The 121,878-nt window shown below is 50.6% G+C and overlaps 4 protein-coding genes across 9 annotated transcripts; 1 reads left to right on the forward strand and 3 right to left on the reverse strand.

Annotated features, from left to right (window-relative positions):
• Positions 1-21,967: 21,967 nt before the first annotated feature.
• On the reverse strand, positions 21,968-70,010 carry CD6 (CD6 molecule). Of its 3 annotated transcripts, none has more exons than XM_082342711.1 (13): positions 68,989-70,010; positions 40,184-40,252; positions 38,892-39,242; positions 37,935-38,246; positions 36,898-37,200; positions 35,656-35,721; positions 33,259-33,399; positions 32,788-32,886; positions 31,586-31,708; positions 29,832-29,903; positions 29,353-29,547; positions 28,957-29,061; positions 21,968-28,453 (listed from the first exon to the last, which is right to left on the reverse strand). In XM_082342711.1, the coding sequence occupies exons 1-13, from the start codon at positions 69,047-69,049 to the stop codon at positions 28,389-28,391; spliced, it is 1,962 nt and encodes a 653-aa protein (XP_082198837.1). In that variant the 5' UTR covers positions 69,050-70,010; the 3' UTR covers positions 21,968-28,388. The 3 variants fall into 3 exon arrangements, 2 of the variants coding, with proteins under 2 accessions (XP_082198837.1, XP_082198836.1); XM_082342710.1 differs by having other exon boundaries at positions 29,353-29,613; XR_014231658.1 differs by lacking the exons at positions 21,968-28,453; positions 28,957-29,061 and having other exon boundaries at positions 29,543-29,613; positions 29,689-29,903; positions 31,586-31,756.
• A 17,332-nt stretch (positions 70,011-87,342) lies between these two features.
• Positions 87,343-99,101, forward strand: SLC15A3 (solute carrier family 15 member 3). Of its 2 annotated transcripts, XM_082341194.1 has the most exons (8): positions 87,343-87,947; positions 90,953-91,242; positions 93,169-93,316; positions 94,768-94,878; positions 95,603-95,771; positions 97,227-97,385; positions 98,166-98,321; positions 98,805-99,101. In XM_082341194.1, the coding sequence occupies exons 1-8, from the start codon at positions 87,390-87,392 to the stop codon at positions 98,957-98,959; spliced, it is 1,746 nt and encodes a 581-aa protein (XP_082197320.1). In that variant the 5' UTR covers positions 87,343-87,389; the 3' UTR covers positions 98,960-99,101. The 2 variants fall into 2 exon arrangements, with proteins under 2 accessions (XP_082197320.1, XP_082197321.1); XM_082341195.1 differs by lacking the exons at positions 97,227-97,385; positions 98,166-98,321; positions 98,805-99,101 and adding an exon at positions 96,206-96,354.
• Positions 99,018-111,441, reverse strand: TMEM132A (transmembrane protein 132A). 2 transcript variants are annotated; one of them, XM_082341101.1, is made up of 11 exons: positions 111,067-111,441; positions 108,387-108,601; positions 107,974-108,192; positions 106,878-107,209; positions 105,040-105,189; positions 103,795-103,993; positions 103,567-103,710; positions 102,282-102,484; positions 101,254-101,530; positions 100,715-100,906; positions 99,018-100,298 (listed from the first exon to the last, which is right to left on the reverse strand). In XM_082341101.1, exons 1-11 carry the CDS (start codon positions 111,164-111,166, stop codon positions 99,258-99,260), a joined length of 3,072 nt encoding a protein of 1,023 aa, XP_082197227.1. In that variant the 5' UTR covers positions 111,167-111,441; the 3' UTR covers positions 99,018-99,257. The 2 variants fall into 2 exon arrangements, with proteins under 2 accessions (XP_082197227.1, XP_082197228.1); XM_082341102.1 differs by having other exon boundaries at positions 103,795-103,990; positions 111,067-111,439.
• A 919-nt stretch (positions 111,442-112,360) lies between these two features.
• Positions 112,361-120,804, reverse strand: TMEM109 (transmembrane protein 109). Of its 2 annotated transcripts, none has more exons than XM_082341307.1 (4): positions 120,557-120,804; positions 115,335-115,579; positions 114,333-114,435; positions 112,361-113,926 (listed from the first exon to the last, which is right to left on the reverse strand). In XM_082341307.1, the coding sequence occupies exons 2-4, from the start codon at positions 115,569-115,571 to the stop codon at positions 113,535-113,537; spliced, it is 732 nt and encodes a 243-aa protein (XP_082197433.1). In that variant the 5' UTR covers positions 115,572-115,579; positions 120,557-120,804; the 3' UTR covers positions 112,361-113,534. The 2 variants fall into 2 exon arrangements, with proteins under 2 accessions (XP_082197433.1, XP_082197432.1); XM_082341306.1 differs by lacking the exon at positions 120,557-120,804 and adding an exon at positions 120,365-120,534.
• Between the last annotated feature and the right edge of the window lie 1,074 nt (positions 120,805-121,878).

Below are 121,878 nucleotides of genomic sequence, written 5' to 3' on the forward strand. Positions count from 1 at the left end.
AGTGATGAAACTGCGGTGGTTGGTTGTACAAAGAAAACAGAATTCAGCTGAATGTGCTGTGAGAGTGTGTGAAAAATAGATGTCAAAGCCTTTGAAAAGTTCGAAGCAGTAGTAACCACAGAGCATCAACAGCTAGGATTTATTGACACTTGCTGTATGCTGGGCACTGAGCCGGGAGTGACCGTAGAGATCACCATGTGGTCACAATAACTTGTTGGGGACGATGCTGATAAATGGATCATTATTGGCGGCGGGCATCTGTAGTGCGCAGGCACTGTTCTAAGCACCTTTCATGCCTTTGCTAAGTGAGCCGCTGAGGCAGGTGAAGTAACTAACTCAAGGTCAGAGGTGCACGCTCAGTACACGTCAGTGGAATGAGAAAATAAACATGTTGCTGGTACACGCGGTATTTAGGAGCGTTTCTTTAGAAGCCTTGGTTTGTGCTGCTTGGCTGGGCATTGGGGTTCATCTTAATTTGAACCACATGGACACTCAGTGTGGAGAATTTACCATCACACTCTTTGCCGAGGTCAGGTCTAATGACAGCTTTGGCTGAAACTTAAAGAGGAAAGGGTGCATGCAGACAAGCAGGTAGTTTTCTGTGAAGTCAGTTGAAACCAGGCTCGTGATTCAAGAGCAGACAGCTCGCTCAGCTCCTATTGAGGCCGGGCCTGCAGATGGGGGAGGTGGGGGGAGGGTGGGGGGGGTGGGGGGGCGACTGGAAGCACTTACCTGCCCAGCTGGGCTGAGCTTGCCAGAGAGTGGTCCCCAGGGCCTAGCTAGGTTGGGGAGGTGTCACTGGGGGACGAGGGGCTCCCTGGAGCCTTACCTGGGGGTAGGACCTGGGGGAGGGGGTGCCAGGTGGAGAGGCAGCAAGCACAGAAGCTTAATGACCAGAAGGAAAGTGATGTTTTATACAGTCTGGTGCAGATGTGTACCCGGGGTGAATTTCTGTCTCGTGCCTGGGCAGGAGCGTGGGAACTGTAGGTGAGGGAGGGTTTTTGTTTCTTTTGTTTTGCTTTTTAACTCAGACTTTCTCTCCGGCACCTTGGGGCCTGGTAGGCTGCTCATTTAAGAGGTCTCATCCTAGAAGACAGCCCTTCAAGGGCAATTTTATTTTATTTTATTTATTTCAGGTGCTTAACATTTTTATTGAAGTATAGTTGATTTACAATGTTGTGTTAGTTTCAAGTGTACAGCAAAGTGATTCAGTTATATATATATATATATTTCAGATTATTTTCCATTATAGGTTATTACAAGATATTGAATATAATTCCCTGTGCTATACAGTAGGTCCTTGTTGTTTAACTATTTTATATATAGTAGTGTGTACCTGTTAATCCCATACTCCTAATTTATCCCTCCTCCCCTTTCCGCCTTGGTAACCATAAATTTGTTTTCTATGCCTGTGAGTCTGTTTCTCTTTTGTAAATAAGTTGATTTGTATTATTTTTTTAGATTCCATGTATAAGTGATATCATATGGTATTTGGCTTTCTTTGTCTGAATTACTTCACTTAGTATGATAATCTCTAAGTCCATCCATGTTGCTACAAATGGCATTATTTCATTCTTTTTATGACTGAGTGGTATTCCAGTGTGTGTGTGTGTGTGTGTGTGTGTGTGTGTGTGTGTGTGTGTACCACATCTTCTTTATCCATCCATCTGTTGATGGACACTTAGGTTGCTTCCATGTCTTGGCTATTGTAAATAGTGCTGCTATGAACGTTGGGGTGCAGGTATCTTTACGAATTAGAGTTTTTGTTCAAGGGCACTTTTAATCTACTGGCGTTGTCGCCTTTACCAGGTGGGGAGGGCAAATAGGTCTGCTTTGATGGGTAAGAACACAGTGTGGAGCAGTTGAAGACAGCTTGGAAAGGGCCAATGATGCACTTTGTTCTGAAGTTGCAGGGGTGGGATGACTCAGATCCGCTCATCAAGGTGACCCCCTCCTCAGGTGACCTTAAGCATCAGATGTGGGGAAGGGGCTGGGAATCAGGGAGCCAGTCCTTTGTCCTGTCTCTGACTTCCACCATTTATTTATTCCCCTTCTTATTCCACCAAGGATATGAGACAGCAGTGCCTAAAAGGAAACAGGATAAAAAAATAATAAGAAAAGTCTGGATGATAGGAAAATAAGGATAGAAAATAACGTGAATTTGGTGGGAAAGTCATCCACATGATGCATCGTACCAAAAGGTCTGTCCATTTGGTAGCTGGTGGGGCACTGGTTTGCTTCTCAGCTTCCTGGTGGCCAAAGCAAAGAGGTAAACCAGCAGCCTGAGGACCCTCTCTACTGTCTTGAAGGACATTCTCTTCATCAAGATGAGCAATCAGCAGCAAGTTTCGTGGAGCTGTTTCTTATGAAATCCCTCAAGGCCTGAAAGTCTGCCCCAAAGCACAGTTCAGTGAAAACAATTCTTCAGGGGCCAAAGCAAATTAACGCCTGTGAAAGATATTTGTAAATGGCTAGATGTAATTATTGTCTCAGCAGGGATTTATGTATCAGACAGAGAATTGGGCCTTGCTAAGCCTGGTTTCTAGAGTCAGAGACACTGTTTAAAGCTGGGTTTCTTGATGAGGGTTTCCCCTGTCTTCAGGAACTGCCCAGTCCTCCAAAATGACTGATGCATGAAATGTGCTTAGAAAAGTGTCTGGCACATGGTAGGTGCTCAGTTAAGTTTCCTTTTTTTAAAAAAATTGAAGTATAGTTGATTTACAATGTTGTGTTAATTTCTGCTGTATAGCAAAGTGATTCAGATATATATATTCTTTTCCATTAGGTTTATCACAGGATATCGAATATAGTTCCCTGAGCTATACAGTAAGACCTTGCTGTTTATCTATTCTATATATAATAGTTTGCACCTGCTAATCCCAGACCTCCAATCCATCCCTTCCCCACCCCCCTCCCCTTGGCAACCACAAGTCTGTTCTCTGTTTCTGTTTCGTATATATGTTCATTTGTGTCATATTTTAGATTCCACTTGTAAGTGATATCATATGGTATTTGTCTTTCTCTGTCTGACTTACTTCACTTAGTATGATAATCTCTAAATCCATCCATGTTGCTACAAATAACATTATTTCATTCTTTTTTATGGCTGAGTAGTATTCCATTATGTATATGTACCACATCTTCTTCATCCATTCATCTGTCGATGGACATTTAGGTTGTTTCCATGTCTTGGCTATTGTGAATAGTGCTGCTATGAACATAGGGGTGCATGTATCTTTTTGGATTATACTTTTGTTCAGTTAAGTTTGTTTTTGATGCTCTTGGGTGAGAGCTAGTGTGCCCAGTTGAAGCCCACTTGCTACACAACATCAAAAGCTCTTTGCTAAGAAGAGGCCCATTTTAGGAGCGTTTGTGGGGTTGGGGGATGGTGCTGCTAGCAGGTGGATTATTGAGAGATTTGCTGCAGAGCAAACATGGAACCCAAGACATCCTAACATGTTTGAGGTTCAAGAGAAGACAGAGTAAAGGGCAGGACTCTGAGAGTCGTGTGTAGAAAAAGAGAACTAGATGACTGGGTGAAAGGCAGTGCCTGCTGTACCTCTTCCAGTGACGCTGGCCCGGCTGAAGACAGAGCTGCATTCCTGTGTGTGTACAGCCCAAGGTGGAGCTGGAAGTCACCTTCCAGTCACTGTGAAGATCAGGATATAGGTGCCATTTAAGCCTATACTTGGGTATTTGAGGGCTTTCTCTGTATCTTTTGAGAGAGGAACAATATTCTTAGCTGTGCCATTTATTCTAAATTACACCAGACACTTCCTATTCTTGAAAAATCGGCTGCCACCTCAAGAAATCAGGGAATGCTGCAGCCGGAGGCATCCCAGGGTTCACCTGACATCCCCCATGTCCTCATCTTACAAAGGGGCAAGCTGAGGCCCCGATGGACCTAGTGGATCAACCGTAGATATGATTACTAGCCCGGAGGCTGACTCCCCATCCAGCCCACTCATGGATATGTTAATTTCCTAGTGAAATACTGCAAACCACTTCAATATGCATCAGTAGGGGATTGGTTAAGTAAATAATGGTACATCCTTATAGCCAGATGTATGGGTGGAAATATTTTAATGCAGACCATTAAAAAAGAATGAGGTAGATGGATTTTTATTGATGTGTAAGGATGTCTATGGCATATTGATGAGTGAAAGAAGCAGTTTGCAAGACAGCATTCTCTGTGTGTGTGTGTGTGTGTGTGTGTGTGTGTGTTATTGTACAACAAAATATAAGAGGTGATTATCTCCAGGTGGTAGGACCTTAGATTATTTTTACTTTCTTTTATAAGTTTTGTGCAGCATTTAGATTTTTCTTTCAATGAGTGTGACTTTGCTATAATAAGAAGAGATATGCTAATTTTGAAAACTGTTCCAATTGCTCATTTAAAATAGGTTTTAGGGAATTCCCTGGTGGTCTAGTGATTAGGACTTGGCGCTTTCACTGCCGTGGCCCAGGTTCAGTCCCTGGTCGGGGAACTGAGATCCCTCAAGCTTCACGAGGCTGCCAAAAATAAAATAGGTTTTAAAAGTTATCAAAGAAATACATGCTCATAGTAGAAAACTTGGAAAACTATTTTTTAAAACTGGTTAGAAAAAAGAAAATCCCATCCACTCCTACCGGCCAGAGCATCACGGGTAATTGTTTGTTTGCTGTGTATCTCGTGGGGATTTAGAAAAAGAATCGCTTCTGAAAACTGCATGAAATTCGATCTGATCTACATGCCAGAATTCACTCACTGGTTTTCCCAGACGTTGGACATCTAGTTCTAGCTCTTCTTCATCACACACACGGTAAAGGACAGCCCTGCGCACACATGCTCGTCCACACTGCATTCTTAGCAGTTCCTGAACGTGGGTCTTCTGATCAAAAAAGTACAGGCATTGGTGCAGCCTCTGTACATATTTCCCAATTGCTTTAAAAACAATTTATCCATTTACATTTCAATTCAAGTATGGGGGAGTGCCTATTTGATCCCAATCTCATCTATGTGGCGACTGTCTTTTAAAAATATTTACTAGGGCTTCCCTGGTGGCGCCGTGGTTAAGAATCCGCCTGCCAATGCAGGGGACACGGGTTCGAGCCCTGGTCCGGGAAGATCCCACATGCCGCGGAACAACTAAGCCCGTGCGCCACAACTACGGAGCCTGCGCTCTAGAGCCCGCGAGCCACAACTACTGAGCCCGCGTGCCACAGTTACTGAAGCCCGCACACCTAGAGCCCGTGCTCCGCAACAAGAGAAGCCACTGCAATGAGAAGCCCACGCACCGCAACGAAGAGTAGCCCCCGCTCGCCGCAACTAGAGAAAGCCCGTGCGCAGCACCGAAGATCCAACGCAGCCAAAAATAAAATAAATAAATTTTAAAAAAAAATTTACTAAACTAATTAATCATCTTTGAGCTATTAGAGGTCTGTCAGGCTAAATCAGGAGGCTGGTGCAAAGCTCTGGGATGCTGTGGGCATCATCTAAAATTGGCTTCACGACCTCTTGCATCCCTTCCTTTACAAAGGCATCCCAGTACTTCCGGATGTCTTTTCATCCCAGTGCAAAGGCATCCCGAAGTATTTGAGGGAAAGACCAAATATTTTAACTTAAAGATTAAAGGCAATTCTCCCTAAACCCATATGGTATTGGTGTATGTGGTGAAAGGGAGGGTGGAGTTAAGTAGTTTTAAAGTTCACCTAAAGGATAAGCTGGTGAGAATTACCAAGAAATTTTTGAAAAATAAGAGCTGTGAAAGAAAGCTTGTCCTTCCAGATATTAAGCTCTCAGTGTTCCATAAAAATAGACTTAGAAGATAATATAGGCCAATGTTTATCTGATTTAAGGATGAAAGAAGACTTACTAAACACAAAATAGTGAAGGGAAACTACAAAAGGAAAGTAGAAGTAGATTTTAAAGTTCTGTAAATCAAAAAGCATCATGAGCAAAAATTTAAGCTCTTTGATAACTAAGAGCACATATCGGCAACATACAGGAAAAAGGGTTAATATCCCTATTTATCCATTCATTTCACGTTTATTGAGTGCTTACACTGGATGGGGCACTGTTATAAATGCTGGGGATTCAGTAAAGTATTAAGTACTTTTATATTTCCATAAAAAAAGATAAGACCCTAGCGGAAAAATAAGCACATGTAAGCAACTTACAAAAGAAAAGATAAAAATAGCCAATAAGCATATAAAAAACCCTACCTCCCTAATAATCCTGAGCAGGTAGATTAATTCAACAATGAGAAATAATTTTTCACTCTAAAATAACTTAAACATTTTAGAGCAGTTCAGCTGAGTTTTGACCCATTGAAGGGTAAATTGGTTAAAATATTTTGGAGATAATTTGACAGTAGTTTTTTATGATTAAAAAATAATGTAAGGACTTCCCTGGTGGTGCAGTGGTTAAGAATCTGCCTGCCAATGCAGGGGACGCGAATTCGCGCCCTGATCTGGGAAGATCCCACACGCTGCAGAGCAACTAAGCCCGTGCGCCACAACTACTGAAGCCCGCATGCCTAGAGCCCATGCGCCGCAACAAGAGAAGCCACCGCAATGAGAAGCCCATGCACCACAACGAAGAGTAGCCCCCGCTTGCCACAACTAGAGGAAACACTCACGCAGCAATGAAGACTCAATACAGCCAAAAATAAATAAATAAATAAAATATAAAAATTTTTTTAAAAATGTAATTTGATCTAGAAATTCTAGGACTTTATCCTAAGCAATGAATCAGAGGTGCAGGCAAGGTTAAACTGACAAGGATGTTTATCACAGCTTCATCATCACACACACACACACACACACACACACACACACACACACACACACACAAACACACGTATACAAATGGACTCAAAGTGTTCAATATTGGAGTAATATTTTAATAAATTAAGATGCATTTATACATGGAATATTACATAGACATCAGAAAACTTTGTTTTCTAAGAATAATGACATATTACTAGGTTTAAAAACTAGGTTATAAAACCCTGTGAATATTTAAATTCTATGTGTTTAAAAGCTCACAATGTTCCTATATGTGTATATATTTAAAGGACTGAACAGATGTAAAAAAAGTTTGGAAAGATGCACAGCAGATTGTTGACTTTGGGGAGGAGCCTCTTATTTCTGTTTTACAACCAATATTTTATTTTGAAAATTTTGCTATGAGGAAGTAATGGTTTTGTAAACAGGAGCTATTTTAGGAAGATAACATAAGATAAAAAGTGCAATTAACAAAACACACAGGAAGGAATACTTACTAGCATTATGATGATTCACATTTTGAACTGTACTTTTATTCTTGTTCATATTTTCTAAATTTTCTACAACAAATAAGTGTAGCTTTTTTAGCCAGGAAGTAAACCACAGCCATTATTATAAAATGCCTGAAATGTTTAGGTGACCCTTCCAGTCATTTTTGCATTTCAGTGTCTCAAAACTCAGGAAACAGGATAAATTTATTTTAAACCATTGTTAGTTACATTTCCAATCTGTTCTCTTCAACTTCTAGACACTTTTTCTCATGAAATGCCTCTAAATTTGAAGCAATGGGTCCAATTGTTAATCTGAAAAAAGTACAATAAATAATCACTATTTCATGCATGTTTCCAGACTTTCTGGACACTCTGTAATGTATTTGTTGCACTGGAGCATGAAGGAAAACATATTGAACATAGTATTTGAAATTTTAGCGTGTTTAAAAATAAGTTTAGACTTCCCTGGAGGTCCGGTGGTTGGGACTCCGCGCTTCCAATTCAGGGGGCGCGGGTTCGATCCCTGGTCAGGGAACTGCGATCCCACATGCCGCGTGGCACGGCCAAAAAAAAAAAGTTTAACTGGTGGGGATAAAAACACATTACAACCACAATGGAAAACTGTTTGACAATTTCTTATCCAGTTAAACATGCATCTACCATACAACATGAGCATTCCACTTCCAGGTATTTACCCAAGAGAAATGAAAGCATATGTCCAGACACGCTTGCACACAAATCTTCACAGCAGCGCAGCTCAGAAAAGCCCCAAACTGTAAATGACCCAAATATTCATCAATAGGTAAAGAGACAAACCGGGGTGTGTCCATATTTCACAACAATAAAAAAGGACAAACAACCAGTAGTACAGCAACACGATGAATCTCCCAATATGGCACTGAGGGGAGAGGGCAGAAACACAAACGTATGCTGTACAATTTCATTTTTGTAGAATTCTGGAAATGACAAAGTAAGGTGTTGCAACAGAGAGCCGATCAGAGGTTGCCTGGGGCTGGGGTGAGGGGTGTGACTGCATGGGGCAGGAGGGAACTTTCTGGGATGGTGAAGTTTTTTTTTTTTTTTTTTTTTGAGACATTCTGTGTCATGATTGTGGTGCTGGTTACATGGTTACATGACAAATGGTGGTTACACTTATCAAAACTCAATTGTCCACTTAAAATGGGTACATTTTATTGTATGTAAAAGTGAGTTTCTTCTGTGCACAGGGCCCTTCTGCGTGTGCGGTCCTGCATGGGTCCCACACCCATGAAGCTGGCCCTGATTCTGCTTTCTGACTTTTCAGATACTTTCACGTACTGTGTGTATGTGTGTGTGTGTTATGCTACATAAATGGGATCTCCCTACAAACACTTTTTAAAATTCATTTTCTAACTCAATAATGTGCTGAGGTCACCTCTCCCAGCCAATAAATCTAGCTGGACCTCGCTCTCCTGAGAGCACTGCCCTGTGGGGTGTGCCAGTAGGAGCCATCTCCTTTTGATAGCATTTTAGGATCTTTTCCACTTTTCACAGTATCATCACCCAGCCACCACACAGTATAGGCCTCTGTACACAGAAATTTCTAGGCCTTTTCCCAGCAGCCTGGGCCCCTCCCCACATAGGACACCATCTCTGACATGCCTAAAGATTGCTTTTTGCATTTCCCTTCCTGCTTTCTTTTTCTTGAACTTTAAATAGAGTGGGTAGGTCTCTCTAATCAGCGCTCTTCGGCTCAGAGACTTCTGCCACCCCTCCCCCTCCAGGGGCCCGTGGGATCTGATCCCTTGCACCCGAATTATGCCTTGTTGCTCCGGGAACCTTGAAGGAAGTCCCCAGCTAGAAATCAAGGCTGCCGTGGGGTTCCAGGGGTCAAGCAGTCCATGCCTCTGCCCTGGTAGGATTGTCACTAAACATTCGCTGCATTTCCCGCAGCCCTGCCACACTTGGGAAGGGTTCCCAGCCTCAGGATTTCCAGAATCTACCACAAGACCGCCTTAGATCTTCACTGGGGAGGGACACGGCCACATTTCAAAGAGGGGAAGTCTCAACCTATGTTTTTACCATAGACAGCTTGATGCTGGTTCCCACACCCGCTGGCAACAGCCTCTCCGGCCTCCTGCCACTGGCTTTGAGGGTCTGCCGAACCCTCAGGGTCAGAGCAACTGATGGGCGCAGCGACCTCTGTCAGATCTGCCAACGTTTGTTTACAAACATCAGGGCCGTTTGAAACGGAGGTGAGTGATGGCCTCTGATCAGCTTCATGGCCCCAGGAAAGTCACCTCATCCTTGGCGTCCACCTTTGTCGAACAATGACATCCCTGCACTAGGTGATCTTTAAGGGTCCCTGAGGTTTGGTCCAGGTCCTAAAATGTCGGGGTCCTGGCTCTCCACATCCAGAATGGGAGGCACTTTCCGTAGCACAGGACTTCAGTCTGTCCTGCTGGGAGGAGGAGGGGTCTCTGGTGGGTGGGGTAGGCTCTCGTGGGAGCAACTGACCAGTGAAACCCTCTGTCTGATCTGAGCTGGGTGGTGTCCACCCGCCCAGAGCATTCCAGAGAAGGGATCTCAGGCCCCGTCTGGACTCGGGTCCCTCAACACTGATCACTGGTCTCTTTGTATCTTTTGGGTCCAGAACTTGCCCCACGGTGGTGATCAGTGTTGATCACTGTAGTTGATCAGTGGTTCTGTGGGGGAAGGGACATGTACACTGTCAGCCGTAAGCAAGGCCGGACACTGATGGTGATAAAGATTTTATTTGGCGATAACTCCTGCATTAGGGTTGCCTGGGCTCCACGTGGATTTGCACAGTGGTGACTGGGTGATTCAAAGGGAGAATGAGGTGGAGCTTGGGGGGACTCTGGGGGCTATAGCAGAGTCTGGGAAGTGAGAAAATGCCCGCAGCAGGTAAGAGGCTGGGTCAGCGTCTGTGTGATTAGGCCAGCTGTGTCTGCTAGCTGGCAGCTATGGAGTTAGGTTTCTGCCCCTCCAGAGACAGGGAGACAGAGACCCCATCCTTCCTGATGATAACATTTGAAGGAATGGCTCTTGGTCCTTGCGACAGACACTGTAAGGTGGCGGGAGATACGTGCCCATCTCGAAGGGACAGAGAAAGGATTCACAATGGTAGGTTTTTAAAATAAATGCTCTATGGAAAGGGAGGTTGGGGGTCTATCCTCAGGTGTTGGCTGGAACTGAGACAGGCTGGGACCTGGGACCCTTTGCTGCAGTGCTGCAACGCTTGCACCTGGATACACCTCTCCTCGGGCTACAAAATACAAAGAAACTGTATGGGACTAAAAATAACTGCATGCATGCTTAGTTATTTGTGGCAAATTCTGGACCCCAAAGATACAAAGAGACCAGAAAACCCCAACTGCCACTTTTGAAGAGCCTGGAGAAAAAACAGGGTGTCGGGAGCAAAAGCTGGGTACTGCGCATGCCCCCTGCACAAAATACCACCTAAGGGGTGGGCAAAACACCTAAGCCACCCCTCCGGCCCGACCCCTGGACACACCCCTACCCTCACGCCATATGAAAAGCAAGCTTGCCCCCCTTGGGGAGCGAGCAAGCAAGGGAACCTGTTGTTTGTTCTCTCTCCCCGCTGCTGCAGCAGGGGCCCCAATAAAGCCTCGCCTGAATTTCTTGTCTGGCCTCTAGTCAATTTCTATTGATTGGGGAAGGCCAAGAACCCTGGTCGGTAACAACCAACAGTAAATTCTTTTGGTGCCTTGAGCTTTCCCAGACAGGAACTCAGAGTGGGGCTGGGTCATCCCAGGGACGTGGCGCTAGGCTTCTGGAAGCCATGCTAGGGCCTGGTTCAGTCTCCTAGGGCAGGGCTTTGGACCGAGTAGTTCATGCCGTGAGTTTCTGAAGTTCTCCACACAGAGGATTTTCCTTCCTTCACCTTTGTGCTAGGCTGGTGGCCTGCAGATGGGAAGGGGCCCAGGTGGTTGCAGGGGAATTGATTTCCGGGTCCCTGATGTCCTGTACCCCTCCCAGTCCGAGTCCTTCCCACACCCTCTCATAATTGTCTTTCTTCCACTTTACTAAAACCATGCACACCCCACCTTTCCAGACCCTCCGGTGCGGAAAAACCACTGGGGCACCGACAAAGGGACAATTTGAAGCATCGGTGCTGGTGACAAGGAAGTAAATGACTCTAAGACAGATAACACATCATCGTACAAGTCGCATGGTTTCTAGTTTTTATTTTCAACAGCATCTTAAGAATTAAGTAATTTGATGCTAGATTGCTTTGCAATGTTTGGCATCTCACTTGGACACAGTTGAAAAAATTGAGTGGCATCACTCAAAGATTTCCTTTTAGTTCCATCCAGTCAGCACTCACATCTATAAAAATGAAAAACAGCATGCTGATGCCCGTCTTGTTTGAGCAGTAAATAATATCCATCCATGGATACTTTAGCTCAATGAGAGGGAAAAAATTTACACACCTCACTAAGAGAGAGATACGTTTATTTATTTATTTATTTTTATTTATTTATTTTTGGCTGTTTTGGGTCTTTGGTGCTGTGCGTGGGCTTTCTCTAGTTGTGGCGAGCAGGGGCTACACTTTGTTGTGGTGCGCGGGCTTCTCATTGCTGTGACTTCTCTTGTTGCTTCTCTTGTTGCAGAGCACGGGCTCTAGGCACTCGGGCTTCAGTAGTTGTGGCACACAGGCTCAGTAGTGGCGGCTCGTGGGCTCTAGCGCACAGGCTCAGTAGTTGTTGCTCCGTGGCATGTGGGATCTTCCCGGATCAGGGCTCGAACCCGTGTCCCCTGCATTGGCAGGCGGATTCTTAACCACTGTGCCACCAGGGAAGCCCCTACCTACATGCTTTTGTAGTAGTTTGAACAAAGGGAGGTAATTGTGGAAAAGGAACTAAACTATATGGGAGAGGAAGGAAGGTAAGAATTACAGTATTTTAACAAGATCTGTCTGTATAGAGTTCTCTCAGTCTCATCTTCTTGTCCTTGACATGATAACGTTACTTTCCTTCTGGAGTAGGAGGACATCTTCCATATGGGAGTTTCATCTTCTGATTTTATGAAAAAGAAGGAAGGTCAGAGTGTTTTTCTTGTATTTGTTGTTTTTCAAGTACCTTTAACTCAAAATAATTCTTACGCCAAAGTGGTATATTTGGGGGTGGCATATTCTGCCACCCTTCACCCCCCATGTTCACAGCAACATTATCACAATACCTAAAATGGAGAAGCAATCCATTGATGGATATGAACTGATAAGCAAAGTATGGTCCATCCATATGATGGAATACTATCCAGCCTTAAAAACGAAGGCGATTCTGTCTCATGCTACAACACAGATGAACCTTGAGGCATTATGCTGAGTGAAATAAGCCAGTCACAAAAAGACGAATGCTGTATGATGCCCTTTATATGAGATACTTAGAGTAGTTAAAATCATAGAGACAGAAAGTAGAATGGTGGTTTCCAGGGGCTGGAGGGAGAGGGGATGGAGAGTTATCGTTTAATGGGTTTAGAGTTTCAATTTTACAAGCTGAAAAGAACTATGGAGATGGATGGTGGTGATGGCTGCACAATGTTATGAATGTGTTTAATACTACTGAACTGTACACTTAAAAATGGTTAACATGGTAAATTTTGTGTTGAGTCTCTTTTACCACAATTAAAAATTTGAAAAAAAAAAAAGGATGATGGTGGATATCAGCACTAGGTTCATTTAAAAGGACGATGTAACAGTTTTCTTTTAAAATGTCAGTATTTAAAATGTGACATTGAATATGAAATGTGAGTCACATCCTGCTTCATCAGACTTAGGGTGAAACATTTTAGAAAATGACTTAAAAATGTGTGCGGGCCTGTGATGCAGCTTTCTTAAAAGCATTTCACAAGGGTGGGGTGGGAGGGTGAGCAAACTCCCACCCTTGGGCTAAATCTGACCGGGTGCTTGTTTCTATATGGCCTGAATGCTAAGAATGGTTTTTACATTTTTAAGTGGGTGAAAAAAATTAAAAAGAAGAATATTTTGTAATACATAAAAATGATATGAAATTCACATTTTAGCTCATTCATGCTAATTCATGCTCCTTCATCTATGTCCTGTCTGTGGCTACTTTCCCATCCCTCGGCAGAGTGGAGCAGTTGCGGCAGAGACCATGTGGCCAGCGAATCCTCAAATATTTACTACCTGACCATTTACAGAAAATGTTTGCCAACTGCTGCCCTAGACCATGGATTCAGGAAAGCCGCATTGTAACTCCAGCTCTGCTCCTAACCATGGATAAATCATTGCACCCCTTCGAGCCTCCGGCTTCTCGTCTGAAAAACAAATGTGCTGCTTGGACAATGGTCTCTGAGTTCTCTTCCAGCTCTAAAAATTCAAGAGAGTCTGGGAGAGCAATTCATACTCAAGTGTTAATGGCTGATACTTCCCAGGAGGACTTGCCTTTACACATGACACCTAAAGTGACCTTAACCCAAAGGGATAAAGCGTTAATGTCAGGATTTCAGGCACCATGGGTTGGTGGTGGTGATGTTGGTAAAGGGGCTCCTTTCAGCATCACTGGATTTCAGTGCTTGCTGTGAACAAAACAAATCAATCTGCCCAGTTACAAACACCCACTACCTTCCCCAGGGACCAATCCTGGTCCAGCCTGTAAATTTCCCGGGCCCTGTAGATGCTTCAGGGAAGGCCAGGCACAGAATAGACCAGAAACAGCGCTGAGCTCAAGCTGTCCCCTGCTCTGGTGCCAGGCTAGGCGGCAGGATGGGCTCTGTCTCTGTCTATGGGAAGCTCCCCTCTTGAGCAGGCTTGCAAGGAGCAGTGGGAGGTGCCTCGTGAGTTACAGGCAGACCAGGGACGGACCACACCTGGCAGGCCCTGCTGCTCCAGGTCCCCAGGAAGCATACTGTGCAACACCCCACCCACTCCAGTGAGCTGTGCACTGGGGTCTCGGCCAGAGGGAGGTGCAATAAACAGAAAGGGGCGATGGCTGGGCGTTCAGGGTCTCCCTCCGCCTCCCCCCAACTTCCTCTGGCCAGGGCACCAGCCATGCTCTGCTTGCCCACGTGTCAAATGTGGCCACACCGGCTTTTGTGGAGGGAGAAGCCATGAGGAATCATGGGGGGGGGGGCGCACTTAGTGCCAAGAGGGTGACAAGTTGGGTGACAACTGGCCCTACCCCATCACAGAGGGCCATGTCTCCTTGCTGCAGTCCCAGCCGATTGTAGCTGGCTGTTGAGGTTCCAGGCCTGGCATGGCAAAAGTTTCTGATTTTTCAAAAGAAATCAGAAATCTAGAATCCTATGTGAAATCTCCTGATTTTCAAATGTTGGCAGTTCGTTTCCAAAAAATTAAAAACACCAAGCTGGCCTCAGAAAGTACATCTGTAGGTCAAATTTGGGTTCCAGGCTGCTGGTTTGAGAATTTAAGAAGGAAAATCCGAAGTTCTGGACTCAGGAGCTGGGACTCCTGTCTCAGCCTGGCACTGACAGTGCGGCCCATGGGCCTGTCACCAAAGCATCTTCTTTCTCATCTCCAAAGTGGGCTCATGGTCCCGGACTTTGCAGGCATTTCCTGAGGTAGCACCACCTCCAGTGGGAGGGTCACATGTGTGTGTGGGAGGCCTCATGACTGTCCTTCCTTTCCTGAGTGGGAAACTTGCCAGTGTTTCCTGATGACAAGAGAAGTGAAGCTGGGGCCGGTGATCTGGTGGGTTTGAGGCTCTGCCCACCACTCTGTTACTCGTGGCTTCTGGAAGGAAGGGCTAGACTTACCTGGGCAAGGTGCCAGCTGGCCATCTCATTTTGCCCTTGCAGGTGCTGCAAAGGCCTGTCTGGCAGCCTTCCCCCCACCCAAGGAAGCCTCTCAGACCAGAGATGATCTAAATCTCCCTGATCGAGACCCTGGGGAGGGGTTGGCTGCTGAGATGGCACTGATAACCTCGTCGCACGGCACACAGACTGCTTTCCGGTTTCCATGTGGGCGTTTTCCCCTCAGAGGAAAATTCAATGTCCTTGAGTCGTCTCTTCCCTGCTGAGGGTGCCCTAACCAGCGTGAGGCCGTCCAGGGGAAAGGCCTGCAGCCCCTGGCTCGGGGCCCGATCACGAGAACCTAGCGGGTGTGAGGGTAGAGCAAGGCCTTGGACCCCACGATTGGATTTTTGGATTCATTCTGCTGCTAGTCATCGGTTGTTCCCCAAGCTTCTAAATATTTTCCATCCATAGGAACGAGATAATAACAGTAGCTGTCACGTGGGGCTGTTAGGATTAAATGCCATCATGTAGGTAAAGTGCTTGCATGGAGCGGGCATGTGGAAGGACAGCCTTTGGAGCAGGAACAGGATAAAGATTTGCCAATGGAATGAAAGCAAAAACAAATGAATGAGGAGGAACATTTGTTCTAAACCCTGGGTTGTACAGGAATGATTTATCTCTGCTCTCGGAATATGTTGAGTCCCAATGCCATGCCCCACGGACTCGCTTTCTAATTGTGTTTCATCTTCTCATCTTGCTTCATTAAGAAGTAATATACTGAGGGACTTGGCATTCAGGAGTGTCACTCACATCCCACCCAGGGCTCTGTGCCTGAGTGGGTGGTCTCCTTGCCCCTTGGGCAGGGCCTGGGCTCACCGACAAGCCAGAACAACCCGGGGCTGGGTTGGGCCCCTCAGGAGCCCCAGCAGGTCTGATGGGGGTGTGACGGGGTGTGCTGGACTGGGCGGGGGAGGAGTCGTCTCATTGTTCTAAATTGGGGCAGAAATGAAGGATGATGGTGACAACTTTTTACAACTTAAAAAAAAACCTTTTTGGGACACAGATGTTCGGATTGCTGCATAAGCTATTTATAGAAACGCACGTCAAAGGAATGAGCAAGACATCTTCTCAAACAGATGATGAACCAAAGACCTTCTGATGCCGTGTAAAGGCTGCCAGTTCAGTTTCTCCAAGGGCCAAAAGCTGGGCAGGGCCTCTTCATTCCATCCCCTCCCCAGGACATGGAGAAACCACGCCATGGGAACAGGGGGGCTCAGGACCCATTTCAAGGATCTTCCCAGAGCAAGGGGCCCAGAGGGTTTCCACTTCGCCTTAAATGTATTAGATTAGTGAGACCTACTCTTTTCACTACAGCTGGCCCTTTTGTGTTTCCATTTTCCATTCATCTTGACAGAGTAATGCTTTATAAAGTATCAAAGAACGGCACAAGCCCACAATGCTAGGAAGGTGGGTGGCAGGCAGTGGTAGCTCCAATGCTCATTCAGCCACTGATGTGGGTGATTCAGATTCAGCACCAGAGGGGATGTTTAGAGGTGTCTGTGGACAAGGAATGCAAGTGCAGAGGGCCTGAAAGGCACTCGGACAAAAGTTGAAGTGACCCCTCCCTCCCTCCCTCCCTCCGTCCCTCCCTCCCTCCCTCCTTCTCTCCTTCCCTCCCTTCCTCAAACATTTATTGAGCAGCTACTACCTGCCAGACTCTGTTCTGGGTACTAAGAATACAACAGTGAACAAAGTAGGCAAAAAAATCCCTGCCCGCGTGGGACTGCCATTCCAGCCTGCCTCTCCTCTCTATATGGTCCTCTGCTTGTGATGTGTAAGTCTCATCGTTCCAGGCAGGTGCCAAGATCTTTCACTGAATGTTTAACAAGCATTTATTAGCACCAGGAGCAACTGGAGAGTCAGCACAATGTCCTACCCATCTTTGCATCCCTAGAGACGGGCAGAGAAAATGACCCATAGTGGACACTCATAAAATATTAATTTTTTATATATGTATATACATACATATATATATATATATATAAAGACATTGGTCGGGGGTGGGGCAGTGAGGACAGAAGGAAAAAAAAAGCTTGAGGAACTTATAATCTTCAAAAAAAATTTTTACTGAAGTATAGTTGATTTACAATATTGTGTAAGTTTCAGGTGTACAGCACGAACTTATCATCTTGATGGAGAAAATATGAAAAAATAAGAAAGTAAAATAATATATAGAATCGAACAATAAAGTAAATGGATAGTGGGTGGTGGGGCTGGGTTTCTTCCTGCTGGAGAGGCAGGTTATGGGTGAACAGGAGGAGGCTGGGGTACCCACGTGGTACTGGATTAGAGTTGGAGGCATTAGTGTGAGCTCATGCTTACCTTAATATGCATACAGGTGGCTGCGTTTATGGATTTGTATATGCACACAGGTTAGTACACACACATACATTTCCTTGCTGTGTCAGCTACGTGGGCCTAGAGACATCTATGCTCCAGGGGCAACGAGTACACCTAGTACCCAGTGCATATCTTGGTTTCTAAGATTATTCTCCAACAAGAGGAGCCAGGGCTCCTTGGTGAAATGGCTGATTCTAGGACTGGTGCAGGGATTATACTAGATGAGCCTGGAGCATCTTATAGCCAAAAAGTGAGGAAGTGTTCAACAGGGAAAGAAACATACCATGCTGGGGTCAGTGAAGTGGTCCTGGAGCCAGTGGAAAGAGCCCCCAATGGCCAAAGCTGGCAATTTTGACCAACAAAATAAAGCAGTGTTGGATTAGAGCCCAAAGTAAAAACCCATGAACCCACACTGACATAAATAAATGATTGAGTAAATAAACAGAGGAAAACAGACAAATCTCCCATGCAGAAAACTTCCACATAATTTATGTAGATACTTCATCTTCAAGGGGGTGAATCATTACTCCCTATTCCTTAAATGTGGGCTGTGCATAGAAACTTCCTGCCAAAGAGGATGGTATGGAAAGGGGGGGGGGAGGGAAAGAAGAGCTTTACATGGAGAAACCTGACAAATACTGCTTCAGCCAGGTGATCAAGGTCAATATCAGCAGTGATAACAGTCATGATGACAGATGGACCATTGATGGAGTGGGAGGCACACGGCCCTTTACCTCTGTGGTTTTCTTCCCCCAAACCCATAACCCCACTCTAAGCATGAGAAAAACGAAAAACCGCAATTGAGGGTCATTTTACAAAGTACCTGGCCAGTATTCAAAACTGTCATTGTTATCAAAAACAAAGTCTGAGAAACTGTGAGAGCCAAGAGGAGTCTAAGGAGACATGTTGATTCCATGTCATTTGGCACCCTGGATGGGGTCCTGGAACAGAAAAAGGACATTAGGTAAAAATTAAAGAGATCTGAATAGCATGCAGGCTTTAGCTAGTAATAATGTATCAATATCAGCTCATTAATTGTGATACATTTGGCATGCTAATGTAAGGGGTTAATAAGAGGGAAAACTGAGTGTGGGGTGTAGAACTCTGTACTATCGATGCAATTTTTCTGTAAATGTAAACTATTCTAAAATAAAAAGTTAATTTTAAAAAATGAAACATGCGGGGCTTCGCTGGTGGCACAGCGGTTGAGAGTCTGCCTGCCAATGCAGGGGACACGGGTTCGAGCCCTGGTCTGGGAAGATCCCACGTGCTGCGGAGCAACTAGGCCCGTGAGCCACAACTACTGAGCCTGCGCATCTGGAGCCTGTGCTCCGCAACAAGAGAGGCCGCGACAGTGAGAGGCCCGCGCACCGCGATGAAGAGTGGCCCCCACTTGCCCCAACTAGAGAAAACCCTCACACAGAAACGAAGACCCAACACAGCCAAAAATAAAAAATAAATAAATAAATTAAAAAAAAATAAAAGAAATATGCCATAAGAAAAATGGGAAGAAACCTTGCCTGTAACCTGAGCAGGGAGCAGGGCAGGCATGAGGACCAGGAGCAATCAGCACAGACACTAAAGGCTGAGTTGGCTCCGTCTTCCTGGGTGTGATAGACTGTGGATCGGGTCCTGCCACCTCCCTTCCCTCACCCTGCTGATGTTCTCCTGTGTTTACCAGCCTGAGCTGCCCCTGCTGTGTGCCTGCTCCCGGGCACCTGCTAGCCCTGGCTCGCCACCTCTGGACTCCAGGGAGCCCAGGAATGTTGGGAATTCAAGATGTGAGCTCTGCCGGGACACACTTCCATGCCAGGTTCCCCTGTAACTGTCTCTGCCCAGCTTGTGAGCCTCCTGAAGGCGGCAACCCCGTCCTCTCTCGGTTCCAGGGCTCCCTAATGGGCCTGGCCCCAAGGGTGCCTGTTAAAATGTCATGACAGAGAAAAAGAAATACCGTATGCTAACACATATATATGGAATCTAAGAGAAAAAAAAAAAGTCATGAAGAACCTAGGGGCAAGACGGGAATAAAGACACAGACCTACTAGAGAATGGACTTGAGGATATGGGTAGGGGGAAGGGTAAACTGTGACAAAGTGAGAGAGTGGCATGGACATATATACACTACCAAATGTAAAATAGATAGCTAGTGTGAAGCAGCCGCATAGCACAGGGAGATCAGCTTGGTGCTTTGTGACCACCTAGAGGGGTGGGATAGGGAGGGTGGGAGGGAGGGAGACGCAAGAGGGAAGAGATATGGGAACATATGTATATGTATAACTGATTCACTTTGTTATAAAGCAGAAACTAACACACCATTGTAAAGCAATTATACTCCAATAAAGATGTTTAAAAAAAAAAAAAAAGTCATGAAATGAACATCGCTGAGCTCCTAGCCGTGAGACAGGACTCCAAACACCATCAGATCAGATAGTGAGAAAGTGATGCTCTTTTAAACTCTGTGCCAGCCTTTCTCTGACATCAAGGAGAATGTCTCACCCCCACCCTTGCCCATCCCCACATGTAACCAAGAACAGGCGGGTCTTAGGCGCAGATTCAGCAAACCAATGTATCTAGCAAGAGTAAGAGCATTGCTTTATTTTAGAATGGCCTTCAACTTGTACCAAGTGATACTGGTTTTCCATTTAAAATAGCAACAATAAAGTTTCCTTTAAATGTGTTTTAAATTTTAATACAATTTCATACTTAGAGAAAAGTTGAAAGAATAATACAAAGAATTCTTGAATGCCCTTCATCCAGATTCCCCTAGAGTTAATGTTTTACGACTTTCCCACTCTCTGTCTCTCTGTCTGTCTGTCTCTCTCCCCTACCCCCACCCCGGCCCCACATGGATTATTTTTTTAACCATTTAAAAATAGGCTGTCCCTTCACTCGTAAATACTTTCACACTTCAGTTGTAATTCCTAAAAGCAAGAATATTTTCTTACATAACTATAGTACACTTAACACTGATACAATACTATTATCTAATCTGCAGACCTCATTCCTATTTCACCATCTGTCTCAGTAATGTCCTTCATAGCAAAAAAAAATCCCAGCTCATGGCTTGCATTCAGCTGCTGTGTCTCTTTTGCTCCTTTAATCTGAAACAGTCCTTGAGTCTTTGTATTTTGTGATAATAGCATTTTTGAAAAGTGCATGCTAGATATTTTATAAAATGGCTAAGATTTCTTTATAAATAAAGTTTAAAAAACATGACTCTACTTAAAGAAAAACTATTAAGTAAGCAAGAGAACAAATCGTTCACAGATAAAAGAAAAACACGTAAACACACAGAAAACCGAGGTTTGAGAACTACTGGTTTAAATCAGCTTCATTCTGGGGCGGTCAGGGCTGGCACGCTGGGTAAAGGATGGTGGGTAAACCGTGGGACAGAGGCTGTTCCAGACTGCGCGGGAGCTCACCCTCAGGGGGAAGGGATCGGGTGCTGGGCTTTCTCCTGAGTGCTGGTGAGTGGCTGGGAGGAAAGTGTGCTGTCGTGTGGGTCCATGGTGCATGCAAACCCCAGCTGTGTAGGTCACCAGAGAACAGGCCATAAAGTCAGGGATGGAGAAGAAAGCCTGACAAAGCAGCTGGAAGACTCGTGTGTGGACAGGAGAAGAGGTGAGTTTCCTGGAACCGGAAGTGGGGCATCTCAGGATCTTTACTGGGCAGGGCTCCAGAGTCCATGCTGTGGCCGTCACCCCTACGCTCTGGGAGGTTCCCCACAGCTGGAGATGCAGGGTGACTGGCCTATCTCTGGCCCTATCCCCAGGATAGGTGGCCTGGGAACTGACAGCCAGGACGGTCTTCTGTGACCCTGGACCCCACAAGGGCCTTCTCGAGGGATGGGTTGCTCTTGCCAGAGGGTGAGTGTGGGCGTGAGCCGGGTGGTCCACAGGGAGCCGGGCCTATGTCTTGGGGCTGCTGGGTGCCTCTAGTGCACGAGGGCAAGAGCAGGGCACAGCAAACTTTGGGAAGCCAGGGCCTGCCACAGAAGGGGCCACGGGGCTGGGGGAGAAGAGGGTGACCGTCACAAGGGTGACACAAAGGGCGTCACTGTGTCCAGGTTGTGCAGAAGAGCTGGGGTAGTGGTGGTTACTGACCCCTGGGTGTTTCAGCATCTCATCCTCAGATGAGAGCCACCTCCACTGGCCTCCATGTGGGGCTAGGGAGTCTGAGTGAGGCCCAGGGGAGGGGTGGCCACGCCCCAGAGGGGAGACCGGGATTTGCGGGACGCTCGTGTATTCCGGAGGGAGAGCGACGCACGGCCTTGGGGGGCCGTGGGGGACAACGTGCTCGTGAGTGCAGGACGTGGATCATTTCTCTCTGCCCGCCGTGTGAGGGTGGAGGGGAGACTGGGGGCCTAGCTCTGCTCAGCCTGTAGGGCAGGAGGCCCCACAGGCAGGGAGGGTGCTTGGGAACCAGGCCCCCAGAAGGAAGCTGAATCTCCAGCAGATCCATGGCCCTGGGGGGCAGCTCCCCCTCCTTCTGCACTTGTGGGTGGCCGGGTGTGTGGGCCGGGGGAAAGGGAGCCAGGAAGGGGCACCTGCCTGAATTCAGCCAGGATGGGCTGCGGTCCTCGGGGCGGGGGCGGGGAGGAATCCTTCCCCAAGAAAGGATGCATCTCGATCCTCCCTCGGCCTCCGTCCTATCCCCGTTGCTCTCCAGCCTTGACCTTCCCATTTTCTTTTCTGTTCCCCTTCCTGCGTGCTGTGTGGAGCCCTGCTGACTGGCTGAGAATCTGGCTCCCTGGTCGCAGCTGGGTGACCTTGAACTAGTTCCTTGACTTCTCTGGGCTACACTTTTCTTACCTGGAAAACAATGGAAATTAGGATACCTCACTGCCCTAGGAGGGTGTGAGGATTAAGTGGGGCCACAGGTGTGAGGGATGCGGGACAGCGCCTGGCTCGGGGAAGCACAGATAAAGGAGGGAGGCAGCTTGGTGGGGCCTTGCTGTCTGTTCCATTGTCTGCTCAGACCGGCATTGCCTCCTCTTATCCGCCTCTGTCTCATTACACACACTCTCTCTCCTCTCCCTTTGTCTCTCTCTTCTTTGTCTTCCTCTGTTGCTATTTTGGTCCTTCCTCGATGCTGGCGGTGAGGGGTGAGCCTCTTTTCATGTCAGGATGCAGAACCCCGTCAAACTGGTAAACAGCTGAAGGATGTGGTGGGAGATAAACTTTCCACTGAGGCTGCTTTGAACTCATCCCTTCCTTGATGGGTCTCCCCAGCTCCTTCCCGCTTTGGAGACTCCATCCCATCTTCGTGAAGTGGGGACGAGGGCCTGGGGCCACGGCCAAGAGGCGTCCATGCCGAGTGGCCGCACAGGGCTCCAGTCCCCTCTGCCCATCTCCAGAACCTCCGAGAGGGTCTCAGGGAGGGGCGGAAGTGGAAACCACAGGTGGGGTGATAGGGAGGGATGGGGAGCTGAGCAGCGGCTCGGCAGATATGCCTCGGAGGTGAGGTTTCTAGTGGAAAAGGTACCAGTAGGTGATGCCCAGCCAGGGCTGGGAAGCCTGGGCCTGTGCCCCTGGGAGTGGTCTCAGAGCCTTGGAACCACGTCAATGCGGCCCAAAGAGCAGACAGGAGCCGGGGACCCTAGTGGAGTATCCTGCCCAAGTCTCCTAGTGGCCTCATCCCTGGCTGACCCAGATCTGGAGGACACAGATAAACTGTGGGCCTGAGAAGCAGTAAGATGCTCGGCTAGGCATTCCGATTTGTAAGCACAGAAACGAGCCTTCAGTGTGGACCTGACCACTTCAGGAGGCTACATGGAGTAGCGGCAGGGCCCGGCCACACCGTGATGAGCTGGTAGCTACGGGAAAAACTCAGAAGCATCCCGAGCCTCAGTTTTCTCCACCATAAGATGGGGATAATAATAATACCTCCCAGGGCTGTTGTGAGCACAAATGAGTCAGTACCTGCGGTACACCCAGAACGGTACCTGAAACGTTGTAGGTACTCAGGGATGGAAGCTATTATTAATGTCACTGTCCTATTACCATCGTGGCTGGAGGCTGCTGTGTTGGGAAATCACCTCCCATGTATGTGATCACTCTCCAAATCTTAGACTCCTTCCCCATTCTCCAGTCCTGGCCACCAGTGCTCCATGGCCACCTCCCAGGTAGCCTTCCTCAAACCCACCTCCACTTTGCAGCAGTGATCTTTCTAGAGCATCCATCTCATCAGATCAGTTCCCTGCCTTAGAAACTACTCATGACTCCCTAGTGCCTCTAGAACAATGACCAAACTCCTGGGAAAGTTTCACAGACCCTCTGAGATGCTCTGCAGTGACCTTTCCCACTTATGCACTCCCTGCCCAGCCCCAGGCTTCAGCCAACATGCACCACACAACTGTTCAGCAAACTCCTATTCATCCTTCAATCGCCTATTCATTTGTTCCCTCTTTGTCATGCTATCTCCAACAAACTCTGGCAGTTGGTGGCTTCTTCCCCTCTGTCCACACAGCACTCTGTACAATGTGCTGGAGTCCTGAATGAGGCAGAGGTTACGCGCTTGGGTAGCACATGGGACAAAACTTGAATATGGTCAACATTACTTTTGAAAATCCCTTGAGAGGTGAAAAGAAGCAAGGCACCTAGGAATGTGGATAGAATGCCCTTTTTTGTAAGGATGGGTGGGGGAGAAGCAAGAGGTATTCCTATTTGCTGGTGTTTGCATCAGAGAAATAAGTGTTTACTTGGGGATGGGGGAAGAGAGGGGAGAGGGTAGATGGGTGGGTAACGAGATATTAATGATATACATTTGTATGTTGTTTGGAGTTTTGAAGCATGTGAATATATTTACTATTTAAAAGAAGGAAGGAAGGGTGGGAGGAAGGAAGGAAAGGAAAGGGAGGAAGGAAGGAAAGTAAAGGAATGAAAGAAGGAAGGAAGGAAGGAAGGAAGAAAGGAAGAAGGAAAAGAAAATGCAAGCTCCTTATGAAGTCTCCTGTAGTTGAGCCTGTCCTGTGCTGCCTCCAACCAGATGTTTCTCCCTCTAAAGTTAGAGCAGCCAGATGAAGCAATGGGCTTGTGTTTCAAGCCCATCACATATGAAAAATGTGAATCATTAATAACCAAGATCCCGTCCGGTGTGGTAAGATGCCCACTCAGTGAATGGTTCTCAGGGTCTGAGGGAACAGAGTCCCGGCTCCCATCTCTCGTCTCTCTTCCTGGGTGTTTGTTCACTGATGGGCTCAGTTGTTCTTTTTCTTTCTCTTTTGTGGCTGAGTAGATACACTTAAGTTCCTGTGGTTTAAATATGCCCATGATGTGCCCCCACCGTTCAGTGTGGTGGTTTCACATTGGGCTTTGGAGTTAGGTAGAAAAGTTGTACTACTTGCCGAGCTGCATGACCTCTGGCTAGTCACTTAACCTCTCTGGGCCTCAGTTTCCTTATTTATAAATTAGGGAGGATACTAACTTCTCAGAGAGCTCTTTTGTGGATTATAAGAAATAATACATGCCTGGCACATAGTAATTGCCACTCACTGTCCTCATTATCACCATCATGGTCACCACCACCACACCCATGGAATATATTGCAGTTACTGGTCTTTGTATCTGTCTCCCGCAGGGAAGGGCCAGGTTTCATTCCTCTCCGTGCCCCAGGGCCAGCATAGAGCCTGGCCGCATACGAGTGCCCAGGCAGTGAGCTATCCCATCCCTGAATTTAGCATCTGAGCACCCAGAAGTTGCCTGTGCTGTCGGTGGACAGACAGGCTGTTGTCTCCAGATCTCAGAGCTGGCTGCGGCTCTGTACCCAGCAGTGTAGCTCCAGTGGGCACAGGGACAGGGATGGGTTTCCACTGGAAGTGCCATGGTTAACGCTCAGACTCTGAAGCCAGATGGCACATATTAAAATCCCAGTGTTGCTGCTTTTTAGCTGTGTGACTTGGACATTTTACTTAACCGCTTTGAGCCTCAGTTTTCTCACCTATGAAATAGAGTTGGTGTGAGAATTGGCTGTCCTCAGCCTCTTCTCAGGCTGGACCACCCTTTACCTTGAAAGACACCTGGTTTCTTGCTCTGTCTTTGCTTATGCTATTCCTTCAACTTGGAACGCCCATCCCTCTCCACTCCCATAGCTAACTCCTACCTATCCTTTACGACCCAGCTCAGGCATCACCTCCTCAGGAAGCCTTCCAGGATGGCCTGCCTCCAGCAGGGTCAGGGGCTCTTGTGGGCCCCATGCATTCCCTGTGCTTCATTCTCTCACTGCACTCGCAGAGCCGGAAAATTGCTGGAGCACCTTCATTTCAGATATAGCCCCTCCCCCATATCAGTGTTTCTGAAATCGGGGTTCAGCTGCCACATCCATTTAACATCTTTGTGTTTCCTCTCCCAGATCATTGAGGCATATATAATGCAAGGTCCCTAAAGAGTGGAGGGTAAGCACACCGCTTATGATTGTAGCTCCCCTGCCGGGCTTCCGTTCCTTCCGGTCACAGCGATGTCATTCACCCCAGCCTCTCCAGTCCCAGCTCAGGGCCTGGCTCCGTAAGGAATGGTCTGAGTGCTCTGGAGGCGTAGAGGTGGGGGAAAGGTCTTCCCTGGGAGTAGCTCCCATCACCAGGCCCAGGAGGATAGCTCTGGCAGGAGACCTTGCGGTTCAGGATGCCAGCCCTCAGAAAGTCCCCTGCCATGTGTGACCCTGGTGGTCCCAGGCTGCCTGGGGGCTGGGAGGGAGCAAGGGAGACATGTCTCAGAGTCTCCCCACTTTCTCTCAGTGTGTATGGAACAGAGGGGCCCAGGGATGGGGAGGTGGCTCTGGTGAGAAATGAGGGAGAACTCAGAGGGTGTCACCATCTCCCTGTCTGACTCCCAAGGGGCAAAGGTGGGGAGGGGTAGGGCCAAATTGTGAATCGGCTACTAACTCTCTGAGTGACCTTGGACAAGTCCTTTCCCCTGCCAGGGCTCAGCGTCCTCCTCTGTAAAATGAGAGTGAGACAAACCTCCTCCAGCACCAATGTGCTAAGACCCCATGAATTGCTGTCTTCTCTTCTCCCCTTTCTCCTTTTATGGAGATCTCTTGCCTCTACTGATTCATCTACCAATGAGAGGGAACACTTATTGCCAAGCTTCTAACCCACTGCTGTGTGCACTTTACAGACAAACTTTATACCAAAGGCTCAGAGATGTAGAGTGACTTGCCAGAGACCACACAGCCAGGACAGGGTGGAGCCGGGATTTGAACCCTGGCTGTCTGAAAAAAAAGGCTTTCCACAAATCCCACAGACCCTGGGAGTCTGATCCCGCCCACCCCAGCACTATCTCCTCCCCTAGGAATCCCCCACAGCCCCAGGAGGGTTCAGAGGGCCGGAGGAGGGGGCCCCATCACAGGGCGACCACATCCTGTGACGGTTGCCCTGGGGAGTGCCAGCTTTCTTTGCACCTCTGGGACAGGTGAACGGAAAACAGGCCCTGCTCAACCGCTCAGGGCAAGATCCACTGAGTGGCCTTCTCCACGATCCCTGGCTCTGGGAGGGCTCAGAGGAAACCTGACCCCCAGCCTTCTCCCTGCAGGCAGAGCTGGGCATTGGCTGGTGCAGCTAGGCTAAAAGCCCAGCCTCTGAGCAACCTGGGATCAATGCCTTTTCCAGGCAGGTCTGAGATAAAATCTACTCACCCTCCCCTGCCTCAGAAGCTTTTGGAGGCCCAGGTCAAAATGCATTCAGCGCAGCAACCCTGGCCCCGCTGATCCAGGGCTCATTGGCAGATCAGGACGGGGGTGCTGAACTCACAGGCATCTGTCCATCACCTCCAGGAGGGCAGGCCCTGTGTCTTCTTGTTGCTGCATCCCCAGCATTTTTCATGGTGCCGGGCCACAGTATTCAATACATTTCCAATTCACCCTGACATTTGCACCTCGATGGTTAGAGCTGCCTCCAACCCAACACACACAGACACAGACACACAGACACAGACACACACGCACAGACACACACACAGAGGCAGAGCCTGGGCTCTGTGAGTTCAAAGACTTGTCACTCCACCCCCAGTTTCATTCCGCAGTTGGTTTAATCTCGGGATACTCAGAGCAGGACACCAGAAGCTGGCCCTGAGCCCTCAGGCCTCTCCCTGGAGGCTGCCTTGGACACGGTTACGGCTCTAGGAGTGACACTGATATTTATGTGTTCATCGGGGAGGATCCCATCAATCCAAGCAGACAGCTGGGGACTCGGGGCTTAGTGCAGCTTCTGGGCCCCTCCTGGAAGACATCTCTGTGCTTCTGCCCCACGGGGACTGAGCCCCACTCTGGGTCTCTGGCGGGGCTGGATGGGACCGTCTTTGTAAAGCTTTGGAAGCTCAGAATAAGGACTGCTGTCCAGGAATGGTCACTGCAGATCAGGGCTGTGTCCCTGGTGGGCTCTAAGGCTCTCTAGAGGCAGGGCTGGCCTCAGGCCCCGGGTGGTCGACGAGGAGCAGCCATCCTGCTCCCTGTGCCATCCTGGGCTGTGCCCAGGAAAGCTGGACTCCCTGCCAGGTGCAGGTACCAACCTGAGCTTAGCCTGAGCCCCAGCACCCACCTGTCAGAGTAACAGCCGTCCAACGGCCCCTGCACATGGGGCCTCCCTACCCCTCGCAGAGTACCTCTGGGCCCTGAGCTGTCAGAGACTCGGGCAACCAAAGCCTCAGACACATGAGGGTCGGAAGGGGCCTCAGGAATCTTCCAGTTCAAACCTTCCACGCGGCCTGCCAAGCAGTGGCCTAGACTCTGCCTGTTCACCCCTGAGGCAGAGAGCTCGGCCCCTTTCAGAGGCAGCACCTCTTCCTTGGGGCTGCTGTCTGGGGCTGGGGGAGGGCTGTGCTGGCAGGTTCTGTTGATGGATGGAGGCTGGGCCATCCTAGGTGTGGAGGTTCCTTTCATGTCTCCAGGGGAGGACTCTCAGCTCCTGGGGCATGAGGGGGAGGGTGGGGGGAGGGCAGGAGGAGCAGGCAGAGCCGGAGTCCGGAGACAGGGAGCGCACAGAGCCGCGCCGGGCCCACGCTAGGCTGCTCCAATGTCATCATAGTCTTCATTGGAGGAGAAGTCAGGCTGGGGAGTGAGGGACCCTGTGCGGCCGGGAGACTCAGGTCAGTGAGAGGCCCGGTCGTTGCGCCTGCTGAGCAGGGACAGAGCTGAGCAGGTCTGGGTCCACGTTCCTCTCCCCCGGGATGCTGCGCGAGACCACCTTACAATCTTGCTCATGGCTACCTCCTTCACTAGAATGTCAGTTCTGAAGGCATAGCCTTGTCTGTGTGGTTCAGGGCTATAGTCCGCGAGTGCCGGGAGCCCCTCTGCTGCCACCGTCTCCCCCAAGGGGCCATCTGGCTGCTTCTGCTTGAATGCCTCCACTAATGGGGAGCTCACTTCCTCTCAAGGCGTTCTCTTTGAATCTTTCTCTGCCCCACCTACATCCATTTTCCCTACCTCCTCATATTCTCGTTTGCTTTAAAAAATCCCGTTACTTCTCTTTTTTCCCCCGTGGGCCAATGTATCCAGAGCTACCCCATACATCCACCCTCCAGTCCCTCTCTGTGACCCCTCCCAGAACCCCCTCCCCTGCCCCTGGCACCTGGACATCCGAACTGCTCCGCAGATGGGAGCTGGGGCGGCGGCTGAAAGTTCTGGTACCACTCTCCGGAGGAGGTGCTGGAGCTGTCATCAGCCGAGGGCCCTGCTGGAAACCCCCAGAGCCAGTCACCCTCTGCCAGGCTAGTTCACGAAGTGCCAGAGCTGGGAGGCCCTCAAGACTCAGTAGAGTCAGGTCCTTAGCTTGACAACTGAGGAAATGAAGGCCCAGAGAGGGGAGGAGACTTGTCCAAGGTCACACAGCACGTGGCCGCCGAGCTGGGACTAGAGTCCTGAACTCAGACTGGCTCAGGGCTCCCAGCTTTACGCTTCGTCTGGCCAGGTCGGCTATAGGATGGGGGGCTGGAGAAGGCACACAGTCCTCCTGGGCCCGCCTTACCTGGAAAAGCTGCCTGGGAGCCAGCCAGCTCCAAGTTCAGGGGCTGCCCCAGCAGGGGGTTCCTCTCTGAAGGAAACACTTGAGAGTTCCACGGAGGTAGCCTGCTGCTGGGGCTGTTACAGTACTCCTCCCCTGAAGATGTGCTGGAGCCACTCTTGCTCCTTGGGTGGTGCGGAGGGCCCGTGGAGCGGGGGTCTGCAATGCAGTGTTCAGGGTTGGCAGGTGGGACCTGGGAGGCATGCACCTCTTCGAGTCCTGGGCCTGAAAGAGAGAATCATGATAAAGAAGATGCAGTGCAGCAAGAGGGCTTTAGGTTAAACTTGAGAAAGAACTTACTGCCAGTGGGAATTGTTAAAGTCAGGAAGGACCTGTTGAGGGAGGTTGCGCTGATGCTTCTCAAGGCGAGTGACCTGCTAAGTCCGGAGGCGGGGCTGGCACCCCAATCACCACCCTCCACGTCCCTCCCCAGCCTGACTCACCTTCCTCCAAGGGGGGCATCTGGAACCTGTTCTGCTGGACCTCTTCATCCGTGAAGCGGTGCCGTTGGGAATCTACAAGCAGAGATGGCGGTGAGGAAGGAGGCGGGTAGGCTCCACCTCCTTGTCTGGGGAGCCCGGAGCAGAGGCTGCTGCTCTGTGGGATTCGGGAGGCTGAACAGGGCAGGAGGACAACCCTGATGGCTTAGTCTTTTTCATCAGATCCCAGGCTCAAGTCCTAGTGCAGGCAGACCCCGAGCCTCAATCTGAAACCAGCCTGGGGACAGGCTGCTTCTGGCCAGAAACCCTAGTGCCCTGTACCTCTCCAGCCCCAGCTGTCCCTCCTGCCACTTAAGGGAATACGGGGAGTTCTTCTGCTTGGGCAGCTCAGGGCAGGAAAAGGCCAGATGTTGCCCCTGAGGAGCCTTCCCAGAGTGAAGCTGAGGGGCTGGAATCTTTGTATCCTGGGCTCTGCGGTACCTCTGTTTCAGAATCACAGCGGTGCAGATTCATAGCATCTTAAGAACTTGAGTGTCTGGAATCCGGGAGTCAGCTTTTTGCATGTGTTACTACTGACTTTTAGTCTCAGTGTCACAGGATTTTGGACCCCCGGTCTTGCATCTGACATGCCTGGACTCAGAATCTCAGGTTCTAAGGACACTCATCTCTGTGGCTCCCAAATTCTGGACCATGGCCCCGCAGAGTGGAATCATCCACACTGCCCCCCAGGGGCCCTGGTTCAGCAGGTGGGGCAAAGATGGCTGCTGTCCCCAGTATCCATCCTACTGCCCCGCCCCCGGTACTAGGAGACCTCTGGGCTTTATCTGGACACACAGCTGCGCAGGACAGAGGCTTCGTCTCCCCGCCTCTCTTGCAGCTGCCGGGTTTAAGTTCTGATGGGTGGAAAGTGCCTGGGAGCCGTGTGGGCATGGCTGGCGTCCTGCCATACAGGGTAGGGCACGCCTCACCTTCCCCCTTCTGAAGGCCTAGAATGCAGACATGGTGGTGAGCCACTCTGGACCATGTGGACCGGGCAACGTCTTAGGGACTGCAGAGTAGCAAGAAAGGAGCCCGGGCCCCCTCCAACTTCTCCGGATGATGTCATTTGGAGTCTGTGTCACACACAGCCAAACGCTCATCCTAGCTTATAAAGGAGGTCCCGGGTGGGGCTCAGGAAGTTTCAATGAGCTCCCAAGGGATTTCACAGTAGATGTGAGAGTCTCTGCTCTCGTCTGACCTCCCGGCCTTGCGTGGGCCCTGCCTGAGCACTGGCTTTCCTCCTTCTATATCCCCAACAGGCAGAGAGCAGAGCTGGAGAAGCCGGATGAGAAGTGCGAGCTGGGCTCATGGTGGAGGTGGGCGAGGAGGTGAGATTGACGGGGCAGGATGGGACGCAGAAGGGGTGAGAGCACGCGAGAAGCCATCTGAACTGGAGTGCCTCGTATCACACACAGACGCAGCCACAGTTAGGTGAGTGTCGAGGGACTGGTCTTGAGACCTGCACGGCCACAGACAGGCACGGGAGAGAAGGTGGTCCAAGGGGAAATGGCTTGAGATGTCTCCAGGGTCACCAAGCACTTTGAAAACTTCAGTGCAGGACCATTGAGAGTCAGTCCAGCGGTCACAGCGAGGGAGATGCCATTCTCATCATGCAGGGGTCACCGAGGGGGGCAAACTAGTGCAGGTCCCCCAGCCAGCTGGGCCCTCTCCCTGGTGCGGGCAGGTGGGCCCTTGGGAGTCCGGGCCCAGGCACTCACTGTAGAAGGTGGTCAGGGCCACAGGAGGCTGGCTGCTGAAGTCATAGTGCTCATAGTCTGAGTCGGAGCTGGAGTTCGTGTCTTCAGGGGGCGGAGCCTGGACCTGGATGGGCAGCTTGGGAACTGGGGAGAGAACAGAGTGGGGAGCATGGCAAGGCAGGGGGCAGAAAGCTGCAGAGGGAGGCGGCAGAGAGCGTGGACAGCGGGGACCGGAGACAGAGGGGCAGGGAGTCAGGCAGCCCGTCTCGCACAAGACCGTCGGGCCTGGGTTTTCCAAGCCCCCCCGCATCCATTTCAAACACGGGGAGCTAAATAACACTTATTTACTTAACAAACACATAGTAGTCCCTGCATGCCAGGCACTATTCCAACATTTGTAAACATTATCTCAGTTAATGCTCATAATAACCCTGTGAGGTAGTTAGGTGAGTGTCCCCATTTTATAGCTGGGAAAACTGAGGCACAGAGAGATTCTCACATTGCCTAGAGAAGCAGGCAATGTGGCTCTTAACCTCTAGACCATAACATTCAGTGAGTGGCTGCTCTGTGCCTACTCTTGTGCTAGGTCTGGGTTCATATTCTCTTCTCAAATATATGGATATCCTGTGTGCTAAGAATCTTTATAACATACGGCTGAGTTTTGTATTGGTTTTTGTGTCACTGAACTCTTTCAAATAAAGGCGATTTAATATATTCATAATGCAGTGTGATTAAACTCGAACTTCTTCACAAGACTCTCAAGAGGTAATGCGTTGATGTATCATTAAAGATGGACGACTGATCCCATTTTTTTTGACTCGGAAAATATGAAATAAAATTATGTTCCAGGAAAATCTTGATGGGGCTTTGCAGGGAGGCTAATTGGGCAGACCATTGGAAGAGGCAATGGTGTTACAAACCTACTGACCAATTAGCAAAACAGAGCTTTCCTTTGAGAACCAAGGTCCAAAATGTCCTGGGCCTGTTTTGGTCCAGAATTCAAAAGCTTAGAGTTCTAGAATGAGTGCACTGGAAAGTCATCGGCCTATCAAGGCCCAGACTGAGGCTGAACCTGCTCAAGGTCCCACAGCCACTCGTGGGCTGGCCCAGGTCTCATCTCCAGCTGGGGCACTGCTTTGACCTATGCAGTACTGACCCTCTGGAAAATATTCCCTTCTTGTCCTCCCCCGCCCTCCTCACCCCCAGGGTGGGTGACATCCTACTTTCTTCTTTGGCGATGGTGATGGGAACCTCTTGATAGCTTGTGGTCCCCGCTGGGGTGGTGGTGGGTAGGTGCTGGTGGTTCACCATAGCGGGGAGGGCTGAGGAAGGGGAGGCAGAGATTCTACAAGTCATTTTTGGCACCTTCCAGTCTTCCTGGTTCTGCTCTCATGGGGACACCTCCCTCCTCACCTCCCCCATCCCCAAACGCCCTCAAACACACACACACACACACACACACACACACACACACACAATCCGGTCCTCCTGTGGACAACTTCTGGGGGGCATGCTGGGAAAATCCTTCCCATCAGGAGGTGCTTCTTGGGGCCAGGGCTGGGTGGCCATTGCTGGATCGCTGCCATTCCTGTTGGGGCTCCCCATGGCTCATGTACCCCTGGGAGGACTGTGCCTCAGGTCTGCTTCTTTTCATACCTGGGCCTTTCCCGTGGTTCCTGGGACTCTGCACCTACCGTATTTTCCTTTAATTCTCAAGAGGATGATGGCTATGAAACTGAGTGAGACAAGAAGGAGAATTCCCAGAACGATGCAAGGGATGAGGAGCATTAGCTCTCGAGATTCCCAGTCCTTCATTTTCACCGTCACAGAAGATTCTGGAAGCAAGAACCCCAAATCAGGGAGAAAAAGGAAGGGGCATGGACTTCTCCTTGCCATTCTCACCTCTCCTTCTTCTCTGCATCTGACCCACTTCCCTTTTGGACGTATCCTCCTCCTCCCTTCTTTTTTTTGAATTTTCCCATCTGCTTTTAGGTGCCTGGTATATAGTAGGTGCCTGAGAAATGCATATTGAATGAATAATTGACTGAATGAAACTTCCTCCTGGCCACAAAGCCAGGAGATCTGTCTCTGCTCAACAATTATTGAGCACCCACTGTGTGCCAGGCACTAGACCTGGGGAGACAAATATGACGGCAGTGTCACAGGCCTTGAGGGTCTCTGTCTAGTGGGAAGATCGACAAGCCGACTCAGTCCAATTCAGTGAGTTGCCTGCTGTGATGAAGGTATAGACAGGCATGCGGCCCTCCAAGGGGCACCTGATTCTCTACAGGGAAGACCAAAGCTGGATCCCCAGAGAAGGTGGCTCTGAGCATCTGCTGGCAGGGAACAGACCATCAAGATAGCGAGATCTCCTTTCCTTGCCCCAGATGAGTCCTTCTTACCAGACATGCACCCTGAGGGCGGGGGTGAGGGCCATGATTCCAGACCTCCCAGCTCTGCAGCCCTGGTGTGACCTCTTGCCTTCCCCTCCCTCTTGGCCTCACCCCTGCTGAAAAGAACCCAAAGCAGAGAATGGATGGAGGTTGCAATGAGGCCCTAACCCTCATCATCCCAGAGACACGAACCATCTCCTGCTCAGTGCAGAAAGCCTGGGGTGCACAGGCCACAGAGCTGGAGGAAGGGTAGTGACAGTAACGCAGGAGGTTGCGGGGATGAGATCACCCAGAGCCCCTGGCTGGTGGCAGTGTCTGCTCCCCCTGGGAGATTACCGCCCCCCCATCAGTCCTCATTTTCTCCCCTCTCCCTTTCTGTTTGCAAATGGAGCAGACTGGGCTGGGGTAGGAACTGGATTTAGCAGCAGCAAGCAGGTGCAAGGGAGAGACTGGACTGTGGGGGGCTATGGGGAGACCCGTGAATGTGGGCCAAGAGGGTCAGGGGCCGAGGGAGGGGCTGCAGAACCAAGGGCTGGCGTGTACTCCTTGGAGACCGGCTCTCCATAAGCGGTCTGCTCTTCTGAGGGCGGCGTGGCTCCCACCCTGACCTCAGCAACTGAGAGCGTGCAAGGGTGTGTGGGTCCCGGCAGGAGCTCGCCCTCCAGCCTGCACAGTCCCCAGCGTTTCATTCCCTCTCCGTGCCCTCAGCCATTGCCAGGTTCTCTGGCAGGACTTGCTGCCCCTCTGTCCCCTCCCCAAGCCACCCACCCAGCTCTGGAGAGGGTCTGAGACAGGGAGCCAGGAGCCAAGGGAAGGGGTAAGCCTGTGAATCCGGGCCAGCCCCTGTGGTTATCTCGGGGCTGCCACGGGGCCTGGACTAAATAATCAATAAATAAGAATAACTGAGGCCCAGACTGTGCTTTCTATGTACTAAGCCCTGTTGTAAGTACTTTATAAAAATTAATTTACCGGAGACTCACAACAATGCTAGGAGAGAAGTACTAGGATTATCATCCTTGTTTTATAGTCAAGGGATCTGAGGCTCAGAGAGGTTAAGAATTGCCCAACATTATACAGCTAGCAAGAGGCACAGCTGGGGGCTGGGCCCCAGGAGTTGGCTACACACAAGTGGAGGATAGACCAAGTGTGGATTCAGAGTTCAGAGCCTTGAAGGCAAATTCCAGCCGACACTGCTGGCCATCACCTCACCCTCTGGCCTCGAGCTTCTTCCTCTGTGTAAGGGTTGTGGGAAGACCTCCCCCAGGGGGCTGCCGGGAAGATTAAAGGGTTGGGAAATAATGACTATAAAGCACTGGCCGGTGCCCAGAACATTATAAACACACTGGCTGTGGCCCTCGGCGTCCCCAACCCCCTGGCTGGTGTCGGATCAGCTCCAGTTCTCTACAGCTCTATCCTCTGCCCTACAGGATCTCACAGAGATGGGGGAGAGGACTCCTGTCTAAGAAATATCAGGATTCAGGGAGCTGTGGAGCTGACATGATAGAGGCAGGCGAGGTGAGAGGAGCACGAAGCAGCCAGAGAGCCCCGGGGATGGTGGGGGGAGTCAAGTTCCTTGTCTGGAGGTAGGGGATGGGGGACAAACCGTCAGACCCCTCCCGCAGACACACACACACACACACACACACACACACGCATGCACCTGAGCCTCTGAGAAACTGCATCCCCAGGGACACTCACCCACAGTGACCGGCTGACCACTTGCAGGGATTTCAGAAGCGGACAGATTGAGCAGGCTCCGGGCACCTATCAGAAAGCACTGTTCATTCACTCAGCACACGTGCCCGAGCACCTACTGTGGCCAGGCCTTGTGCTAGAAACTGGACAAGACAGACAAGTGGCCTGCAACTGGGGGTGTGTTCCCACCGGGGCCCATGGCTGAGTCTTTCCCACACCCCACAATAAGGAGGATCTCATGGATTAAATGCCAGGAAGGTTTTTTTGGTTTAAATAAAGGGCGAATGAAAGAATTAGCCCTTCCTTCTGTATAATCTGCTATAGAACACAAGTATTTCCCTTTTCCATCTAGTATTGGATTTGGTCTTCACACCTGCCTCAGGAGGTGGGAATCTGACAGTCTCGTTATTATCATGATCATTTGACTGGTAAGGGATGGGGCTTACAACGTCCCTTGGTGGATATTATCTGACTTCCCGGCTACCCTGTGGAGTGCCTGGTATCAGCATCCACATATTCACAAGACGAAGCCTCCCAGCTGGTAATTGGCAGAGCTGGAATTCATAGCCTGGTGTCTGAACTCCATAGAGATGCTAACGCTGTGTTTGTTTAACGCTCTTGCTTTTTCACATTTTAACACCTCAGAAATCGGGGTGATGACATGTATCGTTACAACTGATGGCACTTCAAGAGTTTATTTTGGCAGCATTTTCGTCCTTTATGGTACATAAAATAATAACAGTGTGCCTTATCATCAATGCCATCTTAGACTTCGTGAAACCCAATTCATAGAGCAGATGGGAGGCTCTGCTGAAATATATACTGAGTGCCCAGCAATGCCTGGCACCTGATTAGGGCTCCAGACACTGTGGCTAATATTATTAGTGTCTCCTAATGTTATTTTTATGATCATCACCAGCCCTGGGATGGCAAATTGGTTTTATCTCCTGAGCCGGCTCCAGTCAATAGGGAACACTGCTTCGCATATAATAATGCCTTAATAAAGATTGGATTCATGATTCTGGGACTGAGTCAAGGATCTGGGGAAAAGAATGCCCTGATTAATCAGTAATGTCTGCCTGGGCATGGGAAGGGCAATGGTCCCTCTTATGCCAGTATTTGCCATTCCTGATCTAGCCCAAGCTGTAGTCCTTGGGCTATAAGTTCTTAGGCTGTGGATTCAGTTGCAATTCCTGGTCCAAATCTGGGGGTGGGGGGGAGTGGGGTTGGGGGGAGGAGGGATACCTGAGCAGAGGACCCTGGCTGCCTGTGATTGGCTGCAGAGGTTGGAGTTATTGAACCGCCAGAAGCACTCGGAGAGCGTGGGCTCCCCTCCCTCGCATGAGTAGTACATCTTGCCCGACAGGGAGTGTGGCAGCCCCTTGGGCACCCGGGCCAGAGTCCCACAGCCCAAGTCCCGGCAGAGCACCTTGGCCTCTGGTTCGTACCACGTACTGTCACACACTGTGCTCCAGACCCCTCGGAAGTATACCTCCACCTGCCCCTCGCAGGGGTCAGCGCCCCCGGTCAGGCGCCAGGACTGGTGCTCTGCAGGGGGTGGGGGGGGGGTCAGAGTCAGGTCAGGATCCTTTGGGCCGAAACCCCCACCAGCCCCGACCCACAAATGCAAACTCCCCAGAGCCAATCGGTCTCCAGATCTTGTGTACTCTCCCTCCTGTCTCTGCATCCCTCCTCTCATCTGCCCCACCTGCTCCAGCTGACCCTGCTGCTGTCTACATTCTGGCTGCTCAGATGTGGTCCTTGGACCAGCGGCTTCCGTATCACCCGGGATCTTGTTAGAAATGCAGAATTTCAAGCCCTGCCTCAGACCTACTGAATCAGAATGTACATTGGGCGAGACCTGCCTCCCTCCGCATTCTTGGGCACGTTAAGAGGAGCACTGGCTCCAGAACTTCCCGTCCTCATCTGGGCTGCCGACAGCCTCCACAGCGCCTCCCAGCCTCCATCTCCTCTTGCTGTTCTGAACCAGGTGACCAACTCCCGCTCAGAAAAAGCCTCACCTCTAATGTCACCTACTCCAGGAGGTGGGCAGGCTTAGCCCTCCAGCTCTGGATTGCCTGCTGTCTCTTAACTCCACCTGGCTTCCTTTCTTAAGGCATTTGCCACCCTCTCTCCTGGATTGTTTGTCTGGGTCTCATCTTCCCTCTTGGACTATGACCTCCCATGGGCAGGGACCATCTCTCCAGCACTAACTGCAGGCCTGGCGCCCAGCAGGCCTACAGTAAGTGCTGGATAACCGTGGTTCAGCATCGCCCACTGACCTGAGCACACCACGCCGGCGTCCTCCTTGTGGCCACAGTAGCCGTTTCCCGGCAGCCCCAGGCAGTCCCACAGGTAGGTCTCCGACCCGGAACAGTTCACTTGGTCCCGGTGGATGCGTCCATGGCCAGGGGCAAAGTGCAAGCCGGGCAGGGCCTGGACCGCCCAGCCGCAGCTCAGTTGCCGGCACACCACGTGGGCATCGTCCAGGTCCCACGTGTCGTCACACACCGAACCCCACTGTCCGTGCTCCAGCATCTCCACGCGGCCCTCGCACGGGCTGCCACCACCCACCAATTTCAAATCGAGGTTTTCTGGGGATAGGAGAAGGGGTTTGTGGATGCGAGGAAGGAGGGAGAGGAAGGGAAGTGGGGGGGAGGATTGTTGTGCCTGGGGCTGTGGACCCAGTGAGAGGGGCGGGTAACCCAGTGGGCAAGACTGGGGAACACTGCCTGTCTGGGCTGTGGACCTGGGGTGGGGCGGAGGTGGGGAACTGGTCAAGACTGGGGACCCAGGGGAGGTGCTGGATACCTAGTGGGAGGGGCTGGGAGCCTTTTGGGAGGGGCTAGTAACCTGGTGGGCGGTGCTGAGGAATCGTCTCAGGGCGGCGGGAGGGGTAGGCTGAGCGACAGACTAGTGGGTGGGGCAAGAGACCGGGGGGGTGGGGCAAGAGACCGGGTGGGCGGGGCCTGAAGAGCAGGTCTCGGGGCTGGGGGGCGGCAGTGCTAAGAGATCCTGGGAACCTGGCATATTTCTGTACCAGGGGGTAGAGGCGCTGCAGCCCTCCGGTGAGGGAACCAATTGTATTCGCGTCAGTGGTGGGTCGGGGTAGAAGTCTGGAGGGCGAGACTTGGGTCCAGTGGCCAGGGCTGGGGACAGGAGGCGGGGGCAGTGGCCGAAGAACTGGGAGGTAGGACAGGGAGGAGCCTGGCGGCGGGAGCGGGTTGGTCCGCTCGTACCTGCACAGGTGACCTGGACCGGCCTCTCGTCGCTGCTGCACGCGTGCTCCACCACCTTGCAGAGCTGCCATTCGGGGCCGCTGCACTGGACGGTGGGCGCCAGGGCCCACGTGGTATTCGGGGCCCAGCTGGCGTTTCCCGCGGCTGCACCAGGCGGCAGCGCCGGGGTCGGCAGGGCGGGCTGTTCCAGCGGCTCCGCCCGGCCGCAGCCCAGCGAGCGGCACACGGCCTCGGAGGCGTGGAGGTCCCAGAGTGCCCCGCATGCGGGCTCCCAGGACTGCCGGAACCAGACCTCCACCGTCCCGTTGCAGCGGCTGCTACCGTTCATCAGGCGGACCTGGAGTCGCTCCCCTGGAAGGGCCAGACCCTAGCTGAGCCTCGGCTGATTCGGATTCTGCCGACCTCAGGGATGGAGGTGGAGGAGGACAGCTGCCAAGGGTCCCACCACTGATCTGTTGCGTGACCTTGGACCATACCCTACCCGCTCTGAGCCTCAGCCTTCCAGTCTGCAAAATGGGGCTGGGCTGCCTCATCCCCTGACCTTTTGGTCCTCCTTAGAGACAGTAGAAGGTAGGGCCGAAGGTGACTGGAGGTTAGGATGGGTTAGCCCTGGGGTGTCCAGTCCCCACAAACTCTTCTTTCTTGCCTCTGTCTCCAGAGTCACCCTTGTGTGAAAGGAGGGCAGGGTTCTGGGTCGAGAGGCCCTCTCCCCCGCTACCGTGGGTGCCATGCTTCCCCTCCCAGGCCCCTCCGCTATTCTGAGGGTACGACCATGGAGGCTGCCATTGTGACACCGGAACCTTGGAGGATGGACATGCGGTTGGTGATGGGGTTGAAGATGGGCGGCCTCAGTGGATGGTGGTTCCCCCTTCCCCAGAGCCCCTCCTTGGGGAATCACCTCCTGTTTTTGCCCAGGGTTGCACACAACTTTGCACAGAGTAGGTCCTTAAATATCTGTTGAGTTCATTGAGGACCCATCTGATGGAACCCCACCACTCCTACCAAGTGTCCTTTAGCTTGTTCTCAACAAATCCCCTTTAAATGCCCGCTGAATACCTTGCCCACATGTGCATGACCTTTGATCAGTGGCCTCCCAAAGATGGTAGCGCTAAGATCTCAAAGAGAATCTAGTGGTGGAACTTCAGGCATCGCGTCAGGAAGGAGAAGTGTTGTCTGAAGTCAGGGAGCCTCCCTGGTACCATAAAAACCCACTTCCCTTTCCCATCACCCCAACAGACCACCTACTTGGTCTCAGAAAGCTGACTGTGAGCCCAGCAAGATTGTTTCCTCACCTGGCTCCGAGAGCTGGCTCTCTTCACTGGTGGTGTTGGGCTGGCCAGATGGGGCTGGACTTGGGTGACCTGAAATTAACCAGCAACAGCCGTGGTGGGTGAGTGAGCTCAGGCCTGGAGGGCACACAGGTGCCTTGAAGGGTAGGGGGCACTTTCTGGAGCCTTCTGTGGCTACATGGGGCCTCTGGTAGGACAGGGTCCTCGACCTTGGGTGCACTTACCTCCTTTCGAGAAATTCTCAAGCTTTGGAGTTGCAGCATTCTGCACTTCATCTACTAATCGTGCACGCATCCTCAGAAATCAGAGGAGAACAGAGAGGAACAACTGTGGCTTTGGGGCCAGACCCACTTACTGGCTGAGTGACCATGGAGGGGTTACTAACTGCTCTCGACCACAGTCCCAATTTGTTGGCATAACACTTGCAAAAGTTTAGTGAGTCTAAAAGGAGGCAATACCTGTAAAATACTTCACATACAGAAGAAGCTCAAAAATGGGAGTTATTATCAGGAAAAACCTTTTCGGTTTGGAAAATTTGTCTGAGAAATTCATACCAGACTTTAGAGTAATTGGAGCATCCTGAGCTGGGAACCATTGGACTATGACGTACTTTCAGACACTAAGAAACTAACATTGGCTGAGGACCGATTATATGCCAGGTCTTTGCATATGTTATTCCATTTTCCTTCAACAACAAGGTGAGGTAGGTATTAGCATCCACTTTTTAGAAATCAGGAAAGGGAGGCCCAGAGAATAGAAATCAATTGACTGTGCCAGATTGTGTCCATTCGTCCCTCCAGAGACTCTGTCCACTTTGCCCTGGGAGGCTGACCAGTTTCGACTAAATCAGCATCTTCCAGGGCACTTGGGCTTCTGTTGGGCTCAGCCAATGGGGAGCCCCAGCAGAGAGAGGAGGGAGGGAAGAGCGTGAAGTCGTGGTGTTTATCCTCCTGGTTCCCTCCCGGTGGGATCCCTTCGGCAGGTTGTGTCCCTCATCTGAAAGTCACTGGTCCTCTCCACGGGGTCACTTCTCCTTGACTTTCTCCTTCCGGGTCTCAATGACCACTCTGTGGTCTTGTCTCCTCAGGCTCAGGGTGATGACGGCTCAGCTGCTCCGAGCTCCTGGTTACTGCATTAGCCTTTCTAATAGTCCTTTTCTAAATAAGACCCCTTCAAACTCCTATTTTGAGCGTGCCACCTGTTTCCTGTTGGGACCCTGGCTGATACATGGCCTGAAGCCACCCAGCTAGCAAGTGGCAGAGCCAGGATTTGAACTGTCTCCGAGGAATTGGATCCATGCCGGGCAGGGATATTTCGGTTGGCAGAAACATAAAAGGAGGGATGTGGCTGGAACCGTAGTGCTCATAAAGGAGCTCCTCTACACTTCTGGGTTCTCCTGCCCTTAGGTTGGGGCCATTGACGTCTAGGCAGAAGGACGTGTACCCACTGCTGGACCAAGGTAGGTAAGAGGCAGTGAGCCTCTTCCATCTCTTCCTGCTCTGTTGTGGCCAAATTAGAGGCCCTGGGTTCCCGATGCAAAGACAAGGTGGAGGGGGACGTTGACCCACCTTGAATTTTGTGCAAGAAGTGAGCCTTTCTAGTGTTAAGCCATGAAGATTTTGAGATGTACTTATTATCATCACAGCCTAGCCTGACCTGGCCTGACTGCTGCAGGGGCTGAAGGTTCAGGCATGACTGCTATACATCCTCAGCCTCACCTGAGAATATTCCATGGACTCACACCTAGATGAGCGTACACACACACACACACACACATACCTGCAGACATAGCTCTCCTACAAGCATCCAACTGGGCTACTCCCTCACTCAGACAGAAGTAATCAAGCCTTTAATTGCCTGTCCTCACCAACTCCCCACTTGGCTGCCCAGCCGCACCCCCTGAATGGGAAATGACTCAGAATTCAGAGCACAAACTCTGCAGCTAATGTCATAGTCAGAGCGAGGATTCAAATGCTCCCAAGTTAGGATTTCAGAACCCCGGTTCCCACAGCAATGGTCCCAGTGCTCCTGTGCAGTTGTTATTATTTCTCCCTGTGCTGGGGTGGGGAGGGGGCTGGAGGGACTGGGGTGCTGGCTGCGGTGCGTGTGTGTGTGATTGTGGGGTGTGTGTGTGTATGTGGCTGTGACAGTGTGTGTACCATTATGTGTATGTCTCTGCGTGTATATGTGAGTGTGTATGTTGTTGTGACTGCCTGTGTGTCTGTGGGGGGTCTCTGCGTGCCTCTGTATACCTGTCTCTGGTCTGAGAAACTATTTCTCATGCATAAAGGCACACATGTTTTCTGCCAGATCAGAAAACCCTGGAGGGCAGAGCCAAAGGCCGGGTCAGCCCCATACCCCAGAGCGCCCAACACAGTGTTTGCTGATTGACTGAATGAATGAAAGAGTGAGCAGGGGCCGCCAGCTCCAAGGGCGGCCATCGCCGTGGCAGTTTATTGATACCAGATATACTCAAGGGTTTGTTTTCTGTGTCAGAGGCATTTTCCTGTCCCCTACCCCAACAAGGGAGACTGGCTTTTGTGTTTTGACTTCTGTGCGCAGGAACAGAAGTTACCTGTCAGCCTCCTTCCATCCAGGCCTCGGTTCACAGAGAACCCAGCGCAGGACCAGCACTTCCCAGACCTTGTTACTGCCTTTTCCTGGCCCTGTGCTTCACACCTTTCTATAAATTTAATTCTCATTTTTGTTGAAACAAATTTATTTGAAAAGGAGCCTTTACCCTGTCCTGTGAATTTGCTTTACGATGCAAAGATGCCCGAATGTAAAAGTATACATTGCAGTTTTTTGAACAGCAAACAATTGGAAGGAGTGAATGCCCATCTGTTGGGAAAGTTGCAGAATAAATATGGTCTATTTACAGCATGGCATCTTATGCAACCTTCATAAAGAATGAAATAGGTTTATACCAGTTGGAGGGATTTCCATGCTCTGTTGAGTAAGGAAGCAAGATACAAAGAAGAAAATACAATATGATACAACTTTTGTAAAACAATGGCCAAAAAACCACTCTTACGAACTGGTATGATTATGTGAACATGGAGGAAAGTATGGAAGAACACAGACCAAGTTATGAAAATGGGTAAATTAGAAAGGTGGGTGGAAATTCCCTGGCAGTCCAGTGGTTAGGACTTTGCGCTTTCAGTGCCAAGGGGGTGGGTTCAATCCCTGGTCGGGGAACAAATATCCTGCAAGCCAAAAAAAGGCAACCCCCCATAAAAAAGGAGGGCTTCAAGGGAAGGACAGAGCAGGGCCAGCTCCGTGGCCGTGTGACCTGCACTTAAGTGTCCTGGACTTGGTTTAAGCCCTGGTTCGAGCCCTGGTCTGGGAAGATCCCACATGCCGTGGAGCAACTGGGCCCGTGAGCCACAACTACTGAGCCTGCGCGTCTGGAGCCTGTGCCCCGCAACAAGAGAGGCCGCGACAGTGAGAGGCCCACTCACCGCAATGAAGAGTGGCCCCTGCTTGCCGCAACTAGAGAAAGCCCTCGCACAGAAACGAAGACCCAACACAGCCAAAAATAAATAAATTAATTAATAAATTAATAAATAATAAAAATAAAGGAATTCCTTTAAAAAAAAAAAAACGATTAGGTACAGAGGTAGATATGCAGAAAAACTAGAAAAGATAACAAGATAAATGGGCTTTTTGTATTGCTTGCCTACAATGCAAGGGAATTGTAAAAATAAGTATACTAGAAACAAAGCCAAGTTAGAAATATTGAAAGACATGTCATCATCAAATAGAGACTCTTTGAGGAGATCAGATGATCTCTGAGGAGGACAGAGCATTGAAAATAAAATAATTAAATACCTTTTTTACCTCTTTGTTCAGTGTTATTTAATGCTCAGTTCATTTACCACTTGGAATTCTCCTGTGTGCCCAGAAAACCATCTTGGGTTGAGCCTCACATTCTGGAAAGTTATGGACCAAGAGGGACAAGGGAGGGCGGGGAGCGTTTCTGACTGGGAGGAAAAAGAAGTTGGGAGAGCTACCCAGCCCCCCCAAGGAAGGTGGCAGCTTTTTTAGGCTGGTCCCAAGCAGAGTCGAGCAGGACGCTGGCTCGGGCAGCAAGAGGAAGATGCCAGGGGAAGATGAAGTGAAGGAGACAGAGCATGGGGAAAATGAAAGCACTGCAGAGCCACCTTGCCCGGAGCCCGAGAAAATGGGCCACTCGTCCCCTTCCTGGGTCACCCAGGCCCATGGGATTTCCCCGTAGCTCTTGGAAGGTGAGAGACACAGGGAGGGAGGAGGCACAGACACTGAAGGAAAGGGGGGTGTTCTCCCAGCCAAGACCCCAGCTGGCCGGCCCAGTGTCAGAGCAAGGCTGGCAGGGAGAGTTTCAGGTCCCTGTAGGGGCTGTGGAATGCCGGCCTGGCCACACACCCATATGGGGGTGAGATAGACATCAGCTGCCACTGAGGGCACCCTCGGCCCTGGCTCCACCAGATGTGTCGAGGAACACGTAGGCGCATAGTAGATGCTCACCCAGTGGACGGTGGATGCAGAGATGCTGTATAGAGGGGAAGGCACGGTGGAGCAGGGCTACAGAACCGTGGGGGGAGGAACCCACCAAAAGAACCAGTGTGGGAAGCGTGGCAGGCAGCATCGGCCAGAAGCTCATCTTTCTCTCCTTAGTATCAGTGCAAAAGTGTTTGTGAGCACGTGTGTCAACAGCCTTAAAAACAAAAAAGTACAAACCAACCCCTTTTGATCCGGTAATTCCGCTTCTGGGAACCTATCCTAAAGAAACGATCCAGAATACCACACTACACAGCGGTTAGTGTCCACGCGTCGGAATTGGAAAGTTCTCGATTCTTTTTGCTAGCGGAGCCCCTTTCTAACTGTGTGACTCAGGCAAATCATTGACCTCTCTGAGCCTCGGTGGCCCTCCTGTAAAACGGGAGCAGCAAGCACCCACGTTGCGGGCTTGCCGTGAGGATTAAGAGAGATGGTGCAGCCGGGGCGCCCTGAGCGGCTGCCTTGTTAGACAAAAAGCCTGCGGCCACGTGGCTTCTAATCATTAAAAAACAAAAACAAAACTGGAGACAAGGAGACAACTGAATTGTCTAAAAGGGATCAAAGGATTGGTTAGGAAAACACAGCATGTTAAAAATTTTGCAAAAAAAAAAATTTACCAAGAGTTTTTAAGGATGTGAGGGGAAGACCGTGTTGCAAGGTTCAGTGATGGAAGCAGGATACACAGTTCTCTCTCCCCAGGGCTCCCGCCCCAGCCTTGGCTTTAAGCTTCTGAAGGTCTTCCAGGACCCAGAGGGACCCAAGTTCAATGCCTCGTTCTAGCTTCTCATCGTACCCTGGGCTTTTCCTCTGTGACCCCAGCCACAGGTGATTACGTATTTTTTTTATGAGCAGTTTTGTGGCTGTCAGTCCCACTGAATTCTAAGCGTCCCATGTGTACCCCAAGGCCCACAGACTCCCAGTGCAGTGGCCTCCCAAGTTGGCCCAGCTGCTGCTCCAGGGCACTGCCGGGGCAGGGGTGGGGTGTGCCCCCCTCCAGGATTGGGACCAGGCCCCAGGAACTGCAGTGCCCACAAGTTTTGGGAGTGGCATGGGACTGTTGGCCGGGAGACCACCACGAATTGTGCTCATGCAGACCAGCCTTTCATGTCCTGAGCAAGGATGATAAAGGCTAGTTGAACCCAGGAGGACCTGCCTCCCAGGCTCTAGCTTGGGGCCCAGATATTCAAAGAGGGCAGCTGTCCAGAAACATCCACTGGCCCCTAGTCCTGAGATTCACTGGGTGCGCACTGGACTGCCATTCCCAGTTTGCAGATGGACATTTGGGAGACAACCAGATGGGTAACTAGTGTCCTATTTCCATCCCACACCGATGGGAGCCGTTACCCATCTCAGGCATCTTGAGTCCAAAATGTAGAGAGATAAGGGAAGGACTTTGTGATTCTTCCCATTGCTCTGATGGGGAAAGGGGAGGCCCCAAGACATGCCAAGTACCCACCACAACCTCCTGGCACAGCTCAGTGATACAGCTGACATGTATTCAGTACTTTCACATACCAGGCCTTTTAAAAATACTTTAGATGAATTAACCAGTTTAATTCTCACAGCAAGTCCACAAAGTGGGGAAACCAAGGTGCAAAAAAGTTTAGTAGTGATTTGCTCAAGATGACACAGCAAGAAAATGGCAAAGCTAGGATCCGAACCCAGGCTGCATGGTTCAAGAACCCACACTCTTAACCACTCTACTCCACTGGGTTGGAATCCAACATCCTGGTTTCTAGTTCAGTGACTGACCATGCCAAACGCGAGGGGCAGGGAGCTCTGACAACCCGGGTGGTCTTCCAAGCTCCTTCCAGCTCTACCACACTCAGCCAGCCCTGAACTTAGATAGCCCACCTCCAAGGGTGATGCAACTCAGCACTCAGTCAAGCCCCAGGGACCAATTCCCAAAAGGGCCCTGACTCTAAAGATGCGCAGCCGTGAGGAAGCCATCCTTCCCTAGGTCAGGAGCCCCTGAGATGGCATTCTGCCCGCCATCCCCACAACAAGGACAAAATGAGGTCTGGCAGCCCAGCCAGGAGCTGCTCCACCCCTTCCCCACCAACTCTCCCACACAGGCTGGCTCCGGCACTCCCTGAGCCCCCTTGTTTCAATTCTGAGGCCAGAGGAGAAACGGGTTACTTGGGAGAGTCAAGGACTAATAGCCCCAAGGAGTTTAGGGGGAGGAGCCCTGAGTGGGAGGGTGCTGGGACTACAGTGAATGTTCTTCTTTGAAAGACTCTCTTGAGGTTGTTGATGGAGAGCAATTTTTTTTTAAGTTTAATACTAGTTTTATTTACTAATAGATAGTGATCTTTAGTGGAACAGTAAACCTCTGAAATGCTTTTTTTTTAAATTTTTATTTTATATTGGAATATAGTTGATTAACAATGTTGTGTTAGTTTCAGGTGTACAGCCAAGTGATTCGGTTATACATATACATATATCTATTCCGTTTCAAATTCTTTTCCTGTTTAGGTTATTACAGAGTACTGAGCTGAGTTCCCTGTGCTATACAGTAGGTCCTTGTTGGTTATCTATTTTAAATATAGCAGTGTGTACAAGCAGTCCCAAACTCGATGGAGAGCAATTGTTAAAACAACTGGAAAGAAAAGACAAACTGTCTATAATTCCATTAAAATTGGAAAGAAGCATAGCGCTGGCTCGCACAAATAACTTATGACTTGATTCAGAGGGAATAGCTGTGTCCTGCCTTTGAAGGGACTTGGAGAGGTTAGGTTGAGTTTATTTTGTCTCAGAGACTGAGGCTGTCCTGGGGGCTTGGTTGGACAGTGTGGTCCTCGCTTCCAGAGGTGACCGGCATCGATGGTTACGTGACTAGACCAGGCTGTACCCACTGGGGACTTTCGAAACCCAGAAAGGTTGGGCTGACTTCTCCCCCATGGGAACCCAAGAGAAAGTCAACAACTTGGTGTCTTAGGCTTATTTAACTTATTTTACAGGATTTTTGTTTGTTTGTTTTCATTCTCTCTCATCATACCTAGGAAGGGCTTAGGGACACAAGGAAAACTCAATGCACAGGCTATGGACTGAATGTGTATGTCTTCCTAAAAATTCATATTTATATGAATAAATTCATATTCGAAGCCTTAATCCCCACTGTGATGGCGTTAGGAAGTGGGGGCTTTGAGAGATAATTTGGGATAGATGAGGTTATGAGGGTGGAGCCCTCATGATGGAAAAAAAAAAAAGCAAGAGACATAAGATCTCTCTACCGTGTGAGGATACAGCAAGAAGGCGGCTGTCTGCAGACCAGGAAGAGGACCCTTACCAGACACAGAAGCTGTTGGCACCTTGATCTTGGACTTCTTAGCCTCCAGAAACGTGAGAAACAAATGTTTGTTGTTTAAGCCACAAACATGTAAACCACCTAGTCTATGGTATTTTGCTATAGCAGCCCAAGCTAAAGCAGCACGTGATTGACAGAGAAAAGTGATGACAAAGGCTTCAAGAGTCCCAGCCCCAAAGGTCCTCAGTCACGCAGGTCAGAGAAATCCAGACTTTTTAGCTTGTATTTGTCACCATATTATATAACAGAAGATGTTCACCTGCATGACCTCCTCCCTACGTGCCAGATTGAATTCCCCTCCTTCCCATCACCAAACCCAGGGGAGGTAAAAGACAACAGTTCATAATCTGCAGTGAGAGGAAACTCAAAGATCAAATCAAGGTACACCACCGGCTTTGGGGTATGATCTGTTTCTGGAACTCCCCGTCTTACTCTCCTGCTCAGGAGAGTGAGGGCGTGTGAGCGATGTTTTCCTGAAAGCTGAGAAAAGAGTCTATTGCTGTTCTGCATTCAATTCCATTAACACTTGCTGAACTTGTACCACGTGCTGGGGCCTGGAGCAGGTACATGGGATGACCCCGGGAGTAGGAGGGTCCACAGCCTTCCCAGCACCAATGCATCAGCTTCACAGGTGTCACTCTTGGGAAATTTTTTTTTATTTTCAAGTTTTTTTTATTGTCTTCTCAGTTACTAATAAAAGAGCAGACATTTAATCAAAGAAGACATACACCTGGCAAATGAGCACAAAAATGTTCAACATCATGAATCATTAGGGAAATGCAATCAAACCATAGTGAGATACATCTCCACACTTTTAAAACAGGTAGGGGCTTCCCTGGTGGCGCAGTGGTTGAGAATCCGCCTGCCAATGCAGGGGACATGGGTTCGAGCCCTGGTCTGGGAGGATCCCACATGCCGCGGAGCAACTAGGCCCGTGAGCCACAATTACTGAGCCTGCGCGTCTGGAGCCTGTGCTCCGCAACAAGAGAGGCCGCGATAGTGAGAGGCCCGCGCACCGCGATGAAGAGTGGCCCCCGCTTGCCGCAACTAGAGAAAGCCCTCGCACAGAAACGAAGACCCAACACAGCCAAAAATAAATATAAAAATAAATAAAATTAAAAAAAAAAAAACAGGTAATACTCAAAGTACTGATCATACCAACCAAGTACCGGTGAGGAATACAGGGGGACTGGACTGCTCGCATACTGTTGATGGGAATACAAATGGGTACAGTCATTCATTTAGAACAAGAAACCATATGTTCGTATAAAGAATTTTAGGTACATGTTCATAGTAAACTTATCTGTGATGGCCAAACTGGAAACAAACAGGAAGTTCTTTTTTCATGATTTAGAACGGAGACTTTGGGGACAGACAGAGTAGTGATCCGAACCCATCTCTGTCGATCACTAGCTGTGTGACCTTGGGAAAGTCACTGAGCCCTGCTAGACTTCGGTTTTAACCTGGCACTGGGCATAATACATAAGCCACGTTGGATCGCTTTGAGGGGTGCATGGGTAACATATGTAACATGCTTAGGACGTGGTACATGGCCGCTGCCATTATGTCCCCCCACCCCGCTTTCTCCTGTTCAGTCCCGAATGGACATGGGAGGGCAGCTGGCCATTGACTATGTATCTATTCATTCATCCCAGGCATAACGATGGCTCTGAGGGTGCCTCACTTTTCTCTGTAAAGGGACAATTCCAGTTCCCCCAAAGCTGCCTTCTTTCCTCTTGCCTCCCCGTCTTTCTTAGGAAGCTTAGCAGAGCTGCCTCACACTCGCAACTCGCTATTCCCTTCCTTGGCTCTACAAACATGGCATCCAGCGTTCCTAGAGATGAGAGGTGGACTGCAGTTGCCATGGTAACAGGAGTTCCTCTAAAAGCAAAGGCTCCTGTGGACCTGGCCCCAAGGCTTGCTCAGGTTCCCATGCCAGACTCTACCTTCTTTGCAGCTACCAGATGGTAAGACGGGATACCACCAAGCATAGAGTTTCATGAGCAACTCATGATTGAGTTGCTCCAAGTGAGCCCAGCAGGCCAGAGACACTGGCCTTTTACAAGCCCCATCTTCTTGATCCCCCCGTAAGGATTCAGACCATTGCGTGCAGGAGGTGGACGTCCAGGTTCCTCTTCTAGAATTCCGATTCAGTAGGTCTTGGATGGGGCCCTAGCATCTGGATTGCGTAGAACCGTCTACCAGGTCTTGGGTAGCAGAAAGAGCATGGGATTGGAACTGAACAAGCCTGGGTTTGAAAACCAGCTTCTTCCTTACTATGGAAACCTTGGGCAAATCTCTTCATATGCCCCACTTGCCTCCCTCACCTCACAGGTATAAAAAAAAAAAAAAACCTCACAGGAGGGACTTCCCCGGTGGCGCAGTGGTTAAGAATCCACCTGCCAATGCAGGGAACAGGGGTTTGAGCCCTGGTCTGGGAAGATCCCACATGCCACGGAGCAACTAAGCCCGTGAGCCACAATTACTAAGCCTGCGCGTCTGGAGCCTGTGCTCCGCAACAAGAGAGGCCACGATAGTGAGAGGCCCGCGCACCACAATGAAGAGTGGCCCCCACTTGCCGCAACTAGAGAAAAGCCCTCGTACAGAAACGAAGACCCAACACAGTCAAAAGTAATGAATGAATTAATTAATTAATTAAAAAAAAAAAAAAAAAGGGGCTTCCCTGGTGGCGCAGTGGTTGAGAATCTGCCCGCCAATGCAGGGGACACGGGTTCGAGCCCTGGTCTGGGACGATCCCACATGCCGCGGAGCAACTAGGCCCGTGAGCCACAACTACTGAGCCTGCGCGTCTGGAGCCTCTGCTCCGCAACAAGAGGGGCCGCGGTAGTGAGAGGCCCGCGCACCGCGATGAAGAGTGGCCCCCGCTTGCCACAACTAGAGAAAGCCCTCGCACAGAAACGAAAACCCAACACAGCCAAAAATAAATAAATTAATTAATTAATTTAAAAAAAAAAAGTGACTAAGAGTTCACAAGTCCTTTAAAAACCTCACAGGAAAATAAAAAAAATAAAATAAAAATAAAAAAACCTCACAGGACTGAAACAAGATCACACAAAAATCCAATACCTGGCCCCAGTAAGTAGCGAAGAAGATCCTGCAGAATCAACAAGCACAAATGTATATATGTGATAGATGTGTGTGCATATGAGGAATAGGCAGTAAAAGATTATAAACAAGATACACAGGATGATCATATTCTTGTAAATACAATGCATAGAAAAATGGCCAAAGAGACCTCATAAAGTTGAGGATGATGATATCTTGACTCCAGAACACTACTTTTCTATATATAGCTTAGAAAAATATTTGCTGGCAAGTACACATGCAGACATATACAGGCATTGTCACTGCAGCAGTGTATGCAATCAAAGAAAATTGGAAGTAATCTAACAGTTCATCAGTAGGAAATAATTAATGATACTATGTTATATTTACAGACTGAATTACTTTGTTAAAAGAATGAACTAGATCTATATCTATCCACTTGGATGGATCTTTGAAACATATATTGAGTAAGAAAAGTAAGCTGCAGAACAATACATCCAATATGATACCATTTATAGAAAATATGGCACATGTACTATCTGTTGGGTATTGATACATTTTTAGGTAATAAAAGTATAAAAACATGGAAAAGAAGGGTACACACACCACACTTTGGAGCGTGAGTGCTCTGGGGAGGGAGGGATAAGGAAATATTTCAGCAGCATCTGTATGGTTTTCTTCCTTATTAAAATAGATCTGAGCAAATATGCGAAAATGTAAACATTTCTTAAATCTGGGTGGTGGGGATGCCTAGGAGTTGTTGAAACACTCTCTGTACTTCTGTGTGTTTTTCAATATTTCTCTCTAACAAAACGTCTGGAAGATTCTATAACAGGGTGGTAACAACAGTTACAGTTACAGGTAAATTTCTTTCTTTGTTTTCCTTAGTTACTAAATTCTGTACTATTTACATTATATATAATTTTAGTGTTGAAAATGAAAACAACAGTTTTTTTAAATGACAACATATGTGAAAAAGCCTTTGTAAATTGCTTGAATCATATCAATGCCCCCTGCCAATGAGTCTTGTATGCTTACATGGGTTTTTAATAGTTTTAAATTCTTTCATCTCCATCATGATGCTCAGAGGAAGGTATTATTATCCCCACTTTACAAATGGGGAAACTTAGGGTCCAAGAGGTGTGGAGGAACTTTCCAGAACAACAAGGCTCACAAGAGGCAAAACAGGGGAACTTCCCTGGTGGTTCAGTGGTAGAGAATCAGTCTTGCAATGCAGGGGACGCGGGTTCGATCCCTGGTCGGAGAACTAAGATCCCATACGCCACGGGGCAACGAAGCTTGCGCTTCACAACTAGAGACCCCAAGTGCCACAACTACAGAGCCCACGTGCTCTGGAGCCCACTCGCCACATCTAGAGAGAAGCCCTTGCGCCACAACTAGAGAGAAGCCCACGCGCCGCAACGAAAGATCCCACGTGCCGCAACGATGACCGGATACAGCCAATAAATAAATAAATAAAGGCAAAGCAGGATTTGAACCCAGACAAAGGGTTTCCTGGGCTGCCTTGATTACACCTGTTCAGGAAGTTACTGCAAGAGGGGTGACCTTTGGGCCAGGGCTTGGGGTCAAGGAACATTTCATTGGGGCAGAGGGAGCAGATCCATATTTATTGAACAGAGAGCTTTATAGACGTCATTCAGAAGCATCATGATGACCCTGTGAGGAAGTGCTATTATGAAACCCATTTAACTGACCAAGAGGCTCAGAGAAATTGTTACTACTCCAATGTCACAGAGCTTGGTGGTGAAAGAGCCAGAATTCAAATCCAAGCATGTTCCCCAGATACACTCTTTCCACTGTGTCAGGCAGCTTCCACAAGTGAGAGAAGGCAGAGGGGCATTTTGGGTAGGGGGTACAGCACATGCAAAGGCCCGGAGGCAGGACAGGGCCTGCTGTGTTAAACTAGAAACTCAAGTATGTGAAATTCAAGAATAAAATCCCCCAGAGTTTGGCCTCTGTGCGAAGGGCAGGGCTGGGTTTCTGGGTTTCAGTGGAAGCTGAAATTCTGCTGGGCCACGCAGGATTTTCCAGGGGGCCCGTCCCCACCCACCGGCTCTCAGGAGTGACTCTGGTTTGAAGTCTCCGAGAGCTGCTGGAGCAGCAGTTTCTGGGTGAATGAAGCTTGAGTGTGGGCAAGGGGTGAAAATCCCCCCAGCTCTCAGGGGTGATACTGACAACTTCCTGAGGTGGCCGAAAGCCCCCTTAAGAGAAGGGCCCCCTTAACGTCAGGCATCTAGCAGCTGTTGGAAGTCATCATCATTCCTCCTAGGAAGGAAACACAGCCCTTCCCAAGCAGGTGGGACTTCAGGATGGGACCAGAATGTCTCCTAGTGTGTAGGGACCAACCCTGGCTCAGCAGCTGTGCCCAGTAGCTCCAAGGGGCCCCTCCCCTCTCACCACCCACCTCCTCTCTCTAAACAAATCCAGGCCCAAATCCAGGTTCAAAGGGGAAGCTGGGGAGGCACGGGGGATGTTCAGCCTGAATCTCCACGGCCACCTTGTATCATTAGCAGCTGAAGGCCGGCAGCAGCCAACGGCCACAAGGCCAACCAGGCCCATGAGTTCAAGTTCAGGAAGTAAATTTGGTTTCCCTGGGAGGAGGTAGCAGGTGTGTGTCCCTGCTTTACATACAGCATGCACTCTCCTATGACTCTCCATTGGGCCCACTGAAGTCTCAGTTTTCCAGGTAAGAAACTTGAGCGACTTGCCCAAGGCCACAGTTACTAAGATGTGGAACCAGAATTCAACTTCCGGTTTCTCTAAATTCAAGCCCACTTCTTAGCTCTCTGGCGATATGGTCACCCCACACTCCCCTCCATAAGTCACGTCTAGGACACTTCTGAAGTGGCTCAAAATCTTTCATGTTTCTGCCTATCTTAGCCCTTAGTCAGGGAGGTGCCATTCCTTCCTTCCTTCCTTCCTTCATTTGTTCCTCATTCTTGGCCAGGCTCTGTGCCAGGCCCCAAGCCATGGTAGAGGACGAAGATATACTCAGAGATGATTATGATCAGGTAGAAGTGCTATCCCAGGGGTCAGAATAAAGTGCCCTGGGAAGGGTAGAGGTGAGAGGGAATCATTCTGACAATTGGGAGGGGCCTTAGAGGATGAGTAGGAGTTCTCAAGGATGAGAACATGATGGAGAGCAGGAAATATCCAAGCCTTTGCCAAACAACCTGGGAGATCTAACTTATACCTTTCCAGGGGGTGAGCGGGCTCAGAGGAGAGATCATGTGGGGCAGTGACCTACCACTCTCCATGCCACCCTTTCTCCCCACCAGTGGCCTGACACCACAGGGCTTCCCTATCCTTCCTTGCAAAGGTGCTCGAGCTCTGACTTAAATGCTGGGAAGACATCGTTGCTTTCTCAGTCCCTGAACCCCAGCAACGGGTAAGATCTCTGGTCAGCGTCTCCCCCTCCGGTGTCTAAAGAGGCCTTCAAACTGGGGTAAGGAGAGAGCCAGCTGAATGTTTGGTCAATGCCAAAGTATGATGGACCCTTGGGAAGCTTTGCAGAGGTTTGAGGTGGGCATTCTAGCTCTGGCAACCAGCACCCACTGCTTTGGGGTGAGGGTCTGGCTCAGCCAACAGACCTCCCACCTACTCACTCCCCGCCGCACCCCGCCCTCCCAATCCACTCCTCTGGCTGGGGACTCTGCTTCTAAACTCCAGAGTCCTGGGGAGCAGAGAAGTCAAGAAGCCACTTCCATAGGGTTGGGGGCAGCTCGGCAGAGTTGGAAGCAGGTGGGCTTTGGAGTCAGACAGATGTGAGTTCGAATCCCATCTCTTCCTCTTAATACCAGGATCTGGATTTCTTTTCTTTTTTAAAAACATTTTATTGGCATATAGTTGATTTACAATGTTGTGTTAGTTTCAGGTGTACAGCAAAGTGCATCAGTTTTACATATACATATATGCACTCTTTTTCCTAAACTCTAGTATCATCAGTGACCTTTGTCCACGTAAGCAGTGATGTTCATAGCCACCTCCTGGGGCTACTGGGAGATTAAAAGAGAAAATGATCGTCATGGGGCCTGACTCTCAATAGCTATTTGGCAACACGCTTGCACAATCTTTAATGCAATTCTGAAGCCCCAGATATCCCTGGGTTTTTCATAACTCTGTGGGTGGCCTTCCTGACCTGAAATGATGCCGGCTTGTCCATGGTCTTTATTTATTCTACGTGGTGTGAAAAATCATATATTTTGTTGCAGAAATGTTAAGGTGTTTGGTTACAGGGGCTGCTCAGGCCCCTGCTGAGACATTACATAATATATACATGTCACCTCTCTAAAATCCTAACATTCTAGATTCTGATTTGAACCTGACCCCAGAGATTTCAGAAAGAGACTCAGGGCCTGAAATGGTTTCCTGTCTTTCCCTTGAAGGAGCAGCTGTGTGGATGAGTTCTCGAAATTTAAGGCCAGAAATGATGACCTAACTTCCCCCTTTATCTTCTTCTTTCCTCACCTTCCCCAGTGGAAACCCTCCTCAGAAAAGAATCTTCTTCCATTAACCAATGAGGAAAATGCAAGCAATAGAATAATGGGCAAAAGGCAGGAGGAGGCCCTTCACAGAAGAAGAAACACACAGGACCCTTGAACATATGAAAAACACCCAGCCACACAGCCACAGAGGAAAGCAACGTCAGGCCGCAGGGAGAGACTGTTTCACAGGCACTAGATTGTCGACAATTAAGAAGGGTGGTAATATGGAGTGTTGGTGAGGATGGGGATCAGTAGGGACTCTGTACGTTGCTGGGGGGGGGGGCGGTGGAGCAAAGCTGTCACAACCACTCTAGAAAGCATTTCCATAGTCGTGACCCAGAAATTCCACTCCTGAGTCACGTGCGCGCGCATGCACACACACACACACACACATACACACGCACGCATGCACGCACTGCTATGGGCTGAATTGTGTCCCAGCAAAACAGATATGTTGGAGTCCATACCTCCCAGTACCTCAGAATGCAACCTTGTTTGGAGATCGGGTCTTCACAGAGTTAAAATAAGGTCACTAGGGTGGGCCCTAATCCAGTATGACTGGTGTCCTCATAAAAAGGGGAAATTTGGAGGCAGACGTATGCACATGGGAGGGCAGAGATGGGGATTTGTTTCTAGAAGCCAAGAAATGCCGAAGATTGTCAGCAAACCACCAGAAGCTAGGAGAGGGGTGTGGAACAGATTCTCCCTCACAGCCTCAGAAGGAACCCACCCTGCTGACACCTTGATCTTGAATTTTCAGCCTCCAGAATTGTGAGACAATACATTTCTGTTGTTCATGCACCCATTTGTAGTCCTTTGCAGCCCTAGGAAACTAAGTCACACGCGTACCTGCAACAAAGGTCACCTCTAGGAGGCAAGAGCTGGCAAGAACCCCCAGCTGCTTCTAGGGAGTCTTGGAAGAGAAGAGGAGGGGAACCCGCAGGATGGATGGATGTGCCCTCCTTCACTTCCAGATCGCCAGAGTCAAAAAATCCACAAGTGCTTTGTGGGACTCAGTTTCACGGCTACATGGACGTGGCTGGAACTGAGCCAGCTCCCACAGATGCGGGTGATGAAAAATGGTCTCTAAAGATCTTCAGGGAGGGCTTTAGAGTCTATCTAGAGAGCGAGAATTGGGGAGCTGACATTCCGGTCATACCCATTTCCCCTCAGAGAGGTTTGGAAACTTGCCCAAAGTCACAGAGAAGGTGGTGCGGCCTGGGATCCCATGCTGGTCTCCGAGACCCCAGAATCCACGTTCTCACAGCCATTCTGACAAATATTCATCACAACCAACACAGTGCCCTTCAGCACACCCACCTCCGCGCTGATGCGACTAAACGCCCACGACGCTACAGAGACTTACACACTCCTTCCCTCAGGAACGAAAGTCCTCACTGTGAGTGCGTGCTCGGTGAGATCTCTTTTAATGTGGCTGTTATAACATTTTTACAATAAGGATGACTAATGTTTACATTGTGTCTGAATTCTCAGCTGGAACCAGGTGGGAGTGACAAGGAGAGATGGTAGAATTGAGACCAGCCATTGTTATGACCTTGGGCGAGTCCTTGTCCCCTTTGCCCTCCTCCGACAGCCCCTGATGTGAGGTTGCCAAGAAGACTTTGCTTCCCTCCCTCACAACACAGCCCCCCCCAACTGGTCCTTCCACCAGTTAACGCAGTATATCCCACACCAGACCAATTTAAGATCCAAGATTAAATAGTATTGAATCACACAGTAAGCAGATGACTCCTTTTCCAATTCTTCAGTCCTGGGGATTACAAGTCTTTAACAAAGGGAGAGCTGACTCGGGTTTGGCTGGCAGGCTAGTGAAGGACACAGTTGTTCTGAGTGTCTTATCTGTTTATACAGATATATTCAATTTATTGAAGCAACATTGGTCTGAGATATATGAAACCTAGAAGATATCTAGGTTTAAATAAACTTACTTAGGCTTACATACGAAGTTGATTATAAATAATATTTGTTAAATAATTGTATACACATAAGGGCAAATCAAATCACATCCCTTTATACTTAAAACTCTCTGATGATTTCCCATTTCCTTTGGATTAATTCCAAGCCCGTACGTGATCTGTTTTCCCTGACATGTGTCAACCTCTCCATCTCCATCTCCATCTCCTCCACTCTCCCCTTCCCTCTGTAATCTCCTCCAGCATGTGAACCTCACTCCTGCTTCAGGGCCTTTGCACCTGCCATGCCCTCTGCCTGGAATGTCCTGCTCCCTGATCTTGGCACGCCCAGCTCATCCCATCAATCAGATCTCTGCTCATATGTCGTCAGAGGCCTTACCTGGATCCCCATTCCAATCTCTCTGTCTTCCTTCCTTTGCTCTATTTCCTTTGTTGCACATATTCCTCTCTGAAATGATACTATTTTTTTTTTGGTAGTCATTTTTTAAAATTAATTTTTATTGGAGTATAGTTGCTTTACAATGTTGTGTTAGTTCCTACTGTATGGCAAAATGAATCAGCTATGCATATACATATTTCCCTCCTTTTTTGGATTTCCTTCCCATTTAGGTCACCAGAGTGCGTTAAGTAGAGTTCCCTGTGCTATACAGTAGGTTCTCATTAGTTATCTGTTTTATACATAGTATCAATAGTGTATAGGTGTCAATCCCAATCTCCCAATTCCTCCCATTCCTCCCCGCTTTCCCCCTTGGTATCCATACATTTGTTTTCTACGTCTGTGTCTCTATTTCTGCTTTGAAACGATACTATTTTTTAAACGTTTATTCATTTGTCTGTTTTCTCCGCTAGAATATGAGCTCCTTGAAGTCTGGGACTTTGTCTCACATCCTCAGTGGCTAAAAACAGTGCCCAACACGTAATAGGAGCTCCACAAATGAATGGCAGGAAGCTGTGAAGGTGGAGGGAGGACGGGCCGGGGAGCAGGGAGGAGCCCCGCCAGGCTCCACAAGGAGGCAAGGCAAGATAGCGGCCGTCGGAGGCTCAGCCTGAGAGCTCACACTTGGCCCCATCAGCACCAGCCTTCAAGACACTGAGCCAACTGGTTCCCACTCACTGAGCCAGCAGAGAAAGCTGAGTCGGCCACTGTATCTGTAAGAGAATGATGGCGTTACAACATCACCATCAAGAAACTATCATGATGGGCTTCCCTGGTGGCGCAGTGGTTGAGAATCTGCCTGCTAATGCAGGGGACACGGGTTCGAGCCCTGGTCTGGGAAGATCCCACATGCCACGGAGCAACTGGGCCCGTGAGCCACAACTTCTGAGCCTGCGCGTCTGGAGCCTGTGCTCCGCAACAAGAGAGGCCACGATAGTGAGAGGCCCGCGCACCGCGATGAAGAGTGGCCCCCGCTCGCCGCAACTAGAGAAAGCCCTCGCACAGAAACGAAGACCCAACACAGCCAAAAATAAATAAGTAAGCAAAAAAAAAAAACAAAACAAACGAAAAAAGAAACTATCATGATAATAACTGATTCAGGCCAGAATCAGCCATAATATTACAGGTGGGTAAAGGTTTGAAGGGAACCAAAAAATTTGCGAATTCTCAAAGAATCTGCCAACAAGAGACATATTTATTACAAAGGAGAAGAGTGACTTTACCTAGCAGACATCACCTTAGCCAAGCAACCAGAGTTAGACCATAGGTAATGGGACAAGCTGATACCATGTCTGAGAAGGACACAACTTCACTTCTCTGAAACTCCTGCCAGAAAAGACACTACTAATCACGAGGAATCATCAGACAAGCCCCGTTGAGGAACATTTTACAGAATAACTGGCCTGTACTCTTCAAAGTGATCAATATCTTGAAAGAAAAACATCTGAGTAATTGTTCTAGATTAAAGGAAAATAAGGAGAATGAAATGCAACACATTCAATGGAATTTTCTTTTGCCTCTAAGGCAAATTGTTTTGGAGCAATTGGCAAAATCTGAAAAAAGTTCTACAGATTATTTTTGTAGCAATGTTAATCACCTGATTTTGATATGTGGACGGTGGTTACATAAGCGAGTGACCTTTTTTTTTTTTTTTTAAGACATGTTGAAGTATTTAGGAGAAAGGGAAGTTACGTCTACAACCTACTCTCAAATGGTTCAAGAAAAATGTAATAGACAGAAAAATAGAGAAAATGATAAAAAATATTACTAGTCCGGAATCTGAGTAACGAGCATATGGAAAATCTTTGTATATTTTTGCAACTTCTCAGTAAGTCTAAAATTGTGCTGAAATAAAATTTTTTTTAATAAAACTAAACAAAACAGTCGGGGAGCCGTTGAGATGGTGGAGGCAAAGTGGCTGCAGGAAGCCAGCTCCTCGCCTCACAAAGCTGACATCTCAGAGCCCAGGGTCAGCTGTGTTCACCTCAGACCCACGTCGGACCGCAGCCCTCCCCTGCCGTCTCCACATCGAGGTGGGGGGAGCTGAGGACGCATCTGTGGGCACAGGCCAGCGCCACACCCTCTGGGTAATGTGGGGAAGGGGCCCCAGGCAGAGCCTGCAGACCCTTCTCACCCTTGCTCCTGACCTTGGGTGCCTCACTCCCCATTTTGCACCTCAGTTTCTTCCTCTGACAAATGGGTAGATGTCAATGACTGGCAGCCCTCTGGGGATGGAGTCTTTCAGCTCAGATACTGCTGCGGTATTTCTAGAACCCCATCTGGAGAGTGCAGCACATCTCTCCAAGGAGCTTGATTCATTTGGCAAGTGTGTTTACTTAGTTTAGCTGAAGGAAAGAGAGGAAGGTGGTCTCGCTGAGCAGAATGGCGAGTAGATGTCCTCCCTGTCTGGGACATGCTTCTCCACCTCTGCCCCCGCCCCAGCCCAGCTCCCAGGCACCCCTTCTGGAAGAGATGAACATCCTAGCAAAAATTTTATTGAAGTGTAGAGAAAATCTTTCCCCAAGCCCCATTTAGGAAGAGGCAGCTGGCGGGGATGGGTTGGTCGGTGCCCAGAAAGTGACTCTGGTCCCAGTTCTGTCGGCAACTCGCTGTGTGGCTCCAGCTTTCCAAGCATCACTTTGTGCTTCTGCAAGATGGACAGAGCCATGCTTGGCTTTGCACACGGCTGACGACACAGTGATTTCGCCTCTGTGTTCTCCCTGGCTCAGGGCTCAGTAGGTGACTTCCAAACTGGAAGTGGGGCACACAGATGGGATCGCCAGGATGCCTCGGGAAACTCTCAGCTCTGAGGAGCCCCCTCACTCACACAGCCTGTGTCCCCGCACAGCCCTGGCCCCCAGCCCCGGGTGCAGACTCGCTGGGCTAATCTGGCCCTACCCGAAAAGCCCAGCCCAGCTCAGGGTCATGGTGGAGTGGTCGGGGGTGTCCTGGAAACTTACAGGCTAGAACTTCTAATGTGCCCTGCCATCTCCTAACACTCAGTGGAGATCCGGGGGCAACCCCCTTGCAGGGGAAAGGAAGGGGGTCACTTTCCCATTATGGTACCCTAATCCAGCATCTCCCAAGGGCTCCGCGGCCTCCCTCTCAGCCCCTCAGCCCTGCCCCCTTGCCCAGCCTCTTGGAGGCTGTCTCAGCTGCCACTTTCAGGCAGAGGCAGCTGGGCCACAGGAGTCTACAAAATGGTGGGCGGAAACCCGGGCTTCCCTCCGCTCTCTCCACGAGCTCTTGCCCTGGCCCCAGCCCCAACAGTAGCTGTGGCCATGGGGCTCTTTGGCGCCCAGGAATCCCCGTGTTTCCCCAAGTACTTCACAGCCATTGTCTCATGGAGCCTCGTCCCAGCCCTGGGCTCTGGAGGTTGCCACTGACCCCACTTTATGGCTGGGGAAACTGAGGCTGAGTGGAAGCTTGGCCAGGAAGTGGCTTCTGACACACAAGTTCCTTCAAGGGTTTTTGCACCCAAGTTCCATGACAGCCCAGCTGTTGGTAGCTGTGGTGAAAACCCCCCAGAGAATGGGGGACCTTTCCTATAAAAATCTTGAGGTGTCTGGAGTCCCAAACCCCGCCCATCTTCCAGGGCTGGGAAATATCGTGGATTTGGAGTTATAAAGTCAAGTTAAAGATCTGGCGCCTATTAGTTAGCTGTGAGTCTTGTTAAAAACAAGACAACAGGGCTTCCCTGGTGGCGCAGTGGTTGAGAATCTGCCTGCTAATGCAGGGGACACGGGTTCGAGCCCTGGTCTGGGAAGATCCCACATGCCGCGGAGCAACGGGGCCCGTGAGCCACAGCTACTGAGCCTGCGCGTCTGGAGCCTGTGCTCGGCAACAAGAGAGGTCGCAATAGTGAGAGGCCCGCGCACCGCGATGAAGAGTGGCCCCCACTTGCCACAACTAGAGAAAGCCCTCGCACAGAAACGAAGACCCAACACGGCCAAAAATAAAAATAAATAAATAAATAAATAAAAGATTACTATTAAAAAAAAAATTTTTTTTTTAAAAAAGAAAAAAACAAGACAACAGGCCCCAAGTGGAGTTGTTTATGCTAAAGCCCCACATCACCAAGCCGAGACTTAATTATGGTTTCAGCTCTCCCAGAAATGGAATCTTAAACCAGTCAATCAGGAATCACCTGACCAGCACTAGTTAGGTCATCTGCCTGCTAGACCCTGCCATCCCCTAAAAGAAAGTAACTTTGAGATAACCAACAAGGACAGCACAGGGAACTATACTCAATATTTTGTAATAACCTATAAGGGAAAAGAATGTGAAAAAAAATAGATATATATGTATGTATAACTAAATCACTCTGCTGTACACCTGAAACTAATACAAGATTGTAAATCTATACTTCAATTTAAAAAAGTAAAATTAAAAAAACGATAAACGACAAAAGAAAAAGTAACTTTGTAATAACCAATCTGCTTTTTTGCCTAGTATAACTTTCTCGTTCCTACTCCCTTCTGCCTGTAAAAGTCCCCTTTTATACCTGTCCTTTCTATCTGCTAGATCGTATGCCGCCGATTCGAATCGATTTTTGCTCAGTTTAAAAATTTTAATATGCCTCAGTTTATCTTTTAACAGTCTATTAACTGTGCCATCCAGGAAAAGTCACTTCACCTCTCTGAGCCTCAGTTGCTTAATCTGTAAAATGGGGGCAATAACTCATACTTCACAGGGCTGTGCTGAGGAGAAGACAGGTATATGAATTTACACCTGTTGGCCTGGCGAATGTAAATGTAAATGCACGGTTTGTGTGGGCCTTCTCTGTGCCGGTCTCTGTGCCTGGCATGCTCACTGCATCCTCATGACACAGCAGTCTGGATGAGTCAGCAGAAAAAGAGCCTGGAGCCCAGCTCCTCTGGGAATTGGGGCCCTACCTACCCAATAGGCCTTAGACCATGCTCTCCAGATTCTGCTCAAATGGGCCCTTTTGCCTGAAATGCCTTTTTTTTCCCCTTTAACTTTTTATTTTGAAATGATAGACTCACAAGAAGTTGCCAGAATAGCACAGAGAAGTCCCATGCACTCATCTTCCAGCTTTCCCTGACGGCGGCCTATTCTGTAACTACAGTAAATTACCAAAACCAGGAAGTTGATAGTGGCACAACACGACTATCTCACCAGCCTTTGCGTGCACCCATTGAAAAAAATGCCTTCGTGCCTAGGATGTTTTTGCCATCTTTCTTTTGTATGCAAAAGCCTTCTTGTCCCCCGTGTCCAGCCCCTCTGGGACAGTGATGTCCCCCTCTCCGGGAAGCTCAAGCTCTTCCCTGTTCTGACTCCTGGCTCCCAGAAATAGCGCAGCCCAGTGATGGAGAACATGGGTTTGGGAGATCTACAGACATGGATTTAAACTCAGCATCGGCCACCAGACTGGGGCAAAATACAGAACTTTCTGAGCCTCCATTTCCCCACCTATAAAATGGGCACGAGTGCCCCAGTGTCAATGTAGCACAGGATAAGCATGGCTGGTGCTTGGAGAATGTAAGTCCCCTGAAATGGATGGTGGTTATGGCTGTCATCGGATTGCACCTGTTGTCACGTCTATCCCAGAACGACCCTTGTATGTTTTGCCACCCTCCTCAACATTTAACATGTTCAAGGTCAAACCTTCATATCTCAGTGCCAGCCCAGGGCCTGGCACATAGCAGGTGTTAAATAAATTGTGGGTAGATGGAACCCCCTGCCAGGCAAGCTTTCCTTTGGCTCACTGTGTCTCTTCAGCTTCACTTCGTTCATTCCTGGCCTGGGTGGGCAGGGTAAGTGTACAGCAAACCCATGAAGGCTGGGCTTTGCTGAAAGAGGCAGCCCTTTTGCTCCCATCCGATCCTGAGAAGTCTTCCAGGGGGTCCCAGGACCCCAGAGGCCCCTCGGGGCTGTCCCTGGATGCAATGTTGAGGCTGCAAACCCGGGAGGGTACAACACCTTGGGGAGATGCCTCGTCCTCAGAGGGAACCCCGGGGGCAGACAGCCAGGAGACAGGCCAGGCCACTTTTTCCCGTCAGGACACCTCAGCTCAAGTGTTGGCACATCTTAGCTCCAGGCTTGGGACAGGCCTCAGCCTTGTTAAACCCCGGTTTCCTCACCTAACACCATGGGGTTGTCACGTGGGTAAATGAGTTTATTGTGCAAATGGCATCATGTTAACCGCTAAATCCTGCATTTACATATAAGAGATCTTTGTCCTGGCTGTGTAACATTTATAAGCTCACATTTAGGTGGTCACTGACAGGATATTAAATACCACATGTCTGGCCAGAAATGAAGAACATTGTTTCCACGATGTTTATTTTCACCGTTGTTACCATTAGGTGATGTACAATGGCTTTATCTTGAAGGCAGCAATATAAAGTTTTTTCTAAAAATAAACGTCTTTATACTTTAAAACATCCATTAAGGGTATTAAGCAAATTGTCAGGAAGGATGGCAGCTTTAGTAGTCACCGGGAAGGGAAGGAATGAGGGCCCCCAGGAAATGCTGCTCTGACGCCCCTCGCCCTGACCTGGCCGATGGGAGGCCAGGGCTGAGGGTGGGATGGGTGGTCTGGAAGACACTGAGACTGGGACAGGCAAGCGACCCGGGCATTCCAGCCCCACCAACGTCTGTTCAGTGCAGGGCTGAGCATCTGGCATGGGATTTAGTTGTGGTCCAGGCAGGGGGAGGGTGGGCCCCATGCCTGGGGGGGGGGGTCTTTTCCTACAGGGCCCTGTCCCAAAGCCTCAGCTGGAGCCACCTGCTTACTCCTCCCTGTCCCAGGGGGACAGCTGATGCTTCAGCCTCAGAATCCGACAGCTGGGGGCCCAAATTTAATTTTCGAGCATTCCTGTGAGAAGTGAGGCTGGCTCGGAGCAGGCCTCAGTAAATGCGAACTGAACGAAGGAGGCTGTGGGCAGCGTTTCTCACTCATTCTAGATCTCTCTGGAATCATCTATGTTTGGCTAAATATGCCAGACCCAACGCCCTAGGAGCTGCCTTGTTCCACATTACCACCATGGTCACGGCCATGCTAACTCTCCCCACCAGTCATATGACCAGAGAGCCAGACTAAGCTAGGAGAAATATGCAGATGTCTGTCATATGTTATTTATAGATCTATGACTTGGAGTCTTGCCAGGCAGGAAGAACATGGGGGGAAAAAATAGAATAGTAAACATTTGTTTAATTTAATCCAATCAAGTGGTCAAACTCCCTGGGCTGGGGGGAGACAGAATTAGGTTTTTGAAACCTGGATCGTGGGTCGAGCAACCAGCCCAATCAGAGGCCATGGGCTATCCATCAGCAGCACAAGAGAATCATATCTTATATTTTGGCAAAACAACAAAAAAGCTGTCCTCATCTCAGTCCACTGAGATGGAAATTCCAACCTGCTCGGGATAAGCCAAGTTACGTGCAATGGTACGATTCTTTTCTCCTTGGTAAGTGATTTTTCAGCCCAGGAAGATTAGAATTTAAAAAATAGAGGTGTGAAATAAACAAAAACCCGTAGTATCTGTACCTTTCTGTTAAGTTTAAGTTGGGTCAAGTTCTGTATGTTGGTGTATAAAATCCTGTATTTTAATGTTTAAGAACTTTTGGCTGTAGAGTTACTCATGTTTGTGACTGAGTAACTGACTTCAGTTGAAATCTGTAAACTTGATTAGACTACTTAAGAGAACTTAATATTCACTTTCTTAATAAGTTAGTTTTTTAGATCTATAAGCATTCTTTTAAATCCTTGGGAAGGTTGTATTTCTTAGAGGTATTTGAAGCATTTATAAGAAAATCAAATTCATTAAATTTATAAATGTAGTGTAGAGTATCTAAGGTGGTGCTAGCCAGTATAAATGTAAGGTGAGCTCCATAAGTCATTTTAAATTTTCTAGGAGGCACATTTTTAAGAAGGAAAAAGGAATAGGTAAACTTAATTGTAACAGTAAAACTTATTTAACCCAACATATCCAAAATATTATCATTTCAATGTAATCATATAAAAGTTATTAACGAGATATTTTACAATTCTTTTTTCGAACACGTCTTTAAACTCTGCTGTGTATTTTATATTCCTAACACATCTCCGTTCAGACAACCACATTCCAAATGGAACATTCTAATAGCAGCTAGATTAGACATCACAGATCTAAGGGAATTCAATCAGCTACATTTGTCAGTAGTATTTATTCTTTAAGGAGACTTACTCTGTTCAACCTGACTTGCTGAAATATTAAGCAAAGACCCCTTGAGAGCCATTGTTAAAAACTACTGGACTTGCAAAAAAAATGAGATCTATGTATTGAATTTACAAGGTAAGGAAAAATAGATTTTTTAAAATGTGTTAATTTAAGAAACTATTTTTTTAAAGTAAAACCACAAATAGCCTTTTCAAGTGCACAACAGCAGCCCTTGAGGACCTTGCCAACCACGGTCCGGATGGAATTCGAGTCACCGACCTCGGCTCGGCCCTGGTGGGAATGGCCGGGTTTTTCGTTCCTGCATCTGATGCAGAGTGTCAGATCTGACCAAGCTCTTAAGGATCATCTGCCCAAAGAGCCCCATTCCACCCAAACTGAGGTCCAGAGCCGAGAAGCACCGTCGCAAGGTGAATTAAAGGCAGGGTGGCAGCAATCGGCTGGTCTCCTGACTCCCCTTCCCCCCAACCTCCCCGGTCAGGGGCTTCTAGTTCATTCTCTCCACCTCTCCATCCCCACTTGGCTGATCTGGAAACTGAGGCAGAACTGGAGGATAAGTGGACAAACAGGTCCTGGACCCAGGCCTCCAGGGAGCACCAGCAGAGAATTGGGAAGCATGGCTCTCTAGGCCCTGGTCCCTGCCCTGGTCATTCATCAGCACAAACCAAGGCCTGCCGAGAGGCCGGCCCAGAATCCAGGCCAGCCTGGCCAGAGAAACAGCTGTGTGAGGCCCAGGATGGAGCCTGGAGGTGGGACTGCAAAGGGAAGTAGGAAAGGGGAGGCCGGGTCCACCAGGACCCAGGAGGGCCAGACTCCATGTGCCTGTGGTCTGAGGGCACAGCCTGGTGACCCACCCAGGCCACATGCAGCCCTCGGGGTGGTGCCCTGGAACTCGCTTATGGACCTCATTCTCCCAGCTCCCTTTCCTTCCTCCCTCTTCCCCGTTGTTTCTCTTTCTTTCCTTTTCTTTTCTCAAGTTCCCTTCTGCCCAGAGTGCCCCTCCTGCCAGGACATATTTCCCAGCACTAGGACCTATACCACTGTGCACCCTTAGCAGGGCTGAAGGGAGCGGCACTTAATGCCATTAAATCGCATAGCGAGGAAACTATTCCCACCCAAAGGGCTTTCAGACCCCCTGAAAAGTCAAGAAGAAAATAACAATTTGGAGGCAGGATGTCTTTATCACGCCCTCATCTTCCCTCTAACAAAGAGGGCTGGCAAAGGCTTCAGGCTCAAGGGCCCTTACGTTCTTTTAACTTTTTACTAACACATCAGAGGAATTGGTTTTCACCGCCATTTATTTTTATGCTTAACTTTACCTCTTATTTGTGGCAAATGATGTCAGTTTTCCATTTGTAATTGTCACGTAAAGTTTCCTTTCAAAACTGAACTTGTATTAGTAACAAGTGAGTCAACTGACTATAAGTACAGTTTGGAAAACACGAAGTAAGTAAATAACTATCCTGAGAGTGGAGTGGGCCGGGCAGAGACAAGGTGATGTGTAAGGAACTGGGCCCCAAGGGACCCTCCGCTTCACCTTCCTGGGCTCTGCCCAGCCCAGGTTCCCACCTCCCTTCAGGCACTGTTCAAGGCCAGATCCCGGGGCCCAGGGGCCGGTCCGCAGACCTCTCAGACCCAGACTTAATTCTGAGCCGAGGCCAGCGGCTCGTGGAGAACAGAGGATGGAGATGCAGAGCAAGGGCCCCACTCTCGGACCATCTGTCTGTTCAGCTCGGGGGCAGAAAGTGGCCGAGCTCCAGGCGCTCCTGGCAGAGTGAGACAGGCAAAGCCTCTCTTCCGGGGCCCATATACGGGGCCGAAGGAGCACCTATTCCTGATCCCAGAGCTAAACGGCTTTCCTTGAACCAGTGTGAGGTCAGGAGGCTGGGAGCACGTGCCTCTAGATAGACAGAGGCAGGGAGAAGAGCCCCCCACGGCTCCCCGAATGCTCCAGCCTTCCTGATGGGGCTTCCTGGGTCTCCCTAACACCACACTGAAAGCACTTAGCATATCTACTGCCAGGTGGACCCAGACTCCCAGGCCCAGAATTCTGTTTCCATACCCATCTCCTTATCCCCTAGTGTGAGGGCCCAGAGCAGCAGGGTCTCCTGCTCAGCTCCTGCCACCTTGGACCCTGCACCCCACAGGGGCCAACAAGCATCCGATGAGCACAGCCCAGCGCCTGAAACTTCCTGCCACCCGATGCCTGGCCCAGGTTGCGAGGGTGTTTTGGCACCCAGGTGGGGCTCAGGATCAGGGAGGATGTGAGCCTCAAGAGCCTTTCTGTTCATTTGTGCCCTAAACTACCCCCAGGGGAGCAACCAGCGGCCAGCTGTCCCCAGATCTGCTTAGCTTCCCGAATTCTGTTTCAGGACGGCTCTGCTGCGAGCGGTACAAGCTTGGTGAACCCAGGCCCTCAGCCCTGGGGTTGAAAATACGATCATCAGTGGTCCTAGTTCTCTGGAAGGCAAACGGTTCCTTCCTGAGAGTTGGCAAGAAATAAGGATGCAGGGGTTCCTGAGCTTGTGGGTGGGAGATGTCTCCCTCCTCCGAGCCTGGGACCCCATTGATGAGACACCCCACATGCTACCCGCATTATCTGACCCTCAGGGGTCCTCTTAGCACTGCCCAGGCACAGCCTCAGCCCCTCACGGGGGTCCCTGTACCCTCTCTGCGCCCCTAATGCTGTTGACACAGCTGGGACCATCCTGGTACCAGAGTATAGTCTTGGCTAAAAGGCTCCAGACAGGTGAGCGTGAGAAAACAAGCAGAAAAGGGGCCAGGAGGGCAGTTCCCAGGCTCTCCTGCAGGAGCTGCAGGAGGTGGGGAGAGGGCTACCTGAGAGAGCTGCCGTCAGCAATCCAGCAACCACGAAGAAGAGCATTACGTCTGGTGTCATCTCCGACCGCTATGCGTGCCCGCCAGTGGGAAGCACCATCCTAGGGCCAGAAGGTGGGCAGGCTACCGAGTGCCCCTCGCAGCTGCTCTGCCCTTAGCTGCTCCCGTTTGTGTATCTCTCTGTGCAGGAGACAGCACCCCTTTGCACGCATGCGGCCAAACCCAGCCTGTGAGTGTCTCTCACGCCTCTGTGCTCTACTTGTGGTTTCGGTCTCCAGGAAGCAAGGCTGGTAATATAGGCGAGGAGAGCCCAGCTGCCTCGACTGTGAGCCCCCCAAGCCTGGCTGAACCCCAAGAGTCGCAGAGTGAGACACACACACACACACACACACACACACACACACACACACACACGGGCCTCAAGGGTCTCCTAAGGAAGAGGGAAGCAGAGGGGGCATGCCTCATTTCTGGAGACCTGGTACATAGTAAGTAGAACGCTCCATCAGTACATATTAGAAGAGTGAATGAGTGACCCATTTCTGTCCTAGTCCGTGGGATCTGGCTCTCATGGGATTGAATCCCAAGCTTTACCTTGTTCTCAGGTGCAAAGATGGCTGGGAAGAAGGAGGGCGTGGCCTTGCACTTTCAAGAGGGAGCACCTCCACCTCCCCTCAGAGAATGGTACATCAGGAGGGGTCTGAGAGATGGTTTTCCCCACCTCCTCTGCAGGCTGGAAGCAGCCCCGGCGATGGCGCAAAAGCCTCCAGTCCCCGCTCCGCTGGGTCCTGGGTTGGGGGTTCATTGCTCTGTGGAAGCAGGCACGGGAGCCGGGCCCAGGAGGATAAGCAGGATTTCAACAGGCGGTGACGGGCAGACGCCGCTGGGCCAGAAGTAGCAGCAGGAGCAAAGGGGCGGGGGCTTTGCAAGGGCAGAGGCAGGCCGCCCAGGGCTGTTGGGGAAACGCTGGGCTGTCCAGTTGGGCTGCAGTGGACACTGGGAAAGAGGCAGGGACCAAGGGTGTTTGATTCACCACTGCGCTCCCCGTGGGGCCTGCAGTTGATGCCGAACAAATGCTGTTGAGTGAACGAAGGAACAGATCACTTAATTTGGTCATCCAAACAGAACCCTTGAAGAACTTGAGTCCAGAGGAGGCTGGTTCTGTCCTGACCCTTCCCCACCATGACCCCATCTCAGATTCACCCGGCCTGGCTTGACCCTTCCCTCATCCTTGCTTGTCTTCATCTCCCCGCCCCGTGGAATGGAGAGGGGCTATCTGAAGTTACAGGTTTTTGGAGCCACAGGGAACTGGGCCCCCCCTGCCCCTCCCTGCGGGGTGGATGGAGTTCTGGCACCAGCTGAGGCTGCCCTCTTGTGGACGGTTCTGGTAGCACAGACAGCAGATGGATACCTCCCGCTTCCATTCTCAACTCCATTCAACCGACCCTTGGAGAGACCTCTTCAGGAGGAAGAGAGGAAACCACAGCGCCGCCCTCAAAGAGCAGGTAGTTCACAAACACAGGTGACCAACCGCAGGCCAGGGTAGGATGGACACAGTGGGTGGTTTCCTGCTGATAAGCAGCATCCTGAGAGACACATGTTTGATCGCGCAGGAAAGACAGCTAGACTTCCGTTTCTGGCAATACAGGAGATAGCAAGTGCTGGAAAGTTCTCCTGAAACAACCACTAAAAAAAAAGAAAAAAAAAAGAGCTGGATAAAAATATTTTAAAGCATCTTTAGAAATGCCTAGCAGAGGTGGCAAGAAATTAAGGATAATTATCAGAGGCCAGAAACAACAAAAAGCAAACATCCAAAGAGATCACTGAGGGCAGAAGCAGAGGTTGCTCTGTGGTACCTGCTGATCCCAGGTGGCCAAGAACTTCAGTTTAATGGGTCAAAACCTAGAGCTTGAGCAAAGTGAAAAACAGAATCAGTAGCTCCCACTTAAAGCAAAATGATGAACTACAACAACACCCACAGTGGATGACCTAGGAGAGGAAAACCTCTGGAAGGGAGCTGATGCAGAACTTGCTAAGCTCAGCCTTGACACTGAGTGAAAGAAAAAGGAACGTCACCCCTGAATTCTCCTAACCACCAGCCTGACCCCAAATGGGCCTGGAGGTGGAATTCACAGCACGTGTGTGGCAACAACACAACAAACAAACAAACAAAAAACAAAAACAATGGGAGAATTTAAAGAGTAGATAGTTGTTCCCTAGGTACTCGGCAGAATCAAATAGGAAAATCCTCTCTGGAGTAACTCACCTTAAACTTAGGCCTCAAAGAATCCCCACAGAAAGTTTCACAGGAACATGAGTTCATATGCCAAAAAAAAAAAAAAATCATAAAATGCAAGACACAAGTGTATGAGTCAGGATTCTCTACAGAAATAGAACTAGTAGGATATATATATATATATATATATATATATGATTTATTATAAGAAGTGGCTCACATGATTATGGAGGCTAAGAAGTCCCAAGGTCTCAGTTGGCAAGCTGGAGACTCAGGAGTGCTGGTGATGTATTTCTAGTCTAAGTCTAAAGACCTAAGAACCAACAGAGCTGATGGTGTAAGTTACAGTCTGAGCCCATGTCCAAAGGCAGGATAAGATCAGTATGCCAGCTCAAAGACAGGCAGAGAGAGACAACTCTCTTCTACTCAGTCCTTTTGTTCCATTCAGACCTTCAATGGACTGAATGAGGCCCACGCACATTGGGGAGGGCAATCTGCTTCACTCAGCCTACCAATTCAAATGTGAATCTCATTCAGAAACACCCTCACAGACACACCCAGAATAATGTTTAACCAAATATCTGGGCATATGGCCCAGTCAAGTTGACACATAAAATTAACCGTCACAACAAGTCATTTTAAGTGAGAATTACACATAGCAAAAAATAATAGACTCAAACCTTCAAAAACTTTGGATATTGGAATTATGGTGTACATAATATAAAATAAGGATATTTCATATGCTTAAAGAAATAAAAGTTAGTTATCAGTGGTATATATATAGAATGAGATTATTTTATTTTTTTATTATCATTAATTTTTAAAACTCACCACCTCTGCTTTATTGCTAAGCACTTCAGACACACATGGACTCTGCCTTACCACCAGGCCCCTGGACTGTTGTTGATTTACACTCAGGTTCGCCAGCCAGGTCAATCGATGGTCTTGGAGGGAGAAGTAGATCTGGAGGTTTGGACTTTCCCAATGGAACTGGGGAGGAGGAGAAGAAATATGTGGAATGCTGAGGACCAAGGTGGAGCTCAGGCTGAGGCTGGACCCAGGGCTAGGCTGACCTGCTGGTTTGGGTCACCTCCTCAGCCCCACTCGGTGCCCGGTTCCTCCCCAGACCATGCTGCATGAAACCTGAAAGAAGGAACATTTCAACCTTGTACTTGATCCTGAAAAGAGGAATGAGACTATTTTAAATGACTAGGAAATTTTGAAAAACAATAAGATAGTACTTCTATAAATGATGAATATAATCTTCAAAACAAACTAGCAATCCAATGGACAGATTAAACAGCAGAATAACATAGCTACAGAGAAAACTCATGGGCTGGAAATATATCTGAGGAACTTATGGAAAATGCAACACAGAGAAACAAAGTGATAGAAAATGGAAAACAGAGCTTAAGAGATATAGAAGATGGAACAAGGACTTGAATAGGTCTAAATGGAAAATTTCCAGAATTGATGAAATACAAAATCTTCAGATCCTGGAAGCTCCCCCAATCCATGCGTGATAAGTAAAAAGAAATCTACACCCCAAAATTTCCAGAATTGATGAAAGGCAAATTCATCATATCCTGGAAGCTCCCCCAATCCATGTGTGATAAGTAAAAAGAAATCTACACCCAACACCTACAGTAGCAAAACTGCTAATCACTGGAGAGAAGAAGAACTATAAAGTAGACAGACACCTAACTTCTTTTTTTTTTTTTCCACACACACACACTGTATTTAATTTTTACAGGAGATAAATAGACTGACACCAAGCATTGTAAATGGATGACCACAACAAAAGCAACAATGATTGCAATTACCAAACACGAAACACACTCATGCTATGTCATAATATTGACATTCAGTCCAGTAATCCTCCACTGTAACAGCTCCTTTACTTTGCAGTGAAAATTGATTTGTATATTCTTTGCCTCTGAGTCCTTGTGGGATTTTTTTTTTAATTCAAACAGAAAGTCACAAAAATTATAATCATCCTCATCAGTTCACTCAGTCCCATGTAATTAACTTTTTTTTTATCTTGATCTTTTGTTAGCACTTTTATGAGTTCATCAGTTTTTCATTAGAGTTCTGAAAATGCTTATTCATTCAGTTCAGCAGTACAGTCAGTTACCAGAAACCTGTACTTGTCAGAGTCTTTTCCATGAATTCCTTGAAGATGAAAACCTTTTATAGGAACATATTTGCAAAAGCATCAGAGTACACCCAGAACTGTCTGTAAATGACAAAAGACTTAAAAATGACCACAGTTAAAGATTTGATGAAAGTTCATAATAATGCAATTGACAAGGAAATTTAGTTATTTCTGAGATATACATTTTAAAGTAATAACTAGAATTATGACTTATAACATTATACCAGAACATATAAGATTTTTAGAAATTTCATGTAATGTCTGAAACATTTATATTAACATATTTCCAGACAAATAACCCAATGAAAGTTTAGTATTAGTTGTTTTTTTTATACTGCATGTTCTTATTAGTCATCAATTTTATACACATCAGTGTATACATGTCAATCCCAATCGCCCAATTCAGCACACCACCATCCCCACCCCACTGCAGTTTTCCCCCCTTGGTGTCCATATGTCTGTTCTCTACATCTGTGTCTCAACTTCTACCCTGCAAACCGGCTCATCTGTACCATTTTTCTAGGTTCCACATAGATGCATTAATATACAATATTTGTTTTTCTCTTTCTGACTTACTTCACTCTGTATGACAGTCTCTAGATCTATCCACGTCTCAGCAAATGACTCAATTTCGTTCCTTTTTATGGCTGAGTAATATTCCATTGTATATATGTACCACAACTTCTTTAACCATTCGTCTGTTGATGGGCATTTAGATTGCTTCCATGACCTGGCTATTGTAAATAGTGCTGCAATGAACATTGGGGTGCATGTCAGACAGCTAACTTCTTAATATCAATAATTGAAGCCAGAGGACAGTGGAATAACATCTCAACGTGCAAAGAGAAAATAACTGTTAAGCTTGAATATGTTTCAGATACATTTTCAGATAAAAGTTCAAAACATTTACAACAGACCCTCACATAAGGAAATTCTAAAAGATGTTCTTCAAGGACAAGGAAAATAATCCCAGAAGGAAAGTATAAGATTCAAGTAGGAATAGTGACCAAAGGAATATGTGAACATGGAGATAAATTAAATAAGCATCAGTGGTATAAAATTGTAAGAATGTCTAATTTGTTGGGTTAGGAAAATAAACAAGATAAAAACAAAGAACGAGGAAACAATAACAAAGGAATTGGTAAGGAGTGATCAGAGTTTTAAAAAAAAGGTCTATTACTTGCAGGAACACAAATTTTTGAGTAGCTTTTAACTTGGTTAAATTAAATGTGCGTGTTAAATGTGGAACAATTAGTGGGGAAAGCCTTCTATAAAACCAAGAAAGGAGAGGAAAAGAAATGAAATAAGAAAGGCAGGACAAACAGTAGGATGGGTAGGTTCAGCAGGTAGAGACAGGTGTAGGGTGGCAGGAAGGATGATCCTGGCAGAGGATACAGGGTAAGACGAGGGAGGACCACATGGTGGAAGCATCACTGGGAACGCATATGATTCACCTGAAGTAGCCTATGTTTCGTGGACACAAAACTCTGAACAGGAAGCTGGCAGATGCGCCCAGCTGGGTGCCCAAAATCATGTGCTCATTTTTAGAACTCTTGGAGCCAGGTCTTTTTAAACCCAATTTGCAAGAACACCTTATCTTTCTTCATCATGTGGACAACCAAGCATTTTTCATCCATACTGAATCTCTCTCCTGACCTTGGCCCAGCAGAGAAGAACAAGCAACATTATTGAGGGAAATCTGATTCTGACCAGAAGGAAGGGAGGCCCTAGGGCTGCACCCCCCGCCATGTGACATAGGGGAAAGTTTAATGCCAATTGATACTTAGTGAGCACTTCCTAACTGTACTAAACACTTGACATAGGATCCCCCCCTCAAGTCTCACAACAACCCAACTAAATAGGCACCAACCTTAACACATCGTTGCAGACAAGAAAACTGAAGTTAGAGAGGTAGTTTGCTCAAGTTCCCACAGCTAAGAGTAGTAGGGCTGGGCTCTGAACTCAGGTCTGTCTGACCCAAGACCCTGCCTCTAACCACAGGCAATTCAGCCTTGCTGGGGGTGGTGGTGGGGGGAGTTGTCACTAGACAACAATAAAGACTTGGGCTGAAACATAGCACCTCTGCCAGGAAAGGCTCTGGCTCTGTGGGACTCTGAACTTTGGACCAGCCCTGCCCCCAGCCCAAGTCAAGCCTACTGCTTAGTCTCAAGTCCTGAGACTCCTGAGTCCTGACCACAATCTTCAAACCAGCCAGAGCCAACCCATGTCTTTCCTGAGGTCCAGAGTTCTCTACCACAGTCTAAATATTCAGCCCCTTAATATACATGCCATTAGCGCTAATCACTTAGCCATTCATTCAAACAACTTTATCCTGTGTTCTAGGTGCTGGGGACACACAACTCTGAACAAAACAAACAGATGTTCCTGTTCTTATAAAACTCACATTTTAGTGGGAGAGTCTCATAATAAACAGTAGACATAATAAATAAGTGAATTATATGGAGAAAAGACACAGAGCTGAGCAAGGGAGGTTAGGAGTGCCAGGAAAGGGTTATAATTTTAAATAGGGTAATATCTTAGCCTGCCCCCACCCCCCAGATAGAGCCTTTGCTTGCAGGTAGGTTATTTGGGAATGTGATCCCAGGGAGCAGAGACAGGAACAAGAAGCAGTGAAATAGGAAAAGAAGGAAAGTCAGTAAAAGGATGCACCACTGAGTTGGTCACACTATGTGCAACTAGTGTTCCATCTCAGACTTATGAGATGGTCCTCAGAAATGTCCACCCCACATGTGGCCTCCATTCCTGTCACCCACTGCAGCAGCACCGGTGTGGCCAAAGGAGAGACGCTGGAAACACCTGCAGGAAAAGACATCATGCCCCCTTGCTTGTTGGAGGTCTCCCTGTGTACACCTTCTCTGCTGGGCATTAACATAAGACATCAAGAACTGCATGCTTTGTGCTCACTCCCACAGACCCGTCCCTATTCATCTACCCCAATATCTTTATCTCCGATTTTGCAGTCATGCTCCTTCCAGGTTGCTGCCCAAGAGTCCATGTATATCCACACCTCCGGCCACTTTTCCTTCCATGGGCAGTGGATGACCAACTGTACTCTCACATCTCTGCCTGCTGGGAGCATTTCCCTTCATCGTTATCCTTTAGGACCACCTCTAAGTGAGGTTTTAAGGCAGCTTCTGTCCATTTCAAGTTAGTAACAACCATTGTGCTGTCCCATTTGTGAACCAGGCCTGAGGTTTGCCTCCAACAAGGGCAGCTCCCTTGAGGCCAGAGGTATGAGTTAAAAGAGAAACATGGAGACAACAGAGGTGGGGACCTTCTGTTCATGTAACTAACTTGCACCTTCTGGGCCTCTTTGGGCCTGAAGCTGTTGTACAGTGAATCACTGCTACCCTCTCCCTAGATCTTACAACCTGGTGTGTATGATAATACCCAGATCATGACGGGCCCTCAGGTTGCCTGGTCATCGGCGACCCGTCATCAGGCACAATCTCTACCAGGGCCCGGTAACATACCAGGAGATGGTTTTCAAATGACAAGTGGTTCTCTGTGGCAGGAGTCATGACTTTGCTCCAGGACCCTAAAGGTTTTTGCTGCAAATTGTCCTCCATTAGAGCCTTCCAGAGACTTCACACAGCATCCTTAGCCACCTTGGTGTCTCTGGCATGATTAAACTGTATGGGTCTTAGGGACAGAATGGCACAATGGCTTGCACCACTGCCTGGACCTGCTACAAGAACATTCTCTTGCTCTGAGCCCCACTCAGAATGAGCAGCTCCCCAAGTCACGTGAGAAGTAGTCAGAACAGAATCCCCAAAGGTGATATATGTTCCAAAATCCAAAGAGGTCCACCGTGTACTGTGCTGTTCTTAGTGGTAGGGTATGTAAGGTGCAAAGCTTGTTCTTTACCCTAGAGGCAATGCCCCAGCGCACCCCAGACCTTTGGATCCCCCAAATCTTTCTCAATTTGGCATCCACCTAAATCTTTGTGTGGTTTATCTGCCATCGTTCAGCACAAATAGGGCAGCAGCTCTCAACCTCTTTTGGTCTCAAGATCTCTTGATATTCTTAAAAACTATCAAGCACGCCAAAGAACTTTTGTTTATGTGGATTATATCTGTCCACATTGACCATATTAGAAATTAAACTGAGAAATTTAAAATATTTATGTAATTTGCTCAAAAATAGCAACAATACTGAAAAAGAATACATATATGTATAACTAAATCACTTTGCTGTACACTTGAAACTAACACAACATTGTAAATTAACTATACCTCAATAAAAAGGTAAATAAATAGCAACAATAAACTCATTACATATCAACATAAGTAACACTTTTTATGAAAACATTAATATATATTCCAAACCCAAAAAAATTATTGGGAAGGGTAACATTGTATTGCATGTTTACCAATCTCTCTAATGTCTGGCTTTATAGAAAACACTTGGATTCTCATATCTGCTTCTTCATTCAGTCTGCTGAGATATATTGTTTTGGTTGAAGTATACGGAAAAAATGTGGCCTCATGATATGTAGTTGGAAAAAGAAGGAGTATTTTAATTGTCTTTTTAGGTAATTTTAGATAGTCTTCTCTGACACTACTACAAAACTTAAGTGATAATTTCTAAAGGTTAGTTGCAATATGGAATCTGAAATCATATCAATGAACTTTAATGCACTGTTAAATTAAAATCCATTGGTCTATCTTGCACTTGAATGGATGTTTTATCCATGCGTGATTTTGAAATAACACGCATCGCTCATTCTGGAACATACTGGTTCACAGAGTTATGTAGATTTTCCAAATGTGGACATATTTCATTACACAATGTAAAAAAAAAAATCACATCATTAATATCATCTCTGATCCCATCAGGAAACTTTAAGTATTGGGAGGCTGTCAAGATCATGGTGGCTACTACAAGTTTTCTAAAATTCCAATTTTCACTTAAAAGCTCCAATTTCATCATTGGCAACAAATACTGTCAGTTGATTTCTCTGAAGTGACAAGCTTACTTCATTGATTTTCAAAAAATTGTCTGCCAGTCCTTAAGTCTGAATTACCATAGTTGCAAGTAAATATGGCGTTCCATGAAAAAATTTTAAAAAGCTAGTTCAGCTGGCAAAGCAAACAATAGCACAACTGCTCTTCCCAGAGGCAACCACTATACTGCAATATTCAGCAGAAAGAAGTGTTTTATACATTATTATGATATTATACTGCTCATTTTGTCATGTAGAATATTAAAAATTTGTGCACATTAGAATTGTGATTTAATCATATTAATCATTTTAATTGCTTCCTTAAGGACATTCTTAAGTAAAGTTAGCAATTTTTTTTCATTTTTTAACTCTGGGTGCATGGGGGTGAAGAATTCAATGGCTACTAGTAAAATTTAATGGCCCCCCTCTGATTCATGCTAAGACACCAGCAGTTTTACCCATCACTGCTTTTGTACCAGGCAAATTATGTCAGTAAAAAGGCAAATTATGTCTTCATACTTTAAAAATTTAATTCAATTTTTATTTTATATTAGAGTATAGTTGATTTACAATGTTGTACTAGTTTCAGGTGTATAGCAAAGAGATTCAGTTATACATATACATATATCCACACCTTTTCAGATTCTTTTGCCATATAAGTTATTACAGAATATTGAGTAGAGTTCCCTGTGCTATACAGTAGGTCCTTGTTGGTTATCTCAAAATTACTTTCTTTATGAGAATAGTTTTGACCTCATAGATTCCTGAAAGGGTCTCAGGGACCCATTAGGGTTCCATGGACCTCACTTTGAGAACTGCTGGTTCAGTGGGAAGGGCTATGGTACTTAGAGTTGAAACCCAGCATCTTGAATATCCTGGTTCTTCACCCAAGCATTGCCAGCGACATGTAAGCCCTCTCGGAGGAGCAGCCTTGTGGAGATTTGACAACAGGGACATGCTGCCCAGTTGTCTTTCCTCTCCCACGGGCAGGATTTCAAGTCCACTCCCCCTCCTGATCACTCCCCACTGAAATTTTAATGTGGTACCCGCTGAACCCAATACTCCATATTGGGTCTGATCAGCCTGGAGTTGAGCAGAATGATACCCCCGATACCAAATTTGAATTTTGTGAACAATCAAAGCCTGAGAAGCACAGTAGAGGAAAGCTGAAAATTAAGAAAAGAAAAAAAATCACTATAATCTCATCACCTTGACAACCACTGTTAGGTTGTGGCCAAGGGTGACCTCAGACAATGTTGATTCATCCTGAATTTACCACTGATGAAAATCCCTAAGGCTTTTTTTGTCCTACTAGTGCTAAGCCACGTCATCCTGGCTCTTTCTAGCTGGGTCTGGGGCCCCAAGAAGAGGGCCTGACATTCAAATCTGTATACTTCATCCATATAGAGCTGCCCTGTAGACATCTTTTGGTGTCTGGAGTCCACTGGCTAAAGTTTTTACAGCTCTGTGTGATCTGCAGATGGGGTCCCCATCATCCATGTCAACAGCCTCTTTCATAAATTCGCCTATGGATATGTGAATCTTGGATTATAACGTTTAATGGTGAAACCACACTCACTGATGACATATCTCTTCTAGATTTATTTCCTGTGGCTGATGTAATAAATTACCAAGGATTTGGTGACTTAAACCATAGAAATTTATTTTCTCACAGTTCTGGAGGCCAGAAATCTGACATCGAGGTGTCGGCAGGGCTGCAGAGGCTCTTTGGGAGAATCTGTCCCTTGCCTTTTCCACCTTCTTGTGACAACAGGAGTTCCTTGGCATTTCTTGCATGTTGCAGCATCACACCAATCTCTGCCTCTGTCTTCTCAGTGCCTTCTCCTCTGTATGGGTCTGTCTAATCTCCCTCTACCTGTCTTCCTTTCTCTCTTTTTTTTTTTTTTTTTTAAGTAAATTTATTTATTTATTTTTATTTTTGGCTGCTTTGGGTCTTTGTTGCTGCGTGCGGGCTTTTCTCTAGTTGCGGCGAGTGGGGGCTACTCTTCGTTGCAGTGCGCGGGCTTCTCATTGGGTGGTTTCTCTTGTTGCAGAGCACGAGCTCCAGGCGCCTGGGCTTCAGGAGTTGTGGCACTCGGGCTCAGTAGTTGTGGTGCATGGGTTTAGTCACTCCGCGGCATGTAGGATCTTCCCAGACCAGGGCTCGAACCCGTGTCCCCTGCATTGGCAGGCGGATTCTTAACCACTGCGCCACCAGGGAAGCCCTCTCTCCCTTTATAAATTGACTCTCTTCACCCATTTCCCCACTCCCCATCCCCTGCCTCTGGCAACCATCAGTCTAGTCTCGGTTTCTATGAATTCATTTTTTTTAGATTCCACATATATGTGAAATCATACAGTATTTGCCTTTCTCTGTCTGACTTATTTCACTTAGCATAATGCCCTCAAGGTCCATCCATGTTGCTGCAAATGGCAGCATTTCCTTCTTTTTTATGGCTGACTAATACTCTACTGTGTATATATACCACATTTTCTTTATCCATTCACCCATCAGTGAACATTTAGGTTGCTTTCATGTTTTGAATAATGTTGCAGTGAACATGGGGGTGTGGATATCTCTTTAAGATAGTTATTGCATTTCCTTCAGATAGATACCCAGAAGTGGAATTGCTGGATCATCTGATAGTTCTATTTTTTACTTTTCTGAGAATCCTCCATACTGCTCTCCATACTGGCTGTACCAATTTACCTTCCCACCAACAGTGCATGAGGGTTCCCTTTCTCCACAGCCTCACAAAGACTTGTTATCTCTTGTCTTTGCCTTTCTCTTATAAAGATACTTGTGATGGCATTTAGGACCCAAAAAGATAATTCAGGATAAGCTCCTCCTCTGAAGATTTTTAATTTAATCACATCCTTTGCCCTATCAGATAATATTCACAGGTTCCAGGGATTAGGATGTGGACATATCTTTTGGGGGGCCACCATTCAGCCCACGATACCCTCTCACAGCAGACATTTATTTATGGCCGTAGTTCTCAACCAGGGATGATTTTACCCCCCAGGGACATTTTGCTAGTGTCTGGAGACATTTTTGTTGTCACACGGAGGTGGAGGGATGCAGCTAGCATTTTGTTAATAGAAGCCAAGGATATTGCTAAATACCCTTCAATGCACAGGACAGACCTATAACAAAGAATTAGCCGGTCTGAAGTGTCAATAGTGTTGAGGTTGAGAAATTCTGATTTATAGTAAATTATTATTATTATATTATACTCTCTCTAAGAAACCTCCACTGTCATCTCCATCTCTTTATCCGACTTTCTCATTATAGCCTTTATTATATGTGACACTAAATACATCTTATTCTCTTTTATTTTATTCTCTTCTCTTCTATTCATTTGTTTGTCTCCCTGAACATGTCAACTCAATGAAGACAAAGATTTGTGTTCGTTTTGTTCACTGTTGTGTCCTCAGCCCCTTGAACAGCACTCAGCACATAGTAAGCAACCTCGAAACATATATTAATTAATTTATTAGTTAAATAAAGTGCAGGTATTTCCTTTGCTGTACACCAGCCACGGTGCTGGGTTATCTCATTTTGATGCTCACAAAAAACCCTGTAAGATAAGGAGTATTATTCTCCCCCATTTTTCAGATAAAGAAACTGAAGAGGTTAAGTAGCTTACTGAAGATCACACAGCTCTTAAGAGGTCAAGACAGAGCCTTTTCTCAGGTGTCCAACCCCAGGGTATATTCCCTTGTGGAGGCAGGGTGCCAGGCTCTGGAGCACAGAGGTGAAGAAGACACAATCCCTGTCCCCGGAAGTCTCTAGTCCAGTGGGAGAAACAGACAAGTAAGCAGACAACAATGACATGAGTCATGCAGGGGGCTCTGAGGGCTAACACAACCTTGGGAAATCAGGGGAGACTTCTCGGAAGAGGTGACATCTTAGTCAAGTCCTGAGAGACCAGGATTCATTAGTCATGGGAGGTTCTAGGCTGGGGAGGCTGGGGCAGCATGTGCCAATTTCTAGATGAGAGACAGAACTGGAAGGCAGAGTGGGGGCAGGGGCCGTGGAGAGGGAGCTGCGAGGGATGAGACTCAGGAGTTGGCAGGGGATGGGAGGAGCCCTTGCAGGGTTTCGAGCACACCAACTGCAATGTTGACCATGAACTAGAAGGCGCCGCTGCAGCGGTCCAGGCAGGGAAGGACGCAGCCTGAATGGTCCAAGTGCCACGGGACAGAGAGAGGTGGGTGGAGATGAGACAGGGTTGTCTGGCAAAATCTTTGGGACTTGGGGGCAGGACCCTTGGAAATTCTGAAAGAGAGGCAGGCTTGCTGGCCCATCAGTTTTGTAAAAGGTTGAGAATGGACATTTAGTAAAAGGAAATAATATGTAACAACTATCATCTGCCACGTGTTGCCGCCCCACCCAAACCCCAATCCATGGATGTTCACACTCACGGGTGCTAAGGGGACAGGAAGACAATGCGAGGACACATCCTCTACTGCCACCTGCCCCCTGGGGGCCACGGCCTTCCACAGGCCAGTCCGCATCCATGCCAGACCTTCAGCCCTGGGAATGTCTTGCTTTCACTCATCGCCTTGGAAAGGCGTCCACTCTGTTCCATTCCTTTAAAGGCCCCTGGTTCTCCTGGTGGTCATGGGAACGGAATAAACCAGCAGTTCTCAACCTTGTCCTACGACAACCTAACTAGGAACTAGGGTCTTCCGTGTGCTGCTACCCACCTCGTGGAGAACGTGAGTCCTGCACAGACATGTCAGCTGCAGGTTACATGCCATTCCTGGTGCGCCTGCTACACCCCAGGACGTGTTGGGATTGGCCACCCCTGGCATAGGAACCTGCTGTGGGTGGACACCTGCACAGCCGTCCAGGAACTGCCCCGGGCTGTCGCTGTCCTTCCTTCCACTCTGCCCCTCCTCACTCCACCGCTGCTATGTTTTCATCCAGCTCTGTTTTTGATTCCTACCTATCCTCTAACCCAGAATCCCCTACCGGTACAGGGAATAGGTTGTCCTGGTATAAGAAAAACCCAAATTGCCCTGCATGTGTGTGGCAGGCCTTGGGTGGGCCTAGGACACAAACTTGGCTCCACTTCAGGGGCTGCATCCTGGTCATCCTTACAGAGTTGCAGTGAGGCTGTGCATATATGATGCTTACCGGGGTCTGTATCACCTGCGGGTGATGTAGCAGGACAGCACTGGGGTGTTGCTAAGAAACCGTACCCACGAACTAAGAAGTTAGATCTAGGTGTCACCGCTTCCTTTTTTCAACCACATAAAGTAACTGTGCTGGGTTTTAGAAGGTGGGGCTGGAGGGCTAAAAGTTTAGGCAAACCCCACTTTGGGACTTCCCACAACCTGGCATCTCTCACCTGGCCTGGCAAGAGGCTGTCAGGAGGACCTGGGTGAAGCCACTGCCACCAAACATCCCCAGCTTGCAGACAGTGCCGTCCTTGCCTTTCTCACGTTCACCAGTAGCTGCTGCTCGGTGTGTATGCGAAAAGGCTCCCAGCCTCTGACTGAGACATCTGCAGAGCCACTTCAGTGATTCAGTGATGGCCTCTCTAGACCAGGGTGGCGGGGCTGCCACTTGGCCCCACGTGAGCCTGCAGGCCCAGAGTTGCAGACCATCCCCAATTTCCAGAGCAGCCAGAAAGCCTGATTTTCATGTGAACACTTCTGAATTTTTAAGGACATAATTTAAACATTTTTTAAAATTATAAAACAAAACAAGAACTAAAATTACACACCATGGGGCCAAAGGTTGTTTGGGCCAAACCACATATGTTTATGGGTCATGGTCATGGGCCACCGGCTCTGGGTCTCCTCAGACTAAAATTCTGCTCTCTAGCCCATTATATGGGTAATCGATGTCAACTCGTGCCTGGGTGGTAGTCACAAGTATCTCCAGAACATTACTTCCGCTGTCTGCAGGACACAAATCGCCCCTACCCAGCAAAGCAGGTCTCCAGGACTTTCCCCAGTCACCCCACCTTAGTTCCTGGTCACCACATACCTCAGGGGATGGAGACTCGTCAGCAAGGAAGAAACTGCACTTATTTTTTTTTGGCTGCTTTCCTCTCCTGATTTTTCTCCGCTGGCTACATCGTTATTAGGACCTTTCCTTTCGTTCACCACCCCATGAAGGTCACTGGTGGCAGGTCACCACTCTCATTGGCAAGGCTCAACTCTCTGGGATGGCATTTGTCACCTCTGCCACCTTAGTGACCTTGTCAAGAGAGGACAGAGTGGAGTCTGAATGAGACATGCACTTCGTCACCACACCCTTGTGATCCTGAGCTTCTACCAATTCGAGGTAGAGGCAAATTAGTCCAAGTATCTGGGAGGGACTGGGAGACTCCAGTCTCTGCCCACCTTATCCACAGCACTGCCCCTGACTGGCGTGACTGAAACAGAATCCAGGGTGGAGAGCTCTGCTTTCTCTCCATCACCCTGCATTACCCCTGCCCTTGCATGGGCTTGTCCCATCCATCACAGCTTGGCTTCTTACCTGATAGAAAAATTTAACAACCCAGATTTTGGTGGTATCTACAGCTTCTGCAAGACTCCATTTATTTTAGCTTTTAGCCTTCCTGAGTCTATTCTTACAAATCTTGGCTTGGGACAGTCTTTCATTTATTTATTCAACCAAAAGTTTATTGAGCACCTACTATTTGCCAAGCACTGGGCAGTCATTAGGTTAAAACAGTGAAAAGTTACACAAACCTCTTCTACAAATAGTGCTGGAACAGCTGGACATCTGATCCAGCAATCACACTCCTTGATATTTACCCAAAGGATTTGAAAACGCACGTCCACACAAAAACCTGCACACGGATGTTTATAGCAGCTTTATTCATAATTGCCAAAACTTGGGAGCAACCAAGGTATCCTTCAGTAGGTGAATGGATGAATAAACTGTGGTCCATCAGACAATGGAGTATTATTCAGTGCTAAAAAGAAATGAGCTATCAAGCCATGAAAAGGCATAGAGGCATCTTGAATGTATAATCCTAAGCGAAAGAAGCCAATCTGAAAAGGCTACATACTTTATGATTCCAACTCTATGACATTCTGGAAAAGGCAAAACTATGGAGACAATAAAAAGATCAGTGGTTGCCGGGGGATGGGAGGGTGGGGGAATGAATAGGCAAAGCACAGAGGAATTTTAAGGCAGTGAAAATACTCTGTATGATACTGTAATGATGGATACATGTCATTATACATTCGTCCGAACCCACAGAACATACAACACCAAGAGTGAACACTAAGGTAGCTATGGACTTTGGGTGATTATGATGTGTCAATGTAGGTTCACCCTAGGTAAAAAAAAAAAAAAAAAAAGTATCTATTCTGGTGAGTGATGTTGATAATGGGGGAGGCTATGCATGTGTGGGGTGGGGGGGCGGTATGAGAAATCTCTGTACCATCCTCCTGATATAAACCTAAAACTGCTCTAAAAAAATAAAGTCTTAAAAAAAAGTTCAACAAGTTCCTTGATCCAATGACACTTCTATTCCACTGGAGGTGATAACTGGTAATTGAACGAGTATTATGTGCTCCGAAGACATTAAAACAGAGAGAGGATGCTGAGAATTCAGTAGGCAACTGCTTAGATAGGATACCAGGGAAGGTCTCCATGAAGAGGAGACATTCCAGCTGAAATCTAAATAAAGAGAAAAGGCCACCCATGCCAAGATGTGGAGGAAAAGCAGTTCTGGCAGAGGTAACAGCGGAGACCAAGGTCCTGAAGCAGGAAGGGGCTCAGCATGTGAGAGGAACAGAGAAAGTAGGTCAGTGTGGCTGGACCTGAGTGGACGTGGGGCTGTGTGATGTTGGAGGAGGGCAGGGACCAGATGCCGTGGGGCTTTTAGGTCAGGCTGAAGGCTGGCCCTTAATCCAAGTGCACCGCAGGGCTCTGAGGAGGGGAGGGCTAAGGCCTGATTTTGATTTAGTCTGAGGTCAGTCTCTCTCAATCTCGACTTACTTGTGGGCCCTCTATGGCGCCACAAGCTTCTTGAAGGTGCCCCCACTTCCTTCCTCATGATAGCATTTGCACAATCTGAATTGCATTTGAGAGCTTCCTGTGTCTCTCAGGAGCCCGGGCAGTGGTTTACCCCTAGTTCAGCCACCATGAACCAGTCATCCCCGGACCTCCCTTCCCCGCCTCCCCTGGGCCTCAGTCTCTGCATCCACAAAGTGGGCGGGTAGAACCAAATGATGCATATGGCGTTTCCGGTCCTATCACTCTAGCTTTGGTTTGTGATTGGAAGAGGATGCAGCAAAAGTGGGATCCAGGAGAGAAACGAAAGTGAAAGATGGAAAACATTCCTCCAGCCTCCAGGAAAGTAGGCAGAGCTGGGGGGGAGGATAATGGGGGGGAGGGAGGTTTTTAGAAAGCTGGCCTGGCAGGGTCCCTGTGACCCAGACTTTCACTTCTCCTAAACACCCTAGGACACCATGTGACTCAGCCTGGCCACAGAAGCAGCGAAAGGGGAAGCTAGGGGCTCCCAGAGTTTCTCAAGGAGCAGAGAGCTGGACAGAGGCTGAGCCCGAAGGGAGAGGGCCTGGGAGGGGCGGCAGGGGAGGCAGTCTCCGGAAGGCGAGGAGGTGGAGGAGACAGCGGGGCGGTGGGGGCAGAGGGAGCCCCTGTGGGAGGACCCTTGTCTCCGGAGTGTGGGCCAGGTGTCACCAGGGGAGGGGACAACGGTTAAGAAAAGAGGACCAACCGGAGAGACCCTCAGGAAAGGAGAGGGAGGGGCAGAGAAGAGGAAAGAGAAGGGTCGGCAGTGAGGAAGGGTGGAGGAAGGAAGAAGAGTTAGGGGTCGGAGGAGGGGAGAGGAGAGAATTAGGGAGCGGGAAGTAGAATCTGGGTAGCCCCAGAGGCCCGAGGGGGCGAGAAAGACACGGAGAGGGGACAGGGGAGCAGAGGGGAAAAGGGAGAGGCAGGGGGACCAAAAGGGGTGAGAAAGGAGGGAAGGGAGGAGAAGAGAAGAGGGAGGCCGCGGGGGAGGGCTGGGGACAGGGTGGGGGTCTGAGAAGCGCAGCGGGGGCCCAGGATGCCCGGGCCGCGCGCCCCAGTGGAGCCCCGAGAGTCGGGGGAGCGCCGGCCGCTGCTGGAGCGCAGGCCGCGGGGGCCCCGACGGTGGTGGCGGGCGGCGGCGGCCGCGGTGCTGCTCGTGGAGATGCTGGAGCGCGCCGCCTTCTTCGGCGTCGCGGGCAACCTGGTGCTCTACCTGAACAGCGCCGACTTCCACTGGGCCGGCGAGCAGGCGTCCCGCGCCGCGCTGGTCTTCCTGGGCGCCTCCTACCTGCTGGCGCCCGTGGGCGGCTGGCTGGCCGACGTATACCTGGGCCGCCACCGCGCCATCGCGCTCAGCCTGCTGCTCTACCTGGCGGCCTCCGGCCTGCTGGCCGCCACCGCCTTCCCCGACGGCCGCAGCTCCTTCTGCGGCGAGATGCTCTCCCTGCCGCTGGGGCCCGCCTGCCCCTCGCCCGGCTGCCTGCACACCTCGCCCGCCCCCTACTGCGCCCCCACCCTCTACGCGGTGTTGCTGCTGCTCGCCCTGGCCGCCAGCTCCGTCAGGAGCAACCTCACCTCTTTCGGGGCCGACCAGGTGAGTGGCGGGAGGGCCCGCCCCGTCGGGAGGCCCGTGGCGCGTTCGTTCGGAGGGAAAGCGATGGACCCGGGAGTCAAGAGGCTCTGGCTGCCAGCCGGCGTGATCCCTCTCCGGGCCCAGTTTCTTGATTTGAAAGAAGCTGTGGGGTTGGGGGTTTGGGGGTGCGGACCCCTACAACAAAAACGATGGCAACAATAGTGATAACCGTAGTTGGCCTTTGACTATGTGCCACTTTCAGTGTTTTAACTCATTTCATCCTCTTAACGACTTAGAAGGTAGGTAGTATTTTTATGTCCATTTTACAGATTAGGACACTGAAGTTTCAGGACATTTATCAGCCTGGCTGAGGTCTCATAGAGAGCAGGTCGAAGAGCAGGGTAAGGGTGGCTGCACTTCAGGCCCCACACCTTGCGCCCCATCTGTGTGTTGTTGGGATCTAGAGGCTGGCGGGAGCCTCTTCCTGCCAGCTGTGCTAGAGGTTGAGTCAGGCCCACGTGTTCAGATCCCAACTCTGCCACTCACCAGCCAGAGGCACTTGGGCCAATACCTTAACTTCTGAGCCTTTTTCTGTACCCTTTTGGACAGAACATGGCACATAGGAGAAATTCAATAGATATTTGTTAAATGAATGAGTAAATACTGTGTAATAACAGTATATAACATGGCTATATATAGCTATGGCTAGTATATAACAGTATATAATATAACGTGGCTATATTTTGATAGCTCTACTCAGCGGGCTATTAGACAGTAATTTTTAAAAATATGTAACGTGACTTGAACAAAACCACATACAGTGTTAATGAGCAAAAGCAATGCAAAATTGCATACAGAATATGATTACAGCCATGTGAAAAGACCAGGTGTCAACAAAAGGGGGAAACAGGAAAAAAATTGTGACAGTGGTGTGATCAGGTGCCACTGGACTAATTATACTTTTTTCCTAATTGTCTGTTTTAAAATGTTCTTTAATTGCATGCATTACAATCAGAAAGGGGACATTTTAGAAGGAATATTGCATCCAGCTGGCATCCACAATCCAGCATCCAACACAATCTCCAGAGTCCTTACCAAGGAGTGACTCATCCAGCCCGTTTGGATTCCTTTGACGATGGGGGATTCAGTGCCCCCAGGACAGCCCTGTCCATTCCTCAGCCACCACTGACCTTCCCGCAGACCAGGAGACCCCCAATATCTGCCAGTGGGAATCTCTCATCTTCCCTTAATTCTGCTCTTTCATTGACATCCCACTCCACCCCCAGGTGCCCTTGACTTCATTGACCTCCAGAGGGCCTCAGCCATCTACTGCCTCCTGTCTGTCCCTCCTCTTGGTGGCAGAATTGGTCTCTCAGAGGCTCGGCCACTGGGTAGCATGGACTCTGGGTGGGGCCAGGCCAGGCTGGAAGGCTGCCTGGGGGTCTGGCCTGATCCCTAGGACAGTTCAGAAACACTAGAATGATTTGAGGCAGGGATGGACATCATTCGATTAGATTTGAGTTCTTTAAAATGGCTCTGGTTACAGGGTAGGGAGTGGATGGGGGTAACACGAGTGGGCACACCAGAGTAGTGAGGGGGCTGCTGCAGAATTCGGGGGGGGCAGTCGGATGGGGAGTGTGGGGGGGAGTGGGTGGCACCATCTGGCAGACAGCCATACCCAGGAACTGAGTGTTTAACACACTTGCTGATTTCAGAAAGGGCCATCCATCATTCTCGACAAAGTGGCTTCTCATTTTGGGAGAGCTCATTTATATCCTGAATGGGCTGCCTGGTCTTCCCCTTAGAGTTGCAATTGTCATATTCATTTATATCCAATTAATAAATGGAGTGCCTGCTCATAATGGGACTTATTCAATTTTCTGCTTGAAAGTCTACAGCAAGGATTCTCAGTGAGTGAGAGGCCCCTCCCTCCTCATCGCCAAGAGGACCCCTCAGAATCTCCAAGGGGATGCAGTTTTAAGCGCACCTGTGTGGACTAAAATTTTACATTTGGAAAATGAACAAAATACCTAGTTACCTTTTTCTTAATGCAACTACAGAAATTAAACCTTGATAAAATCTTAACTAATGGATATATGTATCTCTGGGTGGAAGGAGAATAATGGATTCTGAGATTTGGGGAGTTATTGAAATGGTGATGGAGTACAGAATCATTTATCTAGAGAGGTGACCTCCAGACATCACTGCTTTTAAAAAGTACAGATGCCCGGGCCCTGCCCCAGACCTGCTGAGTCAGAATGTGGGACCAGGGTCTAGGAGAGGTACGGGCAACCAGTGCAGTTGATCCAAGCCAGCAGACCGGAAGGGGGCCTGGGGCCTGGCTGTTGCAGATTGATCCAAATCCTGGGTAAAGATTTTCAGCCCTACTGCCCTTGCTGTGGGGCCCATTTTTTTTTTTCACCAGGCCAGAACCCGCTCTTGGGGCCGTGTCTGGGACCACTTCTGCTTTCCCTGATTATGCCAACTTTGTCTGACTGGGAGGCAAGTTGTGGTGGGAGCACAATGGGAAACTCCATTGGCATCTTCAAACTGCAGAGGAAATTTTCAATTAGACTTCTAACTGTTCTTTCAGTAATATGCACAAATCATGTTTAATAATGTGGAACAGACCTGAGACCTTGACTGGCTTTTTTCTGACTATGAAGGTGACACACAGTATGGATTGCTCAAAGACAAAGAGATAAATCAGCTAGAAATGAACAAAGTGGCACCAGAGACATCTGTTGTGTGTACTACTTAGTGACAATAAAAAAGCAATGTGTGTCAAGGGCAGGAAGAAACAGCTGTGTCAAAATGTCCTGATCATTAACAGGTGACTCCCAAGAGAAGGGTTTATTCATCCATTCAACAAATATTATTGAGCATCTATTTAGTGATCAGGATGAGGAAAGTGCCAGAACGCCCACCCACTGATCCAAGAAGTGTCTCTGTGGGAGAGGGGGTACAGGCACACGGCAGGGTGCCCTCACACCTCCTTGGCCCTCACTCTCACCCTTGCCTGGCAGGTGATGGATCTTGGCCGCCATGCCAACCGCCGCTTCTTCAACTGGTTTTATTGGAGCATTAATGTGGGTGCCGTGCTGTCGTTGCTGGTGCTGGCCTTTATCCAACAGAACATCAACTTCCTGCTGGGCTACAGCATCATCGTGGGCTGTGTGGGCCTGGCCTTCTTCATCTTCCTCTTCGCCACCCCCAGCTTCATTACCAAGCCCCCCACAGGCAGCCAAGTGTCCTCCATGCTCAAACTTGCTCTCCAGAACTGCTGTCCCAGGCGGTGGCGCCGACACTCTGCCAGGTAAGGGGAGGGCTCTGGGTGAAGGGGGCACGTGATCCAGTTTAAAGACATTCTGGATCAGCTCCAGTGGTAGCCCTTTATGATGACCAGCTCCCCAGTGGGCTAGAGCTGCCCGCCATGACTGAGGATGTTGATAGAGATCAGGGTGATGGTGGTGGTAGTGGCAGTGGACTAACTGTGGAAAGTATGAGGATGTTAGTGGTCTTGACAGTGATGGTGGCGATAAAGATAGAGATGATGGTGTTATTAGTGACAAGGAAGATAAACACTGGCAATGGTGATAACCATGGTGGTAGAGTGGTGGTTATGAAGATGATCTACCAGTGAAGGTTGTTGGGATAGCAGTCTACGCTACCTGGATATTAAGTATAAGAAAGGCTAAGATGTCAGCCAAACTGGCTCCCTTTCCCATTAGCTGGCATTCAAGGGAGGAAGGTGCTGAATGGCCTTGCATGTGCACAATGGCTTCCTTTTGCCCCTCTCTTCCCTGAGTTAATTGACTACTTATGCTAAGCAAACCTGTCTCCAGAACCTTGGACCCAGTTACAGCTCCTGTCAGTGGGATCTAGACAGAAAAGGTATAGAACATGCTTTCCCCCAACCTGGTGCATTGCTGTAAGGTTTTGTTCGAATGGTCCATTGCTGCCTAACTAACTACCCCAGAACTTAGTGGCTTAAGCAACCACCTTTTTTTACCCCTCAAAATCCTGTGGGTAACTGGGCTCAGCTGGACAGTTCTGCTTCTTATGATACCACGGGGGGCTGCAGTCACTGAGGACTTGAAAGGGCTAGAACATCCAAGACGGCTCACTTTCCTGGCCGGCAGTCGACGTTGGCTGTCAACGAGGACACCTCAGCTCCCCTTCGTGTGGCCTTGCCCCCCAGGTGGCTGAAGCCTCTCCCGGCAAGGTGTCTGGGCTGCGAGAGGAGGGAGCATTCCAAGAGGGAATGTTCCAGAGGGCAAGAAGTGGAAGCTGTCGGTCCCTTGAAGGCCTTTTGGAGGTTTGGAGTCCCAAAGCATCACTCCTTCCTCATTCTGTTGGTCAGTACAGTCACAGGCCAGCTCAGATTCAAGGGCAGGGCAGCAAAAATCCACCTGTTAGTGGAAGAGCAACATCACAGACTGGGTGGGGAGAAGCTGATGGTGGCCGTCGCACCACACCGGTGTCGTCCCTTTCGGAATCTCAAAGGACGGGGCAAGGCTCTTGGGCAAGTAGGGATTAGAAGTCTCTCAGGACAAAGGGCAAAGGGTAAAGGGTAAAGGTTGATCTTTCCTGTCTCCTAATAATGTTCCCTCCACCCCTACCTCTCCATCCCTTGTTCTGTAGGGAGAGGGCTCCCATGTTGCCTGTTGAGGAGGATGGACTTGGAGACCGCACTGGGGGAACTGGGGTGTCTCAAATTGTGACAGCCTCTCTCTCTGAGTCAGGCACGGACTGGGGCTTCCCTGGTTCCCATGGCACATCAACACTACGAGCCAAAAAATCCCCCAAGACTCTGCTCGCCACAGCCTCTGGTCTTACTTTCCCCAGGACCCGAGAGGCCACAGCTCTAGGATGGAATGGGTCTTGATCGCCAACTCTGCCACAGGGATGACAGTGATAGTATTGACAGTGGCAGTGCCAGCACTGAAAAAATAATGGTGATAGAATGAGAACTCCACGGAGGGGATGGCTTTGGTGATGGTGATGACCATGCTAATGGTGATGATAGGGATGCTGGCATTGGTGATGATGGTGATGACGGCGAAAGGGATGCCGATGGTGGAGTGGAGGACATGAGGGTGGCGATTTCCGAGATGATGTCTGTGATAGCCGGTGACAGGGGAGTGGGATTAAAGTAGGGGATGATGGGGGAGGTGGGAAGGCGGCCGTGGTGGTGGTGATGGTCGCAGCCATTTTATCTGCTGCCTCTATGGCCCCTCAGAGACCCTCCAGGCGGCCAGCTGCTGCCTGACCAGAGGTCTCCCCAGCCTGGCCCTTCCCCCCAAGAGGACATCGCCAACTTCCAGGTGCTGGTGAAGATCTTGCCCGTCTTGGTGACCTTGGTGCCCTACTGGATGGTATACTTCCAGGTCAGCACCCCTGCCCTTTCGCTCTGGGGAGGCTGGCTGACCAGGCCCCTCACTGGTCTCATCTCTCACGGTAGATGCTCAGGGTATGTGGAAAGGGGGAGGGGCTCACAAAGTGAACTGCTGCCCCGTAGCAGCTGGGGTGGCGCCTGGCGCTAAGCCGTCCCAATAATTACACTCTCTGGGTGGTAGAGCACAAGGAGCTCTGGAGACGGGTCTGAGGCCCAGTGATTGAATAAGTCACCCCATCTCTCCGGGCCTCAGTTTCCTGTTAGACTAGAGGCTCTCACAGTTCTGCAGCATTCAGATTCTCCAACTTGGCAACGGAGGCCCAGAGAAGGTGTGTCGGTTGCCCGAGGCCCCACAGCAAGTTAGGGGCAAGCTCAGTGCCTCGAGTGCTTTGCAACAGCGGTTCCCCACCCTGGCTGCGCCTCAGAATCCCCTGCAGAGCTTTTAAAAAAATACAGATTCCCAGGTCCCACCGCAGACTACCGAAAGAGAATTGCTGGAGGAGTCTCTAGTGTAATAAACTTCTCAGATGATGCAGACGCTCAGCCAGGTTTGAAAACCGCTGCTTCCCGCCCGCTCCCCAAGGGGAAGGTTACTGCAGTGAATGTGTGTGCGGGTGTGTGGAGGGCGGGCTGCAGCCTAACCCCAGCCTCTAATCCCCAGTCCACAAGGTCACTGCCTCCCACACACACTCTGCAGGAACCTTGTTGCGAGCTGCAGAGGGTCAGGGTCATGCAGGGCCAGCCTGCTACTTGGGGGTGGCACAGAGGCGGAAGGTGTCTATGATGGGACACGTGTGTCCATGGTTGATCCCTAGTCGTACCAGTTGTCTGAATACTGACATCCTTCCATACCAGTCAGCAAACAGCTGCTGCCCTGAGCAACCCAAGTGCCCTCCTCTGGCCCCAGGCCTCCTGTAGGATTCTCCCAGACCCCCCCCTCCCTCATACAGCAACTAATGGGATAATGGCCGGTATGGCGGGGCCCCCTGGAGCGTGCTCCTGCTGCTGTCCGGGGCCACTCTGCTGGGTCAGTGCCTACGCGGTCCCCAGTTGCGTCAACCTGTGGGGCTCAGCTTGGCCTCAGTGTCAGATGAGCACTCCCTGCGGGGACAGCCATGCATTATCTTCCCCATGTCAACAAATATTTATCCACGCTTACTCCGTGCCAGGCCCTGGAGACAAGAATGTGGGCCAGACCAGCTGGGCCTGGGCTCTGGAGCAAAGCGGCACGCACAGCCCTCAGGCCTGGGAACAGAGCAAAGGAAGCTCCTGGGGAGGGAGGAGGGTGGGAAGGTCACTTTCCCCCTGAAGCTGGGCGAGGGGACAACCGCCCAGCTGCCCTGTGCTACTGCGGAGGAATGCCTGCCTTGGAGCTGGGAGCATCCTGGGATGGAGGAGAGGCGGCCAACTCTGTTCCAGCCTCACCTCCAGCTCTCTCGGCAGATGCAGTCCACCTATGTCCTGCAAGGTCTTCACCTCCAAATCCCGAACATCTTCCCAGACTACCCTGCCAACAGATCCGCGGCTCTGAGGGCCCAGGGCGGTGGCTACAAGGTGAGAGACACACGTGTTCAGCCCCCACTTCAGGCCAGGCTGGGGGCTTCCTCCAAGAAAAGGAGGAAATGAAGCTGCCACCACACTCCCGTCCCCCAGCGGCACGGCATCCTCGGGATACAGGAAACGCACCTGGAGGCCCAGACATCCTGCCAAAAGGCTCAAGTGCATACAAGACTTCAGGCCAGCTTCACTCCCACCCACTGCTGCTCTGAAGCGGGCCTCACTGCCCAGTTTGCACCAGGTCCTCAGATCAGGCACATTTGGGGGCATCCTCAACTTTACCTTGCTCCCTCCCTCTGTGGGACTCCTGGATGCTCAGATCTCTGCCTTTCACCAGGACTTTCCAAACCAGTTCCTTGGCATTTCAGAGACTCTTAAAATCAAAGATCTTCAGAACTGGCAGATAAATGACATATCTGCTACTAGACCTCCCTTCCTTGCCCATGGCAGACATCACTAATCGATCATGGCATTCTTTCATGCTGAGCCCATGAACATTCCAGGCAGCCACTACCAATTGATAGAAGTTAAAGGAACGTATTTGCCATCCCTGATCTAATCCATCCCCTAGTTACCCAGCCGAGGAGTGTGTATCAGGGGAGGGGACAGGACTGACTCTGGGTCACCCAGGGACAGTCTGGATGGAGTCCAGGTCTCCAGACTCCGGCCCAGAGCTCCTTCTGCTCTGCTAGCCTGCCTCTCTTGGTTCCTTCTTTCCCAGATCCCAGAAGCCTGGCTCCTCCTGGCCAACGTCGTGGTGTTGCTGATCCTGGTGCCTGTGAAGGACCACCTGCTCGATCCTTTACTGCTGCGCTGCAAGCTGCTTCCCTCGGCTCTGCAGAAGATGGCACTGGGGATGTTCTTTGGTTTCACCTCGGTCATTGTGGCAGGTATGTCGGCCTGAGTGGAGGGCCTTGGGAAGGGGGCTGGCCTTTGTCTGGGGCTGGGGGGAGGCTGGCTCCACCAGGGGCTGATGCTGAAGCTGTGGGCCTGGGCCAAGTACACCCTCCACCCGTGGGTGCCAGTCTTGGCTTCTGGAAGATGTGAGCTGAAAGAGACCCTCCTCCTTGAGTCCATCCTCCCCTCATTTTGACAGATGAGGAAACTCAGGCCAGGAGAGGAAAAAAGATTTTCCCCAGTGGGATGTAATCTTCCTGAAGGCAGGGGATTTTTTTCTTTTTTATTCACTGCTATGAATAATGCACACGGGTGCTTAAAAAATGTGTTGAATGCATTTTCCAAAGACACACAGCCATTTAGCAGTTGGGGGCCATTTTTCAAAAAGTATCTATTATTTATTCTCTTCCCTCTTCCATTTCAAAAGGATTTGAAGCCACTCATAGGAAAGAAGCTCTGGTAAAGAAGTCTTGCATGCTACTGCACAAACCTCAGCCCTTTTCACTTTGTGACTTAACGATCCTGAAGTTACTTAGTGTCTTTGAGCTTCATCTTTAAAATGCGGAGAGTAATTCATTCAGACCCTGTGCAGAGGCCAGGCTCTACCCTCCTGGACTGTGGTCTAGCAGGAGTGTTGTGAGGATTAAACAAGATGAAGTTGGTAAAGCACCCAGCACCATGCCTGGATCACAAGTAGGAACCAGAGGAATTAAAGCTCAATTAGTATTGTGTTGCAAGTATGAAAACCAAACTAGATTCTTTTTCAGCTACATGCTTTAGTGCATTTTGTCCTATTTCATCCTCACAATAATCCTGGGATTTTTATTCCTACTTCTTGCATAAGAGAACTGGGTCTCAGAGAGGTTAAGTGATTGGCCCAAGATCACACAGCTAGCCAGTGGCAGGACCAGGCTTGGAACCCAAGTCACCTAATTCCATATCTGGTGTTCATTCCACTAGAGCACAGCTGTCTCCTAAGCAGTGAAGGGGAAGGAGATAAACTAAACTTGAAAGCCAGGTTAGAAACGCTATTGTAATACTTGATGCTGCAGTAGAGGAGTCATGTGATATCATGGGAATGGGGCTGGCTTTGAAACCAGACAGGCTGGGGTGCAAATACAGCCCCAATTACTTATCAGCTGTGTGACTCAGGGCTGATTACTTAACCTAAATTTCTCTTTCTTACTTACAAGAATGCATATTAAACGCCTCGCCTATAACAGGCTCTCAATTAACGAGAGCTGTTACAGTTGTTGAGTGCAAAACCTAGTTCTGAGCTTCCTAGCAGCCAAGGCAAAAAGGGAAGAACTGGAGGGCCAGTGTTCTTTTCCTTACATGCTGCCTAGTCAATGACTGGCTACTTAGTGAACACCCACTACATGCCAAGCTCTGTCATGGGCTAAGCTGCCTACTGTGGGCCTGACTGTAGCCCCTCTCCCCACCACCAGGAGTCCTGGAGATGGAGCGTTTAGAGTACATCAGTCACAACCAGACGGTGTCCCAGCAGATCGGGCAGAACACATATTATGCAGCACCACTGTCCATCTGGTGGCAGACCCCTCAGTACCTGCTCATCGGGATCAGTGAGATTTTTGCCAGCATCCCAGGTACGCTGGACCCCTCCCCTACTCTCGCACGGGTGATGGGCTCTGCCTGGTGGTGCCTCCAAGTCAGAGGTCCCACGGGCACAGCCTCTGGAGCTTGTCTGCATGGAGGAAGGCGGGGTTTTCTGAGCGGGGCTGCAGTCACCCCGTGGGGACTTATCAGCACTGGTTTGTGCCAGGCACTGCGATAGGCAGTGGGGATTAGAGGTGAACAAGACATTTCCCATACCACCTTCCCCCACAGTCCCCCTGGTGCCATGTTCCCCACCCTCTGTGACTTTGCGGTTGCTGTTCCCTCTGCCTTCCCATTTCCCAGATTGGAAGTGAACTCCCATTTCCCCTTCAATTCCCAGTCTAACTGCCCTCTCCTCCATGAGGCCCTCTCCAAGGCCTCTGGGCAAAGGCGGTCCTCTCTGTCTTCCCTTTGTTCATGTGGCCCAGGGCAGAGGGAATGGGGCGGGGGAGACACTGGGAGATTTCTGAGGTTGAATCAAAATGATTTGGTGATGCTGCTGAAGGTGGGCAGAGAGGGTGAGAGAGAAAGAGGATGAGGACGGGGCTTCTGTCACTGAAATGGGAGACCCAGGAGGAAGGGGAAGAGGGGAGACAGAGCAGTGTGGGAGCACCCAGGTGGAGGTGTTCAGGGGGGATGAGCAGGGCAGAGGCAAGGGGTCACCCAGGGGAAGCCAGGAGGGAGGCCTGGCTGGGGGAGGGGAGGGCTGTGGCCCAGCAGGCTCTGCTCCTCCACCAGCCCCTTGGGTCGTCCTTCCTCCCTCTCTGCAGGCCTGGAGTTTGCGTACTCAGAGGCCCCGCGTTCCATGCAGGGCGCCATGATGGGCATCTTCTTCTGCCTGTCTGGGGTGGGCTCGCTGTTAGGCTCCAGCCTGGTGGCACTACTGTCACTGCCGGGGGGCTGGCTACACTGCCCGGAGGATTTTGGTGAGTGTGGGGGACCTCCCCGGGAATGGGACATGGGTGGAGGGCGACTTGGAAAGGTGATGGCAGCTGCCAAGTGCTTTGACCCCAGGCAGATGGAAATGGCACGCTAGACTCAGAGCAGGGCTCTCGCCCAAACCCGGCCCAGCGCCCACAGCATGGTCCTGTCCTGAGCCTCAGGTACCCTAACCGCCCAAAAGGAATCAGTGAACTCAGCAGACCTCCAAGGCACCTTCCTGCTTCCGGAACTCTGCCATTCTGGCTAAGGGTCACCTTTCTCTGTGGTACTTATGATGCTTTAAGCCCCTGAAAGAACAGCAAGCTACCAGGGCATTGTAGACGCCACAGGAGACACCTAGGGCAGCCCGATGCTAGTGGGCTATCTGCCCTGTGTTTTCAGACCCCACCCACTGCCCACTTTGGCTTCAGCTGCCAGCGCTGGGGGATCCCTGCCCTGACCCGAATGCCAACCCCTCCTTTCCCCAGGGAACATCAACAAATGCCGGATGGACCTCTATTTCTTCCTGCTGGCCGGCATTCAGGCTGCCACGGCCTTGCTGTATATCGGGATCGCTGGTCGCTATGAGAGGGTGGCCCAGGGCCCAGCCTCCCAAAGCTGTCCCAGGAGGGGCAGTGGCTGAACACGGCCCCCACTCCCCCCCTTGCCTCTCTCCCCCAACAGACAGTCACAGGCCCAGCTGGGGTTTCCTTCTCAGTTTATTCTGTACCCAACATTAGGATGAAATGGTTCTCATAAATAAGGGCCCTGAGCCCTTCCTCACGTCCATGGTCCATGACAAGGGGCAGGGCAGCGGGGGCCTGGGTGGGAGTCCTTGCGAGGGACCAGGCAGGGGACTCGCATCGACCAGCACCAGAGGACGAGCAGGAAGCTGCCCAGGCCAGAGGCCGACGGCGCCGGGCCAGGCAGGCTGGGGAGGGTCAGGAGCTGCCCCGGATCCGCTCCATGTAGCTGCGCAGCTCCTCGGGGTCCTTCAGCCCCATGTCCTCACACACCCAGCGGATGTCCTCCTCGCCCGCCACCAGGATGGACTGCACGGCAGGGGCCCCCACGGGCTCCTCGGGCAGCTGGGCTGGGGGTGCTGGTGCAAACGTCACAAACTCTACTCGCTTCCGCCGCCCCCCGGCTTCCTTCCTGGCCAGGGTGCTCGAGGAGCTGGTGGTGCCCCCAGCAGGGGCCTGGGCCAGGGTCAGGGCCTCCCCTCCTCCCCCACTCTCGCAGGGGCAGCCCCCCTCCCCCTTGGGCAGGCCAGGGGACTGCCGGTCCAGCTGGCGGCTCAGGTCCTCCTGGTCAGTGCCCAGCCAGACCCAGTTGTGGGGCTGGGGGGAGGCAGGGTCAGCAGCACCGTCCGGTGGCTCCTTGCGCTGGTAGCGCAGCATGAAGACCACACCATTGACCAGGAAGATGAGGATGGCCAGACAGAAGATGCCCAGCAGGGCGTACATGCCCAGCTCTAACTCGGTGACCCGCTGAGGGGCGGGGACCATCTCCTCCTCTTCCTCCTCCTCCTCCCTAGCTTCTGCCTTCTCCTTCCCGGCCTCCTCCTCTGCCTGCTCAAACTTGTACCTCACATCCCCGCTGCCCCCCACACTGCCTGCCGCCCGCCGTTCTCCACCCACGCTGGCCTCTGGGGCCGGTGAGCTCTGAGCTGGGCTGGATGGGAGGGCAGGGGCTGGGGTGGGAGCAGGGGACAGCCCTAGCCAGGCGGTGCCAGAGGCCAGGGGCACACGGTGGCGGCCCCGGCGGCAGGGCTCGGGCGGGTGCAGAGCCACATGCAGGGGCAGCCCCTTGACGCCCGCCCCACTCACCACCACCCCGAGTTGGGCACCCCGCTCATAGGCTGGCAGCACAGCACCGGGCTCCTCGGCCGAGACGGACAGTCCCAGGTCACGGTGGTTGTAGAGCTCAGCGGGGGCCAGGGTGTGGTCAGAGAAGGACAGCCACAGGGAGAGGGCCACCTCCTGTCGGGCACACAGACACAGGCAGAGACACGCGAGGGCACGCACGCATGCACACAGAGACCACTCCCACAGAGACAGGCCACACGGAGGAGGAGAGACCAGAGAGAAAACAGACACAGGTAGAGGGACAAAACACAGGGAGAGAGGGGACATGCGTCAATCACCTGTCTTCTACTCAGCCCCGGGGTCTGAGTCATCGGGAGGGTCCTCAGTTAGAGCCATCTAATAACCTCCCACTGCCACACTCCAGCCAGCCACTGCTTGATCACCTCCAGCCGCAGAGAGCTCACTACCTTACAGGGGTCAGTCCTCATCCTGAAAACCCTAAGGTGAAGGGTGGAGGTACCTCCCATCCCCCTGTTATCAACCCCCAGCTGGAGATGTTGACCTCATCCCCCTGACCCCCCAGCTGTCACCTGCTTTGGGGCAGGAAGGGCTGACTGTGCCCAGCACGTGGCTGTGACCTCCCCGGGGTGGGCAGTGCCCCGGCTTAGGGCAAGTGAGATGCCCATCACTGGCTGCACCCGCAGCTCCAGCACCGAGACCTTGTCATCCGTCACAGCCAGCACCTGCTCCCCCAGGATGGAGTCAGATAGCGGGGAGCGCACCTGAGGGTGAGAGGGAGTTGGAAGTGGGGGGGGGGGCCTCGTACACAGACAGCCTCCGCCCTCTGAGAGCCCAGCACCCTTACAAAGGGATCTGGTTTGTGCTCCCAGCATCTGCACAGGCTGCTTTCCCACCTTTGGCACCTCAAGACCTGGCTCCCACATACCCAACCCCAGCCCTTCATACTTTGAGGACTTCCCCCGTTACACGGGCCGCCCTATTCTGACCCAATCCCCAACCCCCCTGGGTTCATACCTCCCCAGGTACACCCTGGGCCTTCCGACACTCTTCACACCTACCCATTAACATTATGGGAGTCACCTACACCCTTTTCAGGCCGTCTGCTCACCTCGATGGAGGTGACGCCGGGCTCCCGGCCCACCAGGACGCGGCCTCCCTCCAGCGAGGCTACGCTCGGGTCCTGCACGCGGGCGTGCGGCGCCACGAGGTGGGACACGTCCAGCAGCCAGTCCGGGCCGAGCAGGTGGGTGAGGCGGCGGCCGCCGTCCAGCGGGTGGGCCGCGAAAGGGACGAGGAAGCGCACGCCGGCGCGCTGGTACTGCAGGCGGCAGCCGCGGACGCGCCGCTCGGCCTCCTCCGCCCCTGCCGCCTCGGGCTCCAGCACCCTGCGGGGAGCGGCGGCCCGGGGGCGGGGCGTCAGCGCGGGCCCCGCCCCTAGCCGGCCGAGGGCCCCGCCCAAGGGAGGCCCCCGGCTCCTAGTGGGCGCACGTTTCCCAAGCCCCGCTCGCAGCCGCACCTCCGTGGTCAGGTCCTTCCACCTGCAGGCGCCGCGCCCCAGTCCCATTTCTGACTGGTGCCTTTGCCTAGGCATCAAGCCGCTCTCGCCCTCCTCTTACTCCTAATTGGAACTCTGGTTATGCGTGACGAGACCCTCTCTTATGGGGGAGACCCACGGTGCTTACTCTCTGGAGGGCCTGGGAGCTCAGATTCCAGAGGCCTGAGGCCACCTCGTCCTTGGGCTCTGGTGGGATCCCCTCAATATTTACTAAGTGCCATCTTAGGCTTTGAGGACACAGCAGGGAACAAAATAGACAAAATCCCTCCTTCAAGGGCTTACATTCTAGAGGAGGAGTGTGGAGGGTAGTCAGACCACAAACAAGATTAATCAGATCACGTGGTATGTTAGAAAGTGATACGTACTATAGAGAAATAAGGCAGGGAAGGAGGAGAGGAGTGGAGGTCGGCAATCACAAACAGCGGTCAGAAGCTGGGTGATGGGCGGGCAGGGGGAGAAGGAACCGCAGGCAATTGGGCAGTTTTTCAGACCCCAGCTCGGGCTTATGGCTGTGTCCCCTGCACCCTCAGTCCCAGAGCGACTTCGCCAAGGCCTGCCAGCTTCCCCAGGGCTCCACCTACCCTTCCGCTGGGCCAGGTACCCTCCAGCCTCGGACCTGCTCGAGGGTGGTGTCGGTGAGTTCGATGCGCAGGGGCAGCAGCGGGGCCCACACGGTCAGCCGCAGCGAGGCCCGCAGCCGGCGCCACCAGAAGTCCACCTGCACCCCCTGAGCACCCCGGCTCTCCTTGCCAGCCACAAACACAGCGTCACAGGCCTCGGACACCTGTGGGAGGGCAGAGGACAGGGGGTGGGCTCAGCCACCCGGGACAGGTATGGACCGGGGGGCATCTCTTGACCCCCATACCATAAGAAAGGGGTACGGTTGAAATTCATTCTGTATTTTTCTGTAATGCGTGTCCTCAGATTAAGATTTCCCCATGCAGCCAAGATCCATTACCCTGGCAGGAACAGTCCTTCCCTGAGTTCACCTGGGGCTCAGCTGGGGGAACTGGCTATTTGCACAGGACAAAATCTCCTGGCAGAGGAGGGTTTGAATCCACAACTTTGGCTCCTCGTTAGTGCTGGCCTCTGGCTTTGGTGCTGGAGCCACCAGGTACGAGTGGGTAGGCAGAGGCTGAGGGCAAGGCAGACCTATCTGCCTATCGGCAGACCGTGAACCCTCAGGTAGGAACCACTTACAAAGAGACAAAGTGCTGGCACAGGTAGCCAAAGACACCTCCACTCAGGCGGCCAGAATTTAGGAAATGCAGGCTCTGGGCTTCCCCTCTTAGGGGAATTCAAAATGGGGAGTGTTGCCCTGCCTTTTTTTTAACCTCATGGGTCATTATGAGGCTCCAATAATAATAGATGTCATTATTTTTACCATTCGATAATGATTATATTGTATTATGATTGTAACAGCAATAGCTGCCGTTGTTCAGCCCCTGGTCTCTGCTGGATACTGTCTTAGAGTGCTTTTAATTCTTACAACATCCCTAAAATAGATTCCCATTTTAAAGCTTAGGAAACGGAGGCTCAGAGAGGTTGAGACTTATCCACAATCACACAGCTAGCTGATAACAAAGATGGGCTTCAAATGAAAACTTTCCCACCATAAAGTACATGCCCTTAACTCTCCCACGTCAGTTCATTTGCCAGTGCAGTAAGAACGTGAAAGTGCCTAAGTTGGGGGTTTGGGGGTTGCACAGCTCCCACTTGACTCTGGAGAGAGTTGGTGGGACCAAAGCTGTGGTTCCCCTCATGAGGTTACTGGTGTCAAGAAGAAGCTGTTCTCTTGGGGACCTGAGTGGGGAAGGAGGAACGCTGTGTGCGCCACGCGTACACAAACGCGTACGTGCCACTCACCTGCAGGACCTGTATGTTGGCTGACTCGCAGCCGATGTGCTCTGTCACCTCCACCAGAGCTCCGCCACTGTCCACGGTGACAAGGCGCACAGGGACGTGCCGCGGCACTCCAGTCAACGGCGCCGTGTTCACCAGCTCCTCAGCCTGGGGGTGCAGGAGGAGCTCAGCCCCAAGCTCTTCACCTCCCTTGGCCCCCAGTCTGTCTGGGAAGAGCTGGGGACCCCTTACCTTGGCCAGTGGGACGAGGGCTCTTATGTCCCGCTCCGACACCAGGATCTCCCACACCATTTTGTCCTTCTCTGCTTCGGGGGCCTGGCCTGGGTACTCCAGCTGCCATGTGACAGGGCGAGTGACCGCCATGCCCCCACTAGTGCCATTCTCCACCAAAAAGTCCACCCACAGGAACTCGGACAGTTCAAGGGGGCTGCTGGCCAGAAGAGAGAGAATCTGAGTGCTTGAGAGTGGCCAGGCACTGTTGTGAGCGCTTCCTGTATTCGTGACGTAGGTCCTACGATTATCCCCATTTTACAGATGAGCAAACTGAGGTCTGGAGGTTATGTAACTCACCCAAGGTCACACAGCAAAAAGTGGTAGGGCTGGGATTAAACCCAAGCATCCTGGCTCCAGAGCCCAAGTTCTTATCCGCTCAAGATCCATGGAGCCACTTTACCAACCCCTAGAATGCTTGCTGGCTCTCCTGCCTTCCTGGGCCCCCTGCACTCAGGCCTCTGTCTTCCACAGCCATTGGGGTGGCATGAAGCACCAATGTCAATTTTTACCAAGTAGGAAGATTCACTTCCCAGTCCCAGAACTGGCACTTGACACCTTGAATAATAAATAACCTCACGGTTTCCTTTGATCAAGCACCTACTATGTGCCAGGAACCAGCCTAGACGCTTGCTGGGTGGTACCTTATTTTCACAAACCCTAAGGGATGCATCATTATCCCCATTTCACAAGTGAGGAAACAGAGGCTCTGGTGGGGTAGGGCTTGCCCAAGTTATTTATCCAAAAAGTGTCAGAACTAGGATTCAAACAGGGGCTACAAAGCGCATGGCCTTGACCCAGACTCAGGGCATGAATAAGAAGAGTTCATAAGTGTTAAGAACTGCAACTGGGCTTTTGGAGGAATATTAATGGCCGGGAAAAAGGGACCCATTTGGTGATAGTGGGAGGCAGGGTAGCTGCAGTGAGGGTTGTGACTGGGTGGCCAGGATAGATTGTCATCACCTGGAATAAGACTCATAGACACTCACTGTTCCTGGCACGTACCTGGGGATGGATAAATAGTAGCTGAATGAACAAAAGATATATCTGCTTTGTGCTGCTTCCTCGAAGGAGTCTGCTCTTGTGCCTGCCTACATGGGAATATGGGGGCCGGCAGCCCCCTCCCCTCGGGCCCCCTAAATCTGCCCACTAGCACTCTAGTACCATCCCTCCCTGCCCTACCCCTCGTGAGAGGTAAGTACCCACCTGGAGTCTGGCCCCGCGGGCCTGTCCCGGTGGCAGGTGATGAGGGTGGTATGGTGCTTGGAGCCCTTGAAGCGGTCCAGCTTGGCAGTCCAGAGGGCTGGTTGGGCTGGGCGGGCAGCTTTCACATGCAGCCCCTTCTTTACCTTGATCCTGGGGAAGGGGACACAGGTCCAGTTTGTCAGGGGGGTGCTGAAGTGTGGACTGGATCAGAGCGGGAAGATAAGGGACTCCAGTCTGAATCTCCTCCTCGCCATCCTCTGACCCACAAGGACCGCATCTCATGGCAGGTCCTCCCACACAGCTCTCACCCATTCAAAGACCACTTATGACTCCCCACTACCCACGAGGTCAAGTCTTAGCCTGGCATCCGAGGCCCTCCAGGGTCTGGTCCAGTTTCTTCTTTGGCTCTCCATGCACTCTTAGCTTTAGCTGCACCCAAAGTACACGAGCACGATGCCCTTGAAGCCTCTAAGCCTTTGCTCAGGCTGTGCCTTCAGCCTGGTCTGCCCTTCCTTTCTTCACCTGCTCATTCTTCAAGTCTCCAGCAACACAGATACCATTTCCTTTATTAAGCTCTCCCTGTGGCAGGATGAATTTCCCCTGCCTCCACCCCCCTAACCCCAGCCCGTGCAGCACTTTGTACCTTCATCAGAGCTTATAATCCAGTTCATGCCCGTCCAATCCCCTTCCCTACCACTAGGGGTCCCTTAGTGCCAGAGGGGGACAGGGCCTTGCTCTTTTCTGAAGGTCCAGAGTGGAGACACAGGGATTGGCATATTTTAAGTGTCTAGGGAGATCTAACAATGATACGAGTGAGAGAGGAGGGCATGAGAGACAGGGAGATGGGACAGGCACCTGTGAGACACAGGGATGGGACACACACAAACCCGATTATGGGATAGGCAAGTCACGCTCTGCAAATCCTTGGCAGTAGTAAGACTGGGGTAGGGGGGACTTCCCTGGTGGGGCAGTGGTTAAGAATCTGCCCAGCCCAATGCAGGGACACGGGCTCGAGCCCTGGTCTGGGACGATCCCGCATGCCACGGAGCAACTAAGCCTGTGTGTCACAACAACTGAGCCTGCGCTCTAGAGCCCCGTGAGCCCCAACTACTGAGCCTGCGCACCACAACTACTGAAGCCCGCGCACCTGTGCTCCGCAACAAGAGAAGCCACCACAACGAGAAGCCCGCACACGGCAACGAAGAGTAGCCCCCGCTCGCCGCAACTAGAGAAAGCCCGCGTGCAGCAACAAAGACCAAACGCAGCCAAAAATTAATAAATTAATAAATTAATTAAAAAAAAAAAGATTGGGGTGGGGGACGGCTGGGGGTGGGGCACTTCCTGAAGAAAGGGACAGGAAGGAGGGCCTTCCTATGGGGAGGAGCCAGCTCTGTCCAAAGGCTAAGGACCCATGGTGAGGGTGGTAAGAGGGAAAAGATGCAGATGAATGGGACTAGGGCAAATGCCTCGGCCGGGGCATCCCAGCATTAACCACTCCCAGGCACCGCACTTCCCAGTTTTTAAGCTCTCTCCCGTTTCCCCTCCCTGGAGCCGCAACTGCCCTGTGGGCAACGTTAGCCCACTGGACAAAGGAGTCTCAGGGAAGTGCCAGGGGAGGGGAGCTTCCTCCTTCTGATTCCAAGTTCAGGGCTGTGCCCAGTCGCCGGGTCCTGCTTGCTGCCAGGGCAATCACAGTGCTTGGCCTGGAGGGGGTATGGCGGACCCATGTTTTGCAGAGGTCAAGGATTCCACTAAAGACCCCAAGAGGAAGAGGTACCTGCACAGTCTTCCTGCAGAGGTTCCGGCCTCTGACCCGCCCCCAGGGGCCCGGTGCTCACCGCAGGGTCAGGACGCTGGCTGTGAAATTGTGTTGAAGCAGGAGGGCGGCACTGAAGAGCTGACCGGGCCGCACGGGCATGTCAGGCACCCGCAGAGTCACTGCCTCATCCAGGGGCACCTCTTGGTACTGTGGGGGGTCCGCGGGGCGCAGCTCCACGTCGCCCACTGGGAGGGCCTGCTCCCCAGGGTCCTCCTCACCGCCGGGGCCGCAGCCCCCAGGGCCCTCGGCTGCCGGCTCCAGTGTGTAGGCCAGCTCGGCCCGCGTGGCCGAGCCCTGGGAGAACCAGTGGGAGGGGAACTCCATCTCCACTACACAGGCGCCCAGGGATGGCTGCAAAGACACAACGGCCATGGTCAGTGTACACAGGCGGGGGAGGGGAGTCCCAGCACCCAGGGCGGGAAACCCAGAGCTGCAGGGGTCCATGAGAGCAGGGCCAGCGCGGGCCGCAGACGCATCCCACGTGACACAGCCAACTGGCAACGCGACCGAGGCTAGGTCTCAGAACGCGTCCACTGGCCGTTCTTCCACCTTTGGGAACAGCCTCATTCCAGAGGGAACCAACCCCAACGCCTGCCCCTAATCATGCTCCAGGACCACCCTGACGACCACTCAGAATCCTCAGGCCTCTCAGAATCCCACAGCCCACAGAACACCTCTCTCCAGTGGAATCCTGTGCTAGACTGCAAAAGAGCAGAAATTGCAATAATAAAAGTAATGCTAACAATAATACAAACACTCACTGAGGGATTGCTCTTGTGCCAGGAATTGTGCCAAAAGCTATTCTTGCACCCATCTCATTTATTCTTTATTCCAACTCAATATGAGGTAAAAACTGTTATTATCCCATTTTACTGATGAGGAAACTGAGCCTCAGAGAGGTTACATTACTTGCCCAAAGTCATGTACGATGGACTGAACTCCTTAAGGGGCCCTAAATAAGAGGGACCCGCGAAAGCCAGCAGAGCAGGAATGGAGTCAGGTGGTCCATGACCTCCAAACCTCCCAGGAGTGGTGAGCCCTCTCTTCCCTACTCCGGGACCACCCTCTGGTGGACACAGCAGCAGGGCCAGCCCAGGTGGGGCCCTCCCACTCACCTGGAAGCGGCAGGCTTGGTGAGCAGTGCCTGCAGGGTGTGTGGCGTGGAGCCGGGCACAGGGCAGGCTGCCAGGCCCCGGGGGCCAATCCTGCCCTTTGAGGTGGAAGAGGACGCGGGCGTGGGGCTCCGCTGGAGTCACAGCCACTTCCACTGACACGGCCCGCACGTCCCACGGGACTGGCCGTTGCTGTGGCTCAGTGACCCGAGGAGGGACCACCTGGAGGGAGAACGGGGGTGCTCAACAAAGCAAGGGGTGGGGAGAAGCAAAAACTCAGGCTGGCAGGAGAGAGCCTTTATGGGCCTCCTTTTCCCCCTCTGGAAAATGGGGAGCACAGCTAGGGCTGAGCCACACACAGCAGACCTTGGCTCTGAGTCCGGTTAGCCCAGGAGACTCTGGTGGCCCCTCCTTACCTGCTGAGTGGCGAAGGGTGGGTAGGAGGCCCGGAGAAGTGGCTGGGCCCTGGGCCAGGGCTGCAGGAGCAGAAAGGTCTCAGATCGGGAGCCCAGAGAGGAGTTGGCAGGTGGATAGCGGCCCACCTGCTGCACACGGAAGTGCTCGGGGGCATCCAGGAGCTCCAGGGCCGCCGGCAGGTAGACTGGGTCCAGGGGGTCCTGGTCACACTCCACTGAAGAGGGAGAAGGGGGAGGGATGGTGACAGCTTTAGAGCAGGCAGGGGCTGAACTCAGCTTTGTCCTGGGGCACAGCAGTGGTGGGCGATGGAGGAAGAAAAGGGTTGTAAATGTCCCATCCTCCCAGGGTGTCGGGGGGAGTCTCCCCATTTCACAGATGAGGTAACTGGGACCAGGATTTGAATCTACATCCAGGACTGACTGCCAGCTTCTGAGTCATTCCTTCTTCTGCCTTCCACAGATCCAGGCCTTCCTCACGCCAGCAGAACCTTCTCAATGTCTCCTCCTCTCCCATTCCTGCCCCCTACCTACCTGCCTCTGACACCAAGGCATTTGCGGGGTACAGACCTCCCAAGACAGGGTCTATGTAGTAAAAGATGGTGATGAGGTGAGCTTTGTAGAAGCAGAGACCCTTTCTCAGCCCCTGGGTCCTTGGCCAGACTTGGCTGGGTATCCACACCCCCTCCCGCTGCATCATCACCATGGCAACCTTGCACTGGTTTCCCGAACTTGCTCCCTTCTACCCATCCCAACTGGGTACTGGAGTGCAAGTCTAGGATGGGGGAGGGGGGTGGGAACCATAAGCTTGGGGAGAGAGTCAAAGTATTCAACCAACAGTCAGAAGGGCAAAGGACCCCTAAGACCATATTTGCTTTGTATCAACTGACTATTAGTTAGCCCTAAAAATAATAGTTAACATTTTTTGACAGCAAGCTGTATGTTGGCTACTATTTTAAATACTTTACATGTATTAACTCTTTTGGGTTTTGTAATAGCTCTGAGAACTAGGTTCTATTAATATTAATCCCATTCTATGGTTGTAGAAAATGAAGCTGAGAGGTTCAGGGACTTGCCTGGGGTCCCACAGCAGGAACGTGATGGAGCTGGGAGTCAGAGCCCAGGCACCAACCATTACACACCCTGCCTCTCCACCCTCCACCTCTCTCCACCCTGTGCTGCTTTCCACCGTGCGCCCTGTGGGCTTCATTCCCTAGAGTGTGGGTCTCTCCTCCTCTGCTGGGCAGCGCCTCCCTCCTCCTTCAGGGTCAAGAGTCATTGTCACCTCCTTCTTAAGGAAGCCCCCTTGATTGCTTGCCCTCTCACCAGTCCCCTCAGTCTTCTGCACCCCTGAATTAGTTATCTTCCTGTCTGTCGGCTGGGGGCCTTGTCTTACTCATCCCAGCAGCCCCCGTCCCTGGAGAGGATGTCCTGGGAGCCTGGAGACCTGTGTTTACGTCCTAACTCTTCCTCGGTTAGGCTTGGGTCAGTCGTTTAACATCCTGGAGCCTCAGTTTCCTCACCTGTAGAACAAGCGAGCACGGTGTCCACACGGTGGACAGGGGAGGGCTTTGTAAACTATGGTGCGCTGTCTGGAGGAGGGATTATTGCTGCTGCATAATAGATGTGACAAGGCTTTCCTCTTCTCTCTGTGTGAGGGGTTATTAGGGCTCCTGCTGGGTCCCCTGGGGAGAGGAGCAGGTGGCTGAAAGCAGCCCTAAAGCCAGTTCGCTCGCTCTCAGCCCCACTGCTGGGCTGGGGGACGTGATGGTTTCAACCTCCTTCTAGACCCTCCCCAGCAAGGAGCAGGTGGCTGAGAAGCTCCACTCCCCGCGCCCCCCACCCCGAAGTGTAACAGGTGAGTGACTATGGCTCCCTGGGGGCAGACCCTGGCTTCTGGTCCTTCTCCTACTCCATATACTCCACTGCCTGGATAATTACAAGATGCTCTGTGGCCTGGCTCCCACGGACTCGCATCACTCAGAGCTCAGCTCTCTTGTGGGGGGAGGGGGGCAGGGAATGCCTCGCTCTCTGTGGCATCATCCACCTAGCAGCCTCAGCCCGCGCCAAGGGCAGCCTGCCTCCCACGCAGGGGCACAGGGGAGGCGGTGCCCCTTCCTCCAGTGATCCCCATACTCAGGAAGGCACCGATGAAGTAATTCCAAGGTCAAAGAGCTCCTTGGGGCAGGGGGAAGGCGGCTGCGGATCTCGCAGGTCCTGGGCAAAGGGGCTGCTTCCCGTTCCGTGGGGGCTGGGTTGATGGTTGCGGGGAGGAGGCCAGGAGCCACGGGGCTACAGCTCTCTGTACCGCAGATTAGGGAGCTGGTGCGTGCGGGGCAGGGGGCAGCCAGGTTAGACGTCGCGACTGGAGGGGAAACTCGTGGAAGGTGCGGGGACACGGCGAGAATGGGGGGATGACGGTGAGAGCCCGGGGACCCCGCTGGCCTTGGGTCAGGAAGAAGTTGCCAGGTTATGCAAGTGAGGAAAGCCATAGAGGCGCGAGGCTGGGGGCCAGATCCCAGGGGTAAGTCCTCTCCAACCCTCAGGGCACGCTGCGGGGCGACCCGGCTCGGGGTTTAGTCCCAGAACTCGCGGGTTCCCGGCTCCCGAGCATCCCTCGCGCTCGGCCTCTGCTCGGGCCCGGCTGCCCCTCGCCCCGCCCCGCCCCTCCCCTCCCGCTGACCTCTCACGACGTCCAGGGCGAGGGCCACCAGTAGGCAGAGCCAGGGGCCGCAGGGCCCCCGGGGAGCCGCTGCCGCGAGCCCCGCCATCCAGACGTTCATCCTTCCCACGCAAGGCCGGGACTAGGCGGGCGGCTCAGGTGGCCGCGGTCCTCCCGGCATCTCCCGGCCCGACCGGGCCGGCTGGGTCCCCGCCGCCCGCCAATCCGCGGGCCCGCCCGCCCCGCGGCTGCAGTTCCCAGACAATAGAGCGGGAGCTAGAGCTGGAGCAGGAGGGTGGGAGGGAGCGAACGCGGCTCACGGGCTGCCCCTCAGCCCCGCCGGGTCCTAGTGCCCTACGGATGCCGAAGCCCCAAGCGCCCCTGTGCTAGAGGTCGGGCAGAAGGCCACTTCCCCGGGGACTGACTTGCCTCTGCCAAAAGGGACATGACGACGTGTTCGGTTCGCTCCCTTTCGGAAGCTCCTGACCAATGAGGAAAAAGCACCTCCTCTGCCTCACCCCCACCCCACAAGCAGCTCTCCTATAAAGGCATCTGACACTTGAACCAGAACCAGAATTCGGGGTGGGGGGGACGTAGAGAACCGAGCTCCGGGGTGGAGAGGGGATGAGAGGGGCCAGTAGGGCCAGGTGACAACTGCTCTGACAGAGGAAGAGCCCCAGATGCAGGCAGCCCCATCCCTGGGAGAAGTCTGTGGATCTGTGAAGAGGGAGGGCTGCTCTCTTTGCTGAGGGAAGGCCTGCCTCCCAGGTCCGGCCTCTCGGCGCAGCCTTGCTCGCCAGGCAGCGTTGGGAGAGATCCAGAGCGGGGCACCTGGCTGCACTTTAGCCTTTCCTGAGCGGCTTAAAAAGGAAAAACCACACCCAGGCCCCTCCCCGAAATGCCTGATCCAATCCATGGGCCGGGTTGAGAACCGCGGCGCAGAAACTCCTGTCTGGTGGGGAAGCACAGGCAAGCCTCTCTCTGGCTGGGGGCCAGCCTTTGCCACTCCTGCACACAGGGCTGGACGGGGTACCCTCCTCCCCCTCCCCCACAAGCACACTACTGCCACAGAGCTGGTCAGTTCCTGGAAGTTTGGTAACAGGGGCTCGTGCCCTCCTCATTCCTCACACCCCTGGAGGCAAGGGTGACTGGTAACAGCCTTCTTTCGCACTCCCTTCCTTTCTCCCAGCTTCGCACTACCTGACACCTGCAGGGAGAAGTCCTGAAAGCTGAGCAGCTCCACAGAAATGGGTTTAGCTGGAGAGGGAGCAATCAAAGCAAGCCAGACTTTGAGCAAATACATTTGATCCAGAACTAGATAATAAAATAGCGTGCACTTTATTTAAAACCAACCAAGCGCTGATAAAAATATATTTCACTGCAGCTGTGATTCCATATCCAACCTCAACAGTAAGAACTGGGCATTCCTCTACTCTTCACATCACGTGTGGGGCCTGGCAGAGGAGGCCACCCACCTCCACCAAAGCCTCGAAGGAAGAATGAGCGCCCTGGTGGGGAGGGTGCAGCCGCCGAGCACGAGAAGGGGAAGGGGCTGTGCGGTGCATCTCTGCTGTCTGCTCTGCGCTCCTCCTAGGCGACTGATCTGCGATCTCCTTGGTGGCAGTGATGGAGAGAGAGATGGAGAACCGCCTGGAGCTGCGCAGACAGGAAGATGAACCCTCCTTCCTCCTTCAGGGTCTCTGAAATCCCCACAGGGGATCTCATGGCCACTGCAGGGTCCTACTTGCAGGCACAAGCCTACGAAGCTGTCATCTTTTGCTCTGGCTGAAGGGAAATCAATATTCTGAGGAATCGCTTTCCTCTTGACACAAAGCAGCTACAGGGCAGTTTCCTACATACAGTACGGCAGCGGGCAAGCAGAGGGCCCTGCTGGCTCGGATTAAGGCACTTGTAACAGATTCAATGTACACCCCGGCCCGGGCCCCAGGCGGGAACTTCCTCACTTCCCTTCCCCTCAGGCCCCAAATGCCCTGCCTCTTCCCCACGCTGGGCAATGAAGGGGACAGGAGCGTGCCTTGAGGGACTGTGGTTTGGTTGGAGTACAGGGCTAGCAGGGGAAGACACGCAGGAAGGAAGCTGGGGACCTGGCAGGGGAGGAGCTAGAGAAGGACAGGACAGCAAGAGCATCGGAGGAAGGCAAGGCAGCAGCTGAGTCACGGGAGGCTGCTGGCAGTGATCAGAGGTGTCTGCTGAGAGGAGATGCAGAAGCTGGCGGGAGGCCCCCCACCTTCCCCTGGCTGAGACAGGTGGGGGCAGAGAAAGGGTGAGGAGAACCAGCCCCAGACAGAGAACCACAGAGGACCAGCACAGGCGATGGTCTTTCTCTCTCTCTCGGCTAAAGGGGCTGGTGCGGAGACAGGGCTCGGAGACAGAGCAAGAAAGGGGCAGGGGGCTGAAAGGAGGGCTGTGCGACCCAGAAGCAGCTCGGCTCTTTGGTATGACGAAGGTGGCAGCGTCCGGCGTCCCTCTCACTCCTCCTCCACGCTCCGGGGCCCCTTGGCCGCTCGCCTCTGCCGCCAGCGCAGCTCCTCCACCTGGCGCTCCAGCCCCCGCACCTTGGCCTCCAGCTGGGCCCCCGAGGCCCGGGTGCCAGTGAGCCGGCTCAGCAGGGCGTAGAGGGTCAGCAAGGCCAGGAGGAGCAAGGCCCGGGTGGAAGGGTCGGGCACTGACCTCACCAGGGCCACAAAAGCGGCCAGGAAGAGGGCAAGCTTCAGGCCCCACAGGATCCGCCCCAGCAAGGCCAAGACCAAGCCAAGGAGCAGGGACAGCAGCCAATAGGCAACCAGGGCCCCCACTCCCCACAGCAGGAAGGTCTGGACTTGGCTGGGGCTGAGCTTCAGGTCCTGGGTGAGGTGATCTCCTGGAAGGGGAGAGAGTCACAGAATCAGCCAACCTGGTGCCGTGAAAGGAGAGGGGGTCAAGAACCAAAAGGGGGAGGAGCCAAACCCCCTTGCCAAGGAAAAATCCTTTCCCACCGGGTCCTAGAGCTTAAATCTCAGCTCCGGTTCCAGCTGACTGTGGGTAGACTACTTCCCTTGGTTAAGTCTGCTGCATCTATGAAATGGGAGTAATTCTCTGGGCTGTGGGTGACAGTTATGGCTTAGCGTGATGCGGCAGTTAGTAGCCTTCTCTTATGCTCGCCTCTGGGAAGACCTGGGAGATGCTGAACAGCCGGGGAAAAGTCTAGAGCCTGAAAAGATAAATTCCCACAAACAGGAAGGGACAGGCTAAGCTCCAGCTGACCTAACCAGTTCTCTGCCACTCACCTTCTAGCCCCAAGACATTCAGCAGCTGTGCGGCAATCCCAGACAGAGTGAAGAAGGCCACAGAGATGGCCGATGAGATGGCCCACGTCACCTGAGCCAAGGTCTGTGGGAAGAGCAGGGCATGAGTTGAGTCCGTAATTAATGATGCTCTTCTCTTCCGAGTCTCACCACCGCCGCCCACGAACATCTCCGCCTGCTTCTCAGCCTGGCTGAGGGGTCCCTTCCACAGCCACCTTTCAGTGCATGGGGACGGACGGCGGGCCATTTCTCCTTCCTGTCTGAACTGGAACCCAGGACACTTGGGCCCTAGTTCAACTGATGTGCTGGAATACTTTGGTGGTAGTAGTGGGTGAACGTGGGCGTGTGGGGGGATCATCAAATCCCTGGAGTAGTCACCCTGTAAAATTGGGGTCCTCCTAGCCTCCCAAGGACTCATGAAGGTGTGTGAAGTAACATCGGTGGAGGGCTAGGATATTTCAGTGAAAAAGAAGTCAATCAGCTCTTCTATATTATGCACTTTATAAATGATTGTTTCAGACGACCTATCACAAGTATGCACCAGCATGCTTGGGATGCCATTAGGTAGAAGAGACAGCCCTGCCTAAGAACCCTGAGTCATCCTCACCGCCACCTCTAAAGGTGAAAGAATGAACTCAGGTCTTGATATTTTGCCAATTTAAGACTTTAGGTCAGATTTAGACCAAAGCCAGACTCTATAGTCACTGGTGACATAGGTTGATAAAGATGGCTCATTTCCCAGCCTTTCTGGCAAGAAAGGGCAGGAATAAGGGAAAGATAGGGGTGGAGCTAAAGGCCCTGGGGTACGAATGAAACAATGAGAGTGCAAAAGGCCGGCGCTGTCTGGCTTCATTCTGTGGAACTGGGGGCTCTCTGCCCCAGGGATTATGACGCACAGAGGACGTGGAGCCAAGACGGGCGGCCATGAACAACAGCTCCTCTGTCCTCAATGCGCGTAGCCACAGCAGGGAACACCTTCCTTACCTCAGAAACTAGGTGCGTGGTTTCTGGCCCAATCCAGGCATCCAAGGTTCCCCGCACAGATCGACCTATCTGGCTCAGGAGATCAACTGGGGCCTCCCTCTTCTGCTGGCCTGGTGACACAAAGTCTCGATGGGACTGGGATGACGCTGAGTGGAGGAGGAGGAGGGCCACTAGGAACATCAGGACGACTTGGAACAGATGCTTGCCCCATGGTGAACTGCTGCCTGAGCCTGCCATGGCTGGGTCTGCCAGAGAAGAAGCATGGGGTGAGCAGAGGGCCCGAACTGGCCGAGAAACCCACTGTTCCCAGCGTGACAGGCCCCAGCACCCCCCTCCGCCCCTCCCTGTTAGCTGACAAAGGCAGAACTCGGACTTCAACTTAAGCCGGGCACAACCATCTCATTCATGGGTTCCTCTCTCACGTTCTTTACCACTTGCATATTAACTAGCCAGTGAGTATCAGTCAATGCCTTAAGGTGGATGAGAAGATCTAAGGCTTATTCCAGTTCTAAAAACCTGAAGGCCTGCCTTTGTGTCTTAGGTGCTTTGGGCACAAAAAAAAAAAAAAAAATTATAAGACTATATGGCTTTGGGCTTCCCTGGCGGCACAGTGGTTAAGAATCCGCCTGCCAATGCAGGGGACACGGGTTCAAGCCCTGGCCCGGGAAGATCCCACATGCCGCGGAGCAACTAAGCCCGTGTGCCACAACTACTGAGCCTGTGCTCTAGAGCCCACGAGCCACAACCACTGAAGCCCGTGCGCCTAGAGCCCGTGCTCTGCAACAAGAGAAGCCATGACAATGAGAAGCCCTGGCACCGCAACAAAGAGTAGCCCCCGCTCGCCGCAACTAGAGAAAGCCCGCGCATAGCAACAAAGACCCAGACGCAGCCAAAAATAAAAACAAACAAATAAATAAATAAATTTATTTGAAAAAACAAGACTATACAGCTTTGTCCTCAAGGAAGTTATAATCTACTTAAGATAAAGCTGATATTTATATTTTAAAAAACCTTAAAAAATAGCACTCGAATAGGATTACCGCTATATAACGATGTAAAGAAAAGTGCTCAGTTAGGTGCACAAATAAGAACCCACTGCACATAGGCCATTCGCTCTGCAGGACCATCACGTGAGGTGGGCGTTATCCTCCTCGCCACTAAGGGGAGAGAGGAGAAGAAACGGAGACTTAGGAGCTAAGCATTTGCCCAAGGAGAAAGGTCAGGAGTTAAACCCAAGCTTCTGCTTCCAAAACGCAGAAGTGAAGGTGGTTGCTCATTGGAATCACCTGGAAGCGGCACAAAGTTCCGATACCTCTGCCCCAAGCCCCGAGCTTCTGATGTCACCATCTGGGTGTGGCCCGGGCTTCGACCTGCAAAAGCGCCCCAGGGGATTCCACTGTGCAAAGCTGAGACCCACAGATACAGAGATGACCTCAACTCCCCAGCCCCCAACGTAGGCAAGGAGTTAAAGCGTGACTTTTAAGGAAAGGTATTATTATTATTAACAGAAAGTTAACCATGCGCCACCTATCTCGTTTAATCCTCACAACAACCCATCAGTTAGGTATTGTTCTTATCCCCCATTTTCCTGATGAAGAAACTGAGGGAGGATAGGTAGTAAGCGGGGGAGCCAGGATTTGAATCCAGGTGCATCTGACATCAGACCCGCTCACACACACCACTGTGTTGTATCCTCTCCAACTTCAGTCTCAGAAGTGATTTGGAAAGTCCTACAATAGATTATTCATGAGCTAAAATAGACTTGGCATCTACCAATCCACTCCATGAATTACTGGTGACAATTCACTTAACCGCTTTGTGCTCTGATCTCATCTGTAATGTGATACTGTAGGCAAATTAAGACCCAACAAGTATCGACTCATTGAAGTACGCGTGGATTCGGCCAAGAAAAACGTTTTTAGTTCCAACTTCTATTTGCTACCACTCTTGAGAAAAGTCAAATGGCACCAGCAAATCCCGTTCTCTTCCAGGCTCAGAAATGAACCTGCAGCTCCAGGGTGTTTCTGTGATTCAGACCTGATGAGCAGAGAGGCTAAGCCATGTCCCCGAGGTAGGAGCAGCCAGGTGTTCGAAGTTTTTGTAGTTACCAGGGCACTCCGGGAGTCGGCCAGAAATCTGGGGCCATCAGGATGGAGGAGAGCGAAGAGAAGATATTCCCATTCTTGTTTAGTGGGAAGGAGCAGGGTCCAAGAAGGAGTTATAAAAATATCACATTCGGGGCTCTTTCTGGCCCAGAAACAGCTGCTCCAAGTCCCTCCTGAGGCCTGTAGGTAAAGCAGGGCTGCAAAACATGCAGTTCATAGGGAACGACCTCAGGCTGGGAAGCCTTCTACTCTTTTTGGCACAAATCAAGAACCAGATGGTTCCTGCCTGCCGGTGGTCAGAGATGAGGAAAGCACAGGTCAGTTCCTGGTCTATCTGGGTCATGACCACACTGGGGACATAAAGAGCAGGGTTGCTATCTTGGGTTGGATTCTATATCCAAAGACCTCCACCAGGAGGGATCAGATGTCATCTCCTCCTTTCTGGAAGGTCAGGGTGACATGAGCTGCTGCCCCCTTGGCAGACTTCTGCGTTCTGTGCCAGCCTCGACTTTCAGGCGGCCATTTGCTCCAGTCAAGGGGAGCTGGGGGACCTTGAAATAAACTCTCCATGGGGTGGCTGGCATTGCCCTGCCAGCTGACCTTCCAAAGGGCACCGGAAACCAAATCTAACAGGATTCTGGAGTGTGCCCTTTGCAGATAAGAGAGCAGATTACTGGCTCGTCCCTTTTGTCCAATTGTTTTCTTTAACAGGATTCTTTCTCATTTCTTTTTTTTTTTTAAACATTTTTATTGGAGTATAATTGCTTTACAATGGTGTGTTAGTTTCTGCTTTACAACATCTTTCTCATTTCTTCTTCAGCAAGAGTCTAACCCACCACCATTACGCTTCCTCACTTCAGCCCGATCAAATACTTTTAATAAAGAGAAGCCATGGTAGTCAGGAGCCGAAGCAGTCTTGAGCTCTGAGAGGAAGGATGTCTTAAACGTCTTCACCTCCTGCAATGCCTGACCTCGGAAAAACAGCAGGCACTCAACAACCACAACAAATTGTGTGTGTGTGGTGTGTATAGTGTGTGTGTTGCTTTATAATTTACAAAGTGCTTGTTCTTTCACCATCTCATTTAACTCCTATAACAATCGTATAAGATACTGCTACTCTCCACGTTTTACTCAGAAAACAATGGCTTGGAGAGATCAAGTGACTTGTTAAAAGTACACACATCAGGACTGGGACTTGACTCCAGAACCCAGGATCTAAACCTTGCCCTTTAGCTCCTTCCACACCTCCACTCTGCCTCAGTAAGACATGGTCCCTGCCCTCAAGGTGCTTAAAGTTCTGCCCCCCAAATCAACAATCGCAAAGTTAGAGGACTAACTATCCAGACTCCCACGAGGAGACCACCCTCCAGAAGATGACCCACCTGCTGGGCTCACACGTCATGGTTCTGCAGCAAGAGGTATGAGGACAGCCAAAAATTGGGACTAGACCTGCCACTTTTGTTCAGGCAGCTGCAACGGGGCTCAGGAAGGGACGGGCTGAGCTGGGGAAACTGCTTCATTGAACTATGGTAGTGAGGAGCCGCATATGTTTAGCTGTGGTTTGCTAAGTGGGCGGGGCGGGGCGGTCCCCACACCCCCTGCCAAGGCTCCTTCCTCCCCCGTAGCTTCCTCTCGCGCTATGAATCACGACGTGGCAGGAGGGGCAGCTGACTTAGTACCCTCTGCCGGCTCTGATTTCCCCATCGGTGAGGGACTTGCCCCTTTGGAGCAGCGGTTCTCGACTCCGGTTGCCCATCAGAAGGGCCTGAGCCGGTTTAAGCTAGAGGGTCTGCTCCACCCCTACCCCGGGGCTTCCTTACTCCGACCCTCCCCAGAGACGGGCTCAGGCTTTTGTTTTTAGAGCTCCCCGGGGATTTCTGATGCATAACGGGACAGCTGCCACCAATGATCACCAGCACAGGGAAAAGTCTACTTTGGGCAAAGCCCCCAGAGTGCAGCAGTGGACAGAGGACTCTAGACTTCCTTCTGTCCCAGGCTCAATTCTGCCACACACTAAAAACCACTACCTTCTGTCTTATTACTTAACCTGTCTGAGTTTCAGTCTCCTCAAATGTAAAATGTCGTTAAGCAAGGTTAAGAGTTATTGCAAAGAGTTAACATGTTTCTGCAAGAACTTTGTAAACTGTAAACATCTATAGGAACGTTGCAGTACACAAACTGCCAATATACCACTCATTGTATTGTAGCATCATTTACCAGTTTCTATGCCTGGCTCCCCCATCAAGACTTGGAGCACCTCCTCGTCAGACTTAACTTTTCTTGGAATCCCCAGCGCCTAGCACAGAACAATGACTAATAAATGCTTGTTAAATGAGTATTAGAAGCCCGCCAAGAAGCGGTGAGGGTGGCAATGGAGAGCCATGGAGAGGCGCGGAGAGGAGGCTATTTTAAAGTTGATCCAAATATGCAGCGGCCACCCGAAAAGCACAGCTGCGTGGAAAGGAAGCTGCTAGACCGGGTGAAGCTGCCCCTGAGAAGAATGAAATCAGCGTCCCGGCAGGTGGGGGCAGCCCCCGCTAAACCCCTGACAGCTGCTGCTGCCCAGCAACTGTTTGGGGGCCGGGCGAAGGGCAAAGGGGCAGCCTCCCAGGCGCACGACGCCTTCCCCAGGACCCATCTTCCCCGAGACAGGGTGTCAGTGGCATGCCTGTGCTATTTCGAACCGCGTGTCCCCTGCCAAGCTTGCTGGGTGGCGTCACCGGCAAGGGATGCGGCGCGGCCCAGGGGTTCGGGGTACCCCAAAGGGCTCGGAGAGGGGCCGCGGGAGGCTGGGCCGTGGGCGAGAGTCGGGGGCGAGGGGCTCAGCGCTGGCCTCGTCCCCCAGCCTGACAGCCACCCGGCCTTGACCGGACCTCGGAGCAGCGCTGGGAACTCTTCTCCCCGGAAACGCGCGCCTCCCGTTACCTACTAACGACGCCCCCTGTTGCATAGCAACGAGGATCCGAGTCCCCAGGTAGTCTCCCCGCCACGCGACATCGGAGCCCTCTCCACTGGTGCTCGCCAGGCCTCGCGGCTCCGCCCTGGTCCCGCCTGTAGCGGCCGCCGCAACCCAGTCCCGGGTACAGCCCCGGAGCCCCGGTCTCGGGTCGCACTCACCGGGTTCCGGCCACAGCTGTTCTTCACGTGCAACTTCACTAAAACGCGCCACTAAAGCCGCGCCACTAAAGCCGCGCCTCAGTACTGGGGCGTTGGTTTATCGTCTGCGCACGCGCGAAGCGGGATGCGCCCACGGACCGGCCGGCCTCCCTCACAGCCCAAACCTGGTGCCGGTCAGCGCATGCGCCCTACCCTCTGGTTACGTTTTTTTCCCAAGCATTCCCACGGAGAGAAGAATGGGGTCGGAAGTTAGAGCTGGGAACGGAAGTCTCTGGCAGGAAAGGGGAAAGAGTTGACTATGTCTGGGCTATAGAGTGGGTAAACTGGATCTTTGAATTTGGAGTGGAAGCTTATCCGCTTCTAAAATCCGCTTGGCATTTCGGGGAATGTAGTTCTCCCTCTACGTGGTGCCTCCTGGGGTATTGTGGGAAATGTAGTTCTAGAGGCGCCTCAGAGCACCTGGTCTTTTGAGAAACTTTTCGCGCTAAAAAGGCACAAAGGGAAAGGGTTTTAGAGGAGAAGTAAGAGGCGCACAACCGGGAAGATGCATCCTTTCCTTCTGAGAGCATTTCCACACCCAAACTCTGCAGATGGCTCCTAAATGTTCTCCCAGTTTTAGAGAGGGAAGGGAACCAACTCCAGACCCATTTCTATATATATATTTTAAAAAGGCAGCATTATGAGGGGGAATGCCAGGGGATTTGGAATGAAGTGATCTTTGGTCTGCCTTGTGATTCTAGCAGGTCACTTCATCTCTCTGGATCTCCTTGTTTCAACTTTGCTATTGTTAGAAATAAAACTATAGGCTCGAAATGGAGTCACTTATTGCTAGGACAAGCCCCCAAACCGGGGATTAATACCTGACCTAGCTGAACTTTCAACCTCCCCCAGAAATGTAGTCTTAACTAGTCAGTCAGGAATTTTTTGGTCAGCACCAATGAGGCAATCTGTCACATGGGCTCTCTCTTGCCTCCAAAGGAAGATGAGATAATCTGCTATATAGACCCCTTCCATTCCCCATGGATAGGTTACCTATGCCTAAAATAATCTCCTTTTTTCTGTTTATGACTTCCATGTCCTGCCTTTAAAAACCCTTCCCTTACTGTAGCCCTTTGGAGAGATGGCCTGCTGCCTGATTCATGAATCTTTCATGCCAGTTAGATCTTTGAAATTTACTGGGTTGAATTTTGCTTTTTAACTGTATAAAGTACTAGAAGGTCCTAAAAATACCTCTTCAATGCACAGTAGGTGTGGGGATTCAATGAAGTAAGGGGGGTGAACATGTTTTTAAAAACATCCAAGTAGCTGTCCAAATGCTTTTA

The sequence above is a fragment of the Balaenoptera borealis genome, assembly GCF_965194805.1.
Source record: "Balaenoptera borealis genome assembly, chromosome: 11".
Classification (NCBI taxonomy): domain Eukaryota; kingdom Metazoa; phylum Chordata; class Mammalia; order Artiodactyla; family Balaenopteridae; genus Balaenoptera; species Balaenoptera borealis.

What these genes read in the sequence shown, in the direction of transcription:
- SLC15A3 (XM_082341194.1), top strand. Translation starts at nt 87,390, where the DNA reads ATGCCCGGGCCGCGCGCCCCAGTGGAGCCCCGAGAGTCGGGGGAGCGC. An exon ending in CACCTCGGTCATTGTGGCAG is followed by an intron (nt 95,772 to 97,226) that starts GTATGTCGGCCT and finishes CCCCACCACCAG; the next exon opens with GAGTCCTGGAGATGGAGCGT. An exon ending in GATTTTTGCCAGCATCCCAG is followed by an intron (nt 97,386 to 98,165) that starts GTACGCTGGACC and finishes CCCTCTCTGCAG; the next exon opens with GCCTGGAGTTTGCGTACTCA.
- TMEM109 (XM_082341306.1), bottom strand. Translation starts at nt 120,389, where the DNA reads ATGCAACAGGGGGCGTCGTTAGTAG. An exon ending in CCACGCACCTAGTTTCTGAG is followed by an intron (nt 114,436 to 115,334) that starts GTAAGGAAGGTG and finishes CTCTTCCCACAG; the next exon opens with ACCTTGGCTCAGGTGACGTG. An exon ending in GAATGTCTTGGGGCTAGAAG is followed by an intron (nt 113,927 to 114,332) that starts GTGAGTGGCAGA and finishes CTCCCCTTCCAG; the next exon opens with GAGATCACCTCACCCAGGAC.
- TMEM132A (XM_082341101.1), bottom strand. Translation starts at nt 111,166, where the DNA reads ATGAACGTCTGGATGGCGGGGCTCGCGGCAGCGGCTCCCCGGGGGCCC. An exon ending in ACCAAGCCTGCCGCTTCCAG is followed by an intron (nt 107,210 to 107,973) that starts GTGAGTGGGAGG and finishes GTGTCTTTGCAG; the next exon opens with CCATCCCTGGGCGCCTGTGT. An exon ending in GCCAGCGTCCTGACCCTGCG is followed by an intron (nt 105,190 to 106,877) that starts GTGAGCACCGGG and finishes CCCCTTCCCCAG; the next exon opens with GATCAAGGTAAAGAAGGGGC.
- CD6 (XM_082342710.1), bottom strand. Translation starts at nt 69,049, where the DNA reads ATGACACCAGACGTAATGCTCTTCTTCGTGGTTGCTGGATTGCTGACG. An exon ending in TGGTCAGCCGGTCACTGTGG is followed by an intron (nt 33,400 to 35,655) that starts GTGAGTGTCCCT and finishes TCTTGCTTCCAG; the next exon opens with AATCTTCTGTGACGGTGAAA. An exon ending in GATGCCCCCCTTGGAGGAAG is followed by an intron (nt 29,614 to 29,831) that starts GTGAGTCAGGCT and finishes TCTCTCTTTCAG; the next exon opens with GCCCAGGACTCGAAGAGGTG.